The 144,179-nt window shown below is 46.3% G+C and overlaps 3 protein-coding genes across 10 annotated transcripts in view; 1 reads left to right on the top strand and 2 right to left on the bottom strand.

Moving 5' to 3' along the window:
• Positions 1-5,663, bottom strand: part of LOC140203302 (transcription factor Spi-C-like) — a 118,221-nt gene extending 112,558 nt beyond the window's left edge. Inside the window, exon 1 of the mRNA XM_072269315.1 lies at positions 5,527-5,663. The gene's annotated coding sequence lies outside the window, so the exon portion shown is untranslated. The remainder of the gene's footprint in view (positions 1-5,526) is intronic.
• Positions 5,664-14,665: 9,002 nt separating this feature from the next.
• arl1 (ADP-ribosylation factor-like 1) lies at positions 14,666-42,049 on the top strand. Its single transcript, XM_072267390.1, has 6 exons — positions 14,666-14,748; positions 28,196-28,333; positions 31,343-31,424; positions 35,245-35,356; positions 37,012-37,190; positions 40,859-42,049. Exons 1-6 carry the CDS (start codon positions 14,745-14,747, stop codon positions 40,887-40,889), a joined length of 546 nt encoding a protein of 181 aa, XP_072123491.1. The 5' UTR covers positions 14,666-14,744; the 3' UTR covers positions 40,890-42,049.
• Positions 42,050-60,447: 18,398 nt separating this feature from the next.
• On the bottom strand, positions 60,448-132,118 carry LOC140202485 (serine/threonine-protein kinase 38-like). Of its 8 annotated transcripts, XM_072267384.1 has the most exons (15): positions 131,334-131,718; positions 109,864-110,079; positions 104,881-105,023; positions 101,171-101,222; positions 96,403-96,525; positions 94,686-94,769; positions 93,702-93,825; positions 87,663-87,817; positions 85,359-85,461; positions 84,232-84,293; positions 81,747-81,864; positions 80,371-80,494; positions 74,227-74,322; positions 68,137-68,228; positions 60,448-62,558 (listed from the first exon to the last, which is right to left on the bottom strand). In XM_072267384.1, exons 3-15 carry the CDS (start codon positions 105,012-105,014, stop codon positions 62,431-62,433), a joined length of 1,395 nt encoding a protein of 464 aa, XP_072123485.1. In that variant the 5' UTR covers positions 105,015-105,023; positions 109,864-110,079; positions 131,334-131,718; the 3' UTR covers positions 60,448-62,430. The 8 variants fall into 8 exon arrangements, with proteins under 8 accessions (XP_072123485.1, XP_072123483.1, XP_072123484.1 ...); XM_072267382.1 differs by lacking the exons at positions 109,864-110,079; positions 131,334-131,718 and adding an exon at positions 132,011-132,118; XM_072267383.1 differs by lacking the exons at positions 109,864-110,079; positions 131,334-131,718 and adding an exon at positions 132,011-132,062 and having other exon boundaries at positions 104,881-105,020.
• Between the last annotated feature and the right edge of the window lie 12,061 nt (positions 132,119-144,179).

Raw genomic sequence — 144,179 nt, 5'->3', positions numbered from 1 at the left:
CACTCTGCGACCGTTCCAGACTCCTCCTACCACAATGACCGTTCCAGACTCCACCTACCACTCCGCGGCCGTTCCAGACTCCCCCACCACTCTGCGACCGTTCCAGACTCCTCCTACCACAATGACCGTTCCAGACTCCACCTACCACTCCGCGGCCGTTCCAGACTCCCCCACCACTCTGCGACCGTTCCAGACTCCTCCTACCACAATGACCGTTCCAGACTCCACCTACCACTCCGCGACCGTTCCAGACTCCCCCACCACTCTGCGACCGTTCCAGACTCCTCCTACCACAATGACCGTTCCAGACTCCACCTACCACTCCGCGGCCGTTCCAGACTCCCCCACCACTCTGCGACCGTTCCAGACTCCTCCTACCACAATGACCGTTCCAGACTCCACCTACCACTCCGCGGCCGTTCCAGACTCCCCCACCACTCTGCGACTGTTCCAGACTCCTCCTACCACAGTGACCGTTCCAGACTCCACCTACCACTCCGCGACCGTTCCAGACTCCCCCACCACTCCGCGACCGTTCCAAACTCCTCCTACCACTCCGCGACCATTCCAGACTCCACCTACCACTCCGCGACCATTCCAGACTCCCCCACCACTCCGCGACCGTTCCAAACTCCTCCTACCACTCCACGACCGTTCCAGACTCCTCCTACCACTCCGCGACCATTCCAGACTCCCCCACCACTCCGCGACCGTTCCAAACTCCTCCTACCACTCCACGACCGTTCCAGACTCCTCCTACCACTCCGCGACCATTCCAGACTCCCCCACCACTCCGCGACCGTTCCAGACTCCTCCTACCACTCTGCGACTGTTCCAGACTCCTCCTACCACAATGACCGTTCCAGACTCCACCTACCACTCCGCGGCCGTTCCAGACTCCCCCACCACTCTGCGACTGTTCCAGACTCCTCCTACCACAATGACCGTTCCAGACTCCACCTACCACTCCGCGACCGTTCCAGACTCCCCCACCACTCTGCGACCGTTCCAGACTCCTCCTACCACAATGACCGTTCCAGACTCCACCTACCACTCCGCGGCCGTTCCAGACTCCCCCACCACTCTGCGACCGTTCCAGACTCCTCCTACCACAATGACCGTTCCAGACTCCACCTACCACTCCGCGGCCGTTCCAGACTCCCCCACCACTCTGCGACTGTTCCAGACTCCTCCTACCACAGTGACCGTTCCAGACTCCACCTACCACTCCGCGACCGTTCCAGACTCCCCCACCACTCCGCGACCGTTCCAAACTCCTCCTACCACTCCGCGACCATTCCAGACTCCACCTACCACTCCGCGACCATTCCAGACTCCCCCACCACTCCGCGACCGTTCCAAACTCCTCCTACCACTCCACGACCGTTCCAGACTCCTCCTACCACTCCGCGACCATTCCAGACTCCCCCACCACTCCGCGACCGTTCCAGACTCCTCCTACCACTCTGCTACCGTTCTAGACTCCTCCTACCATACTGGTACTGCTCCAGACTCCAACTACAACACTGCGACTGTTCCAGATTCCTACCACAGTACAACCATTCCAGGTTCCTCCTACCACACCACAACCGTTCCAGACTCGTTCTACCTCACCACGACTGTTTCAGGCTCTTCCTACCACTCCACGACTGTTCCAGACTCCTCCTACCACTCTGTGACCATTCGAGTCTCCACCCCCTACTCCGCGACGGTTCCAGACTCGTCCTACCTCACCACAATAGTTCCAGTGAAGACAAACATATCACCCATTGGAAGATTCACTTATGGTGTTTATAACAAAAAAAATTCACAATTTAAATGGGATGGAGTGGTCAGATTGAGCTTGGAGTAGGTTAAAAGGTCAGCACAGCACTGTGGGCCAGATGGCATGTACTGTGCTGTAAGGCTCTATATTTCAATAAATTAGATACCGGCAGTTTTGTATTCCACATTTAGTTAATCTCCATTCGATAAACCAATCACTGCTATTTATTGTTATGTTAGTAATTATTGTACACATTTCACATAAACATAACAAATAACATTTCCACCTCGCTGATAATCAACACTGGCTCATCTCGGGGATGTGGTGCTTAGCCCGCTGATCTACTCTGTCTACATCCATGACTGTGCGGGTAGGCACAACTCAAATGCCATCCATAAGTTTGCAGATGACATAACAATTGTTGGCAGAATTTGAGAAAGTGACAAGAGGTAATACAGGAGTGACATAGATCAGCTGGTTGAGTGGTGTTGCACTCAGTGTCAGTAAGACCAAAGAATTGATTGTGGACTTCAGAAAGGGTAAGACAGGGGAATAGACACCAGTCCTCACGGGCTCAACATATCAAAGTAATAACAAGGATGGCACGGCAGTGGCTATATTTCATTAGGAGTTTGAGGAGACTTGGTATGTCACCAAAGACGCTTGCAAATCTCTACAGATGTGCTGTGGAAAGCATTCTGACTGGCTGCATCACTGTCCGGTATTGGGAGGCGGCTCTGCACAGGATCAGAAAAAGCTGCAGAAAGTTGTAAATTCAATCATCTCCATCGTGGGCACTAGGCTCCCAGTATCCAGGACATCTTCAAGAAGCAATGCCTCAAAACGCCAGCATCTATCATTAAGGACCCCCATCACCCAAGTCATGCCTTGTTCTCATTGCTACCATCGGGGAGGAGGTACAAGAGCCTGAAACACACACTCAATAATTCAGGAACAGCTTCTGGGTTCGAACTGTGGTCCTGGGTTCAACTCTGTTTCGGGCCAAGAGTGTCCTGATGAAGGGTCACTGCCTGTGAAATGTCAACTGTTTATCCCATTCCTTAGATGCTGCCTGACCTGTTGAGTTCCTCCAGTATTTTGTGTATGTTGCACTGGATTTCCTGCATTTGCAGAATCTTTTGTGCTCAGATCACAACAATGTGTTGCCTCAAAACTCTTCTCCTCACCTTCCTTCCAATTCTTTTGTCATTCTGTATCTGCTGGTTATTTACACTTGAGCTTTTGGAAAGATTTCCCTTCACAGTTACCCATGGAAACACGATGTGTTTGTAAATTGCTCTTATTGAACTTAAATTAAACTTCCTCCTCAGTGCTAATGAGAAAAATCCCTCACTTTTCCACTCTCCCTCCCCTCATTATTGAGTCCATTGCAAGTAAGCTTCCCAATCCCACCTCCTATTGTCTTGATATCCTTTCAAAGGCACATGTCCAAAATCTCGTGCAAACGCTAGCTGAGGCCTACAACTGATTTGCAAATATATCCAGCATAATACTAAGGTGATGAGAGGAAAGTATTGGTGGGGGGAAGAGGTCAGAGGTAGGATTTTTTACATAGAGTGGTGGATGCATGGATCACGTTGCAAGGGATGGGATGTTTAAGAGATATGGCTCTCAAGGTCCAACCCTATGTGAGAGGTGGAAATGGGTAAGGATGGCCAACAGAGCTCCGGTGAAGCTGTACAGGCCAATCCCCTGTACAGTGGATGCAGTGGATTACAGAAACATTGATGAACTCCAACCAGTCCATCCACTTTGACAATTGAGACAGGAGGTCATCGATGGTCTATGCTCCACTGGGAGCTAAAGGCCAAGAAGAAGAAGCTGGGCACTGGAATGTAAAAAAAATGGAGGGCTCTGTAGGAGGAAAGGATGAGATTGATCTTAAGAGAAGGTTAAAAGGTTGACACAACATCATGGGCAAAAGGGCATATACCCTACTGTAACATTCTATGTTCTATGTTGTACATAGGTTCTTATTTGAGTTTCCTTACCCAAATAAGGATATACTTGTTGTAAAGGATGTTCAATGAAGACCTGTCTGACTGGTGTGATGCTCTATTGCTCTAATTCTTTCCTTCTTCTCTCCCCTCCCAACAGGCAGAAGATACAAAAGCCTGAAGCACTTACCACATGGACAACTTCTATCTGATTATTATTAGACTACTTAACAGTCCAATAAATTAGGTAAGTCACTACCCCTATTCATTGCCACTAGATCTTGATTCTCATGGGATATGAGCATCTGATATGGCCACTGTTTATTGTCCACAATCTAATGCCTCTTGAACCAGAGAGGCTACATCCTTCTAAGGGTAACAGTAGATATAATGGTCAGAGCAGAAAGGGACAGCAGATTTCACACTTCAAAGTAAATTTAAGTACATACTGTATATGTCACCATATATGACTCTGAGATTTATTATGAGATTTATTACAATCTCTTGTACTAATCTCTTACTAGCTCCTTCTTCAGTTAGTCCTGATGAAGGGTCTCAGCCTGAAACGTCGACTGTACCTCTTCCTAGAGATGCTGCCTGGCCTGCTGCGTTCACCAGCAACTTTGATGTGTGTTGCTTAAGGAAATAAAGTTTAATTTTTATCCCAATCCCATAGTGAGACGGACATTAACATCAATACCACTTGTCAATGCCCGTTGTATTTAATTACATGATACAGCAGCCAACATGATCAAAGTCCTTACCTACCAGAGATTCTCTCTTCTTCCCTCTCCCATTGGAAAGAAGATACAAAAGCCCCCAAAATACATACCACCAGGTTCAAGGATGGCTTCCATTCCTCCACTACCTCCATAATGCAGCCAGCACAATTAAAGACCCCACCCACCCTGAACATTCTCTCTTCTCCCCTCTCCCAACAGGCAAAAGATACAAAACCTGAGAGCATGTATACCAAGCTCCAGGACAGCTTCTATCCCATTGTTATAAGACTGTTAGTATGATAAAATGAACTCTTGACCTCACAATCTACCTCGTTATGACTTTGCTCCTTATTGCCTACTTGCACTATACTTTCTCAGTAGCTATAACACTTCCTTCTGCATTGCGTTGTTATTTATTATGTTTATTCCCTTCCAGAGACGCTGCCCGACCTGTTGAGTTCCTCCATCATTTTCTGTGTGTTACTCTAGATGTCCAGCATCTGCAGAATCTCGCTGTTTCTGTTACTGTTTTACCTTGTTCTACTCAATACACTGTGTAATGATCTGATCTGTATGGACAGTATGTAAGACAGGTTTTTCACTGTATCTTGGTTAATGTGACAATAATAAACCAATTTACTAGTTAATAATAAAATCCAAAATCTTCACTTTTTTAATACCAATTTATCTTTCTCTGGCGGCCTAGATCTTTCCACTCCTGCTCGCTCCCTACATTTACAATAGTACCAACTACTTTATAAACACACAAAATGCTGGAGGAACTCAGCAAGTCAGGCAGCACCTATGGAAATGAATAGATAGTTGATGTTTCAAACCGAGATTCTGTAGATGCTGAAAATCCAGAATAACTCACACAAAACACTGGAGAAACACAGCAGGCCAGGCAGCATCTATGGACGGGAATAAATAGTCAACATTTTGGGCCGAGGCAGTCCTGGTGAAGGGTCTCAGCTGGAAACGTTGACTGTTTATTTCTCCCCATAGATACTGACTGATCATTATGCTACCACTGTACAATTGTCCAACTGCAATGCGTCACCTGTGCAATGTATTTGTTTACCTGGTCACCGCCTTTCAATATATCCAGCTGATTGATGAAGATGATTGGGTCTTGACGAGGCAAAGATGGATTTCGGAGTGAAGACCGAGGTCAGACTGGCAAGTCCATGAGGGAAAGATTCAGGTTTGTGACCTACTTAACTGTCGATTGAGCTAATAAAAACTGAACTCAATCTTTTTACCAAATCTTTTTTGCTGCAGCTGAAAAGGGGAAAATAAATGTACAAGTAACTCTCTGCTAGGGAAGTTATTTTTTATTAAAGGAGTACTTTTCTTCTTCCCCAGGAACATAAATGCAATTATTTCAGTAAGTAAATCCCCTAATGTCAGAGGCCCTAGATCCACTTGTTACAGAAATATGTTGCTTTAGAAAACATTATCCTTGATCAGAATCAGGCTTATCATTGACATACATAGTGAAATTTCTTGTTTTGTGTATAGTGCAATATATCAAAAGATTTACTATAGGTTACAGAAAGAAATGTTACAGTTAAGTACAAATCATCATCATGTGCCATGTCATATGACATAGGTGATCATGATTTTCCATCTGTTTTTAATCTGCGAGGGATCATTGCCTGTGGGGAAGATGTCTTTCATGCTAGTGTTCTTATTGTTTCCTCTTTCCATGACCATGATGCTGAGATACACCCCTGGGTGCACCGGGATGCATCATTAGTGATGTAACCTGGGCTTACCGGGTGTTTTGTGTCTTTCAACATCAGACACTCTCACCCAGGTGACCCGGCCAGGGTTGATCAGGCTTGACCTGGCTTGTGTCCCAGCAGCACTGGTCCACGAGTCACACCTCTTGATCACCTGCTTCGAGGTTTCTGACGGAATGAGGATATCAGGCCTCAAGGATGATGATGTGATGAATGATTCTTCTTGGCAAATTTTTCTACAGAAGTGGTTTGCCATTACCTTCCTCTGGGCAGTGTCTTTACAAGATGGGTGAACCCAAGCCATTATCAATAGTCTTCAGAGGTTGTCTGCTTGGGGTCAGTGGTCACATAACCAGGACTTGTGATATACACCAGCTGCCCATAGGGCCATCCACCACCTGCTCCCATGGTTTCCTGTGATCCTGATCAGGGGGCTAAGCAGATGCTACACCTTGCCCAAGGCTGACCTACAGGCTAACGGAGAGAAGGCACGTCTTACACCTCTTTTGGTAGAGACGTATCTCCACCCCACCACAAAAAAAGAGAGCGAAACGGTGGGGTATTCATTGATTCATGGACAGCTCAGAAATCTGATGTCAGAGGTTAAGAAGCTGTTTCTAAAACATTGTGTGTTTGTCTTCAGGCTCCTGATTCTCTTCCGCAATGAGAAGAGGGCATGTCCCAGAGAGTGAGGATCCTTTATGATGGATGTCGCTTTGTTGAAGCATCGCCTTTTGAAGATGTCCTCATTGGTGGGAGGCTAGTGCCCATGATGGAGCCAGCTAAGTTTAAATCCTTCTGCAGCTTTGTCTGATCCTGTGTATTGGAGGTTCCATAGCAGGTGATGATGCTACCAGTCAGTATGCTCTCTGCAGTACACTTGTAGAAATTTGCCAGAGTCTTTGGTGACGTATCAAATCTCCTCAGTTCAATTTTGAGTTGTCAAACAGTGCACAACACAAGAATATAAGTACATTAAAACAAGCCTAGATACCAATGCCATAGGAAAAAAATCTGTTCATTTAAATTCAACTTCAAGTTTATTGTCATTCAACCATACGTGTTTACACTACTAAATGACACATTGTTCCTCTGGTGCCAAGGTGCAAAACACAGCAGAAATAATCACATACAGCAGAAACAAAAGGTTGGACAAACTTAGGTTGTTTTCTCTGGAGCGGCAGGGGCTGAAGAGATACCTGACAGAAATTTATAAGATTATGATAAGCATACATAGAGTAGACAAGCAGTATCCTTTTCCCAGGGTCAAAATGTCTAATACCATGTATTTAAGATGAAAGGGGGTAATTTCAAAGGAGCTGTGAGCTGAGGGAGATTGGTGGGTGTCTAGGTAGTAGCAGGTACTTTTAAGAGACAAGAATACATGAATATGAGGGAAATGGAAGGCTATGAACATTGTGTAGGCAGAAGAGATTAGTTTAGTTGGCCATTGGATTACTAATTTATTTGGTTAAGCACAACATTGTGAGTTCAAGGGCCTGTTCCTGAGCTGTATCGTTCTATGTTCTAAATAAAGACCATGAAATATAGGGGCAGAATTAGGTCAGTTGGCCCATTGAATCTGCTCCACATTTCATCATGGCTGATCCAATTTTACTCTCAGCCCCAATCTCTAGCCTTCTCCCTGTATCCCTTCATGTCCTGATCGATCAAGAATCTATGAACTTCTGCCTTAAATATATATAAAGACGTGGCATCCACTGCTGGCTGTGGCAAAGAACTCGACAGATTTGCCACTCTCTACCTAAAGAAATTCCTCATCTCCATTCTAAAAGGACAGCTTCTATTCTGAGGTTGTATTCTCTGGTGTTAGACACTCTCCCCATAGGACACATCTACTCTATCAAGGCCTTTCAACATTTGATAGGTTTCAATTAGGTCACCCTTCATTCTTCTGAATTCTAGTGAATACAGGCCCAGACCCATCAAGCACTCTTCTTATGAGAATCCATTTAATCTTGGAATCATTTTAGTAAACCTCGTTTGAACACTCTCTAGTTTCAGTATATCCTTTCCAAGATAAGGAGACCAAAACTGCTCACAATACTCCGTGAGGCCTTACCAGTGCTTTATAAAGTCTCAACATTACATCCTTGCTTTTATATTCTAGTCCTCTTGAAATGAAATCTAACATCACATTTGCCTTCCTCACCACAGACTCAACCTGCAAATTATCCTTTAGGGAATCCTGCACAAAGTCCCTTTGCACTTCAGTTTTTTAATATTTTCTCTCCATTTTGAAAATAGTCTACATTTGCATTTCTTCTACCAAAGTGCATGACCATACACTTCCTGACACTGTATTCCATCTGCCATTTCTTTCACCATTCTCTTACTCTAGGTCCTTCTGGAGCCTTTCCACTTCCTCAAAACTACCTGCCCCTCTACCTATCTTCATATCATCTGCAAAATTGCAACAAAGCTATCAATTACATCTCCAGATTATTGACATATAACATAAAAAGAATCTGTCCCAACACAGACCCTTCTGGAACACCATTAGCTGCCAGCAGCCAACCAGAAAAGGCTCCCTTTTTCCCAACTCTTTGCTTCCTGCCTTTGTTTCCCACTGCTTTATCCGTGCTAACATCTTTTCTATAATACCACGGGTTCGTAACTTGTGTTACTTGCCTCATGTGTGGTATCTTGTCAAAGGCCTTCTGAAAATCCAAGTATGCAACATCAATTGATTCTCTTTGTCTATCCTGTTTGTTATTTCTTCGAAGCATTCCAACAGGTTTGTCAGGCACGATTTTCCCTTGAGGAAACCATGCTGACTACAGCCTATTTTATCATGTGCCTCCAAGTATCCTAAGACTTCATCCTTAATAATCAACTCCAACATCTTAGTCTGAGATCAGACTAAAGGGCCTATAGTTTCCTTTCTTCTGCCTTTCTCCTTTCTTGAAGGGTGGAGTGATATTTGCCATTTTCCAGTCTTCCAAAACCATTCCTGAATCTAGTAATTTTTGAAAGATCATTACTAATGCCTCCACAATCTCTTTAGCCACCTCGTTCAGAACTCTGGGGTGTACACCATCAGGTCCAGATGACATATGTTCCTTCAGACCTCTCAGTTTCCAAAGAACCTTCAGTCTAGAAAGGGTAATTTCACACACTTCATGACCCCTGACACCTGGAACTTCCACCATACAGTTAATGTCTTCCACAGTGAAGACTGATGCAAAGTTCATCTACTACTTCCTTAAGCCCCATTATTACCTCTCCAGCATCGTTTCTAGTGGTCCAATATCCACATTCACCTCTCTTTTATACTGTATGTATCTGAAGAAACTTTTAGTATCCTCTTTAATATTACTGGCTAGCTTACTTTCATATTCCATCTTTACCTTCTTAATGACTTTCTTAATTACCTTCTGATGGTTTTTAAAAGCTTCCCAACCCTCTAACTTCCCAATAATATTGACTCTATTATATGCCGTCTCTTTGGCTTTTATGATGGCTTTGACTTCTCTTGTTAGCCATAGTTATGTCATTTTGCCTTTAGAATACTTATTCCTCTTTGGGATGTATTTTTCCCGGGACTTCTGAGTGGAGTGTGGAAGATCTAAGAATATCTTGGGGTCCATGTCAATAGGACAATCAAAGCTTCTGCGTAGGTTGACAGTGTTAAGAAGGCGTATGGTGTGTTGGCATTCATCAACCGTGGATTGAGTTCAAGAGCCGTGAGGTAATGTTACAGCTACATAAGCCCTTGGTCAGACCCCACCTGGAGTACTATGTTCAGTTTTGGTTATCTTGTTACAGAAAGGATGTGGATACTATAGAGAGAGTGCAGAGGAGATTTACAAGGATGTTGCCTGGATTAGAGGGTGCACCTTATGAGAATAGGTTGAGTGTACTTGGCCTTTTCTCCTTGGAGCAACAAAGGATGAGAGGTGACCTGATAGAAGTGTATAAGATGATGAGAGGCATTGATCGTGTAGATAGTCAGAGGCTTTTTCCCAGGTCTGAAATGGCTAACACAAGGGGGCATAGTTTTAAGGTGCTTAGAAACAGGTACCGAGGGGATGTCAGGGGTAAGTTTTTCACAGAGAGTGGTGGGTGTGTGGAATGCACTGCCGGCGGAAGCAGATACAGTAGGGTCTTTTAAGAGACTCTTAGATAGGTACATAGAGCTGGAAAAATAGAGGGCTATGTGCTAGGAAAATTCTAGGCAGTCTCTAGAGTAGGTTACATGGTCTGCACAACACTGTGGCCCAAAGAGCCTGTAATATGCTATAGATTTCTATGTTCTATGTTCTTCTCAATTGTTTCCAGAAATTCCAGCCATTGCTGCTCTGCTGTCATCCCTGCCAGTGTCCTTTTCCAATCAATTCTGGCCAACTCCTCTCCCATGCCTCTGTTATTCCCTTTACTCCATTGTAATACTGATACATCTGACTTTAGCTTCTCCTAAAATTTCAGGGTGAATTCAATCATTTTATGATCACTTACCTCTAAGGGTTCTTTTACCTTAAGATCTGATCAATTCCAGTTCATTGCACAACACCCAATCCAGAATAACTGATCTCATAATGGGCTCAACCACAAACTGCTCTAAAATGCACAACCTTGTATGGAAGTTGTCCTGTCCAAGACCAGAAGAAGCTGCAGAAGATCGTGAACACGGTGCAGCACATCACACAAACCAATCTTCCGTCCGTGGACTCACTTTACACCGCACGTTGTCGGAGCAGTGCTGCCAGGATAATCAAGGACACAACCCACCCAGCCAACACACTTCTCGTCCTGCTTCCCTCCGGGAGAAGATTCAGGAGCTTGAAGACTCGTACGGCCAGATCTGGGAACAGCTTCTTTCCAGCTGTGATAAGACTGCTGAATGGATCCTGACCCAGATCTAGGCCGTACCCTCCAAATATCCGGACTTGCCTCTCGTTTTTTTTGCACTACCTTACTTCTCATTTTTCTATGTTCTATTTATGATTTATAATTTAAATTTTTAATATTTACTATTGATTTGTAATCCAGGGAGCAGGAAGTGCAGAATCAAATATCGCTGTGATGATTGTAAGTTCTAGTATCAATTGTTGTTTAGTGACAATAAAGTATAAAGTATCTTGTAGGCACTCTAAAAATTCACCCTCTTGGAATCCAGCACCAACATCATTTCCCCAGATGGACTGTACATCGGGCAGTGTATCATCATGCACTTTGGTAGGAGGAATTAAAGCGTAGACTATTCTCTAAATGGGTAGAAAATTCAACAATCAGAGGTGCAAAGGGATTTGGCAGTCCTCATGCAAGATTTCGCGAAAGTTAACTTGCAGGTTGAGTTGGTAGTAAGGAAGGAAAATGCAGTGTGTGTGGGGGGCTTTTTCCCAGGGCTGGGGCGGCTGACGTGGGGGGGGGGCATAGTTTTGAGCTGCTTGGAAGTGGGTGCCAGGGGGGATGTCAGGGATGGGTTTTTCATACAGAGAGTGGTGGGTAAAAAAGAGGGCCGTGCACTAGGGAAATTCTAGGCAGTTTCTAGAGTAGGTTACATGGTCGGCACAACATTGTGGGCCGAAGGGCCTGTAATGCACCGTAGATTTCTATGTTCTATGTTAGCATTCAATTTGAAAAGACTAGAATACAAGAGCAAGGATGTAATGCTGAGGCTTTATAAGGAATTGGTCAATTGTGAGCATTTTTGGGCCCTTCAAGAAAAGATGCGTTGGCATTGGAGAGGGCACAGCCTTAGAACAGTGGGAAGTAGATTTAGAACATAAATGAGTAGGAATTTCTTTAGCCAGAGGGTAGTGAATCTGTAGAATTCATTGCCACAGATGGCCGTGGAGGCCAAGTCAGTGGGTATATTTAAAGTAGAGGTTGATAGGTCTTGATTAGTCAGGGTGTCAAAGGTCACAGGGAGGAGGCAGGAGAATGGGGTTGAGAGGGAAAATAAATCAGTCATGATGGAATGGTGCTGCAAATTCAATGGGTCAAATGGCCTAATTTTGGGAGGGAGGAGACAGTGAGCAGCTTCAAGTTCCTGGGAGTCAAGATCTCTGAGGATCTAACCTGGTCCCAACATATCGATGTAGTTCTAAAGAAGGCAAGACAGTGGCTATACTTTATTTGGAGTTTGAAGAGATTTGGCATGTCAACAAATATACTCAAAAATTTCTATAGTTGTACCGTGGAGAGCATTCTGACAGGCTGCATCACTGTCTGGTATGGAGGGGCTACTGCACAGGACCGAAAGAAGCTGCAGAGGGTTGTAAATCTAGTCAGCTCCATCTGTGGTACTAGCCCACAAAGCACTCAGGACATCTTCAGGGAGCAGTGTCTCAGAATAGCAGCATCCATTATTAAGGACCTCCAGCCACCAGGAGGTACAGAAGCCTGAAGGCAATCACACAGCTATTCCAGGAACAGTTTCTTCCCCTCCGTCTTCTGATTCCTAAATGAACATCGAATCTCTGGACACTACCTCACTTTTTAAAAGATATACTGTACAGTATTTTGGGTTTTGCACGTTTTTCAATCTATTCAATATACATAATTGATTTACTTGTTCATTTATTATTTTTATTTTGTTTATTTTTTTCTCTGCTAGATTATGTATTGCGTTGAACTGCTGCTTCTAAGTTAACAAATTTCACTTCACATCCCGGTGATAATAAACCTGATTCTAACTCTAATGTCTTATGGTGTAATGGTCTAACAAGGCATGTTGGCAGCTATATTTCTTTTGAAGACTGACGATTGGTATGTCACCAAAGAATCTAGCAATTTTCTACAGATGTATGGTGGAGAGCATTCTGACTTGTTGCATCACCTCCTGGTGTAGAGGCTCCGATCCACAGGATCACAAGAGGCTGCAATAGGTTGTAGGCTTAGCGAGCATTATCAGGGGCACAGCCCTACCTGCCATTGAGAACATCTTCAAGAGGTTGTGTCTGAAGAAAATGGTGCCCATCACTGAGGAACCCTCACCCTCTGGGCCATCCCCTCCTCTCATTACTACCATTGTGGTAAGCGTAAAGGAGTTGGGGGCTTGCTGTTCTGGTTAACAACGGATGGTGCAATCCTGGTCATATTACAATCGAGGAACATGTTTGTAGCCCGGATATTGAACTTTTTGCTGTTGGACTCCAGCCATATTCCACTGAGATACAACACTGGGCATCGCGGGAGGTTGTTCCTGCCTGTGGCCATCGAACTTTGCAGCTCCTCCCGTGGAGGGTCAGACACCCTGAGCCAATGGGCTGGTCCTGGACTTATTTCCATCTGGCATAGTTAGCATATTGTTGTTTGATTGTTTGTGGTTTTTGTATTGCTATATTTATGCTCTATTCATAGTCATAGCCATAGCCATAGTCATACTTTATTGATCCCGGGGGAAACTGGTTTTCGTTATGGTTGCACCATAAATAATTAAATAGTAATAAAACCATAAATAGTTAAATAGTAATATGTAAATTATGAAATAAGTCCAGGACCAGCCTATGGGCTCAGGGTGTCTGACCCTCCAAGGGAGGAGTTGTAAAGTTTGATGGCCACAGGCAGGAATGACTTCCTATGACGCTCAGTGTTGCATCTCGGTGGAATGAGTCTCTGGCTGAATGTAATCCTGTGCCCAACCAGTACATTATGTAGTGGATGGGAGACATTGTCCAAGATGGCATGCAACTTGGACAGCATCCTCTTTTCAGCCACCACCATCAGAGAGTCCAGTTCCATCCCCACAACATCACTGGCCTTACGAATGAGTTTGTTGATTCTGTTGGTGTCTGCTACCCTCAGCCTGCTGCCCCAGCACAGAACAGCAAACATGATCGCACTGGCCACCACAGACTCGTAGAACGTCCTCAACATCGTCCGACAGATGTTAAAGGACCTCAGTCTCCTCAGGAAATAGAGACGGCTCTGACCCTTCTTGTAGACAGCCTCGGTGTTCTCAGACCAGTCCAGTTTATTGTCAATTCGTATCCCCAGATACTTGTAATCCTCCACCATGTCCATACTGACCCCCTGGATGGAAACAGGGGTCACCGTTGGAACAGCTGTAACGAAACCCAATTTCCCTTGGGATCAATAAAGTATGTCTATCTATCTACCTATCTATTGGGAGGAAGGAGCCCAAGGACCAACGGCAATGATTCAAAAAGAACCTCCTTCCCTCCATCATCATATTTCTGAATGGCCCATGAACCCCAAAACACCACTGATCCATCCTTCTCACCCATCCCATTCATCCATCCATTCCCCATGTTGAAGAGCCAAGTCCTGGGGCGATGATGTCATCATCTGCCGCGGGAAACCGACAGCGACACCGAGCGGCTCGGAGTAGAAATGGCACCCGCCCGCGGCGAATCGACTGTTGTTGGTCCCCTTTGGAAACCAAATTAATAATAGTGGTATAGCGATGAAACAAAAATATAGCAATGTATTTGTACAGAACTAATATTGATTAATTATTCTTCTAAGGGAGATCCGAATCTGCGGCTGCTGGTTGCGCCCCATTTACCGGGAGATGCGCACGCAGCCCCGAACGTCGGCCACGTCGGAGGAGTGACAGAGGGAGATGGGTGAGTGAGGGGAAAGGGAGGGTAGAGGAGGGCACGGGGGTAGGGGCAGGGGCGGGTGCGGGGCAGAGGGAGAGTACGGGTCAGGGGCGTGTGAAGTTGGGGAAGGTGAGGTAATTTGAGGGGTGGCTAATGGAGAGATTGGGGAGATGCTCTGTTTGGGTAAGCTGAGCCAGTAAGGGGCAGTGGCGTGGGTGAGATGTGGGTGGGTAAAATAGTTGAGAGTATAATGACGTGGGGGAGATAGATGGGGAGGAACAGCCGGTATTGTGAATAATAGGGAGCAATACTCACAAAATGCTGGAGGAACTCAGCAGGTCAGGCCAGCATCTACGGATAGGAATACAGAGTCGACATTTTTGAGTCATGATGAAGGGTCTCGGCTCTAAACATAGAAACATAGAAAATAGGTGCAGGAGTAGGCCATTTGGCCCTTCGAGCCTGCACCGCCATTCAGTATGATCATGGCTGATCATCCAACTCAGAACCCTGCCCCAGCCTTCCCTCCATACCCCCTGATTCCCGTAGCCACAAGGGCCATATCTAACTCCCTCTTAAATATAGCCAATGAACTGGCCTCAACTGTTTCCTGTGGCAGAGAATTCCACAGATTCACCACTCTCTGTGTGAAGAAGTTTTTCCTAATCTCGGTCCTAAAAGGCTTCCCCTTTATCTTCAAACTATGACCCCTCGTTCTGGACTTCCCCAACATCAGGAACAATCTTCCTGCATCTAGCCTGTCCAATCCCTTTAGAATTTTATATGTTTCAATCAGATCCCCCCTCAATCTTCTAAATTCCAGAGAGTATAAGCCTAGTCGATCCAGTCTTTCATCATATGAAAGTCCTGCCTTATTCAGAGAGTGGTTGGTGCGTGGAATGCACTGCCTGAGTCAGTGGTGGAGGCAGATACACTTGTGAAGTTTAAGAGACTACTAGACAGGTATATGGAGGAATTTAACGTGGGGGGTTATATGGGAGGCAGGATTTGAGGGTCGGCACAACTTTGTGGGCCAAAGGGCCTGAAATGTGCTGTACTATTCTATGTTCTATATATACTTTATCCCAGGAATCAATCTGGTGAACCTTCTTTGTACTCCCTCTATGGCAAGAATGTCTTTCCTCAGATTAGGGGACCAAAACTGCACACAATACTCCAGGTGTGGTCTCACCAAGGCCTTGTACAACTGCAGTAGTACCTCCCTGTTCCTGTACTTGAATCCTCTTGATATGAATGCCAGCATACCATTTGCCTTTTTCACCGCCTGCTGTACCTGCATGCCCACTTTCAATGACTGGTGTACAATGACACCCAGGTCTCATTGCACCTCCCCTTTTCCTAATCGGCCACAATTCAGATAATAATCTGTTTTCCTGTTCTTGCCACGAAAGTGGATAACCTCACAGTTATCCACATTAAGTTGCATCTGCCATGAATTTGCCCACTCACCTAACCTATCCAAGTCACCCAGCATCCTCTTAGCATCCTCCTCACAGCTAACACTGCCGCCCAGCTTCGTATCATCCGCAAACTTGGAGATGGTGCATTTAATTCCCTTGTCTAAGTCATTAATATATATTGTAAACAATTGGAGTCCCAGCACTGAGCCTTGCGGTACCCCACTAGTCACCGCCTGCCATTCTGAAAAGGTCCCGTTTATTCCCACTCTTTGCTTCCTGTCTGCCAACCAATTCTCTATCTACATCAATACCTTACCCCCAATACCGTGTGCTTTAAGTTTGCACACTAATCTCCTGTGTCGGACCTTGTCAAAAGCATTTTGAAAATCCAAATATACCACATCCACTGGTTCTCCCCTATCCACTCTGCTAGTTACATCCTCAAAAAATTCTATGAGATTCGTCAGACATGATTTTCATCGACTGTTTATTCATTTCCATAGATGCTGCCTGACCTGCTGAGTTCCTTCAGCATTTTGTGTTTGTCTGTGTCTGTGTGTGTGTGTGTGTTGCTCTGGATTTCCAGCATCTGCAGAACCAAATGTGTATGTGAATCATAGGTAGAACTTGTGACTATAATGTTGGCAATGCAGGGCCCAGGACAGGTCATCTGATATGTTATTGCTCAGGAGTTTAAAGCTGCTCACTATCTCTACCACCAATCCTCCGATGTAGACGGGCTTGTTTTCACCCTCCTTTCCTTTCCTTGGCTTTTACTTGTATCTTTCAAAAGTATGAGTTTTCATTTTCTAATTGGTTTACAATTTATAACTACGCTGCAGATAGTCCCAACCCCTTATTCCTATAAACATGTATTACAACCAGGAAATTTTGATCAATTTAACTGGGAAATTTTATTTGTGAATCACATGCTCCTTTTTTCCCCACAGTGGTGCCCCCCCCAAAAAAACAGGGAAAGTTGTAAAGCAGGATGAGCTAAAAATTCAAAAACTGAAATGTCAGCAGTTCTAAAGTATCCGTTCCCCATTGTTCAGTACTTAGTTGAACCATCTCTTGCAGCTGTTACAACCATTATTCTTTTTGGCTAAGTCTGTATTAGCTTTGCACTATGTGATGGAGTAAGATTTGGCCATTCCTTCTTGTAAAATTGCTCAAGCTGTGTCAGGTTAGTGGGGATGTAGCAGTGGACAGCAATCTGGAGTTGTTGCCAGGGATATTCATTCGGGTTAAGGTCAAGACTCTGGGCCAGTCAAGGACATCAATTTTCTTCGTTTGAAGACACTCCACGGTTCCACTGGCATTAATGTCCTTAATGTCTAAAAGACAAACTTCCTCCCCAGTTTAGGTTTTCTGGCAGGTTTTTATCCAGGAAATTTCTGTATTCAGCAGCATTCATCGTCCAATCAATTCTGACCAGATTTTCAGTCCCTGCTGCTGAAAAGCGTCCCTGTGGCATGATCACAGCAGGCCAGGCAGCAACTTTGATGTGTGTTGCTTGAATTTCCAGCATCTGCAGAATTCCTGTTGCCCGTGGCATGATGTTATCTCCACCGTACTTTACAGTAGGGACGGTGTTACCCGGCTCATGCACAGTGTTAGATTTGCACCACATGTACTGCTTCGTGTTCCTTGAGGTTGTTTTAGTCTGGGATGGTAATGGGGACAAGCTCCCACTACTTATTAAATGTTCCCAATGGTGAGTGCCTCAAATGGCCTCTGACAACCAAGTCCAGTCCTGGCCTACACGTGTGGCTCAGCTACTAAGCCCGGCAGAACCGTTTCTACTGACAGGAGAAGGGGCAAAGGTGGGTTACTGGCACCTTCAAACCGATCGCTTTGGACAGATAGGGCTCATCAGCTGTGGTTGGCAATTCATCTAGGAGGCCAACTCTGATCTCAGACTTGCGTGGCTTTGGGAGTAAACACGAGGGAAAAATCCAGAGCTGGAGTCCCTACATTGAGTTTAATGTTGACTGGCAACTCCTGCGACGCTGCTGGTGGCAAACTGTGTCAGTTCCTGCTGTTGCTTTGGGTTCATCAGTTGCGTGGAGAGGGGGAGCTTGCTAAATGGGCAACAGCCTGCTCTCTACATCGTATTACCCAGGCTTGTGTATCTGGACAGCTCGGAAGCAACATCCATGGTCTACTCTGACTGACAGAGGCCTCAGAGACTGCTTAGTGTTGCGGCCAAAAAGTTTCACCTCAGTCTCATCTGACCATAAGACCTTCTTCCATCTTTACAGTTTTTTCTAAGTGACGGTTTGCAAAGTCTTTATGGGCAAAGATATGTTTTTTGGCCAGGGCTTCTTCCTTGCCACTCTTCCATAAATACCCATTTTTGTGCAAGGATTGTGGAGCCATGAACTTCATCTCCAGTTGTAGCCACTGACTGGCAGCTCACTCAGCGTGGCTTGGTGTCACACTGGCCTCTCTTACAAAAATGCCATTCTCTGGCAACTGAGTTTACAGGTGCGACCTGGTCTCAGCTGTGGTTTCATATTTTTCCCACTTTTTCACAATGGACTGCACCGAGCTCCAAGGTAGGTTCAGTGCCCTTGAGCTGGTCTTGTATCCTTCCCCCAAACATGTGCTCTATTATCATTTCCCTGGCTTGTCTGGAATGCTCTTTTGTCTTCATTTTGGTTTGGTCTGTTGATAATCTACCATACTGTTGGACCTTACAGAGGGAGGGGATGTTTATTCCAGTGATCCTCTACATCAACAAATTGGGTGAGTTGGTAAGGTAATAGACAGTATTGCAGCTGAGGGAAGTTAGTGTAGTCGTTACAAAGGGGATGAATACTTTTTCAACCTCACAGTTTTGGTTTTAAATTTTTAGTAAATTGTTGACAGGTTTTGGAATTTCAAGATTCAAGATTCAAAAAACTATTGTCATTCTAACTGTACATCAGGTCTGCAGGGCAGAATGAGACAGCGTTTCTCAGGGGCAGTTCAATCATAACATAACAAACGCAACACTAAATAATAAACATAACAATAAATAGTAAAACACAACAGCCACATGTCAGTTAAAATCAGTTATAAGTGTCCAGTGCAAGTTAAAAGTGTCCAAAGCAGAGTCAGGTGGAGCAGCTATTTAGCAGTCTGACTGCCTGTGGGAGGAAGCTGTTTAGTAGCCTTGTGGTTTTAGTTTTGATGCTCCTGTAACGTTTGCCTGATGTCAGAAGAACAAACAGTTCATAGAGAGATGTACCGGGTCTTCTGGAGGCATCGACTCTGAAAGAGGTCTTGGACAGAAGGTAGGGAGACCCCAATAACCTTCTCTGCTCCCCTAACCACCCTCTGCAAGGCTTTTTTGTCGATAGCACTGCAGCTGGAGTACCAGGTTGTGATGCAAAAGGTCAGCACACTCTCAACCACACCTCTATAGAATGTAGTTAAGATGTTAGTGGGGAGTGATGTTTGTTTAAGCTTCCTCAGAAAGTGCAATCTCTGCTGGCCCCGTTTCACAATCCCAGTGGTGTTCCTGGACCAGGTGAGATTGTCCGAGATCTGCACCCCGAGGAACTTGATGTTTTCCACTCTCTCCACTGTGGAGCCGCTGATGCTGAGGGGTGTGTGCTCAGGCTGAGACCGTCTGAAATCGACGATCATCTCCTTGGTTTTGGTGACATTAAGCATCAAGTTGTTATCCCTGCACCAGCTGTCTAGGTGTTTGACCTCCTCCCTGTACATAGTTTCATCATTTTTTCTGATGAGCCCCACCACTGTGGTATCGTCTGCAAATTTAATGATCAGGTTCTCCTTGAATCTGGCTGCAGAGTCATGTGTTAGCAGTGTAAACAGCAATGGGCTAAGCACACAGCCTTGTGGGGATCCAGTGCTCAGTGTGATGGAGTCAGAGATGTTCCTGCCAACACAGACTGACTGTGGTGTCTCTGTCAAGAAATCCAGAATCCAGCGCCACATGGCAGTGCTAAGGCCAAGCAGTGACAGTTTCTCCACTAGTCTCTGTGGGATGATGGTATTGAACGCTGAACTGAAATCAATGTACAGGATTCTGGCATAAGTGTCTTTGTTGTCCAAGTGAGAGAGAACTGTGTGCAGTGTGGTGGATATTGCATCCTCCGTAGAGCGATTTGGACGATAAGCAAACTGTAGAGGATCCAGTGATGAGGGGAGGCTGGCTGTGATATGAGGCTTGACAAGCTGTTCAAAACATTTCATCACTGTGGGGGTCAGGGCAACGGGACGGTAATCATTCAGACAGGCTGCAACTGATTTCTTTGCTACAGGGATGATTGTGGAGGTTTTGAAGCATCTGGGGACAATAGCTTGACGAAGGGAGATGTTGAAAATGTCTGTTAGGACATCTGCTAATACATCAGCACATTCCTTGAGCACACGTCCAGGGATGTTGTTGGGACCTCCTGCTTTTCGTGGGTTGACCCTGGCAAGGGTCCTCGCATGTTTGCTCTGGATCAATGATTAGAGCTGGCTGGTCAGATGATAAAAAGGGAGTTCAAAGTAAATTTTATTATCAAAGTACATATCTGTCACCGTATACAGATTCATTTTCCTGCAGTCATACTCAGCAAGTCTGTAGCATAGTAACTATAACAGGATCAATGAAAGATCAACCAGAGTGCAGAAGACAACAAACTGGCATAATGTAAATATAGATAAATAGCAATGAATAACGAAAGCGTGGACTTAGTGAGGTTATTGATTGTTGGAACATCTCAATGGATGGGCAAGTGAGTGTAGTTAACTCCATTGTTCAACAGCCTGATAGTAGATTTGCTCAAAGAAATCCTACTTCAATATATTTTAAATTTTAAAAGTGAGACAGTAAAATGTGAAAATAGTTGTGGGGGCTGAATAATTTTTCAAGGCACTGTATTCTGTTAAAAGATGTCATGTAGAGAAACTTGGATGGAGAATGTTAGTCCTGACGAAGGGTCTTGGTCTGAAACGTCGACTGTACCTCTTCCTAGAGATGCTGCTTGGCCTGCTGCGTTCACCAGCAAATTTGTTGCTGGAGAATGTTTTTGCTATTTTCTGTTCGTGCATTGAGTCAGAAGCAGGCCCTTCACCCCATTTGCTCCTTGCTGACTGAAATTCAAATCAAAACTAGTCCCATTTGTCCATGTCTAAACCTTTCCTATCCATAGATCTGTGCAAGTGATTTTTAAATGTTGTTAACGTGCCTGTCTCTCACAAAATGCTGGAGAAACTCAGCAGGTCAGGCAGCATCCATGGAGCGGATTAAACAGTTAATGATTCAGGCCGGAATCCTTCATCGGGGGTAGTCATGATCTGTTCTGAGCCTTGCACTCCTGATAAAGGGTGTTGGCCTGAATCATCTACTGTTCATTCCTCTCCATCGATGCAACCTGACCTGCTGAGTTTTTCCAGCATCTGTAGGATCCCTTGTGTTAATGTACCTGCCTCAAACACCTCTGGCAACTCATTCCACTCTCCGAGTAGAAACAAGATACCACCTTCAGGTTTGTATTAAATCTCTGCTCTACCTGTTCTCCTTGTTTTATGCTCCACAATAAGATTACTGTCATTCTCCTGCACTTTAATGAAGAACTCCTACCCTGATCGATCTCTCTCTGTTAACTCTGCCCCTCAAGTCCTGGCAACATCCATATACGTCCTTTGCACGCGCACACACTTTGCAATTTGACATTCTTCCTATAGCAGGGTGATTTGTATACACAATATGCCAGATGCCATTTCATCAACGTCTTGTTCAACATAACACCCTGACTTCTTTACTTAGTGCCCCGATGAAAGCCAGTGTTCCATAACCTCCCTCACCACCTGGTCTGCAGTAGCCAGAGAGAAATGTAGGATTGAAGAAATTGCAATGCACCTTCAGCATCTGGTGATTCGTGCCTGAAATGTTTTCATGTTGCTCCTTCGGAGTTAGATTGTGGACAATGCAAAGATTGCTGGAGGGGCAGGTAGTGTTGAGGATGCAGGGGGTCTGCAGAAAGACTTGGGTAGATTGGGAGAATGGGTAAAGAAGTGGCATATAGATTATAGAGTAGGGAAGTGTATGGTCATGGACTTTGATAGAAAGAATAAAGCATAGACTGTTTTCTAAATGGGAAGAAAATTCAGAAATCGGCAGTGCAAAGGGACTTGGGAATCCTTATACCCAGCACCATACAGGTTAACGAAGGCTGAGTCTGTGGTGAGGAAAACAAATGCAATGTTAGCATTCATTTCAAGAGGACTAGAATATAAAAGCAAGGATGTGATACTGAGGCTTTATAAGGTACTGGCTGGAGTGGTGTGAACAGTTTTGGAACCCTTCTCAAAGTTCAAAATAAACTTTATTATCAACATGCATGCATGTCACCATATACAACCCTGAGATTCATTTTCTTGTGAGCATTCTCGATAACTCTATAGAATAATACCCATAACAAATCAATGAAAGACCACCCAGCTAGGCCGTTCAGCCAGAGAGCAGAAGACAACAAACTGTTTAAATACAAAAAGAAGAAATAATAAGTAAATAAGCAATGAATATCGAACATAGGATACGAGTCCTTAAAGTGAGTCCATTGATTGTGGGAACATTTCAATGATGGGGCAATTGAAGTTAACCCCTTTGGTTCAAGAGCCTGATGGTTGAGGGGTAGTAATTTCCAGAACCTGGTGGTGTGAGTCCTGAGGCTCCTGTACCCTCTTCCTGGTGGCAGCAGCGAGAAGAGGACATGTCCTGAGCGATGGGGGTCCCTGATGATGGATGCTGCTTTCCTGTGACAGTGTTTCATGTAGATGTGCTCAGTGGTTAAGAGGGCTTTGCCCATAATGGTCTGGACTGTATCCACTACTTTTTGTAGGATTTTCTATACAAGGGCATTGGTGTTTCCATACCTAGCTGTGATGCAGCCAGTGAATATACTCTCCACTACACATCCATAGAAGTTTGTCAAAGTTAGAAACATAGAAAACCTACAGCACAATACAGGCCCTTCAGCCCACAAAGCTGTGCTGAACATGTCCTTAACTTAGAACTACTTAGGCTTACCCATAGCCCTCTATTTTTCTAAGCTCCATGTGCCCATCCGGGAGTCTCTTAAAAGACCCCATCGTATCTGCCTCCACCACCACCGCCGGCAGCCCATTCCATGCACTCATCACTCTGCGTTTAAAAAAAAAATGTACTCCTGACGTCTTCTCTGTACCTTCTTCCAAGCACCTTAAAACTATGCCCTCTCGTACTAGTCATTTCAGCCCTGGGGAAAAAACCTCTGACTATCCACATGATCAGTGCCTCTCATTATCTTGTACACCTCTATCAGGTCACCTCTCGTCCTCCGTCACTCCAAGGAGAAAAGGCCGAGTTCACTCAACCTATTCTCATAAGGCATGCTCCCCAATCCAGGCAACATCCTTGTAAATCTCCCCTGCACCCTTTCTATGGTTTCCACATCCTTCCTGTGGTGAGGCAACCAGAATTGAGTACAGTACTCCGAGTGGGGTCTGACCAGGGTCCTATATTGCTGCAACGTTACCCGTCTGCTCTTAAACTCAATCCCACGATTGATGAAGGCCAATGCACTGTATGCTTTCTTAACTACGGAGTCAACCTGCGTAGCAGCTTTGAGTGTCCCATGGACTCGGACCCCAAGATCCCTCTGATCCTCCACACTGCCAAGAGTCTTGCCATTAATGCTATATTCTGCCATCATATTTGGCCTACCAAAATGAACCACCTCACACTTATCTGGGTTGAATTCCATCTGCCACTCCTCAGCCCAGTTGTGCATCCTATCTGTGTCCTGCTGTAACCTCTGACAGCCCTCCACACCATCCATAACACCCCCAACGTTTGTGTCATTAGCAAAGTTACTAACCCATCCCTCCACTTCCTCGTCCAGGTCATTTATATAAATCACAAAGAGTAGGGGTCCCAGAACAGATCCCTGAGGCACACCACTGGTCACCAGCCTCCATACAGAATATGACCCGTCTACAACCACTCTGCCTTCTGTGGGCAAGCCAGTTCTGGATCCACAAAGCAATGTCCCCTTTGACCCCATGCCTCCTTACTTTCTCAATAAACGTTGCATGGGGTACCTTATCAAATGCCTTGCTGAAATCCATATACACTATATCTAGGGCTCTACCTTCATCAATGTGTTTAGTCACATCCTCAAAAAATTCAATCAGGCAAGTTTTAGATGTCATGCCAAATCTCTACAAACACCTAAGGAAGTAGAGGTGATGCCGTATTTTCTTCATATCGCACTTGCGTGCTGGACCCAGGACAGGTCCTCCTAAGTAATAACACTCAAGAATTTAAAGATATAAACCCTTTCTACCTCTGATCTTCCAATGAGTACTGGCTCATGGACCTCTGGTTCCTTCCTTTCTGAAGTATATAATCAGCTCCATGGTCTTGCTGCCATTGCGTAAGAGGCTGTTGTGACACCACTCAGCCAGATTTTCAACCTCCCTTCTATATGCTGACTCATCACTACCTTTGATTCAGCCTTCAACAGTGGTGTCATCGGCAAGGTTGCATATCTAAAAAAAGCTGTGTTGGCATTGGACAGGGTCCATTGGATGTTCAGTGAACGATTCTGGGAATGAAAAAGTTAGTGTATGAGGAGCATTTGATGGCTCCAGCTTAGAAGAATGAGAGGAAGCTCAGTGAAACCTAGCAAATATTGAAAGATCTAGATAGAGTAGATGTGGAGAGGATGTTTCCTTTATGGGGGAATCTAGGACCAGAAGGCACAGCCTCAGCATAGTGTGAAGTCCCTTTAGGACTGAGATGAGGAATTACTTTTAGGCAGAGGGTAGTGAATCTGTAGAATTCATTGCCACAGACTACTGTGGAGACCAAGTTATTGGGTATATTTAAAGTGGAGGTTGATAGGTTTTTGATTAGTCAGTGTGTCAAAGGTTATGGGGAGAAGGCAGGAGAATGAGGTTGAGTGGATAATAAATCAGCCATGATGGAATAGCAGAGCAGACTCAAGGAGCTGAATAGCTAAATTCTGCTCCCATGCCTTATGGTCTACTACTGTTCAAACTTGGGGTGCTGACGGTTCCGTGAATTACCAGTCACCTTGGTAAAACTTAAACCATAAACAGCACAAATGCTTTGTGAAACATAAGAGTAGGTTGAAGTTTTGTAATAAAGCAGTCATCATTCGCTAAGGTTGAGTTCAAATCCTGAATTGAACTGGTCATGTTTGTTTTGCTGGGGGACTGAGTGGCCTCATTCAGAACCGTATAGTTCAATGGTGCACCTGGAGTATTGATCAAAGTGCTGATCACATCCTATTTTCAAGATTCAAGGTTGTTTAATGTAATTTCCAATACACAAGTGTAAAGAGATTGAAATAATTGTTATTTCAGATCTGATGCAACACAAAAAACATACAATGGGTTAAAGGGCACAGTAATTATGAATGAGTAAGATACCTTGTATCCGTAGATTGATCGTATGTCCAGAAAGTGACGCTAGGCACAGGAGTGTCTACGTTTGGTGACTCTGACAGGAAAAGATAAAACTTATGACAACCTTCTACACTATTCACAACACCATCAACCTTCATTTAATCTACAAATTTACTAATCCACCCATCCACGTTATTTATAAAAATCACAAAGACCAAGGTCTCCCGGAAGAATACTCTCTGCCTACATGCACACTCTGTTTTCTGTGAGCAAGCTAGTTCTGTATCCACACACAAATGAGAAAATCTGCAGATGCTGGAAATCCAAGCAACACACACAAAAAGCTGGAGAAACTAGGCAGGCCAGGCAGGTTCTGCTGAAGGGTCTCAGCCCGAAATGCCAACAGTACTCTTTTTCATTGATGCTGCCTAGCCTACTGAGTTCCTCCAGCATTTTATTTGTGTTCTCTGTATCCACATAGCCATGTTTTCCTGGATCCCATACCACCTGACTTTCTGAATGATCCTACCTTGTCAAATGCCTTACTAAAATCATATATACAACCTTTACTGATCTACCAAAATAAAGTACTTAATTGGATATTAGTCCCCCTCCAGTTCAGGTGCAAACTGTCCCTTCTATATAGGTCCCACCTTCCCTGGAAGAGAGCTCAATGATCCAAAGACCTTATGCCCTCCCTCCTACACCAACTCCTTAGCCATTTATTAAACTGTATATAATCTTCCTAGTTCTGGTCTCACTAGCACATGGCATGTGTAGCAATTCTGAGATCACAACCTTGGAGGTCCTTCCCTTTAGCTTAACACCTAACTCCCTGAACTCCTTATGGACCACGACATCTGGCTGTTCATCCACTCACTTAAGAATGTTGAGAACCCGATCCAAGATATCCCAGACCCTGGCACCCGGGAGGGAACATACCAATCCGGGAGTCTCGTTCTTGCCCACAGAACCTCCTGTCCGTTCACCTAACGAATCCCCTATCACCATAGCGTGCCTCTTCTTCCTTTACCTCTATCATCCCCTCAGCCTCTGGAGTTCCAGCTCCTTAACGCAGATTATTACAAGCTGCAGCTGGATGCACTTCTCTCAGTTGTTGTGGTCAGGGACACTGGGGGTCTCCCTGCTTCCCACAACCCACAAGAGGAGTTTTCATCTATTCTGCTTGGCATCTCTACTGTCCTAGCTGAGCAGATATGAAGAAGAGAAGGAAAAACAACTTGAGCTTTTCTTTCCATTGCTTTCTCTAATTGAAGCTGGAAGAGTTAGAGCCTCAGGGTCACCACTCTGACTCTGTCCACTCAGATGATGGCCACTGCACTCGCCCCTGTTTTCCTTTAATCTGCTATTGCGAATCTAATCAATCCCAAACGCTGAATGGTCGCTGGTCAAAGCTGTGTTTTGCTGTAGTGACCTGCTGCTGCCTTTTGTACTCGGGCAATGGATCTGATTAAAGTCCGCTCTCAAAAAACTTCCGATGTCCAGATTGGCCGCTGGCCAAAGCTCATTTAAATTAAAGGAATGGCAGAGGCCAATGCAGTTTGGCACCAGTGCATGGCAGGGATTGCCAGTCAACGTAGGACTGCCTTAGGGGCTCCAGCTCTGGATTTTTCCCTCCCGGTTTACTCCCAAGCCTTCCCCATGAGTGGGTATAGCTGCAAGGCAGCAGAGGTTTGTAATCAGAGTTTTCCTTCTCCTAGATTTGTTGTCAACCACGGCTGACGAGCCCCATCTGCCCAAAGTGACTGGTTTTAAGGCTCCAGTAATGGCCTTTGCCCATCCTCCTGTCAGTCAGGACCGTTTCACCGGGCTTAGCTAAGCCACATGTGAAGTGGCCACCCATTTTAATTTCACTTTCCATTCCCATTCCGAGACCTCCATCCGTGGCCTCCTCCACTATCGTGATGAGGCCACACTTAGGTTGGAGGAACAACACCTTGTACTCCAGTTGGGTAGCCTCCAACCTGATGGCATAAACATTGATTTCTCAAACTTTCGATAATACCTCCTCCATTTCCCATCCTTCCCCCACCCCCATGCCATCTCACCAATCAACTTCACAGCTCTTTACTTCATCCCTCCCCCTCCAGGTTTCAACTATCACATGGTGGTTCTCTTTCCCCTCCCCTCCCCCCACCTTTTAAATCTATTCCTCAGCATTTTTTCTCCAGTCCTGACAAAAGGTCTCGGCCTGAAACGTCGGCTGTACTTTTTTCCATAGATACTGCCTGGCTGCTTGGATTTCCTGCATCTGCAGACTTTCTCTTGTTTGTGAAGTCCAGGAGCTGGACTTGGTTGTCAGAGGCTATTTGAGTCGCATGCCATTGGGAGCATTTAATAGGTATTGGAAGCTTGGCCCCGCTACCTCCCCAGCTATAACAAACTTAAGGACTATGTCTACATGCTTTTGTGCTTTGAGTTGCTGCCACGTGTTTGGCTGATCGTACATTTGCATTGATAAGCAGGTGTCCCTAATAAAGTGGCCACTGACTATAGATGGAGTTGTAAATTAAGGGGAAACTAAAATGGGTCTGAAGGTTGTGGTACAGTGACCTAGTTACAGAAATTAGCTTTCTATTTTAAACATGTCATTCTCTGATTCACTGTAGGTGGGTGGTTTTCCACCATGTTTTCCGGCCTGTTTGGGTCGCGGGAAATGAGAATATTGATCTTGGGTCTCGATGGAGCAGGCAAGACCACGATACTCTACAAGCTGCAGGTGGGGGAAGTTGTCACCACCATTCCCAGTAAGTGTTGTTCTGCCACTTGCTTGTACTATGACTGTTAACTGTTAGAAACCTGCTTTGTGCAGAGTCACAACACACAAAAGGGCTGGAGGAATCATTAAGGACATGCTCTCTTCTCACTGCTACCATCAATGAGGAGGTACAGGAGCCTGAAGGCACACACTCAAACATTCCAGGAATAGCTTCTTCCCTTCCACCATCAGATTTCTGAGTGGAGAACAAACCCAGGAACACTCTTTCATTCTCTCTTTTTGCACTAAATTTAAATTTTACATGGATTCCTTTCTGTAATTTTTAGTTTTTATATTTTGCAATGGGCTGCTGTAAAAGAGCAAATTTCACCACACATACCAGTGACACTAAACCTGATTGAAGTTCAAAGTATATGTATCATCAAATACATATATATCACCATATGCAAGCCTGAGATTCATTTTCTTGCAGTCATTCACAGTAAGTACAAGAAACACAATGCAATCAATGGAAAAACCACATCCAACAGAGCAGACCGAAGGGGGAGGGGGGGAACCCAGCAACAAACTGTAAATACAAAAAGAAAGAGGGAAAGTAAGAAATAATAAGTAAACAATAAGTAACAAGAAAATGTGATGAAGATTCCTTGAAAGTGAGTCCATTTCAGTTAGCACATATCAGTGTTGGGGTGAGTGAAGTTATCTCCTCTGGTTCAAGAACCTGATGATTGAGGGGTAATAACTGTTCCTGAACCTGATGGTGCGGGTCCTGGGGCTCCTGTACCTTCCTGATGGCAGCAGTGAGAAGAAAGCATGTCTCTAAGGAACTCAGTGGGTCAGGCTGCACCAATGGAGGAAATGAAGAGCGGACATTTCAGGTTGAGACTCCTGCTAAAGGAGTCAATATGTCGGTTTTGAAACCTAAAGCGTCTGTAATCAACAATGGTTTTTGTTCTAAATGTTCCTGTATTATGTTCATTATATCAGCAAAGCTCATTTCAGCTGGTTTGGTTGAAGTAGTTAAGCAAACTATGCTTTTCCACTCATTGTACTTGATTTTATCAGCTATTTCATTTGCTTCAAAATACTGCTCAATTTGTTCAATATACATCATCCTGTTTTCTGTTATACAGTTGAAGACTTCTATCCTTCTGATGTAGCCAGCCATTTCTGCTTTTTTTAAAAATTATTATCACCTGGTACACTGTCTGTGAACCAGTGGCTGTATGCATTGCTCGCTAATTTCAATCTATTTTTCTGTCTTTTTGTTTTAAATTTGAGCATCCCTCTCTCCACTTCCAAAGAAAAACGTTTTGCGCTTCAACAGGGAGATGGTCATCTTGAAACCTCCTCATTGCCACAGTTATGTTTTGTAACTCCAATTTGAAAACAATAAATAACAAATATCAAATTAAAGAAAACTGGTTTCGATGGAACAAAGGTACAGTGATATTGGATTCCTCCTGTACCAAATATAGTGGCCATGGAGTGTATGATTTTGGTCTTCTGCTGCTGTAGCCCATCCACTTCAAAGTTTGAAGTGTTGCCTGTTCAGAGATGCTCTTCCGCACACCAGTGGTGTAGCACACGGTTATCTGAGGTACTGCTGCCTTCCTGTTACTATCGACTTCCTGTTAAGATGGCGCTACTGAGTGTGCTCGACAGCTTTTGGTGGTCAAAAAGATGAGAAATCTGACTAAAAGCATCACTAAAAATAGCTTTTCCATAGTAAATTGTGTTAAATTATGGCAAACAGTGAAGGGGCAAGTGATGAGGTGAATTTGTGGGATGAGCTGAGTTTGTGGGGTGTTGCAGATGGAGTTCCGATACCCATACAACTGGCTCGGGTGTGAGGTTGGATTGCTTTGGGCACCGAAAGAAGTCGGAGCCTGGGCAAAGAAGTTCCGATGCTCGTACAACTGGCTCAGGTGTGGGATTGAATGGCTTGGGGTGCTGAGCTGATCTGAAGAGCTTGAGAGTGGCTTCGGGCTGGGAGGCGAAATCTGGACCCGGAGCTTTTGCTGGGCAGTGTGGTCTAGGCCCGGGATCTTTCGCAGTAGCAGTGCCTGGGTCCTAGTGTGAGGTATGATTCGCTGTTCTGCTGTTGAGTCAATTCAAACGCCGGCCCAGATAAACTGAAAAGACAGAGTGTTGGTCAGGATGAGAGCAGATTTCACTCGTTCTCTGCGATGAGTATCTCCATGTGCTGAGGCTATGAAGACTGCCCTGAATGCTGTGTTCCAGTATTCCGATCGGAGGACTTGGTTTTGGTTCGGAATCCTTGGGAGATTATTTTCTTTCTCTTGCATATTGTGTTGTTTTTTTATTCTTTTTTTTCTCTCTTTAATTGGGTTCTTTTGGGTTTCTTGCTTTGTGGCCACCTGTGAGCAAGCAGATCTCAAGGTGGTATAATTTAAATATTCTTTGATATTAACCTTGATTCTGTCAGCGTAAACCAGTTTGTCATTCTCCTCTGACCTCTCTCATTAACAATGTGTTTTTGCCTATAAAACTACCGCTTGCTAGATTTTTTTTTGTTTTTCGCACCATGGTCTGTAAACTCTAGAGACTGCTGTGCATGAAAATCCCAGGAGATCTGCAGTTTCTGAGATACTGAAGCACCACCTCCCTCCCCTGCCCCCCCCCCCCCCCAGTCTGGCACAAACACTCAATCCAAAGTCAAGGTCATTTAGAACACATTTCTTCCCCATTCTGATAGTTGTTCTGAATAACTGAATTTTTTGACCACGTCTGCATGGTTTTATGCATTGAATTGCTGCCACATGATTGACTGATTAGATACTTGCATTAACAAAGAGGTGTACCTATTAAAGTGGTTACTGAGTCTATAGTGAAATTGCTGATGAACTGATAGAGGGTCTTAGCCTAAAATGTTGACTCTTTTCTTTTCCATCAGTGCTGCCTGAACTGCTGTGTTTTGTGTCTTGAAACTGCTTTGTTCTTTATCCCCCACCCTGAATCTTCGAGGAATCTGTCTGGTTATACATTAAATATGAAATGGAATGTTTTTTTGTAGCTATTGGCTTCAACGTTGAAACAGTGACTTACAAGAACCTAAAGTTTCAAGTGTGGGATTTGGGTGGACAGACCAGTATACGGTATGGAAATATTCCCTGTTCTATATTACTGACCGTTCTGTAACTTGCTTTCTCTAAGACAAGAGCTTTGGGCTGTGATTATCAGATGGATATTTTTCTTGGCAATGTGTACGTTTTCTCAGGTCACTACATGGTGAATGCTTGGACAGCAGGGTAGAGTAGCGGTTAGCAAAATCACTGTACAACACCAGCTATCAGTGATTGGGGTTCAAATCCTGCCAGTGTCTTCAAGGAGTTTGTACATTCTCCCCACGACTGCGTGCTCCGGTGTCCTCCCACATTGCAATGACATGCAGGTTAGAGTTTGTGATTGTGGGCATGCTTTGTTGACGTGGTAGCACCTGCAGGCTGCTCCCAGCACATCAGAAGCAAAGACGTATTCCACTATATGTTTCAACGTACATGTGACAAATACAATTAGTCATTCATCTATAATTAAGCTCTAATCCTGCTTTTAGCTCTACCCTCTCTAACCGCACCACCAAATTCACTGCGTGAGTTTTGCTTTTTCAAGGGGAGTGAGCTTCCCAGGCAGAAGCAGCATTTAATTACCCCTCCCTAGGTTAGAGAATCATGGTCTGATCAGGGACAGTTAGCATGGCTTTGTGAAGGGCAGATCGTGTCTAACAAACCTGATAGAGTTCTTTGAGGAGGTGACCAGGTGTATAGATGAGGGTAGTGCAGTGGATGTAATCTATATGGATTTTAGTAAGGCATTTGACAAGGTTCCACACGGTAGGCTTATTCAGAAAGTCAGAAGGCATGGGATCCAGGGAAGTTTGGCCAAGTGGATTCAGAATTGGCTTGCCTGCAGAAGGCAGAGGGTCGTGGTGGGGAGAGTACATTCGGATTGGAGGATTGTGACTAGTGGTGTCCCACAAGGATCGGTTCTGGGACCTCTACTTTTCGTGATTTTTATTAATGACCTGGATGTGGGAGTAGAAGGATGGGTTGGCAAGTTTGCAGACGACACAAAGGTTGGTGGTGTTGTAGATAGTGTAGAGGATTGTCGAAGATTGCAGAGAGACATTGATAGGTTGCAGAAGTGGGCTGAGAAGTGGCAGATGGAGTTCAGCCTGGAGAAGTGTGAGGTGGTACACTTTGGAAGGACAAACTCCAAGGCAGAGTACAAAGTAAATGGCAGGATACTTGGTAGTGTGGAGGAGCAGGAGGATCTGGGGGTACATGTCCACAGATCCCTGAAAGTTGCCTCACAGGTAGATAGGGTAGTTAAGAAAGCTTATGGGGTGCGAGCTTTCATAAGTCGAGGGATAGAGTTTAAGAGTCGCGAGGTAATGATGCAGCTCTATAAAACTCTGGTTAGGCCACACTTGGAGTACTGTGTCCAGTTCTGGTCGCCTCACTATAGGAAGGATGTAGAAGCATTGGAAAGGGTACAGAGGAGATTTACCAGGATGCTGTCTGGTTTAGAGAGTATGCATTCTGATCAGAGATTAAGGGAGCTTAGGCTTTACTCTTTGGAGAGGAGGATGAGAGGAGACATGATAGAGGTATACAAGATAATAAGAGGAATAGATAGAGTGGATAGCCAGCGCCTCTTCCCCAGGGCACCACTGCTCAATACAAGAGGACATGGCTTTAAGGTAAGGGGTGGGAAGTTCAAGGAGGATATTAGAGGAAGGTTTTTTACTCAGAGAGTGGTTGGTGCATGGAATGCACTGCCTGAGTCAGTGGTGGAGGCAGATACACTAGTGAAATTTAAGAGAGTACTAGACAGGTATATGGAGGAATTTAAGGTGGGGGGTTATATGGGAGGCAGGGTTTGAGGGTCGGCACAACAATGTGGGCCGAAGGGCCTGTACTGTGCTGTACTAGTTTATGTTCTGTGTTCTAGGTGTCTTTGAGAAGGTGTTAGTGAGCTGCCTTTGTGAGCCACTGCAGATTTTGTGTGGGTAAACTCACAGTGCATTAGGGAGGGAGTTATTTTATTCTATTTATTGAGATACAGCTCAAAACGTGTCCTTCTGTCCTATTGAGCTGCACAGCGCAGCAACTAAAACACCAGCCTCATCACAGGAAAATTTACAATGACCAATTAACCTACTAACCGCTGTGTCTTTGGATTGTGGGAGGAATCCGGAGCACCCAGAGGAAACTCGCGCAGTCACAGGAAGGGCGTACAAGCTTCTTACAGAGGACGTCAGAACTCCAGCACCCTGAGCTGTAATAGTGTTGTGCTAACCGCTCTGCTAATCCAGCAGTTTAGTTTCCTAGTGTTAAATGGATTGAATCAAAATCATTGTATTGAGTACAGGAGTTGGGATGTTATGTTGAAGTTATATAAGATGTTGGTGAGGCCTAATTTGGAGAATTGTGTGCAGTTGAGGAAAAGTGTCAATGATTTGGAAGTACATTTAGTAGGAGTTTCACTTTGAGAGGACAGACCCAGGCTAGGACTTGCATGGTGGGCAGTAGAACAGAGGGATCTGGGAGTACAGATCCATAATTCCTTGAAAGTAGTATCCAAGGTAGATGGGGTTGTAAAGGGAGCTTTTGGCATGTTGACTTTCATAAATCAAAGTACTGAGTGCAGGAGTAGGGATGTCATGGTAGGGTTGTATAAGACGTTGGTGAGGTCTAATTTGGAGTATTATGTGTAGTTCAGGAAAGGTGTCATAAGGTTGAATGGATGGGGGAGATAGAGGGTTACGGTCCATATGCATGTCAATGGGAGGAGGTAGAATAATAATTTGGCATGGACTAGATGGGCTGGAGGGCCTGTTCTGCATTGTAGTACTCTGACTCTATGAAAGTGTGCACAGAAAATTTACAAGTATTTTGTCGTGACTTGCAGACCTGAGTTATAGAGACATAGAAACGTAGAAAACCTACAGCACAATTCAGGCCCTTTGGCCCACAAAGCTCTGCCAAACATGTCGTTACCTTAGAAATTACCTAGGGTTACCCATAGCCCTCTATTTTTCTAAGCTTCATGTACCTATCCAGGAGTCTTTTAAAAGACTCAATCGTCTCCACCTCCACCACCGTCGCCAGCAGCCCATTCCACGCACTCACCACTCTCTGCATAAAAAAAAACTTGCCCCTGACATCTCCTCTGTACCTACTTCCAAGCACCTTAAAACTGTGCCCTCTCGTGCTAGCCATTTCAGCCCTGGGAAAAAGCCTCTGACTACCCACATGATCAATGCCTCTTATCATCTTATACTCCTCTATCAGGTCACCTCTCATCCTCCGTTGCTCCAAGGAGAAAAGGCGAAAGGTTACTCTGGTTATAGGGAAAGGTTAGGACTTTATTCCCTGGAGCTTAAGGGAATGAAAGGAAATTAGTTAGAGGTATACAACATTGAGGGGTAAAGATTCGTTAAAGCAACTTGCACAAGTGCAAGTATGCTTTTCTTTCCACCCACTGAGGTTGGGTGAGAGTAGAACTAGTTTAAGGGTGAAAGGTGAAATATTTAAGAGGAACTTTTTCACTCGGAGGGTGGTGAGAGTGTAGAAGGAGCTGCCGGCAGAATTGTGGGTGCTTGTTTGATTGCAGCATTTAAGAGAAGTTGGGGTAAGTACAGAGATGGGAGGGGTATGGAGAGCTATGGTCCAAGGGACAAAGCAGGATGAAACTTCAGTGTTGACTAGATGGGCCAAAGGGCCTCTCTCCTGTAGTGGACTTTGGCTGTTGTTGCTTGTCCCCTCTGCTAGTCAGTCTACCTTACCCTCCCCAACCCCTCCCTTTCTCACTGTGCCTGCATGTGCAATGAATATAATTAATTCTAGTCTACTTTACATCAGAAAGCTGATGTCATTTTCAGAGTGTGTTGTGAAGAAAAGTTTTTTTTCCTAGGCCTTACTGGCGTTGTTACTACTCCAACACTGACGCAGTGATCTATGTCGTCGACAGTTGTGATAAGGAAAGGATGGGGATCTCAAAGTCAGAACTTGTTGCTATGCTGGAGGTAAGGGCTGGGTACTTTGCCTTGTGGGTGGTTGAATTTAATCATTTGGCAGGACACTCAGTACCTCCTGTACTGCTGAGTGTGTGTATGTATGTAATCTTCTGCTGCTGTAGCCCAAGGTTCGATGTGTTGTACGTTCAGCAATGCTCTTCTGCAAACCACTGTTGTAACGTGTGGTTATCTGAGTTACTGTCAGCTTCCTGCAGGCTGAACCAGTCTGGTGATTCTCCTCTGGCTTCTGTCAATAACAAGGCATTTTCGGCCACAGATGCTGCTCACTGGATGCTTTTTGTTTCGCACTATTCTCTGTAAACTCTGGAGACAAGTTGCAAAACACAGTACGTAACAATACAGCACACCACACGGTAGTGGCTTACACAACACTGTTATTCTTCAGGCCATCAGAGTTCGGAATTCAGAACTCAATCCCAGTCTCCTCTGTAAAAGTTCATACATCCTCCCGTGGAGTACATGGGTTTCCTCCCACAGTCCAAAGACATTCCAGTTAGTAGGTTGATTGGTCATTGTAAATTTTCCTGTGATTAGGCTAGGGTTAAATCAGTGGATTGCTGGGCGGTGTGGCTCGAAGGGCTGTTCCATGCTGTATCTCTAAATGAAATAATATTAATACAATAATATTAAGATATTAAAAACATATTCTGTAAATGACATAAAGGACTTGTATGACATATTAACTATTACTGCTACTGTTATCATCATAGATGAGGACTAGAATAGAAAAAGCTTTATGGTCAGACCTCACTTGGAGTATTGTGGGCAGTTTTGGGGCCCTTTATCTAAGACAGTGGAAAGGGTTCACAATGATTCTGGGAATGAAAGGGTTAACGTATGAGCGGTGTTCGATGGCTCGGGGCCTGATCGCTAGAGTTTAGGAGAATGGAGTGGGGGGATCTCATTGAAACATTGAATATTGAAAGGCTGATATGGAATGGACGTTACCTGTAGCGGGCGAGTGTAGCCGCTAAGGGACACAGCCTCAGAATAGAGGGGTGTCCATTTAGAACAGAGATGAGAAGGAATTACTGCAGCCAGAAGGAAGTGAATATGTGGAAATAATTGCCACAGATGACAGTGGAGGCCAAGTGGGGGCTTGATAGGTTCTTGATAAGTCAGGGCATCAAAGGATACAGGGAGAAGCTAGGAGAATGGGGTTGAGAGAAGTGATAAATCAGCCATGTCTGAATGGGAGAGCAGAATGGCCTCATTCTGCTCCTTACACACAGGTATAGTGAGATACAGGGAGCATGCAGCAGCATCACAGGCATGTCAGTACAGACAATACTTAACTGGTGTATTATATACCCTTAATGCAGAGCTTGAATCTTTCTGCTATTGATATTTATTTAACATTTGAACCATCTCACTCTGTTTTGATTTACATGTGACAAATAAAGCTGATCTCATACTCCTTACAAATAGCAGCGGGAATTGAACCCCGATTACTGGCACTGTGAAACATTGTACAAGCCGCTGTGCTACCATGCTGCTGCAAGATCTAAGGTCTGGTACTTTGGAATGCAAGCTCTGAAATATCTTGCTTTAGTTTGCTATCCCGGAATAAAAATCTGGCATTGTCTTTCCCCTACAGCCATTAAATAGAGATGTTTAACCACTGTCTTACTGCTTCTTTACAGGAGGAAGAGTTGAAAAAGGCTGTCCTAGTCGTCTTTGCAAACAAGCAGGACATGGAACAAGCAATGACCCCCACAGAAGTGGCCAATGCACTTGGCCTACCAGCCTTGAAAGATCGGAAATGGCAGATATTCAAGACCTCTGCAACCAAAGATATTGGTTTGACTGAGGCTATGGACTGGTAATTAATTTTGTGCAACTAATAGTGGTAACCTTTATTTTGTTAGGTAGCATTAACTCAGGATATATAGGACAGTATAGCACAGTACAAACCCTGTGGCCCAGAATTGTGCTTAATATCGTCGGCATATGTCATGAAATTTATTATGCAACAACAGTTCTGGGAACAAAGGGGTTAATGAGAAGCGCCTGATGGTTCTGGACCTGTACTTGCTGAAGTTTAGAGGAATAAGGCAGAGCTCATTGAAACGTATCAAATATTGAGAGGCCTGTATAGAGTGGATGTGGAGAGGATGTTTCCTAAAGTGGGAGAGTCTAGGACCAGAGGGCACAGCCTCAGAATAGAGGGAGTCTGTCTAGGGATGAGAAGGAATTACTTTAGCCAGAAGGTGATGAATCTATGGAATTCATTGCCACAGACAGCAGTAATAAAACCTCCTATGACTTTGAAAGACTCACCAGTCCTGTCTTGGAGGTGAATTGTGAAGCTAGTGAGCAGTATTGCCGTCTGGAATACATTAAAAAAAAAACCCTGTAGATTACAATAACAATTTTTGCATTGCTTATTTTACCTTAACTATTTAATAGTTTCATATATAACTTTGTTTTTTTTCTATATTTATCATTGTATTAATGCCATAAATTTAACAAATTTCATGACGTATGCCGGTGATATTAAACCAGATTCTGAAATGCATATATATTTATAATTTAATTAAATAAGTAGTGCAAAAGCAGAGCAAAAATAAAAGTGAGTTAGTGTACACGGCGGGTTCAATGTCCATTCAGAAATCTGATGACAGAGGGGAAGAAGCTGTTCCTGAGACATTGAGTATGTGTCTTCAGGCTCCTGTACCACCTACTTGATGGTAGTGATGAGAAGAGGGCCTGTCCTGGGTGGTGGGGGTCCTTAATGACAGATGCTGCCTTTTAGAGTCGTCGGCTTTTGAAGTTGTCCTCAGTGCTGGGGAGGCAAGTACCTATGGTGGAGCTGGCTGAGTTTACTTACTTCTGCAGCTTCTTTCCAGTCCTGTGCAGTGACCCCAGAAGGTTGTGCTGATCTTTTAATCTACTCCAAGATCAATCTAACCCTTCCCTCCCATGTAGCCCTCTGTTTTTTTATTATTTATGTGTCTACCTAAGTGTCTCTTAAATGTATCACTGTGGGAGTGGGGAGGAAGGATCTATTCTGAAATCCACCCTGTACCTTCCTCCAATCACCTTAAAATGGTATTAGCCATTTCCGCCCTGGGAAGAAGTCTCTCGTTGTCCACTCCACTCTATCTATGCCTCTTATCACCTTCTACACCTCTGTCAAGTCACCTCTCTTCCTCCTCTGCTCCAAATAGTTAGTGTTATCGATAAGTTTTGAATCTTAGGAATTCCCTCTTAGAGGGTGATGTTGCTCAGTTTATTGAGTATGTTTATTAAACTCTTGGACATCAAAGGAAGGCAATTCAAAATTGTTTACTGTCATTTCCTGTGCATATATAACTATTTGCCCATAGCTGGGGATCTGGTTCATGAGCACCAGGACATGTCCACACACCGGTGGGCCTGCGTGCTACGTTTGCAGGGGCCAGAATTCCCCTTTGTCCAGCCTGAGTCCGAAAGGAGTGCAGTTTCTGTGTGTCGCCAGTGAGGAGGCACTAACTGAGGCTTGCTGTTGGAGAGGTTTCGTTCTGGCAGACTGCTAGTCCCGCGGCGGAAGCTGAAAGTGAGAGCGACAAGCACTACCCACTACACTACCACACTAGACAAGTCACAACAACCATTTCCACATGTAGATGGATTGATTGTCCATAAAGTGACGCTAGACATGGGTGTATAAGGTGTCTGACAGGAAATGGTGAAGTAGTGGTGGTTGGGGGTGTGGAGGGGTGGGTTAGTGGGTCGTGGTGTTGACCAACCTTACTGCTTGGGGACAGTAACTGTTTTGAGTCTGGTGGTCCTGCCATGGAAGCCACATAACCTCCTCCTGGGTGGGAGTGGGACAAATGGTCCTTGAACAGAATAAGTGGGATCCTTCATGATGTTACTAGCTCTTTTCTGGTACCTTTCTGTATACATGAAGTGGTATTGGGGCACCAGATGGATAATAGAGCAGTCTCAGACTCAATGGCTTACTTCTCTTGTCTGTAGTTGATGGATCTGGGTGTGTAATTAGACCAGAGCTGGCAGACAGGTTCAGTACCCGCGTCTACCTACTTTGTCAGACCTCCAGTCTGTATTAATGATGTCACATCTTGGAAGGTCAAGCTTGAAGGCAGAATACAGCGGTAATAGCAGGATTCCTGTTAGTATGGAGGAACACAGAGATCTTGGGGTCCATCTCTATAGAGCCCTCAAAATTACTGCGCAGGTTGATAGACTTGTTAAGAAGCATATGGTGTGTTGGTCTTCATTAGTTAGAGGATTGTAACTTTTGATCTCTTGGACAATTTCTCCCATCCACTACATAATGTACTGGTTGGGCACAGGAGTACATTCAGCCAGAGACTCATTCCACCGAGATGCAACACTGAGCGTCATAGGAAGTCATTCCTGCCTGTGGCCATCAAACTTTACAACTCCTCCCTTGGAGGGTCAGACACCCTGAGCCAATAGGCTGGTCCTGGACTTATTTCCTGGCATAATTTACATATTACTATTTAATTATTTATGGTTTTATCACTATTTAATTATTTAAGGTGCAACTGTAACGAAAACCAATTTCCCTCAGGATCAATAAAGTATGACTATGACTATGATTGAATTCAAGAGCAGTGAGGTAACGTTACAACGCTATAATACTCTGGTTAGACCACATTTGAAATATTGTGCTCAGTTGGTCACCTCATAGGAAGGATGTGGAAGCTTTAGAGAGGTTGCAAAGGACATTTACCAGGATGCAACCTTGTCTCGGCAGCATGTCTTAGAAGGATAGGTTGAGCAAGCTAGGGCTTTTCTGTCTGGAGTGAAGGAGGTGAGAGATGACAAGATGATCTGAGTGGACAGCCAGAGACATTTTCCCAGAACAGAAATGGCTGACGAGCGGTATAATAGTAAGGTGATTGAAGTAAAGTATCTTCCAAGGTAACTGCAATCTTGTCGTGCTTTGGAGGCTTGCATGCCTCAATATCCCAGAGAACTGATGCTGGCTGGAGTCTTGGTAGAGCACCCATGCCAAACAGAACAGGCTAAGATGGTCCACTGGTCCTCCAGGTTCAGGGGTTCATCTCAGGGCTAACAATCCTGACTGGTAGAAACAAAACTGTTATGGAAGCAGCAGTAAAGAATCCTTCTAGATCTGAGTGTGACAGTATTCCTGAGTCTCCACCCAGGACTTGCATGATTGACAGGTAAAAACAGGGTAAAGGCTACTGACACGATGAGGGAGCCCTGAATGCTACCAACGGCATAATGGGCAGTAAGTGAGTTTGAGGAAAGTATAGGGGGGATGTCTTTACACACAGAGTGCTGGGTACATGGGCTGAAGGGCCTGTACTGTGCTGTGATATTCTGTGTTCTATCTTTCGCTCTCATTTGTAACCCCAGCGGTATTTGCACTACAACCACTAGCTTTGTGGATGCAGACTCATAGCACAATCACAGACAAGAGCTATGAGTGGCAGCTCATTTGCAATCTGTTATGGTGTATTAAATTGGATTTTTTTCCCTCTTTTTCAGGTTGGTTGAAGCATTGAAATGTAGGCAGTGAAAACGGTCATTGGTTCATTTTGATCCGTCACAAGAGATTGCAACAGTCTTGATTTTTACCCCTACATCTCGAAGTCTTTTAATATGTATAAGGACTACATATTCCATTTACTCTTGTCTTTGTTTTTGACTTAATGTTATATTTATGTGGGGTTTTCATCGCTTGGGATTCACTTTAATGTTTAATTGGTCTCTTAGGGAAAGGGTTGAGGATTTCTGCACAAGGAAAGGGAAGTGTTAAACTTTCGTTTAAATCAGCTCCCGGTTTGCGATTTAATGGAACATTAATACACTAATAAAACATTCCTTCCTTTGGTGATATGTTCTGCAACAACCTAACAACTGAAGATTATTTATCTGAACAGCCCCTGTGATGGTTTTATTCTCATAAATCCGCAAGTTCTGTGAAGATGTAAAGTTTTTTTTGAAAAACAGAATAAAAACTAAAAACTATTCAGAAAAGTCCACAGAACCGAATAACATAGAATCAGATTTAATATCACTGTCATATCTTGTGAAATTTGTTTTGTGACAGCAGTATATAATGAAATATAAATTGCAATAAGAAATGTATATAAAACATAAGTAGTGCAAAAAAAAAATTAAAAAATAGTAAGGTAGTGTACATGGGTTCATTATGCATTCAGAAATCTGATGCCGTTGAGGAAGAAGCTGTACTTAAAACGTTGAGTGTGAGGTTTCAGGGTCCTTGATGGTAGCAGTGAAAAGGAGGTACGGCCTGGGTGATGGGGGTCCTTACTGATAGATGCCCATTTCTTGAGGCATTGCCTTTTGAAGATGCCCATGATGCTGGGGAGGCTAGAGCCCATGCTGGAGCTGGCAGAGTTTACAACTTTCTGCAGCTTTTTCTGATCCTGTGTAACATAACAGATGCTAATGCAACCAGTTAGAATGCTCTCCACAGTACTTTGGAGAAATCTGCGAGAGTCTATGGTGACATACCAAGTCTCCTGTATAACCTCTGATGTGCCTTCTTTGTAATTGCATCAATACGTTTGGCCCAGGATAAACCCTCAGAGATGTTGACTTGAAATTGCTCACTCTTTCCACTGCTGATCCCTTAATGAGGACTGAATTGAATTGACTTTTTTTCTTACATCTTTCACATACATGAGGAATAAAATCTTTGTTACATCTCCATCTAAATGTGCAATCATAGTAATTTATAATTTATAATAAATAGAACAGTCAGTGTAATACAGAGTACACTCAAATCAGTGTGAATTAATCAGTCTGATGGCCTGGTGGAAGAAGCTGTCCTGGAGCCTGTTGGTCCTGGCTTTTATGCTGCGGTCCTGTTTCCTGGATGGTAGCAGCTGGAATAGATTGTGGTTGAGTTGACTCGAGTCCCCAATGATCCTACAGGCCCTTTTCACACACCTGTCCATGTAAATGTCCTGAACCATGGGAAGTTCACAACGACAGATGCGCTGGGCTGTCCGCACCACTCTCTGCAGAGTCCCGCGATTAAGGGAGGTACAGTTCCCATACCAGGCAGTGATGCAGCCAGTCAGGATGCTCTCAATTGTGACCCTGTAGAAAGTTCTTAGGATTTGGGGACCCATACCAAACTTCAACCGTCTGAGGTGAAAGAGGTGCTGTTGTGCCTTTTTCACTGCACAGCCGGTGTGTACAGACCACGTGAGGACCTCGGTGATGTGGATGCCGAGGAACTTGAAGCTGTTTACCCTCTCAACCCCAGATCTATCAATGTCAATAGGGCTTAGCCCATCTCCATTCCGCCTGTCATCCACAACCAGCTCCTTTGTTTCTGCGACATTGAGGGAGAGGTTGTTTTCTTGACACCACTGCGTGAGAGAGATGACTTCTTCCCTGTGGTCACCTTGTTATTGTTTGAGATAAGGCCAATCAATTTAGTGTCGTCAATTTTAATTAGCAGATTGGAGCTGTGGGTGGCGATACAGTCATGGGTATACAGGGATTAAAGGAGGGGACTCAGTACTCAGAAGTGAGGGGCTCCTGTATTGAGAGTCAGAGGGGTGAAGGTGAGGGAGCCCACTCTTTCCACCTGTCAGCGGTCTGACTGGAAGTCCAGGATCCAGCTGCACAAGGCCAAGGTCTATGAGTTTGTCCAGCCTGGATGGAACTATAGTGTTGAATGCTGAACTGTAGTCCAAGAACAGCATTCTCACATAAGCATCCTTCTCCAGATATGTAAGGATGGTGTGTAGAGCTGTGGCTATTGCATTATCTGTCGATCTGTGTTCTCTGAGAAAATCTGGTCCAGCAAAAAGCTTGATCTGTAAATCAATTCAAGTTCATACACAAGTTTAATTGTTATTCAACCATGCAGATGTGTACAGCAAAATGAAACACTTCCTCTGGGTCTGAGGTGCATAGCACAGTTGCATACAGTCTCGCACAGTGCATATCGTTAGGATCCAGCGCATAGAATCACACAAAATATTTGCACAAGGGTCCTTGCGTAGCATTAACTGTAGAACATGAGTAAGGTGAGCCAGTACAGAGGAGATTTATCAGGATGCTCTCTGGATTAGAGTGCATGTCTTCGGTGGATAGGTTGAGCGAGCCAGGACTTTTTTTGGAGTGGAAGATAATGAGAGGTGACTTGATAGAGGTGTACAAGGTGATAAGAGGCATAAATCGAGTGGACAGTCAGTTCCTTTTTCCCAAGGCGGCAATAGCTAATACAAGAGGGCATCATCTTAAGGTGATTGGTGTGAAGTATAGGGGGATGTCAGAGGTAGGTATTTACCGAGTGGTGGATGCAGGGAATATGCTGCGGGGGTGGTGGCAGAGGGAGATGCGTTAGGGGCATTTAAGAGACTCCTAGATCGGCACATGGATGATAGAAAAAAGGTCTTTGTAGGGTGGAAGAGTTAGGTTGGTCTTAGCATAGGTTAAAAGGTCAGCAGAACATCAAGGGGTGAGGGCCCTGAAGTGTACTGTAATACTCTATGTTCTATATAAGGTGAGTAGCCAGAAATCCAAGGTGATGTGAGGAGGGACTTTTCTGAGCCATCTGCAAGGACAATAAATTGGAGTTTACTGTCATCCGCTCTAGTCCATGTGTGCATAGGTGCAATGAAAAACTTTACTGGCTGCAGAGGCATGACATACACAAGAAATGCATAAATATTAGTGTAGCGCTTTACAGTGCTAATGATTAGGGTTCAATTCCCAATGCTGTCTGGAAGGAGTTTGTACCTTCTCCCCATGTGGGTTTTCCCTGGGTGCTCTGCTTTCCCCCCACAGTCTAAAGAATGGTCAGTTGTAGACCTGGAAACATTGCAACACTTCTAGGCTTCCCCAGCGCATCCTCAGACCGTGTTAGTCATTTTCACAAATGACGCATTTCACTGTCCATTTCAGTCTACATCTGATAAATGATAAAATTAGTCGAGCTATCTTTACAAAGAACACAAGTAGAACAAAGAAAGCAACACAAGATGCTGGAGGAACTCAGCAGGTCAGGCAGCATCTATGGAAATGAATAAACAATGTTTTTGGCTGAGACTCTTCTTCAGGCCTAGAAAGGAAGGGGGAAGATGCCAGAATAAACAGAGGGGAAGGAGGCCAGCTGAAAGGTGAGGAAGGAATCTAATGGGAGAGGGGAGTGAACCACAAGAGGAAGGAATCCAGAGGAGGTGATGGGCAAGTGAACAGAGTAGGGAATAGAAGAGGGGACGGTAAGGGAAAAATTATTTTACCGGAAGGAGAGATCAATATTCATGCTATCGGGTTGGAGAGTAGCCAGACAGAATACTGTATAAGGTGTTGCTCTTACTCCCTGAGGGAGGCTGCATCTTGGTAGAAGGGGAGGTTGTGGACTGACATGTTGGAACGGAATGAGAATTTCAATTTAAAAAGTTGACCACTGGGAAATTCTGCTTTTGACAGATGAAGTTGAGGTGCTTGACCCTGATCCCTCGTGTGCCATGATGAAGACATCCTCATAGATGGCGTAGCCGTCTGGGTAGCCTCCAACCTGATGGCATGAATTTCAATTTCTCCTACTGGTAAAAAAAATCCTCTTCCCCTTCAAACCTTATATTCCCCACTCTTGCTCCTTCTCATCTGCTAACCACCCCACCCCTCGTGCCCTTCCTTCTCCCCTTTCTCCTACCACCTATTCTCCTCTCCTATCACCTTCCTTACCACCTTCTAGCTATCCTTCCCCCCCCACCCACCTTTTTATTCTGGCAGCTTCCCCCTTTCCAGTCCCACTAAAGGATCTCACCCCTGAAACATTGACTGCTCACTCCCACAGATGCTGCCTGACCTGCTGAGTTCCTCCAGCATTTTGTGTGTGTTGCTCCGGATTTCCAGGATATGCAGAATTTCTTATGTTTTAAAAATAATCCAAGTCCATTGTAGTGCAAGGGGGTGCTGTTCTGAGATAGTGATAAGTTGAAGGGCCAAATCGTTGAAGTAGCTGTTCTCATGAAGGGATACAGGTTCTAGATGAAAGTTGCAAGGCAGCTGATAAACAAAAGTAAACCTGATGGGTAAAGAGGAAGGGAGTGGAATGAGCTCGGCCACACGCCTAGCAGAGATGCTGAATCAAGGGAAAGGCAGCAAACTGGTTTGACTGGTCTCTCCACTAAGCTGTGGTTTGCTGAAAGCATTGGGGGTGAGTTACGCGACACATCTACATCCCCAGCAAAGCAATGTAAACGTAGGTAGTTAAAGTGGAATGGAGATCTGATCTGATAATTTTATTTACATCAAAGAAAAGATGTGCTAGCATTGGAGGGTCCAGAGAAGGTTCATAAAAATGATAACACGAGGAAATCTGCAGATGCTGGAAATTCAAGCAACACACACAAAAAATGCTGGTGAACGCAGCAGGCCAGGCAGCATCTCTAGGAAGGGGTACAGTCGACGTTCCGGGCCGAGACCCTTCATCAAGACTAACTGAAAAAAGAGATAGTAAGAGATTTGAAAGTGGGACTGGGGGGGGGAGGGGGAGATCTGAAATGATAGGAGACAGGAGGGGGAGGAATGGAGACGAGAACTGAAAAGTTGATTGGCAAAAAGGGTACAAGGCTAGAGAAGGGGAGAGGATCTAGATGGGAGAAAGAAAGGGGGAGGGGGGGAAGCCCAGAGGATGGGCAAGGAGTTATAGTGAGAGGGACAGAGGGAGAAAAAAAGGGTGGGTAAATAAATAAATAACGGATGGGGTACGAGGGGGAGGTGGGGCATTAGCGGAAGTTAGAGAAGTCAATGTTCATGCCATCAGGTTGGAGGCTACCCAGACGGAATATAAGGTGTTGTTCCTCCAACCTGAGTGTGGCTTCATCTTTACAGTAGAGGAGGCCATGGATAGACATGTCAGAATGGGAATGGGATGTGGAATTAAAATGGGTGGCCACTGGGAGATCCTGTTTTCTCTGGCGGACAGAGCGTAGGTGTTCATAAAAATGATTCTGGGAATGAAAGGGAGGAGCATTATATGGCTCTGAGTTTAGAAGAATGAGGGAGGATTTCATTAAAACCTATTTAATATTGGAAGTCCTAGAACAGAATGGATGTGGAGAGGATGTTTCCAATAGTGAGCAAGCCTAGGCCCAGAGGGCACAGCATTAGAAGGATGAACAGAGCCTTTAAAAGAGTGGAGGAGGAATTTCTTTAGCCAGAGGGTGGTGAATCTGTGGAATTCATTACCACAGACGGCTGTGGAGACCAAGTCATTGGTCTTTCATTGATCCTGTTATAGTCACCATTCTATAGATTTGCTAAGTATGTCCGCGAGAAAATGAATCTCTGGGTTGTATATGGTGACATGTATGTACTCTGGGAATAAAATTTCCTTTCAACTTTCAATATTGAAAAGTTTGCATAGAGAGGATATTTCCTATAGTTGGGGGGAGTCTAGGACCAGAGGGCATGGCCTCAGAATTGGGCATGTCCATTTAGAACAAAGATTAGGAGGAATTTCTTTAGCCAGAGTTTACAGAATCTGTGGAATTCATTGGCACAGACAGCTGTGGAGGCCAAGTCAGTGGGTATATTTAAAGTGGAGGTTAATGGGTTCTTGATTAGTAAGGGCGGCAAAAGTTATGTGTAGAAAGCAGGAGAATGGGGTTTGAGAGGGATAATAACTCAGCCGTGATGGAATGGCAGAGCAAACTCGATGGGCCAAATGGCCTAATCCTGTTCCTGTGTCTTATGGTCTATTTATTAACGGTTTTAAATCTGGGCATTTTCAAAATAGATCAAGGTAAAGTCAATATGAAGAGGAAATAATGTTTGACAAATTGCTTTAGAGTAACACGCTATGAACAAAAGGGGAACTGGAGATCTGATGTGCATTTCTTCAAAAGACACTTGATAAAGTTATTGCGGAAGGTGAAAGCTCATTGTGAAGGAGATAATACACTGGCAGGTGAGCGGGAAACTGCAGGGATAATTATGTCTTTGTTTGAAAGATTGGAAACAGGTTTGTAACAGGGATAAGTGGCACACCTTTCACAATTTTTATTGGTAACTTCAATAAAAAGGTATAGAGCTTAGAACAGTACAGGCCCTTCAGCCCATGATGCTGTGCTAACCTCCTAACCTACTGCAAGATCAACCTTGCTCGTCCCTCCCACATTGCCCTCCATTTTTTCTGTCATTCACATACCTAAGAGTTTTATTAAAAATATCCCTGATGTGTCTGCCTCCACCACCACCACTGCGGTGTGTTTCACACACCCATCACTCTCAGTGTAAGAAAACAATCTACCCCTATACTTTCCTTCAATTACCTTAAAATTATCCCCCTCATATTAGCCATTTCCGCCCAGAGCAGATGTCTCTGGCCATCCATTTGGTCTATGTCTCTGGTCACCGTGTACATCTGTATAACGTCACCTCTTAAGGAAGAACACAAAAAGCCTGAGGAATTCAGCCGATCAGGCAACATTTATAGAAATTAATATTTGGGTCAAGGCTGTTCTTCACCTCATCCTCCTAAGTAAGATGACTTAGTTAACTGATGGCACACGAGTAGCTGACAAGTAAAGTCTAGTATGAATTTATCAATTTATTCATTGAGCAGTCCTTGTGGTTCCGATTTTAAATCTGCCTTCTGGTCCTAGGCTCTGCACCCAGAAATTCCAGGAGGTATAGACTTTACCTGTATAATTACTCAGAACTCATGAAACCCAGGAACACACCATTGAGTTAAAGACTTCACATTCAGGACCTGGTAATGTATTTTGAGGCCAGCTGACGATTTTAAAACAGTTGACATTCTGGTCAATGGAATTAACACTTGGATAGGTTAACCCTCATCATCTCGATGGGCAGATGGGGCTCGTCAGCCATGGTTGGCAGCTCATCTAGGAGAAGGAAAACTCTGATCTCAAACCTCTGCTGCCTTGCAGCTATACCCACTCATGAGGAAGGGTTTGGGAGTAAATCCCATAGCAGTCCAATGTTGAGTTCAACACTGAATGACAACTCCTGTGCCTCCACTAGTGCTAAATTGTGTCGGTCTCTGCTGTATCTTTGTGTTCATCAGCTGCATGGAGAGGGGCAGCTTGCTGTTCGGGCAATAGCTTGCTTCGCCATATTGTACTGGCCAGGCTTGTGCAGCGGCTGGTGCATCGATCACAGACAGTTTGGATGCAACATCCATGTTCACCCTCAACCAACAGAGGCCCCCGAATTTCATGCAGGGGCATGGTTTATTGGCTGAACACAGGAAATCTCTCTGGAAGGTTAACAGATGAATAATAACAGTCACTTGGCAACAGCTCCCTTAGCCCATCGTGTCCATACTGAGCATTACATACCCATCTGTACTGATCAGTCATTATTGAGCTGCACGAGTAGATGTACAGATGGCTGTAATTAAAAACTTGCAGCAACAAGCAACATCTGCACGTAGTAATCTCAAGGAAAACAAATTATACATAATGTTAACAAGAAAGCACAGAGTCCATTTCAGTGCAAAATGAAAATAACAATGGTCATAGTATTGCTGACCTGAGACAGTGATTAGGGTTGTGCCGGTCGGTTCAAGAACCAAATGGTCAAAGGTAAGTTGTTGTTCCTGAGACTGGAGGTGGGGTTTCTGTAGCTCCTGCTCGATGGGAGCTGTGAGAAGGTGGCATGGCCCGAGTGGTGCTGAGCTTTGTTGGTGGGTCTGGCGATCCTGAGACAGCTTCTCCTGCAGATGGACCGATGGTGGACAGGGCGGTGCCCGTCATGTGTTGGGCAAAGTCCAAAGTTCAAATTAAATGTATCATCGAAGTACTTCTGTGTCAGCATATATAACCCCGATAATCATTTTTCTTGCGGGCATTCACAGTAAATACAAGAAACACAGTAGAATCAATGAAGGGGAGCACCCAACAGCGTGGATAACAACCGCCGTGAAAAAAACAAACTGTGCAAATACAAAATGAAAAATAAACAGAAATAAAAAATAATAAATAAATAAATACATAAGCAATAAGTATCGAAAACATGAGGTGAAGAGTCCTTGAAAGTGAGCCCCTAAATTGTGGGAACATTTCAATTTTGTGGTGAATGAACTTATCCACGCTGGTCCGAGCTGATGGAAGTCTCCTGCTCTCATTTTCTGACATTTTGGTTCCTGTCCTATTAATATTTTTCAATTCAAATATCTGTGCGGATACTTTGTAATCGTTGTGGGGATAACTCCGGCAGTGATCTATGGAACCGACAACTCCTCTCTCCATCCCTCCCCCTGTGATCTCGCCGCCCCGGTCCAGACTGGGCTAACACCGCCCCCTGCTGGAGCCCAGCTTTAACTGCAGCTCTCGATAACCAGGGATTTCCAACTGTAGTGACTTGCAGCCGCGAGGGGTGATTCCGAATTAGGTTTATTATCAGGTCTTACGTGACGTGAAAATTGTTGTATAGTGCAGTGCAAAAATACAAAAAAAAACCCCATAAAACTGAAAAATGGCATTTGGAATTTAAAGCAGAGAAACTCGAGGTGTTGCATTTGGGAGGGCCAACTAGGGCAGATCTTAGACAGTTACACAGAGAAGTGCGGTAGAACAAAGGGACCTGGGAACCACACCCAGACCATAGCTCTCCATACCCCTCCCATCAAAACCTCTCTTAAATGTTGCAATTGAACCCACATCCACCACTTGTGCTGGCAACACACATCAAAGTTGCTGGTGAACGCAGCAGGCCAGGCAGCATCTCTAGGAAGAGGTACAGTCAACGTTTCAGGCCGAGAGCTCATTCCACACCTGCACCACCTTCTGAGTGAAAAAAGTTCCCTTTTAGGTTCCTCTTAAATATTTCACCTTTCTTCAAAAGAAGGCTGTGCTGGAATTAGAAAGGGTCCAGAGGGGGTTCACCAGATGATCCCAGGAATGAAAAGGTTAACTTCATTTGATGGCTGTTGGTCCGCAGATGCTGGAGTTCAGAAGAATTGGGGGGGGGGGGGGTGGCACCTCACTGAAACCTATCAAACTTTTGAAAGGCCTCAACAGAGTGGACGTGGAGAGAATGCTTCCTATAGCGGGGGAGCCTAGGACCAGAGGACACTGCCTCAAAATAGAGGGATGTCCATTTAGAACAGAGATGAGGAGGAATTTCTTTAGACAGAGGATGGTGACCCTGGAATTTGTTGCCATAAATGTCTGTAGGGGTCAAGTCACTGGGTACATTTCAGGTGGAGGTTGATAGATTCTTGATTTACCAAGGCGGCACAGGTTATGGAGAGACAGGCAGGAGAATGGGGTTGAGAGGGATAATAACTCAGTCATGAGGGAATGGCAGAGCAGACTCAATAGGCTGAAAGGCCTATTTCTACTCCTATGTCTTATAGTCCATGGTAAATTTCCTCTGCTTAATTGCATCTTTTCTATAGCAGGGTGATCAAATCTGAATGGACATGAACACTACCTCACTGTCTTTGCACTACATATTTTATTGAATATATAACTATATATTTATTTTTGTAACTTGAGTTTTTTTATGTTTTGCACCGTGTGTTGGTTGTTCGTCGTATCCAATGATGACAGGAGACCAGTGTGGGAGAGTTTTTAAAGTGGAAAAGCGATCACTGAGGCAGTTTCACTCTCTCAACAGTGGTACAGGTAGTCGTGACAAACTGGGCTCTTCCATGGTTGCAGAGGATGACCGTGACGTCTTCTGTACCTTGTCATGCCCTTCTCTCTCCACAAAGCGTTACAGAACCCCATCCTATCTGCTGGATCTCATCCACCCACCTGCTGGAGCTGATGTTGCATGCTCGGACAGGCATGGCCCTATCTCACCAGGATGCGATGCCCGATGGGTACCCTCCTAGTTTAGCCCGCCTGTCGAAGCAATGTACTGGGGAGTGGCTGCTGTCACTTGCAAACACCCACTTGGAGCCACAGGTGTGAGCGAAGTGTCCAGCGGGAACCAAAGGTGAGTGAGCTGCCCCAAGCCCCTTCACCGGAGATGGTACCCCTCCCTGGACACACCATACACCCCACTACACTGTACTGCTGCTCCAAAACATAAATGTCATGACATAGGTCAGAGATAATAAACCTGATTCAGATTCTCATTCAGTATTTCTTGACCGACGTCTCCACAACATGTTTCTCCCAGTGTTAAGCTCCAAGAGGGCTGAGGACCCTGTCTTTGGCTGAAAGGCAATTGCATAACTAGTTCTCCTTTCTTACTTATCATGACACATTAGTGAGACCATTCAGCCCATTTCGATCCATGCCAGCCCCTTCCTATTAATCCCCTTTCCCCTCTTTATCTCCCTGTAGCCCTGCAGCCCTATTCCTGATGAAGGGTCTCAGCCCGAGGCATCGACTGTTTATTCCTTTCCATGGGAGCCTCCTGACCCACTGAGTTCTTCCAGCATTTTGTGTATGTAGCCTTATTCTGCCTGGCTTGCCTGTGAGGGATGCCATATTAACATACTAGTCAGCACAAAGCTATTGCAGCTCGGGCATTGTGAGGTTCAGAGTTCAATTCTGATGCCATCTGTAAGGGGTTTGTAGATTCCCCCATGACCTCCGGGTGCTCCAGTTTCCTCCCACAGTCCAAAGACATACCTGTAGGTAGTTAATTGGTCATTGTGAATTGCCCAGTGATTAGACTCAGGTTAATTCTGGGGGAATCACAATCGGAATCAGGTTTAATATCACTGGTATATGTTGCGAAATTTGTTGTCTTGTGCCAGCAGTACTTTGCAATGCATGATCATAAAAACTGTGAATTGCAATAAGATATATATGTATAAGAAATTAAAATAAATTAGTGCAACAGGGAAGAAAAAAGTAGTGAGGTAGTGTTAACGGGTTCAATGTCCATTCAGAAATCTGATGGCAGAGGGGGAGAAGCCAGTCCTGAAATGTTGAATGTGTTGCTGGGCGTAGGTGGGTTGCTGGGTGTAGGAGGGTCACTGGGCGTAGGTGGGTCGCTGGGCACAGTGGGTCACTGGGCGTAGGTGGGTTGCTGAGTGTAGTGGGTTGCTGGATGTGGTGGGTTGCTGGGCGGAGGTGAGTTGCTGGGCGGAGGTGGGTTGCTGGGCGTAGGTGGGTTGCTGGGCGTGGAGGGTCGCTAGCCGTAGGTGGGTCACTGGGTGTAGGTGGGTCACTGGATGTAGGTGGGTTGCTGGGCATAGGTGGGTCACTGGGTGTAGGTGGGTCGCTGGGCGTAGGAGGGTTGCTGGGCGTAGGAGGGTCGCTGGGCGTGGGTGGGTCGCTGGGCGTAGGAGGGTCGCTGGGCGTAGGAGGGTCGCTGGGCATAGGTGGGTCGCTGGGCGTAGGTGGGTCGCTGGGTGTAGCTGGGTCGCTGGGCATAGGTAGGTCGCTGGGCGTAGGAGGGTTGCTGGGCGTGGTGGGTTGCTGGGTGTGGTGGGTTGCTGGGTGTAGGTGGGTTGCTGGGTGTGGTGGGTTGCTGGGCATGGTGGGTTGCTGGGTGTGGTGGGTTGCTGGGAGTAGGAGGGTTGCTGGGCATGGTGGGTCGCTGGGCATGGTGGGTCACTAGACGTAGGTGGATTGCTGGGCATGGTGGCTCATTGAGCTAGATAAGCCTGTTCCACACTGTATCTCTAAGTAATAAAATAACCCCTCTTTCATTTATTTTGTACCATCTACCTACACTAGAGGTAATGGCTGATTCACCTAGCTGCACAGGTTGGTGGTGTGGGAGGGGACCCGCCCTGTCACAGGGCAAACAGAATAAACGCAGGAAGTACCTGAGCTCAGGATTGATCCCAGCTTTCCGGAGCTGTGTGCCAACACTACTAACTGTTGTATCATCTTACCCCGAGTTTATTGTTTTATGAGGGAGGTGGGATGCAGGTTCTTCTCTGATGTGGTTTATATGAACTCATCAGGAACAAACACTCCCTGATTGTACACAGGGCAGGTGCAATCTATATTCATACTTTGAACTCTACGCTACTAATAATTAAGAGATAACTTTCCACATAAGAACACACAGGGATTGCTGAAGGAACAGGTCAGGGAGTATCCATGGAACTGAGTAAACAGTGGATGTTTTGGGCTGAGACCCTTTATCAGTACTGGAAAGGAAGGAGGCAGATAGCAGAATAAGGTGGTGGGGGAGGGGAAGGAGTACAAGCTGGCAGGTGATAGGTGAGGTCAGGTGAGGGGGTGTTGACGGGCGGACGGGGGGTAATGAAGTGAGAATCTGGCAGGTGACAGGTGAGGTCAGGTGAGGGGATGTTGACGGGCGGACGGGGGGTAATGAAGTGAGAATCTGGCAGGTGACAGGTGAGGTCAGGTGAGGGGGTGTTGACGGGCGGACGGGGGGTAATGAAGTGAGAATCTGGCAGGTGACAGGTGAGGTCAGGTGAGGGGGTGTTGACGGGCGGACGGGGGGTAATGAAGTGAGAATCTGGCAGGTGACAGGTGAGGTCAGGTGAGGGGGTGTTGACGGGCGAACGGGGGTAATGAAGTGAGAATCTGGCAGGTGACAGGTGAGGTCAGGTGAGGGGGTGTTGACGGGTGGACGGGGGGGCAATGAAGTGAGAATCTGGCAGGTGACAGGTGAGGTCAGGTGAGGGGGTGTTGACGGGTGGACGGGGGGGTAATGAAGTGAGAATCTGGCAGGTGACAGGTGAGGTCAGGTGAGGGGGTGTTGACGGGTGGACGGGGGGGTAATGAAGTGAGAATCTGGCAGGTGAGGGGGTGTTGATGGGCGGACGGGGGGTAATGAAGTGAGAATCTGGCAGGTGACAGGTAAGGTCAGGTGAGGGGGTGTTGACGGGCGGACGGGGGTAATGAAGTGAGAATCTGGCAGGTGACAGGTGAGGTCAGGTGAGGGGATGTTGACGGGCGGACAGGGGGTAATGAAGTGAAAATCTGGCAGGTGACAGGTGAGGTCAGGTGAGGGGGTGTTGACGGGCGGACAGGGGGTAATGAAGTGAAAATCTGGCAGGTGACAGGTGAGGTCAGGTGAGGGGGTGTTGACGGGCGGACAGGGGGTAATGAAGTGAGAATCTGGCAGGTGACAGGTGGAAAAGGTAAAGGGCTGAAGAAGGAGGAATCTGATAGGAGAGGAGAGCAGACCGTGGACGGAAGGGAGATAGGAGGGGCTCCAGGGAGAAGTGATTAGAAAAGAGGAGACAGGACGGCAGCCAGAATCAGAATATTCTTCTTTTCAACAGGGTTTCAGTGAAATATGGGGTCTTTACCGGGTTTACACAATCACTATGGTCACGGTCTGCTCACTGTCCGGTACGTGTAGCTGCTCAGCTTAGCAAGGGCTTCATAGAACACAGAACATAGGACATGGACAGTACAGTACAGAAACAGGCCCTTTGGCCCACAATGTTGTGCCACACCAATTAAATTAGAAATCAAATGGCCAACTGAACTACTCTCTTCCCTACACAATGTCCATACTTACTGCCCATTACACTGCTGGCAAAGAAGGCCCTCCATCTCTGGGGTCTTCATCGTGTCAGCAGCTTCCTCTTGGTTTTCATTACTGTCAGCCATGCAAGTCCCGGGTGGAGGTTCAGGAATACCGTCACACTCCGATGTCGAAGGATTCTTCATTGCTGTTTCGATGACAATTTGGTTTACCAGTCAGGGTTGTCAGCCCTGAACTGAACCCCTGAACCTGGAGGACTTGTGGACCACTCTTAGTCTGACCTCTACCCTTTGACCTGTTGGGCATGGGTGACCCTACCACGAGCCAAGGCATAAAGCCCTGACTCCAGCCAGCATAGCTCTCCGGGTCATTAAGGCATGCAAGCCTCCAAACCATGACAAGGTTGTGGTCCTCCTGGAGGTCACAATGTCCATATCTTTCCATTTTCCTCACATTCACGTGCCTATCTAAATGTCTCTAAAAATTCCCTAATGTATCTGCCTCTACCACCACCCCAGGCAGCGCACTCCAAGCACCCACCACTCTGTGTAAAGAAACTTTCCCCTCACGTCTCCTTCGAAATTCCCCCCTCTCACCTTAAGCGCATGCACTCTGCTACTAGACATTTCAACCCTTGGAAAAAGATACTGTCTGTCTACCCTATCTGTCTTTGTCATAGTCATAGTCATACTTTATTGATCCTGGCGGAAACTGGTTTTCGTTACAGTTGCACCGTAAATAATAAATAGTAATAAAACCATAAATAGTTAGATCGTAATATGTAAATTATGCCAGGAAATAAGTCCAGGACCAGCCTATTGGCTCAGGGTGTCTGACCCTCCAAGGGAGGAGTTGTAAAGTTTGATGGCCACAGGCAGGAATGACTTCCTATGACGCTTTGTGCTGCATCTCGGTGGAATGAGTCTCTGGCTGAATGTACTCCTGTGCCCAGCCAGTACATTATGTAGTGGATGGGAGACATTGACCAAGATGGCATGCAACTTGGACAGCATCCTCTTTTCAGACACCACCGTGAGAGAGTCCAGTTCCATCCCCACAACATCACTGGCCTTACGAATGAGTTTGTTGATTCTGTTGGTGTCGGCTACCCTCAGCCTGCTGCCCCAGCACAGAACAGCAAACATGATCGCACTGGCCACCACAGACTTGTAGAACGTCCTCAACATTGTCCGGTAGATGTTAAAGGACCTCAGTCTCCTCAGGAAATAGAGACGGCTCTGACCCTTCTTGTAGACAGCCTTCTTTGTATAACGTGCATCAAAGATTCAGAGGAAAGGAACTGAGCTGGGTGGGAAAATCAGTTGTGACGTTGCTAAGAGTCGGGTGAAGAAATCTGGCAATTGAAAATCTCAAATTACACACTTTATTAAGTCCTACTGATTGTGGGAAGGCCTAGATAGAGTGGACACAGAGAGGATGTTTCCTATAATGGGAGAGTGTAGAACCAGACAGCACAGCCTCAGAAGAGAAGGATGTCACTTTAGAACAGAGATCAGGAGGAACTTCTTTAGTGAGATGGCTGAGGAGGCCAAGTCATCAGATATACTTAGACTGGATGTTGATTGGTTCTTGATTAGTAAAGGCAACAAAGTGAAAAGGCGGGAGAATGGGGTTGACAGGCATGATAAATCAGCCATGATAGAATAGTGTAACAGATTCGATGGGCTGAATGGCCTAATTCTGCTCCTATGTCTTGTACTTTTATGAACAAACAGCAATACAGGTTGTTTTTCCAAATGATGAACTTGTCAGTGCTGGAGGAACCCATGGGTTTAGCAGTGTTTGTTGCTGGGGGACGTGGGGAAAGAACCATTGACATCTTGGTTTGAAATCCTACATCAGGCCTCATGTAGTGGGATTTCAGCTCAAAACATGGACAATTCCTTTCCTCCCAGAGATGCTCTTCCATCTGCTGAGTTCCTCCAGCAGCTTGCTTGTTGCTCTAGCTTCCGGAAGCTTCCACACCTTCTCCAGTTTCAGTAAGTAAGCCTGAACTTCAACGTAAATCAAAGTATTGAGCACAGGAGTTGGGATGTTATGCTGAAATTGGTAAGGCCAACTTTGGAGTATTGTTTGTCGTTCTGGTCACCTGCCTACAGGAACGATATAGATAAGATTGAAAAAGTACAGAGGAAGTTTACGAGATGTTGCTGGGACTTGAAGACCTGAGCTATAGGGAAAGATTAATAGGTTCGGATTTTACTCCCTGGAGTGCAGGAGGATGAGGGGAGATCTTATAAAGAAATACAGAATTATGAGGGGCATAAATAGGGTGAATGCTTGCAGACTTTCCCCATTGAGGTTGGGTGGGAATGACTGTTGTCACAGACATTATAAAGACAGATGTAGAATAACATGTCCCCACAAAATCATTCAGATTCTTCCTCAACCAGAAGCCCTGAATGAACCATACGATCCACAATCTGCTGAAGGCAAGATCAGAGTGAATCGACCAAGAAAGTTGCGAGAAGTTCAGGTACGATCTCTGAAAAGCCGTCTCACAGGCAAAGTGGTGGTCCGGGACGAAACCTGAATGAATGAAGGATGCTGAGCAGCTGTGGTAGGGCTGAATACCGTCACCCCTTATAAAGTTAAATCAGGCAACATAGGTGACAACAGGGTTGTGCTCCCAGATGAGCTCAATGTCTTCTCTGCTCACTTTGACCGACAAAACATGGAGGAGCCTTCATGAACTCCCACAGTCCCCGATAACCCTGTGCTTTCCATCTCTGAGGCCGATGTGAGAGCATCGTTCAGGACGCTGAACCCACAGAAAGCATCTGGCCCAGTTGGGGTACCTGGCCGAATACTAAAGACCTGTGTAACCCTCCGGTGCTGTTGGCTGTGTGAGTCTAGGGAAGACAATGTCTCACCCTGTCAAACGTGTGAGATTGAGGTCTAAGCTCACCCGAGACCCCCGGTTTGTGTGGATGCTGCGTGATGTGTTCCCCTGTTACAAATCAGCACCACGGAATAACAGACAGTACTCCACGTACAATTAAACAACTTAGATTTATAATTCTCAGTTTGACTAAAGGGTTAGTAAAGAAAAAGCAAAAAGAAAAGGGCCCATTCTAATGAAACAGTCAACAGTGCACAAGTTGGAGCTCACGGTTTCCCCTTCACTGGTTCTCCATCGATTTCCCCAGGCTTTGTCGACTCCTAGCCCCACTCCAAGTCCACTCCTACAATCTCTCCTCTCCAGTGTCTTCTCTCTCCATCTCCCGCCAAACAAAAGACCCAGATCACCTTGGTGTCAGGCACAAAGCATGAAAACACCCTCCCCTCGCTGGACAGCTCACACTCCAAAGCACCCGTTATCTCTAACCATATCCCAAACAGTGCTGCTACAGAAAGACATTACATTACATTAGCACTGAAACCGTTCCCAGGGTGTTACACCTGTGCTGATCAACTGGATGGAGTGTTCACCGACGTCTTTATCCTCTCACTTCGGCAGTCCGAGGTACCCATCTGCTCCGAGCCGGCTTCAATTACACCAGTGCCTAGGAGGAATGTGGCAACCTGTCTTAATGACTGTCATCTACTTACATCCACTGTGATGAAGTGTTTTGAGAGGCTGGTGATGAAACATGTCAACTCCTGCCTGAGAAGCAATTTGTATCCTCTCCAAGTTGCCTACCAGCACAAATGGTTCAGATTCTCTCAGACTTTCTGATGGTGGTGTCTGAAAAGAGGATGCTGTCCAAGTTGCATGCCATCTTGGTCAATGTCTCCCATCCACTACATAATGTACTGGTTGGGCACAGGAGTACATTCAGCCAGAGACTCATTCCTCCAAGATGCAGCACTGAGAGTCATAGGAAGTCATTCCTGCCTGCGGCCATCAAACTTTACAACTCCTCCCTTGGAGGGTCAGACACCCTGTGCCGATAGGCTGGTCCTGGATTTATTTCCTGGCATAATTTACATATTACTATTTAACTATTTATGGTTTTATTACTATTTAATTATTTATGGTGCAACTTAACAAAAACCAGTTTCCCTCAGGATCAATAAAGTATGACTATGACTATAGATTGGCAACAACATCCCCTCCACAATCTCCATCAGCACCGGTGCGCTATGAGGCTGTGGGCTTAGCCCCCTGCTCTACTCGCTCTACACTAATGATTGTGTGACTAAACGTAATTCCAATCCATATTTAAGTTTGCTGATGACACTGTCATTGGCCAAATCAAAGGCGGTGACGAATTTGCTTACTGGAGGGAGATTGAAATCTGCCCGAGTTGTGCCATAATAATAACCTCTCACGCAATGTCAGCAAGACCAGGGGTCTGATTATTGACTTCAGGAGGAGGAAACCAGAGATCCGTGAGCCAGTCCTCATCAGGGGATGAGAGGTGAAGGTCAGCAACTTTAAATTCCTCGGTGGTATCATTTCAGAGGACCTGTCCTAGGCCCAGCAGGGAAGTGCCATTACAAAGAAAGCACAGTAGCACCTCTACTTCCTTAGTTTGCAAAGATTCAGCATGACATCTAAAACTTTGACAAACTTCTGTAGGTGTGTGGTGGAGAGTATATTGATTGGTTGCATCATGGCCTGGTATGGAAACACCAATACCCTTGAACTGAAAATCCCACAATCCTACGTAGTGGATACAGCCCAGTCCATCACGGGTAAAGCCGTCACAACCATTGAGCACACCTACATGAAACACTGTTGCAGGAAAGTAGTGTCCATCGTCAGGGACCCCCATCACCCAGGACGTGCTCTCTTCTCACTGCTGCCATCAGGAAGAAGGTACAGGAGCCTCAGGACTCTCACCACCAGGTTCAGAAGCAGTTATTACCTCTCAACCATTAGGCTCCTGAACCAGGGGCGATAACTATACTCAAATTCACCTGCCCCATCACTGAACTGTTCCCACAACCTGTGGACTCTTCATCTCATGTTCTCAATATTTATTGCTTATGTATGTATCTATTTTTCTCTCTTGTATTTCCATAGTTTGTTGTTCTTCACACACTGGTTGTCTACTCTGGTCAGTGTGGTCATTCACTGATTTTAATCTGGTTCTTGTATTAAATGTGAATGCCCACAAGAAAATGAATCTCAGGGTTGTATATGGCAACATACATGTACTCTGATAATAAATTTACTTTTTACTAGTGCAGTGGTCCCCAACCTTTTTCATGCCATAGACGGATATCATTAAGCAAGGGGTTGTGGACCCCAGGGTGGGAACCTCTGAACTGGAGGTTCACCCATGGGTTAAAGATGAAAGGTGAAATATTTAAGGGGAACCTGAGGGGGAGCGTCCTCCCTCGGAGGGGGTGAGAGTGTGGAACGAGCTGCCAGTGGAAGTGGTGGATGGGGGTTTGATTTCAACATTTAAGAGAAGTTTGGGTAGGTATATGGATGGGAGGGGTACAGAGGTCTATGCTCCAGGTGCAGGTCGATGGGGCGAAGCAGAACAACAGGTCAGACTACATAGGCTGAAGGGCCTGTTTCTATGCTAGATTTTTCTATGATTCTTATTAAATAAAAGATTGTAGCTATACAGATCACTGAAATCTTGGAGTTAAACTTGTCAACAACCAAACAGCTGGAGGAACTCAACAGCAGCAACTGTGGAGGTAAGCGGACAGTGAATGTTTTGTTCTGGGAGGTGTGTGTCGTTGTAAAACTCCGAAAATTAGCCAAGTGAATTAAACCACCAAAAAAAGTTAGAAAACTGCTTTACTGCACTTGTTTAAAAAAAATTTACATTTCAATACAGAATATTCTAAAGGCACATAAGACAAAGTTATTCATAGAAACAGAACATAAGATCAACAAGGAAAGATCTTTGGTATCTTTTTAAATACACAATACCACACGATATCCCCGTGTGGCAATGCCAGACTGCGGTATGGCATTTAGCCAACTGAGACCAGAGCACAGATAGCCAGCAGCACCTTGTAACCCCTACATACTGATATGGTCCTCTATCCTACACAGTAAAGGGAACTATTGAAATCCAAAGGCCCTGGGAATTAAGAGCAGGAAACCAGGAATCTCTGCCCAGCCCTCTTACAATCACAGCAGCGAGCGTTTCACTGAAGGTGAAGTCAGCTCTGGTAGTGAACAGAATTGGCAGTGAGGAAACTTGCCTTCTGCTTCTGCATGTTGGTTGTTGGTCCACCATGTGTGGCGGTCTGTCATTGTTTCTATTGTGTTTCTTTGTGTTTACTGTGAATTCCTACAAGAAAATGAACCTCGTGGTTGTATGTGGTGTACTTCGATAATAAATTTACTTTGAACCGTACTGGTACTGGAACCCCTGGATGTGATCACAGAAGAACCAACCTGAATCCTTAACAAACATGCTGGGGATGAGACTTACTTTGCGAGCACCAATTTAGAATGACCCAAAGGTCCACCTCTATGTAGATAACGCAAGTCTTTAACAGAAACAAGAACATGTAGACGCCATTCTGTGCACCGCAGGATGCCAAGAGCTGCAGGGTGTTACCGAGCAGACCTTCTACTTAATCATGAGCTTGCTTCAGCCCGTATACAAGGGAGGATGGTCTGGCCTGTCCTTAAGTAATTCCACAGAACCTTTCATACCTGCTGAGACAGTAGAAAGGATCTTGGTTCAGTATCACACATCGGACAGTCAATTTCAAAACAAGTAATTGTTTTGGATTTCTTTTTGCATTTGCACATTGGTTGTTTGTCAGTCTTGTGTTCAGCTTTTTGTTGGCGCTACTGTATTTACTGTGAATGCCTGTAGGAAAGTGAATCTCAGGGTTGTATTTACTGTAGGAAAGTGAATCTCAGGGTTGTATTTACTGTAGGAAAGTGAATCTCAGGGTTGCATATGGTCACATACAGGTACTTTGATAATTAATTTTACTTTGAACTTCGAAATCACGGACTGTGCGGCATTCCCCCTGTACTGCACTGGAGTGCCAGCCTGCGTTGCCCTTGAGTGGTGCTCAGGTTCACATGATTCTGACTTGTAGGTGAGAGTGTGATCCTGGCAACCACCCGGCTTCCCCAGTCATCTTCAAATGCCCTGCAATGGGCCAATGGCACCTGCCCCTTAAAGATGAAAGGTTATTTGTGACATGAACCGTACATGAAAACATTGACGTAAATGCGTCATTTGCATCAATGACCAACACAGTGCGAGGAATGTGCTGGGAGCAGCCTGCGAGGGTTGCTACACTTCCTGTGCCAACATACCATATCCAACCTTTACTATTCCGCGCATCTTTTTGGAATGTGGGAGGGAAATGGAGGACCCATAGGAAATCCATGCGGTCACAGGGAGAATGTACAAACTGTTCACAGGCAGGGTGGGAGTTGAACCCTGATCACGAGAGCTGTAAAGTGTTCCACTAGCTGCTTCGCTACCATGCTGCCCACCTCTCAGTTCGGAGGCAATTGTCTGTAAGTAATGCCGTCTGATTCAGCTACGCAGAATGGCGACGATTCGACTGTTTCACCAGTGGTGAAGCACCAGACAGAGAGCGAACAGCCAAAACTGCAAAGGGAGAGGATCCAGGAACACTGCAGTGTAGACTGGACCATCACTAGTAAATACATTCTGGTGGCACAGAAACTCCTAATCCAGAGGGATTTTCATCGACTTGGACGTTCTGGATGTGAAGCAGGATCTCTTCAGGAGGTCAAGTGTCAGGTTGCTATAGATCCCTGGAACATCGCCGCACCTTCATAGTTTCTCTGACTTCATGTAGGACGGGATGGTCCCCCGGGCCGTCAGGCCTTCAAACCGTTTGTACGTATAGTTGATGAAGACCCAGTCCTTAGATTTATAGTCAGAGTCAGACTCATTTGGCACTGGAAGCAAAAACAGTAAGATTAAAGACTGGCTTTATTTGTCACAAATAGGCACATGAATGTGAGGAAAATGAAAGAATATGAACACTAAGACCATAATATGTAGGAGCAGAATTAGCCCATCGAGTCTGCTCCGCCATTCCATTATGGCTGATCCCAGATCCCACACAACCCCATACACCTGCCTTCTCACCATATCCTTTGTTTCCCTGACCAATCAGGAAACTATCAACTTCCACCTGAAATATACCCATGGACTTGGCCTCCACAGCAGTCTGTGGCAGAGCATTCCACACATTCACTATCTCTCTGGCTCTTCCTTACCTCTGATCTAAAAGGTCAGCCCTCAATTTTGAGACTGTGCCCTCTAATTCTGGATACCCCCACCAGAGGAAACATCCTGTTCACATCCACCCTATCCAGTCCTTCAACATTCGGTAGGTTTCAATGAGATCTCCACCCCCGCCCCCCCCCCCACATTCTTCTAAAGTCCAGCCAGTACAGGCCCAAAGCTACCAAACGCTCTTCATATGTTAACCCCTTCATTCTCGGAATCATCCTCGTGAACCTCCTCTGGACTCTTTCCAATGACGACATATCCTTTCTGAGATATGGGGTCCATGCAGCTGCTGAATCCAAATGAACACCTGAGACCAATTCAGTTTAGCATGAGTGGTGTCACAGGAGTTACCAGTCAGCATCGGACTCAGTGTAGGACCGCCTTAGGGACTACAGCTCCAGAACTTTCCTTGGGGTTGACTGGGAATCCTTCCCTGTGAGTGGTAATGGCTGCAAGGCAGCGGAGATTTGAGATCAGAGTTTTCTTTTTCCTAGATGAGCTGCCAACCACAGCTAACAAGCTCCATCTGTCCAGAGTGAATGGTTTTAAGGTGCCATAACCCACCTTTGCCCCTTCTCCCGGCAGGTTTTTCTAACTGGAAGGTCAACCATGGAACTAATGAGACATGCAAGTGGACACCAGCCTTACTGGTTCACCATTAGTCCATTGAGGGACAGGTAATTTCATGTGGCCTTGGGACTGCCTGTACAACAGGTCCTGCCGGGATCCTGTGCACAGAGAATCACATCATCCTGCAAGCTCCTGACCAGCAAATCACATCAGAGTCACTAAAGCAGCTCATGAAAGTGCAGACTAATTGAAGTTCCCAATTAGCTCATTGCAAACATTGTCCCCAATCAGAAATGGGTAAAATTAAACACATTTCCCATGGAATCAAATTTCCAAACATGCAGTATATGAAAACAAGATGATAACTGACCAAACGTTTTTATCCTTCTCTTCCCCTGTGCAATAACACCATAAGACATTAGGCCATTCAGCCCATCGAGTCCGCTCCGCCATTCCATCATGGCGGATTTATTTTCCCTCTCAACCCCATTCTCCTGTCTTCCCCCCATAACCTTTGATGCCCTGACTAATCAAAAATCTGACTAACCAAAAAGTACAGGTTACACTTGAACCTGAAGTGGACCAATATCCTTGCATGCTGGTTTGCTAAAACTGTTGGGGAGGGTTTAAACTAATTTGGTAGGGGCATGGGAACCGGAATGACAGGGTTGACGATGGGGCAGTTAGTATACAAGTGCATGCAGTGAGACTGTGAAGAAGGATAGACAGATGATAGGGCAAAATTTCAGTCAGTGAGATGAGTTAAATTGTAACAGGGGACAAAATCAAAAAGGGTGATGAATAGAGGGCTGAAGTGGTTATATTTGAATATACACTGTATATGGAATAAGGTAAATGATCTTGCAGCACATCTAGAGGTTGGCAGGTATGACATGGGCATCATTGAGTCATGGCTGAAAAAAGATCATAGTTGGGATTGAAGAATACATACTGTATCAAAAGGACAGTTGGTAGATGAAAATATAGGTAAGGTAGCCAAAAATATCAAAGAGAATACCAAAGCTTTTTTTCAGATATATAAAGAGTAAAAGAGAGGTGATATTGGCTATCAGACCACTGTAAAATGATGCAGGAGAGGTAGCAAAGGGGGACAAAGAATTGACAGGTGAACTTAATAAGTATTTTGCGTCAGTCTTCACTGTGAAGACACTAGCAGTATGCCAGTGCCAGGGAGCAGACGTGAGTGTTGTTGCTATTACTAGGGAGAAGGTGCTTGAGAAGCTGAAAGGCCAGAAGGTAGATAAATCACCTGGACCAGATGGACTTACATCCCAGAGTTCTGAAATCGCGAAATTCTAGGATGGTTCCAGAGAACTGGAAAATTGAAAACATCATCCACTCTTCAAGAAAGGAGGCAGACTGAAGAAAGGAAATTGTAAGCCAGATAGCATGACTTCAATGGTTAGGAAGACATTGCAGTTCATTATTAAGGATGAGGATTCGGGGTACTTGGAAGCACATGATAAAGTAGGCTGAAGTTAGCATGGCTTCCCGAAGAGGAAATCTTGCCTGACAAATCTTTTGGGATTCCTTGAGGAATTACTGTAGGATGGACAACGAAGAGTCAGTGGAACTTGGAACTTCAGAAGGCCTTTGAAAAGATGCCGCACATGAGGATATTTAACAAGGTAAGAGCTTATGGTATTACAGGAATGGATATTAGATCATCTGATTGGCAGGAGGCAAAGAGTGGGGGAAAAGGGAGCCTTTTCTGGTTGACTGCCAGTAACAAGTTGTGTTCCGCAGGGGTCGGAGTTGGGACCGCTTCTTTTCACATTATATGTCAATGATCTGGATGACGGAATTGATGGCTTTATGGCCAAGTTTGCAGATGAAATCAGGAGAAATCAGGAGGGCTAAAAGAAGACATGAGGTTGCCTTGGCAGTCAAAGTGAAGGATAATCCAAAGAGCTTTTACAGGTATATTAAGAGCAAAAGGATTGTAAGGGATAAAATTGGTCCTCTTGAAGATCAGGGTGGTCGGCTATGTGCGGAACCAAAGGAAATGGGGGAGATCTTAAATAGGTTTTTTGCGTCTGTATTTACTAAGGAAACTGGCATGAAGTCTATGGAATTGAGGGAAACAAGTAGTGAGATCATGGAAACTGTACAGATCGAAAAGGAGGAGGTCCTTGCTGTCTTGAGGAAAATTAAAGTGGATAAATCCCCGGGACCTGACGGGGTGCTCCCTCGGACCTTGAAGGAGACTAGTGTTGAAATTGCAGGGACCCTGGCAGAAATATTTAAAATGTTGCTGTCTACAGGTGAGGTGCCGGAAGATTGGAGAGTGGCTCATGTTGTTCCGTTGTTTAAAAAAGGATCAAAAAGTAATCCGGGAAATTATAGGCTGGTGAGTTTAATGTCGGTAGTAGGTAAGTTATTGGAGGGAGTACTAAGAGACAGAATCTACAAGCATTTGGATAGACTGGGACTTATTAGGGAGAGTCAACATGGCTTTGTGCGTGGTAGATCATGTTTGACCAATCTACTGGAGTTTTTCGAGGAGGTTACTAGGAAAGTGGATGAAGGGAAGGCAGTGGATATTGTCTACATGGACTTCAGTAAGGCCTTTGACAAGGTCCCGCATGGGAGGTTAGTTAGGAAAATTCAGTCGCTAGATATACATGGAGAGGTGGTAAATTGGATTAGACATTGGCTCAATGGAAGAAGCCAAAGAGTGGAAGTAGAGAATTGCTTCTCTGAGTGGAGGCCTGTGACTAGTGGTGTGCCACAGGGATCAGTGCTGGGTCCATTGTTATTTTTCATCTATGTCAATGATCTGGATGATAATGTCGTAAATTGGATCAGCAAATTTGCTGATGATACAAAGATTGGAGGTGTAGTAGACAGTGAGGAAGGTTTTCAGAGCCTGCAGAGGGACTTGGACCAGCTGGAAAATTGGGCTGAAAAATGGCAGATGGAGTTTAATACAGACAAGTGTGAGGTATTGCACGTTGGAAGGACAAACCAAGGTAGAACATACAGGGTTAATGGTAAGGCACTGAGGAGTGTAGTAGAACAGAGGGATCTGGGAATACAGATACAAAATTCCCTAAAATTGGCGTCACAGGTAGATAGGGTCGTAAAGAGAGCTTTTGGTACATTGGCCTTTATTAATGAAAGTATTGAGTATAAGAGCTGGAATGTTATGATGAGGTTGTATAAGGCATTGGTGAGGCCGAATCTGGAGTATTGTGTTCAGTTTTGGTCACCAAATTACAGGAAGGATATAAATAAGGTTGAAAGAGTGCAGAGAAGGTTTACAAGGATGTTGCCGGGACTTGAGAAACTCAGTTACAGAGAAAGGTTGAATAGGTTAGGACTTTATTCCCTGGAGCGTAGAAGAATGAGGGGAGATTTGATGGAAGTATATAAAATTATGATGGGTATAGATAGAGTGAATGCAAGCAGGCTTTTTCCACTGAGGCAAGGGGAGAAAAAAACCAGAGGGCATGGGTTATGGTGAGGGGAGGAAAAGTTTAAAGGGAACATTAGGGAAGGCTTCTTCACACAGAGAGTGGTGGGAGTATGGAATGAGCTGCCAGACGAGGTGGTAAATGTGGGTTCTTTTTTAACATTTAAGAATAAGTTGGACAGATACATGGATGGGAGGTGTATGGAGGGATATGGTCCGTGTGCAGGTCAGTGGGACTAGGCAGAAAATGGTTCGGCACAGCCCAGAAGGGCCAAAAGGCCTGTTTCTGTGCTGTAGTTTTTCTATGGTTTCTATGATACAAAGATAGTTGGAGGGACATGTAGTGTTAAGGATGTAGGGAGTCTGCAGAAGGACTTGAGGACACATTTGGAGAATGGGCAAGGAGTGGCAGATGGAATATAGTGTAGGGAAATGTATGGTCATGCACTTTGGTAGAAGGAATAAAGGTGTAAGACTATTTTCAAAGGTCTAAGAAAATTCAAAAATCAGAGGTGCAAAAGGAGTTGAGAATTCTTGTGCGGGATTCCGTGAAGGTTAACTTGCAGGTTGAGTCGGTGGTAAGAAAGACAATGCAATTTTAGCATTCATTGGAGTATTGTGAGCAGTTCTGGTGCCTTATCAAAGAGAAGGTGTCCTAGCATTGAAGGGAGTCCAGAGAAAGTTCATGAGAATGATTCCAGGAACAAAAGTGTTAATGTATGAGGAGTGTTTGATGGCTCTGGCCCTGTACTCTTCGGAGTTTAGAAGAATGAGGGGGAATATCATTGAAAACTACAGTATATTGAAAGGCCTAGGTAAAGTGGATGTGGAGAAGATGTTTCTTAAAGTGAGTGGGTCTAGGACCAGAGGGAACAGCCTCAGATCAGAGATGAGGAATTTCTTGAGCCAAAGAGTGATGAATCTGTGGAATTCTTTGCCACAGACAACTGTGGTGGCCAAGTAATTGGGTATATTTATAGTGGAGGTTGATAGCTTCTTGATCAGTCAGGGTGTCAAAGGTAGGAGGCAGGAGAATGGAGTTGAGAGGGTTAATAAATCAGCCAGGACGGAAATGCAGAGCAGACTCGATGGGCCGAATGGCCTAATATGTTACCCTGTTTATAACAGACTCTATATGGCTAGTTGGTTTGATTACAAGATTCTGTTGTCATGTTCTCCAATTCAAACCACAGATAGGTATATCAGGGACAAATCTGACCAATCTGCCATACCTGGCTGCAAGATACCAGAGTCAGGAAAATCATCAAAATTGGAAGTGTCGTCTATGCTTCTTATCTCGATGGGAATTGCCGCTGGGCGCTCTCTGCAAACAGAAATACATGAACATTAATGTCCCATTCAAAGTTCAAAATAAATTTATTATCTAAGTACATTTATGTCACCATGTTCAACCCTGAGATTTATTTACATGGGCTATGTAGCAAAGACACCAGGACCACCAGGCTCAAAAACAGTTACTTTCCCCAAGCAGTAAGATTGATTAACACCTCTACCCACTAACTCATCCCTCCACACCCCCAATCACCACTACTTTATCATTTCCAGTCAGTCACCTTATGTACAAACACACCTGTGTCAAGCATCACTTTATGGACATATAACAATCTATGTATATAAGCTATCTACTGTACATATTAATATTTATTGTATTTTTTATGACTATGTCCTTTATCTTATCGTGCTTGTGCTGCATTGGAACGGAGTAATAAATATTTCATCTCCTTTACACCTGTGTACTGGAAATGATATTAAACAATCTTGAATTTTCTTGCAGAAATTTACAGAATAATAAAGAAATACAATAGAATTTATGAGAAACAGCCAATGTACAAGAAGAAGATAAATTGTGCAGATAATAAAACAAAGTAATTAAATAATACTGAGAAGATGAGTGTCAAGTCCTTGAAAGTGAGTCTATAGGAACAGTTCAGTGTTGAGGTGAGTGAAGTTATCCCCACTGGTTCAAGAGCCTGACGGTTGAGGGGTAACAACTGTTCCTGAACCTGATGGTGTGTGTCCTGAAGCTCCTGCACCTTCTGACCAATAGTAGTATCAAGAAACATCCCTCCAAAGACACATTGCCACCAAAACAATTTATATGTCTGTGGTTACAATGGGGTAAAAACTGCTCACAATACTCCATCTGTGGCCTGACCAATGCCTGATAAAGCCTCAGCATTACATCCTTGCTTTTGTATTCAAGTCCTCTCGAAACCAATGCTAACATTACATTTGCCTTCCTTACCGCTGACTCAACCTGCAAGTTAACCCTTTAAGGAATCCTGGATGAGGACACCAAAGTCTCTTTGCACCTGAATTTGTTCTCCATTTAGAAAACAGTCTCTGCTTTTATTCCTTCTACCAAAGTGCCTGACCGTACACTTCCCTACATTATATTCCATCCACTACTCCTTTAACCCATTCTCCTAGAGTGTCATAGTCTTTCAGCAGACTCCATTCTTCTTCAAACCAGCTACCCCTCCACCTAGCTCGGTACTGTCCACAGACCTGGCCACAAAGCCATCGATTCAGTCCTCCAGATCACTGACATATAACATAAATAGAAGCCATCCCAATACCAATTCTCGCAAATTGCCGCTAGTCACTGGCACCCAACCAGAAAAGGCCATAAGACCATAATGTACAGGAGCAGAATTAGGCCATTTGGCCTATCATGTCCACTCCGCCATTTCATCATGGTTTATCCAATTTTCCTCTCAGCTTCAATCTCCTGCCTTCTCCCCATGTCCCTTCATGCTCTGACTAATCAAGAATCTATCAACCTTTTGCTTAAACACACCCAATGTCTTGGCCTCCACAGCTGCGTGTGATAACAAATTCCACATATTCACCACCATCTGGCTAAAGAAATTTCTCCTCACCTCTGTTCTAAAGGGATGTCCCTCTATGCTGAGGCTGTGTCCTGTGGTCTTAGACTCCCACCAAAAGGCCCCCTTTATTCTCACACTTTGCCTCCTGCCAGTCAGCCAATCTTCTATCCATATTGGTATCTTTCCTGTAACACCATGGGTTATTAACCTTGTTAAGCAGCCTCATGTGCGGCAATGTGTCAAAGGCCTTCTGAAAATCTACACCATTAGTTTCAATTTGATCATGGACAAGGATAGATCTGGTCCTAGGGATGAGGTTCTGAACTGGAAGAAGGCCAAATTTGAAGAAATGAGAAAAGATCTAAAAAGCGTGGATTGGGACAGGTTGTTCTCTGGCAAAGATGTGATTGGTAGGTGGGAAGCCTTCAAAGGGGAAATTTTGAGAGTGCAGAGTTCGTATGTTCCTGTCAGGATTAAAGGCAAATTGAATAGGAATAAGGAACCTTGGTTCTCAAGGGATATTGCAACTCTGATAAAGAAGAAGAGGGAGTTGTATGACATGTATAGGAAACAGGGGGTAAATCAGGTGCTTGAGGAGTATAAGAAGTGCAAGAAAATACTTAAGAAAGAAATCAGGAGGGCTAAAAGAAGACATGAGGTTGCCTTGGCAGTCAAAGTGAAGGATAATCCAAAGAGCTTTTACAAGTATATTAAGAGCAAAAGGATTGTAAGGGATAAAATTGGTCCTCTTGAAGATCAGAGTGGTCGGCTTTGTGCGGAACCAAAGGAAATGGGGGAGATCTTAAATAGGTTTTTTGCGTCTGTATTTACTAAGGAAGCTGGCATGAAATCTATGGAATTGAGGGAATCAAGTAGTGAGACCATGGAAACTGTACAGATTGAAAAGGAGGAGGTGCTTGCTGTCTTGAGGAAAATTAAAGTGGATAAATCCCCGGGACCTGACAGGGTGTTCCCTCGGACCTTGAAGGAGTCTAGTGTTGAAATTGCGGGGGCCCTCAGAAATATTTAAAATGTCACTGTCTACGGGTGAAGTGCCGGAGGATTGGAGAGTGGCTCATGTTGTTCCGTTGTTTAAAAAAGGATCGAAAAGTAATCCGGGAAATTATAGGCCGGTGAGTTTAACGTCAGTAGTAGGTAAGTTATTGGAGGGAGTACTAAGAGACAGAATCTACAAGCATTTGGATAGACAGGGGCTTATTAGGGAGAGTCAACATGGCTTTGTGCGTGGTAGGTCATGTTTGACCAATCTGTTGGAGTTTTTCGAGGAGGTTACCAGGAAAGTGGATGAAGGGAAGGCAGTGGATATTGTCTACATGGACTTCAGTAAGGCCTTTGACAAGGTCCCGCATGGGAGGTTAGTTAGGAAAATTCAGTTGCTAGGTATACATGGAGAGGTGGTAAATTGGATTAGACATTGGCTCGATGGAAGAAGCCAGAGAGTGGTGGTAGAGAATTGCTTCTCTGAGTGGAGGCCTGTGACTAGTGGTGTGCCACAGGGATCAGTACTGGGTCCATTGTTATTTGTCATCTATATCAATGATCTGGATGATAATGTGGTAAATTGGATCAGCAAGTTTGCTGATGATACAAAGATTGGAGGTGTAGTAGACAGTGAGGAAGGTTTTCAGAGCCTGCAGAGGGACTTGGACCAGCTGGAAAAATGGGCTGAAAAATGGCAGATGGAGTTTAATACTGACAAATGTGAGGTATTGCACGTTGGAAGGACAAGCCAATGTAGAACATACAGGGTTAATGGTAAGGCACTGAGGAGTGCAGTGGAACAGAGGGATCTGGGAATACAGATACAAAATTCCCTAAAAGTATCATCACAGGTAGATAGGGTCGTAAAGAGAGCTTTTGGTACATTGGCCTTTATTAATTGAAGTATTGAGTATAAGAGCTGGAATGTTATGATGAAGTTGTATAAGGCATTGGTGAGGCCGAATCTGGAGTATTGTGTTCAGTTTTGGTCACCAAATTACAGGAAGGATAAAAATAAGGTTGAAAGAGTGCAGAGAAGGTTTACAAGGATGTTGCCGGGACTTGAGAAACTCAGTTACAGAGAAAGGTTGAATAGGTTAGGACTTTATTCCCTGGAGCGTAGAAGGATGAGGGGAGATTTGATAGAGGTATATAAAATTATGATGGGTATAGATAGAGTGAATGCAAGCAGGCTTTTTCCACTGAGGCAAGGGGAGAAAAAAACCAGAGGACATGGGTTAAGGGTGAGGGGGGAAAAGTTTAAAGGGAACATTAGGGGGGGCTTCACACAGAGAGTGGTGGGAGTATGGAATGAGCTGCCAGACGAGGTGGTAAATGCGGGTTCTTTTTTAACACTTAAGAATAAATTGGACAGATACATGGGTGGGAGGTGTATGGAGGGATATGGTCCGTGTGCAGGTCAGTGGGACTAGGCAGAAAATGGTTCGGCACAGCCAAGAAGGGCCAAAGGGCCTGTTTCTGTGCTGTAGTTTCTACGGTTCTATGGTTCCAACTGACCAAGTTGTCTATCTGAGCTCATTCTATTTTCCGCAATTTGCCCACATCTCTCCAAATCTTTCCTATCGACATATCTGTCCAAGTGTCTTTCAAATACAGTGGATTCCAGTTAATTGGGCCATCAGTTAATCGGGGCAGCAGCTTATTTGGGACAACTCTTAAGAAGAAAAACAAATTGAGAAAATAGCCAGGATTCCCTTCACTTATTTGGGGCACTGTGCTGCTTAATTAGGACAGAATACTTTTGCTGAGCAGGTTCTAACTAGTGTCGGTCATATTCGCTTGTGTGGCCATTAGGCACTACACCATGCTTAGAGCAAATAGATTTTAAATAGCGTCATTTGCATGTGTTTGTGTTCCGAAAGCAGTGATTTTTCTCACTGATAGTTAGCGAGAAATGCGAAGTAAGACAACCCAGAACTGTTTTGCTCACTGCAATTTCAAGCATTCAGGCTTGGAAATGCCAGAAACTGCCGGGATTGAAAATGCTTCAACAAGTTAGGTACTACAAAGAATTTTAAGGTATTGACAATCATCTTGAATGTTGCAATGAAAATGAAGATTTGCAGGGTGCAATCATTGAAAACATTGTTTGAAGACAATCCTTTATCTGATTTTGTTCAATGCGTGCACTGGATGAATTCCTCCATCAATAGCTATTAGGAACTAATACACAGTTTTATACTACTGTAGCAGTATTGGTAGTGTTCTAATTTCTGTATTTCATTTACACATAATTTGTTACTCAGTTAGACAGTAGTTTGTCTTTGTTATACCTCTAAACTTTGCTTATTGGGACAGACCCTTAACTGAGCCAAAATGTACTGGTCCCTATTAACTGGAATCCACTGGATTACTATACTGTACCATATTGTGTAGATGACAATAAACCGGAGTTTAGCTTTGAATGTAATACTAGTTGGTGGAGTCTCTGCTTGTTGTTTAACCCTTCGGGTCCAGGGTGCGATTTTGAAAGTTTGTGAATGGGGAAAATGTTCTACACCCTCCAGTACATCTGCAAAAGGCCATTATTTGCTCCTATATCTTCTGGCTCACGAGAATGATTCCAGGATGAAAAGACTAACATATGAGGAGTGTTTGATGGCTCTGGGCCTGAACTCACTAGAATTTAGAAGAATGACAGGGGATCTAATTGTAACCTATCGAATATTGAAAGGTCTAGATAGAGTGGATGTGGAAACAATGTTTTCTATAGTGGGGGAGTCTAGGACCAGAGGGCACAGCATCAGAATAGAAGGATTTCCCTTTAAAACAGAGATGAGGAGGAATTTCTTTTGCCAGAGGGCAGTGAATCTGTGGAATCGATTGCCACAGATGGCTGTGGAGACCAAGTTATTGAGTATATTTAAAGCAGAGGTCAGTAAGGGTGTCAAAGGTTTCGGGGAGAAGGCGGGAGAATGGTGAATAATAAATCAGCCATAATGGGATGGCAGAGCAGCCTCAATGGGCTGAATGGCCTAATTCTGCTCCTATGTCTTATTTTCTTAATGTCTTCTGGTCCAGGATACTGAGCTACAGTTCCAGGCCCAACATTATCGGCTAAGCTCAGGAGCATAGCAGTTAGTGTAATTCTCTACAGCATTAGCTGCAAGATTTGAGTTCCATTCCAGGTGCTGTCAGTAAGGAGTTGGTACATTCACTCTGTGACTGCATGGGTTTCCTCCAGGTGCTCTAGTTTCCTCCCAAATTCCAAAGGTGTACACGTTAAGGTTAGCAAGTTGTGGGCATGCTACATTGGTGCTGAAAGTACGGCAACACTTGCGAACTATCTCCAGCACATCCTCGGACTGTGTTGGTCATTAACACAAACGACGCACTTCACTGTATGTTTCGACGTACATGTGGCAAACATAGCTCATCTTTCATCTTTATCTTTAAGCACGCGTTGTTTCTCTCTTCCTCACCAGAGTCTCCTGCTGTTGAGTTTACCTGATGTGCTCCCAGTCTATCCCTTCGAAGAATGGGTGGTTTTTAATTTCATCCACGCCACCAGCACCGATTCTGTCCCCAGCTCCACAGCAGAACCTGCAAACAGAAAATGAGTCAAGATCTGTTGGGCTCAGCGATGGTAGCAATGCTCCCGGTAAGGCCCCGCTTCATCAGTGAATCCTGAATTAGATTGGGTCAGGCTTTGAGTACCTTCGCTCCATCCACCATGAAAGATGGGATTTCCCAATTTCCTCTACTTCCCATTTCCATTCCAACATGTCAGTCCAAGGCCTCCTCTAGGGCCATGATGAGGTCACTTTCAGAATGGAGGAGCAACACTTCATATTTCATTTGGGTAGCCTCCAACCTGATAGGATGAAGATTGATTTCTCAAACTCTGGTAATTTCTATCCTACTCCACCTTCTCTCTTCTTCCATTCCTCATTCTCATTTTTCTCTTATCCTTTCTCTTCTGCTCAGCTGCCTATCACCTCCTTCTGTGCTCCTCCTCCTTCCCTTTCTCCAATAGTCCACTATCCTCTCCTATCAAATTTCTTATTCTTCAGCCCTTACCTTTCCCACCTATCACTTCCCAGCTTCTTACTTCATGCCCCCTTCCCCCACCCACCCACCTTCCACTACATCTGGTCTCACTATCCCCTGACAGCTTGTCCTCCTTCCTCTTCCCCCACCTCCTTATTCTGGCTTCTTCCCCGCTTCTGTCCAGTCCTGAAGAAGGGTCTCGGCCTGAAACATCAACTGTTTATTTCCCTCCACAGATGCTGCCTGACCTTCTGAGTTCCTCCAGCATTTTGAGTGTGTTGCTCTGGGATTTTCAACATCTGCAGAGTCTCTTGTGTTTAAGAGATAAAGATCACCATGGTTTCTAAAAGACTATAAGGAGCAGATTTAGACCATTCGGCCCATCGAGTCTACTCCGCCATTTTATCATGGCTATTCCATTTTTCCTCTCAGCCCCAGTCTCCTGCCTTCTCCCCATATCCCTTCACGTCTTGACCAATTAAGAATCTATCAACCTCTGCCTTAAAGACTTGGCCTCCACAGCTGCCTGTGGCAATCAATTCCACAGATTCACCACTCTCTGACTAAAGAAATTTCTCTTCATTTCCTTTCTAAAAGGATGCCCCTCTATTCTGAGGCAGTGTTCTCTGGTCTTAGACTCTCCCACCATAGGAAACATCCTCTCCACATCCACTCTATCAAGGCCTTGCACCATTTGATGGGTTTCAAAGAGGTCACCCCTCATTCTTCTGAATTCTAGTGAATAAAGGCCCAGAGCCATCAAACACTCTTCAAATGACAAACCATTCAAACCTGGAATAATTTTTTGTAATTGCAATTTGCCTATTGCCACAATAGGTCAATGACAGACGCAATCTCAATGGCTCTTCACACGGCTTTAGATCACCTGGACAACACAAACACCTACGTCAGGATGCAGTTCATCAACTATAGCTCAGCATTTAACACCATCGACGAGGGATAGATTGTGAGGTTACAGAACCTGGGCCTCTGTACCTCCCTCTGTAATTGGATCCTCAACTTCCTAACCGGAAGACCACAGTCTGTGCGGATTGGTGATAATATATCCTCCTCGCTGACGATCAACACTGGTGCACCTCAGGGGTGTGTGCTTAGCCCACTGCTCTACTCTCTCTACACCCATGACTGTGTGGCTAGGCATAGCTCAAATACCATCTATAAATTTGCTGACGATACAACCATTGTTGGTAGAATCTCAGTTGGTGACAAGAGGGCGTACAGGAGTGAGATATGCCAACTAGTGGAGTGGTGTTGCAGCAACAACCTGGCACTCAACATCAGTCAGACGAAAGAGCTGATTGAGGACTTCAGGAAGGGTAAGACGAAGGAACACATACCAATCCTCATAGAGGGATCAGAAGTGGAGAGAGTGAGCAGCTTCAAGTTCCTGGGTATCAAGATCTCTGAGGATCTAACCCGGTCCCAACACATTGATGTAGTCATAAAGAAGGCAGGACAGCGGCTGTACTTTATTGGGAGTTTGAAGAGATTGGCATGTCAACAAATACATCTATAGATGTACCATGGAGAGCATTCCGACAAGCTGCATCATTCCCTGGTATGGGGGGAGACGGGGAGCTACTGTACAGGACTGAAAGATGCAGCAGAGGAATGTAAATTTAGTCAACTCCATCTTGGGCACTAGCCTACAAAGTACGCAGGACATTTTCAGGGAGCAGTGTCTCAGAAAGGCAGCGTCCATTATTAAGGACCTCCAGCACCCAGGGCATGTCCTTTTCTCACTGTTACCATCAGGTAGGAGGTACAGAAGCCTGAAGGCACACACTCAGTGATTCAGGAACAGCTTCTTCCCCTCTGCCGTCTGATTCCTAAAGGACATTGAACTCGTGAACACTACCTCACTTTTTAATTTCTATTATTTCTGTTTTTGCATGATTTTTTAATATATTCAATATAGTATACTGCAATTGATTTACATATTTATTTATTATTTTTTTTCTTCTATATTATGTATCGCATTGAACTGCTGCTGCTGTTAACAAATTTCATGACCCATGCCGGTGATAATAAACCTGATTCTGATTCTGAACGTTCTCTGAACTCTCTCTAGTTTCAGCACATCCTTTCTAAGATAAGGGGCCCAAAACTGCTCACAATACTCCAAATAAGGCCTGACCAGTGCTTTAAACAAATCTCAACATCACGTCCTTGCTTTTATATTCTAGTCCTTTTGAAGAGAATCCTAACTTTGCAATTGCCTTCCTCACCACAGACTCAACCTGGAAATTATGGGAATCCTTTGCAAGGACCCCCACGTCCCTTTGCACCTCAGTGCTTTGTGTTTTCTCTCCTTTTATAAAATAATCTACCCTTCTGTTTCTTCTACCAAAGAGCATGACCATACATTTCCCAACACGGTACAGGGTATTCCATTTCAACCAAGACTTCGAACCAAAGGGTGCAAGCTATGAGGGTGGAAGGTGAGTGGACATTTGCAATCGATAGTCTGCCTACCCTGCCTAGCTGACCGTTACTGCCTTCTGGTGTGATTTTGCCAAATGACCTCATTCCAAACGCAAGTCAAAATACAACAAGTGTTGGAAAGCTGAAATAAACACTCAGCAAGACAGGCAGAGTATGTGGGGAAGGAACAGAGAACAGTACAGACCTTTTAGCCTAATCTAAGATAGAGTTCATGGTCATCTGACTGTACATTTATACAGCCAAACGAAACAACGTTCTTCCAGGCCCACAAAACATACATCACACACAGCACATAAAACAGAATATTACCATAAATTAGCTAATAAAATATAATTCAAAATGCATGTACTGCGCAGCACAGGTAAACAGTAAACAACTCACTGTCCTAATGACAAGGCCTTGGTGATGGCAGGGTATTCATTAGTCTCACAGCCTGAGGGAAGAAGCTGTTTCCCAGTCTGGCGGTCCTAGTCCTGATGCTCCTGTACCTCCTTCCTGACAGTAGTGGGTCAGCGAGATAGTGGGTCAGGGAGATTGTGGGATAGAGGGATAGATTGTGGGACAGGGAGATAGATTGTGGGACAGGGAGATAGAATGTGGGTCAGGGAGATAGAATGTGGGTCAGGGAGATTGTGGGTCAGAGGGATAGATTGTGGGTCAGGGAGACTGTGGGTCAGAGGGACACATTGTGGTTCGGAGAGATAGTGGGTCAGGGAGATAGTAGGTCAGGGAGATAATGGGTCAGAGGGATAGATTGTGGGTCAGGGAGATTGTGGGTCAGGGAGATAGATTGTGGGTCAGGGAGATTGTGGGTCAGAGGGATAGATTGTGGGTCAGGAAGATTGTGGGTCAGGGAGATTGTGGGTCAGAGGGATAGATTGTGGGTCAGGGAGATTGTGGGTCAGGGAGATTGTGGGTCAGAGGGATTGTGGGACAGAGGGATACATTGTGGGTCAGGGAGATAGTGGGTCAGGGAGATAGTGGGTCAGAGGGATAGATTGTGGGTCAGGGAGATAGTAGGTCAGGGAGATAGTGGGTCAGAGGGATAGATTGTGGGTCAGGGAGATAGTAGGTCAGGGAGATAGTGGGTCAGAGGGATAGATTGTGGGTCAGGGATATTGTGGGTCAGGGATATTGTGGGTCAGAAATATTGTGGGACAGAGAGATTGTGGGTCAGAGGGATTGTGGGACAGAGAGATTGTGGGACAGAGAGACTGTGGGACAGAGAGATTGTGGGTCAGGGAGATAGTGGGTCAGGGAGATAGTGGGTCAGGGAGATTGTGGGACAGAGAGATTGTGGGACAGGGAGACTGTGGGTCAGAGGGACTGTGGGACGGAGAGACTGTGGGACGGAGAGACTGTGGGTCAGAGAGATTGTGGGACAGGGAGATTGTGGGACAGGGAGATTGTGGGACAGGGAGACTGTGGGACGGAGAGATTGTGGGACGGAGAGACTGTGGGACGGAGAGACTGTGGGACAGAGAGATTGTGGGACAGGGAGATTGTGGGACAGGGAGACTGTGGGACGGAGAGATTGTGGGACGGAGAGATTGTGGGACGGAGAGACTGTGGGTCGGGGAGATTGTGGGACAGGTGGTAAAGATCCTCTACAATGGTCCTGGTATAAGTGTCACAAATGGAGAGCACGGTGGGGGGGGGGGGGGAGGTGGGGAGGTGGGGAGGACGACCCCAAAGGTCTCGGTTTTTACTCTGCTCCCCCTCCCCTAAAGCTAGTATTTCAGTTTGAAGAATCTGCATAGGAACAGTGTCTGCACGGAGATTCCCCTGACAGTGCGGCACTCCCTCTGGGAGCTTTGGAGCACAACACAATCATTCAGCTGTTTCAGTTCAGGGCAGGAGTGAGACTGTGAACCTTCGCAGCTCCTCTTTGCATCCAGTGCCAATAAGTGGTGACACTTCGCGTGCAGCAAGGAGCCTGAAAACACATTTTAGGAACAACATCTTCCCCACCGCCATCAGGTTTCTGAATTGACAATGAACCCATGTATACTACCTCACTATATTTCTAACTCTCTTTTTGTGCTACTTATTTAATTTAATTAATTTTTAGGATGTATTTATAGCTTTTTTATCATTATGCACTGTGGCCACAACACAACAAATTTCATGACAAATGCCAGTGACATTAAACCTGATTCTGATTCTGACAACAATGTTAACCACAAGAGGCTCTGCAATGCTGGAAATCCAGAGCAACACACACAAAATGCTGGAGGAACTCAGCAGGTCAGGCAGCATCCGTGGAGAGGAATAAACAGTCGATGTTTTGGCCTGAGACCTCTCTTCGGGACTGGGAAGGAAGAGGGATGAAGCCAGAGTAAGGTGGTGTGGGGAGTGAAAGGAGTACAAACTGGAAGGTGATGGGTGGAGCCAGGTGAGTGGGAATGTGGATGGGGGAGGGATGATGAATTGAGAAGTTGGGAGTTGATAGGTAGAAGCGATAAAGGGGTGAAGAAGGAGGAATCCGATAGGAGAGGAGAGTTGATCATGGGAGAAGGGAAAGAAGGAGAGGAACCAGAGGGAGGTGATAGGTAGGTGAGAAAAGGGGGAGTGAGAGGGGAGCCAGAATGGGGAGTGGAGACAGAGGGAAGCAGAGGGGGAGTTAAGAAATCAATGTACAAATATGGTCAACAGCATGAACAGCTTTTAGGATGAGTTGGCCTGTTGGCTCAACACCTCAACGCCAGCTCAGCAAGAGGCGGCAAGGTTGTGTTGCAGTTCAAGTAGCTCTATTTTAGTGCCAGCGACCCAGGTTCAATTCCCGCTACCGTCTATAAGGAGTTTGTACGTTCTCCATGTGACTGCGTGGGTTTCCTCCCGCAGTCCAAAGGCTTATGGGTTAATAGGTTAGTTGGTCACATGGGTGTAATTGAGTGATGCAGACTCACCGGGCCAGAAGGGTCTGCAACTGGGCTGTATCTCCAAATGAAATAAATCATTCTTTCCAAGTTCTCTGTTCCTCTCCCAGATTACATCACTTCCTGTCTGTGGTGTGCGGCAGGTATCTCCATTTCACGTGAACTGCTCTGGTGAAGCCTCTCCTCCCCACCTGCCCCAGTTACCATTCCCGCCACTAAGCGCAGTTGGCTGACTGGTGGATGAGGGTGCACGTACCTCAGAATCAGATCCCTTGATCTCTCAGAGACTGGAAACTCCGGAGGGAATGTCAGAGTTTCCTTCCAGTTCATTACTTTCCGGTACGTTTCCTGAGGGGTCTCCGAGCAGAAGGGGGGGTAGCCTGGAAAATTGGAAAGAGCAGCTCCTTCACAAGTGAACAGTTACAAACTAAGCACTTTGGATTACATCTGAAACAGAATCTAGAATCACAGACCTGTATGGGATCAAAACAGGCTATTCAGCCCAGCACATCCACGCTAACCACCACAACTTAGCAACACTATACTGTATCACCACGGCGTAGCAGTCAGCGTAACGCGTTACTCTATAGTGTATCACAGCAGTGTAGCAAGTCAGTGTAACGCGTTACACTACAGTGCATCATAGCGGCGTGGCAGTCAGTATAACGTGTTACAGTGCCAGCAATCCAGCAATCAGGGTTCAATTCTCACCACTGCCCATAAGGAGTTGAGATGCAAAGATGTTGCTGGGACTTGAGGGCTGGAGTTATGGGGAATGGCTGAATAGGCCAGGACTTTATTCCATGTGCTGGGCACATGGCCAAGTGGTTAAGGCGATCGTCTTGTGATCTGAAGGTCGCTAGTTCGAGCCTCAGCTGTGGCAGCGTGTTTGTGCCCTTGAGCAAGGCACTTTAATCACACATTGCTCTAGTCTGTGCGAGAAGTGGCGCCCCACACAGACTTCCAATCTGCGTCTTGTAAGGCATGAAAATGCCCAACGCAGGCCTCTCATGTCTGAGTCCATGTTCCCTCCCTCTCCTTATTCCAGGCACTGTTCTTCACTCGGAGGGTCGTGAGAGTGTGGAACGAGCTGCCAGCAGAAGTGGTGAATGCCAGTTCGATTTCAACATTTAAAAGAACTTTGGGTCAGATGGGATAGGCATGGAGGGCTATGGCCCAGGTGCAGGTTGATGGGAGTAGGCAGATTAATAGTTCAGCACAGACTAAATGGGCCAAAGGGCCTGTTTCTATGCTGTGGTGATCCATGGCTCTATGAGTTTGTCTATAAGGAGATTTTATACCCAGCAGGAAAATGAAAAGTGCTGCTGAAGCAGAGGTTTAGAATTTTGCAAGCAGGGAACTTTTGCCTGTGACCGTGTGGGTTTGCTCCAGGTGTTCCACTTCCCTCCCACATCCCAAAGATGTATGGGGAAGTACGTTGTTGCCAGAAGCATGGTGAGACTTGCAGGCTGCCCCCCGTACAATCCTCGGACTGCTGACACAAACAACGCATTCCACTGTATGTTTCATGACGTACATGTGACAAATAAAACTAATCCTTCAATCTTTTAGCTAATCAGTAATTTCCATTGGCTATCGGTGACTGCTGAAGCAGATTGGCTGTGGACGTACCTATCAGAGTTTCGTACATGATGACGCCCAGCGACCACCAATCACAGAGCTTGTTATATCCATTCTGCATGAACACCTCTGGGGCAATGTAATCAGGGGTGCCAACAGTAGAATAAGCCTAGAATATGGAGGCAAAAGTCAGTCATTGGACGGAAATTCCACCCCAGGTCCAAAGCACAACATTCCCCAGGGAAATTAATGTCCACATTCAGAAATCCCTCAAAGGTACCATACAGACTGATAGGGTATTTCCTCCAGGAGGACCACAACCTCTTCGTGGTTTGGAGGCTTGTGTGCCTCAATGACCCGGAATTGGCTGGAATCAGGCCTTTATGCTTTTACTCTTGGTAGGGTCACCAGTCCTCCAGGTTTGGGGGTTCAGCTCAGGGCTAACAACCCTGACTGGTCAAAACAAATTGTTACAGGAAAAACAATGAAGAATCCTTTTATATCTGTGTGCAACTGTATTCCTGAGTCTCTTCCTGGGATTTTGCATGACTGACAACTTGGTGCCGTACGTAGAGGCAGAAATGAGGACCCTGAACCACACCTGGGGCATGATAGAGAAGATGGTCAAGGACAGACAGAGACGGAGGACCTTCATTGCTGCCCTAAACACCAGCAGTGTAATGGGCAGTAACTGATAGTGTATTTAAGGCATATGGTGTGTTGGCCTTCAGTAGCTGGGGGATCACGTTCAAGAGTGTAAGGTAATGTTGCAGCTCTATAAAACTCCGATTAGACCACACTTGGAATATTGCGTTCAGTTCTAGTCGCCTCGTTACAGCTTCAGAGAGGGTGCAGAGGAGAATTGCCAGGGTGCTGCATGGATTAGAGAGTATGTCTTAGAAGGATAGGTTGAGCGAGCTCGGGCTTTTCCCTTTGGAGCGAGGGAGAATGAGAGAGGTGACAAGATGATAACAGGCATTGACCAAGTGGGCAGCCAGAGAGTTTCTCCCGGGGCAGAAAGAGCTAAGACAAGGGAGCACAATTTCAAGATGATTGGAGGAAAGTATAAGGGGGATGTCAGATGCGAGTTCCTTACACAGTGAGTGGTGGGTGAATGGAATGCCTTGCCTGGGGTGACAGTAGAGGCATTAGCGACATTTAAGAGATTATTAGATAGGCACAAGGATGATAGAAAAAGGGAGGCTATGTAGGAGGGAAGGGTTCGACTGATCGTGGAGTAGGTTAGAAGGTTGTGGCCAACAGGCCTCACTGTACTGTACTGCTCTATGTATTTTGTAATGCAGACACAAATACTTCCCGAGACTAAACGTTCCCCAGTGGAGAAAACAGATTTCCCTGCCTGCTGGAGGTCCTGAGGACAATGAGGTACTCTTGGAGATGTTGACATCGTTCCCTGAATGTGCACAGCAAGATCCCAGAAAGAGCAGTTCCATTACTAAGGTCCCCTGTCACCCAGGACATGCCCTCTCGTCTTTGCTACCATCGGGGAGGAGGTACGGGACCCTGAAGACATGCTGGAACTCAATGTTTCAGGAACAGATTCTTCCCCCTCACCACAAGACTTCCGAGCTGTCCACAAACCCATGAACAGTACCCCATTACCTCTGCTCTCTTTTCCCTCTGCTTACCTAATTCTTTAATATATCTTTCTTCTGGTAATTTACTGTTATTTCATGTATTGCACTGTACTGCAAAACAATAACCGGTTCTGAGATTTGTTGTTTTGTGGCAGCTTTACAGTGCAAGAAATAAAAAAATTACTATAAGTTACAATAAGAAGTGTTTTAAAAAAAAGGTATCTGGTGAATCTGTGGAATTCACTGTCACAGATGGCTATGGAGGCCAAGTCACTGGACATATTTAAAGCAGAGGCTCTTGATTAGTAAGAGTGTCAAAGGTTATGGGGAGAAGGCAGGAGAATGGGGTTGAGAGGGATAATAAATCAGTCATGATTAGAATGGTGGAGCAGACTCGATGGGCTGAATGGCCTTACTGTGCTTTTATGTTATGTTCTAAGTAGTGCAAAAACAGAGCAAATTAGTGAGGTATTGTTCATGGATTCATGGACCATTCAGACACCTGATGGCAAAGAGGAACAAGCTGTTCCTACAACATTGAGTGTGTCTTCAGGTTCCTGTACCTACTCGTAGTAACGAGACGAGGGCATGTCCCGATGGTGAGGGTCCTCATGATGGATGTTGCCTTCTTCAGGCACTGCCTCTTGAAGATCTCCTCAACACTGGGAAACTAGTGATGGAGCTGACAGGGTTTGCGACTTCCTGCAGCTTTTTCTGATCCTGTGCAGTGGCCCCCCGGTACCAGGCGGTGACGCACCCAGTCAGAAAGCTCTCCACGGTACATCTGTAGAGATTATCTTGATAGGGACTTGCACACACAGCCTTACAGTTAGGAGCAGGGAAGGTTACCGTCCAGTGAGGGACAGGGGATGCTCAGGCAAGGGAGTCCACAGTTGCCTGTCCGTGGAAAAGCCCTGAATGAAAAGAGGAAATCTCACCAGCTGTCGTCTGTTCTTCTTCCAAGTCTCTGCCTTTCGTTTCGAGTTCATGTCCTGGAAAGCTGCAGACGGAGGAGTGATTGAAGTGTGAGCTAGTTATTAATGAGCTACGCAGAGTAGGTTACCCGTTTATGGGGTGAGGCAATCACCGATATCCGATTGTGGGTGAGGTAATCACTGACACCCGTTTATGGGGTGAGGTAATCACCGATATCCAACTGTACAGTGAGGTAATCACCAATACCCGTTTTTGGGGTGAGGTAATCACCAATACCCGGTTGTTGGGTGAGGTAATCACCGATACCCATTTATTGGGTGAGGTAATCACTGATACCCAGTTGTGAAGTGGTACAAACCACCAATAACCGTTGTAGAGTGTTAATCACCGATACCCGGTTGTGGGGTGAGGTAATCACCGATATCCAACTGTACAGTGAAATAATCACCAATACCCCATTATGGGGTAAGTTAATCACCGATACTCTGGCTGTGGGTGAGGTAACCACCGATACCCATTTATGGGGTGAGGTAATCACCGATATCCAATTGTATGGTGAGGTAATCACCGATATCCAACTGTACAGTGAGGTAATCACCAATACCCGTTTTTGGGGTGAGGTAATCACCAATACCCGGTTGTTGGGTGAGGTAATCACCGATACCCATTTATGGGGTGAGGTAATCACTGATACCCAGTTGTGAAGTGGTACAAACCACCAATAACCGTTGTAGAGTGTTAATCACCGATACCCAGTTGTGGGGTGAGGTAATCACCGATATCCAACTGTACAGTGAAGTAATCACCAATACCCCATTATGGGGTAAGTTAATCACCGATACTCTGGCTGTGGGTGAGGTAACCACCGATACCCGTTTATGGGGTGAGGTAATCACCGATATCCAATTGTATGGTGAGGTAATCACCGATATCCAACTGTACGGTGAAGTAATCACCAATACCCCATTATGGGGTAAGTTAAATCACCGATACTCTGGTTGTGGGTGAGGTAACCACCGATACCCGGTTATGGGGTAAGTTAATCACTGATACCAAGTTGTGGGTTGCTGAACCAGCAGAACCCGGTTGTGGGCGATGTAAGCACAGTAACCCTAGGGGATGAACTTACTGAAGTTACTGGGCGGGTTTCGAGTGAGGTTACGGTAGAACTCGGTGCGGTGAGCTTTCTTCAGCCCCGTACAGAGCCCAAAGTCAGAGAGCTTTACGTGTCCCTGTGACAGAGAGAGGTACAAACCAGTCTTCAAAAGCAGCTCACAAACTCCTCACTCCTTCCCATGCCCCTCACTGAAACCACTGTGGCAGTGGGAAGTCACATCGGCAAACGGCTCAGAATACCCCAGTGCAAACTACACAATGTCGAAAGGTGGGGAGAGCGGGAGAGACAGAAAGACAGAGAGAGAGAGAGAGACACAGAGAGAACGTAGTGGGAGAGAATGACAGAGAGAGGTGACCACGTTGTCCACATACACACAAACACACAGCGTCACACGCTGAGCCTGAGATATTCAGCCGGGGCAGCCTCTCACTGGCCAACAGTCTGTGTGCTTCCACAAGGGAGAAAGTGGGAGTGAAGGACAAGCCAGGGAGTGTGGGAAAGGTGGATACGAACAGTGCCTGTCTGATGCCCCACTATCTGTGGAGTACCACGGATACCACAGGAAACAGTCTGAGTCGGAGTGGAGGGTGTGGGTTTAATTCACAATGGAGCGGTGACGATGTTGGAGTGGAATATGGACACTTGCAGGGAGCAGATAGACCAAATGGTTGATGTCTTTGCTGGACTACTGCAGGAGAATTGTCAATGATGCCCACGCCTTTAATACAGAACAGGCTTTTCTGGCTCTTTGAATGCACTGCCTAGCAACACTAGCCTAATCACGGGACAATTTACAAGTAATCTACCAACCGGAACGTCTTTGGACTGTGGGAGGAAACCAGAGCACCTGGAGAAAACCCCCACGCACACCAGAAGGAACATACAAACTTGTTTAGAGGGGACGCTGGGATTAAACTCAGACACGGCGATGTAATAGTGTCACACCACTCCACTGTGGTGCCCTCTGTAAGCAGCTGACAGCCTCAGGGTTTGCCCAATCTGGTGGCCAGTGGCAATAGTCACTTCTTGCTTAATACTTTACCAGTGGCCTTGGTGGCTTTTGTAGAAATGTCTCTCTCAGTAACTAGCTTGATCACACCAAGAGCCACAATCTGTTTCATATCACGGACAAAAGCAACCATGGGAAAGAGGTACGGGAATTGCAACACATCTGACCACAAGTTCCTACAACAGAGTGCAAGGACTGCACAGAGGATCATCAGGATCTCTCTTCCGCCCATTAGAGATATTTACCAGGAGCCTTTCGCATTGTCAACGATCCCTTCCACCTGTCCCACAATCTCTCTCACCCCCACCATCAGGCGGGAGGTACCGTAGCATTAGGACAAGAACTGTTAGGATGGGAAACAGCCCCTTCCCCCAGGCTGTGAGGCTACCATCATTAGACTGTGCACTTCTTAACTTGTAACGTAAATGCACCTTATCACTTGTTACTTAACTAGGAGGGAGGAGAAGATGGCGGCACGACGCAGCGCGTGGCCGTTCCGAATGAATATCGATATGTGTAACTAGGGGTGCCGTGCACAATCTGGATTTAATGGAGACAGCCGTGAAGCGCAGAGGAACATTTGGAGAAACTTCTGAAATGCCTGCTTCGCTGCCGCTGCTACTGTGCAATTGAGAATCTCCGGAGGGGAAGGCCCCAAATCCTCGGCTTTGCCTATTGCCTGTTGCCAGGGCTGGAGTCGAAGCGCTCGGCAGAGATGGTGCTCGGTGCATCAGTGTCGGAAAGCTGGTCGGAGGCTCGGAGTTTTTCGGACGGACTCAGGTCAGACGCTTCCGGGATGCTGCATCGGCAAGATGGCGGCGCTGGAGGTTCACTGTTCGCGTGAGATGATGGGACTTTTGAGAGACTTTGACACTTTTACTGTGCCATGGTCTGTTCTTATCAAATTACGGTATTGCTTTGCACTGTTGTAACTATATGTTATAATTATGTGTTTTTTGTTAGTTTTTAAGTCGGTTTGTCATGTGTTTTCATGATATCATCCTGGAAAAACATTTTTATTACTTCTTAATTCATGCATTACTAAACGACAATAAAAGGGGACTGTGTGTCCTCATAATCATAATTTATTTGTGGTGTGGTAATATTACTTTGTGTTGTGTGTCAGTTATGTGCACTGTGTTGTGCATCTTGGTCCAGAGGAATGTTGTTTCGTTTGGTGGTGTACGTGTGTCCGGTTGTGTGACAATAAACTGAACTTGAACTTGAAGAGACTGATGTGCGGAAAAGCTTTCCACACAGTTGGGGACGGGCACACCTGAAGTTTGAGGCAGGAAGGAGGGTCTCACCCTGCTGTCTAAAAGGAGGTTGTCGGGTTTAATGTCCCTGTGGATGAAGCCCAGCTGGTGGATGGAGTCAATGGCCAGCACCGTCTCCGCGATGTAAAACTGAGTCTCCTCTTCAGACAGCGTGTCCTTCTTCATCAACAACGTCATCATGTCACCTGGGAAAAGGAGGGGAGTTCAGTCACTCGGTCAGTCGGCATCTTTTACCCAACACCCACCGAGCACAGCGTGCAGTGGGTAGTCACATCAACTGACAGGTTGGGATACCCCAGTACAAAGGTTGGGAGGGGGTGAGGAGGAAAGAGAGAGGGGAGAGACAGAGGGAGGGAGGGAGGGAGAGAGAGAGAGGAGGGAGAGAGAGAGGGAGAGAGGGAGAGGGGGGGAGAGGGGGAGAGGGGGAGGGGGAGGGGGAGGGGGAGGGGGAGGGGGAGGGGGAGGGGGAGGGGGAGGGGGAGGGGGAGGGGGAGGGGGAGGGGGAGGGGGAGGGAGAGGGAGAGGGAGAGGGAGAGGGAGAGGGGGAGGGGGAGAGGGGGAGAGGGGGAGAGGGGGAGGGGGAGGGGGAGGGGGAGGGAGAGGGAGAGGGAGAGGGAGAGGGAGAGAATAGAGATGGGGGAGGGGGGGACAAAAGCCCCAAGCCCAACCGGAGGAACCTCCCCTTAATTCGACCATCCTAATTGGATGGGGCACATTTCTCCTTATCCCTGATCTTCAACAGTAACTCAAACAAGCTGAAAGCAGAACAGACTGTTCTTACAGAGCTGCCAAAATGAAACACATACAGCTTAACAGGGCATTACACTCTCCCCCCACCACAAATAGTCATGTCCTCCTGACTTTGAAATAATTTTCATCTCATCATTAATAACACCATTTTCTTTCTTTCTTTATTAACCTTTTTATTGATTTAAAAAGAGCATATATGCAAACAAGAGAATTATCTCAAATATATATATCAATAACAATACAGACAGAAAGTGAAATAGATGTTATCAAAATCATACATAGTATTAAGCTAATATGTAGTATATAATAAAAAAGACAGTGAATTCTCCTCTTATTGATTCATAGAGAGAGGAAAAAAACTTTAAATTTTTAAAATGAGAAGGAAAAAACCCCACTACACTATATGAAAAAAGGGACTGGGCAGTCCATTCTGAGGATACGACCAGAAAAAAAATGGAACAACTTTCTGATCAAATCTAAAACTTCGAGAAAAAGTAATTGGAAGAAATAACACCATTTTCAAAGGAATTTTGTGATGTCAGAACCTCTAATCCATTTGTAAATGGTAGTGACATATCTCACTAGGGGGATAGTTGCAACCCTCTGTTCCCCCGGTGCTACATAGGCTAGCCTATCTGGGGGTCTCCTGACTCTTTGAGAACTCCTTATCCCATCATCTATGTCTTCAGTTTCATACATTCCTTGGGATACTTCTGGTGCACATGGCGAGGCCTCCCCCGGTCCATCACTCGTGCCTTTCAGCAACTCAGGTCCCTCTGACACTTGGCTGAGCTCAGCTTCTTTCCCAGTTACTTCAGAGCCCAGCCCCCCTTTGTGGTCCAGCTGCAAGCCTGCCTGTCCACAGATTATCCCCCCGTTTTCACCTGCCTCAGCATGGGAAGGGTTGGGAACCTCTTCCTCAATTAGTGGGGAGTCAGCAAAAGGCAGCATATACCACACCCCTACTTCCTCATCCTCCGAATAGGTATCGCATTCTGGGACGAGGGCCGGCCTAATCTTTCCTGCTGCTGGTCGTTCAGTCTCTCCGCATCGCTGCAGAGTCCTCTTACTAGGTGTAGGGCCCAGGTCAGGCTTTGGGTCAACACACTCCTCTTGTCCCAGAGGCAGAAGGTGGTTACAATGGAGAATCTTGACAGGTCCTTTCCCATCCCCTGGTTTCACCCGGAAAACTGGTACCTTTGGCATCTGACTCTCCACTACATAGGGTGTAGCCGCCCGGCGGTCAGCCCACTTATGCTTTCCAGGCAGCTACAAATTCCTTATGAGGACTCGGTCTCCAGGCATGAGTTGGGGGAACCTAACTTTTTGATTATAAGTCCTCTTATTTCCTTGATTCTGCTTGGCAGCCAAGACCTCAGCTAATTCATAAGCCTTTTTCAGCTCCCTTCTCATATCAGACACATACTTCAGATACGTCTTTGCTTTATCAGCCTCACTCAAGGGTATCTGGTGATACCCACTCAGGTCCGGCACACTGAACCACGTCCCACCATTCAGGCAGGCCAGCGCGTCCTCGATTCTCGGGGCTATATACTGGTGGTTGGGGACTGTACATCCGTTCAGAGTCCAATTGTCCACCCACATCCGTACCTTCCCATTCTTCTGCCTGGCCACTACTATTGGGGATGCGTAAGGGCTTCTGGACTCAGTGATGATCCCAGCTTCCTTCAACTTCTGCAGATGCTGCCGAACGTCCTCCACCTCTGCAGGTGCCAGTCACTGCGACCTTTCTCCGAATGGGGTGTCCTCTGTCACCCAGATGATGTGGCGAATGCTCTTGGAACAACCCACAACAAACTCGTCAGTAGAAAAGACATCTTCCAGCTTCAACATTTGCTCTATCAACCTCTTCTTCCAACCTCTAGGTACCAGAGAGTCCCCAAAGTTGAACGACTTGGCAGTCATCTTTCCTCTTTTCGCAGAGAGTTTCCTCGGCTTATCTCACAAGGACACTAGACGTTTGGGAGACTTTGGCGTAGAGTCTTTCGGAACAGGAGCCTTCGTCTCTTCACAGAGGTCGCCGTATACCAAGCGGTCTGTGTCACCACCCTCCTCTATAGCTGTGAAGCTTGGGTAACCTACAGCCGTCACATCAAGTCCTTGGAGCGCTTCCACATAAGCTGCCTCCAGCGCATCCTGGGAATTACCTGGCGTGAGCGGGTGCCTCACACTGAAATACTTGTAAAGACCAACTGCAGGAGTATTGAGGCCGTGATCACCCAGCACCAGCTGCAGTGGCTGGGGCACGTGATAAGGATGCCCCCATGTCGGCTACCCCGCAGAGTGTTATACGGCCAGCTACATCATGGTCGACACTCAGCTGGAGGGCTGAAGAAGCGCTATAAGGATCAGATGAAGAATGCTTTAAGGAAGTGCAAGATCAGACCCGAGGACCTGGAGGAGGTTGCTGCTGACCGTACCACTTCACGACGGCTGTGTAGGGATGGGGTTCGTATTCTGGAGATGGAAAGAACAACCAGAAGACAGCAGAAGAGAACCAGGAGAAATGCAGCCATGGTTGTCACCACTAACACATATACATGTCCCACCTGCAATGGAGCTTGTGGGTCCAGGATAGGACTGTATAGTCATCAAAGATCTCACCATTAAAGGAGTGGACGTCGTCATCGGATTTCGATGGACAACCGAAGAAGAGACATTACTGTCACCAGGAAGAGGTGCACCATTGGCATCCCCTGCCTCAGGGTGACCTCCCGCTCCGAAGAGTTCCTGACAGTCCTGTTCACCTGTACAACCGCGGGCTTCTGCAGTTCGGGCCTTACCAGTTCCCCCGCAGGTAAGCACCCCTCTTTGTGGTCTTCCGGAGCGTCCACCAGGAGGGCCTTTGCCTCAGGCATTCCTGGAAATGTGGGTTTCCCATCACTTTCACTACTTCACCAGGTCATAACACGACTGGTTTTGACTGGGTGAACCACACAGTCCCTCGTTTATTCTCATCGTCCAGCCCAGTGCAGCCACACACTTCCTCAAAAGCAGCTCAGAACACAGGGTGAATGGACAATGTTTTCAGAAAGCTCTCTCCAACTCTCTCCTTGCAGGCTTCCACTAGCCTCCTCACAATTGGAGTATTCATCCCCACGAGAATTGAAGCTTCGCCCCTCTCAACCGGGTCCGGACAAACCGGCGCTCATGTATCAGGGACCTCAGCTACTCCCACATCTGCCTCCAAAATCTCCAGCTTCGCAAACAAGTAACCATCGTACAGATAGTCAACCGCACTAAGACCCCAGATCTCTAGCGCACCGAGTGGCGTCAGTGGTAAATGCGTCAAATACCGGTCATAAAAAGTACGGTACAGCAGAGAAACCTGAGAGCCAGTGTCAAGTTTGGCTCTAGCATGAATACCCTCGATCCGTAGTGATACACTGGAGCTTGGCCCCACTAAGCCTTCAGGAATAGGGATTTTGCTTTAGGGTGTTCCTTGATATATTGCTGGGAACGTGTTCCCCCCGAGATGCCAGGCTACTCCCTCACTGGGTCTCTCCGCTTAGGTAGCCAGGGGCTCACCCTCTGAGGGGTTTCCTGTCGCTCACACTCCCCCTTCAAAAAATGTAGGCAGAAAGCTTCTCCTTTTCTCCTGAAATGTGCTCTGAAACCCTGTCATAAGCTCCACTGGGCTTCCCGTCGCACCAAACACCTTTTCTAGTGCTTGTGTGTAGGCCACAGAGGTAACAACGTGGTTCTATGTCTTTACGGGTCTCACTACGTCAACAGTTGGTCCCCTCAAACTTTCAACCAATCGCTGTTGTTTTACATTGTCAGAGCACTGTCACTCATCCAGCAACTGAGAGGTCTGCTCTGCTCAAGTCTCATACTCCTCTTCCCCTTTAGGGGTGGACTTCGTTCCTGAGAACAGGGTGAGCATACGATAGCTGGGACTTCGAACTTGGGCATTTTGCCATTTATTCGACAGGGGGGCAAGGGCCGCTACCAACTCAGAATGCCCACCCCTCACTGGACAACCTTCTACATCAAACCACTCCTTCCCCTCACTCCACAGAATAGACGGCAACTTGTCTTTAAAGTTTCCGCCCCCAGCTATGGGAAACTCGGCTTCTGATTCAGCGTGCTCACCTGCACTCCCCTCCTCCCGGAAAGTATGGAGAACCCATGCCCCCCCCCTCCCAGCACCTCAATAGTACCTCACCTTCACTCTGCTCCTACCCATGTCCCCCGTCTCCCGGCACCCCAGTAGTACCAGGCAGTTCTACTGCCATTACGTCAGTGCTAGTCTGAACTAGAACAAAGTCTTTGCCTGCCACTTTATCAAATCTCCGCTCCACCCTATGCAGCATCCATAACCATGTATCGTCATCACTTTACCAAACAATAGATTAACACAGATTTAGACACACAACCCACTGGATCAATGCTCAGATCAATCAAGCAGCATCCAACAGAATCGATCCCAGACGAGCCCCCACAATGAAACACCCTGGTTTCCTTGGCTGTGTACAACCTCTGGCCCTGCCAAACGTGTGAGATTGAGGTGCACTCGATCCCATCCCAAACCCCGGTTTGGGTGAGTGCTGTGTCATTTGCAACCCTGTTACTAATTAGTGCCACAAAATAACAGACAGCACACTGCATACAGTTAAATGAATGATATTTATGAATCTTACCTAGAGGGTTAGTAAAGAATAACTAAACGAAAAGGGCCATTCTAATTAAACAGTCAAACGTGCATAAGTTGGGGCTCCTCTTGAACTTCTCTGTCACTCACGCGCTGGGCCTTCAGTCAACGTGAACACCCACACCACCTTCCGAACGTCGCTCGCAATCCATCCCGAACAAATGGGTCTCCCACAACCGGTTCTCCCCTGCTTCACCTCTCTTCATCTCCTCTCCAACAAAAGCCCCAAACCCAACCTTAGTGTCCCTCACCAGAGAAACCTCCCCTTAATCGGACCATCCTAATTGGATGGTACACATTTCTCCTCATCTCCCATCTTCAACAGTAACCAAACAAGCATGAAAACAGAACAGAACAGTAAATATATGAACCAGGGCAGTACACTAGCATGGATAAAGGAATGGCTGACTGGCTGGAGGCAAAGAGTGGGAATAAAGGGAGCCTTTTCTAGTTGGTTGGCGGTGACTAATGGTGTTCCACAGGGGGTCTGTGTTGGGACTGATTCTTCTTACGTTATATGTCAATGATTTGGATGATGGGATTGATGGCTTTGTTGCAGAGTTTGTAGACAGATGGAGGGGCAGATAGTTTTGATGAAAGAGTGACAGAGACAAGGTGACCAATCTGCGAGTGAACATACTGACCTCCAGGCAGAAACTCCATGATTAGATACAGGTTCCGCTTGTCTTGGAAGCTGTAGAACATCTTGACCACCCAGGCACTGTCCGCCTCCACTAGGATGTCCCTCTCTGCTCGAATGTGGGCCACCTGCGTTCGATAACAGGCCACAATTAACCACGGACGGACGGGGGGGCGGGGCGGGGGGGGCTGTCAGATGGAGAATATTCAAGCCCCATCTCATTGTAAAGGTGGAGGAGGTAGAGCCACGAGGGTCAGAGTTGAATCCAGCATTGACACAGGCCCTTCAGCACAACTCATCCTTCGGGTCCCCTGAGCTAGTCCCATTTCCCCATGTTTGGTCCGTATCTCTCTAGAACTTTTCTACCCTCTGGAACTGTTTCCTCTGGATGCTCTGGTTTCCTCACACATTCCAAAGAGCTACAGTTAGTAGGTCAATTGGTCATATGGGTGTAATTGGGTGGGATGGGCTCTCTGGGCCAGAAGGACCTGTTATCATCCTGTATCTCTAAATGAATAAATTATATTAATTAACTATAAACACAAGAGAATCTTTAGATGCTGAAAAACCAGAAGAACACACACAGAATGCTGGAGGAACTCAGCAGGTCAGGCAGCACCTATGGAAATGAATAAACAGTTGACTTTTTGGACCGAGACCCTTCATCAGGACTAGAAAGGAAGGTGGTGGGGTTGGGGAAAGATGTCAGGATAAAAGGTGGGGGAGAAGAGGAGGGAAGGAGGACAAGCTGAAAGGTAATAGGTGAAACTGGGTGGGTGGGGAGGGGGATGAATTAAGAAGCTGGGAGGTGTTATGTGGGAAAGGTAAAGGACCGAAGAAGAAGGAATCTGATAGGGGAGGAGAGTGGATCATGGGAGAAAGGGAAGGAGGAGGGGCATCAAGAGGAGGTGATGGGTAAATGAGGAAAATGAAATTAGTTGCCCAGATTGGGGACAGCATTGTTTTTGACAATCAGCTGCTTACCCACCTGCTCCTTTTCCAACATGTCGGCCTTGCGAAGGATCTTCATGGCGTAAATGTGCCCAGTGTCCTTCTTCTGCACCAGACGAACCTAAAGACAAAACGTGTGGCAAACAAATCAGCTACTTCCCCCCCAGCAGGAAGGAGGTGGAAGCTTTAGAGAGGGCGCAGCAGAGATTCATCAGGATGCTGCCTGGATGAGAGAGCATGTCTTATGGGGATAGGTTGAACGAGCCAGGGCTTTTCTCTTTGGAGGGAAGGAGAAAGAGTGGTGACTTACAGAGGAGTACAAGATGATAAGAGGCACAGATTGAGTGGACAGCCAGAGGCCTTTTCTCAGAGTTGAAATACCTAATATGAGGGGGCAGCATTTTAAGGTGATTGGAGGGTTGTCAGGGGTAAGATCTTTACACCAAGAGTGGTGGGAGCCTGAAATGTGCTGCCTGGGCGGTGGTAGAGGCAGAAACATTAGGGACATTTAAGACAAACATTACAAAATCTGCAGATGCTGGAAACCCACGCAACACACACAAAATGCTGGAGGAACTCAGCAGGCCAGGCAGCATCTCTGCAAAGAAGTACAGTCGATGCTTTGGGCTGAGACCCTTTGGCAGGACTGTCTTATAGGCACATGGATGATAGAAAATGGAGAGCGTCATAGGAGGGAAGGGTATGATTGATCTTAGAGTAGGTTAAAAGGTCAGCACAACATCATAGGCTGAAAGGCTTTGTACTACGCTGCAGTGTTCTGTATTCAGCAAGGTAGGAATTGTGAAATGCAGAACAGCAGGGCACGCCCAGAGGGTCAGGGTCGGCACTGACCTCCTCTCCCGGAGACAGGTTAGAAAACGAAGGGGTAAAGAAACCATCCCTGGAGTTGGAGACACAGGGAACGCACAAGTCAGAACAAACTGTCGGGGAAACAGCGTGACGAGCAGCATCGTGGAGGGAGAGGAACTGTCAGTGTTTCGGATCAAGACTGAGAGTGGAGAGGGAGCACGGTCAGTATATAGAGATGGGGCAGGACCCTGAGCTGCGGAGGGGTGAAGGACACAAGAAATAGGAGCAGGAGTCGGCTGTCTGGCCCATTAAATCCGCTCTGCCATTCAATAAGATCATGGCTGACCCAGCTGTGGACCCAGCTCTGCCTTTTCCCCAGATCCCTAAATTCCCTGCCACGCAAACATCTATCTAACTGTGTCATAAATATCTTTAATGAGGTAACTTTTACCGCTTCCCTGGGAAGAGAATTCCACTCATTCATTACTCTCTGGGAAAAGCAGCTTCCCCTCAACCTCACGCTAAATCTACTCCCCCAAGTCTTGAGGCTATGTTCCCTTAGTTCTAGTCTCACTTGCCAGTGGAAACAACGTTCCTGCCTCTATCTAATCTATCCCTTTCGTATATGTTTTGGTTAAGGTCCTCTCTCATTCTCGTGAACTGTCCTAGGCATCTCACTGTCTCCTCATGGACTAACCCCCTCATCTTCAGAATCAAACTGGTGAACCTCCTCTGCACTGCCTCGAAAGTCAGTAATTCTTTCCTCAAATCAGGAGACCAGGACAATGGGTAGCTTGAGCGAGGTAGGGGAGGGGAAGGCAGGTGGGTGACAGTTGGAGGCAAACGAACAAAACAGAGACTGGTGGTGGGAGGGGAGGGTGAAAGTCGAGTGAGAAGTTTTTGCATCTCCACCTTCGAGCAGCTCACAGAAGTGATGGACCAACCTCTCCAAAGGCGCCTCTTCCAATGACCTTCAGAGACTCAAAGTCATCCAGACCCAGCCTGGTTCTCTTCAGGCGGAGAAACTCTGTCTCCTTCTGGGCGTGCTGCGTCCTCCGCATTTGTTTCTTTTGCAAAACACAGCAGAAACGGTCATCGTCACTATACATCCGAGTTTTACACAAGACTGCACTGAAAACTTCCAGAACCACCACCTCATCCCAAATTCCCACATTGCTCCCCAAAAAATGGAAATGTCTACTGAAAGTGGTGGACTCCATCGCAAGCAAAGCCCTCCCCACTATTGAGGACATTTACAAGAAACCATCATCAATGGACCCCACCATGCCCGCTCCTTGCTACTACCATCAAGCAGGAGGTCCCACACCACCAAGTTCAGGAACAGTTTAATACCTCTCAGCCATCTTCACCTTGAAGACTCGTACGGCCAGATTTGGGAACAGCTTCTTTCTAACTGTGATAAGACTGCTGAACGGATCCTGACCCGGATCTGGGCCGTACCCTCCAAATATCCGGACCTGCTTCTCGGTTTTTTTGCACTACCTTACTTCCCATTTTTCTATTTTCTATTTATGATTTATAATTTAAATGTTTAATATTTACTAATTTTTAGTATTTTTAATATTTAATGTTTGTAATCCAGGGAGTGTGAAGCGCAGAATCAAATATCGCTGTGATGATTGTGCGTTCTAGTATCAATTGTTTGGCGACAATAAAGTATAAAGTATCAGGCTCCTGAACCAATATGGAACCAATATAACTTCACTCACCTCAACAACGAACTGATTTCACAACCTACAGACTCTCTTTCAATGACTCTACAACTCATGCTTGTAGTATTATTTATTTATTTATTTATTTATCTGCACAATTTGCCTTCCTTTGCAGATTGATTGCTTAAGTACAGTTTTTCATGCATTCTATTGTATTTCTTTATTTTCTTGTAAATGCCTGCAAGAAAATAAATCTCAAGGTAGTATATGCTGATATATATGTACTTTAGTAATACATGTACTTTGTCTTTTGAGACCTCCAGCCCAAACTCCACAATTGGGTTAAATTTTGTACATTTATAGCTGGTACTCCTTACTTCTGTTGCAAATTGCGAGAATACTTTGACAGGGACATTCCACAGATAGGCAGAACCTCCCACAAATACTCACACCTCAGTGCTGTCAGTGAGGATGTTACCGTATGGCATTATATAGAATTTTACCGATCTCCCTCTCAGCACTTATCCCTGCAAATAGAGCAAGTGCTACTCCTGCCCTACACCTCCTCTCTCACCTCAGTTCAGGACCCAAACAGTTCCTCCAGCTGAGCTAACACTTCACCTGTGAATCTATTGGGGTCATTTGCTGTATCCAGTGTTCCCAATGCAGCTTCCGCTATATTGGTGAGACCTGACGTAGAGTGGGAGATTGCTTTATCAAGTACCTTCCCCCAACAGGCAGGATTTCCCAGTGGCCAACTATTTTAATTCCACTGCCCATACCAACTTGTTGGTCCATGCCTTCTCTTCTGCCACGATGAGGTCACTCTCAAGCTGGAGGAGCAACATATTCTATTTGGATAGCCTCCAACCTGATGGAGTGAACATCAGTTCTCCAGCTTTTGGTATTTCTCCCCCCTCCCCGCTACCTTCTTCCCCTTCTCTCTTTCTCTATTCCCCATTTTCACTCGCCTCTTACACCTTCACTTCTCACCTGCCCATCACCTCCCTCTGGGTCCCCTCCTTCTTCCCTTTCTGCCATGGCCCACTCTCCTCTCCTATCAGATTCCTTCCTCTCCAGCCCTTTACCTTTCCCACCTATCACCTTCCAGCTTCTTACTTCATTCCCTGTTGCCGTCCCGCCTGGATTCACTTATCACCTTCCAGCTTGTCCTCCTTCTCCTCCCCCCACCCCCTCTTTCTCATTCTGGCATCTTCCCTCTTCCCTCTGAGGAGCAGAGGGATCTGGGGGTACATGTCCACAGATCTCTCTGAAAGTTGCCTCAGAGGTGGATAGGGCAGTTAAGAAAGCTTATGGGGTGTCAGCTTTCATAAGTCGAGGGAGAGAGTTTAAGAGTCGCGATGTGATGATACAGCTCTATAAAACTCTGGTTAGCCCACACTTGGAGTACTGTGTCCAGTTCTGGTCGCCTCACTATAGGAAGGATGTGGAAGCATTGGAAAGGGTACAGAGGAGATTTACCAGAATGCTGTCTGGTTTAGAGAGTATGCATTATGATCAGAGATTAAGGGAGCTAGGGCTTTACTCTTTGGAGAGAAGGAGGATGAGAGGAGACATGATAGATGTGTACAAGATATTAAGAGGAATAGATAGAGTGGATAGACAGTGCCTCTTCCCCAGGGCACCACTGCTCAATACAAGAGGACATGGCTTTAAGGTAAGGGGTGGGAAGTTCAAGGGGGATATTAGAGGAAGGTTTTTTACTCAGAGAGTGGTTGGTGTGTGGAATGCACTGCCTGAGTCAGTGGTGGAGGCAGATACACTAGTGAAGTTTAAGAGACTACTAGACAGGTATATGGAGGAATTTAAGGTGGGGGCTTATATGGGAGGCAGGGTTTGAGGGTCGGCACAACATTGTGGGCCAAAGGGCCTGTACTGTGCTGTACTATTCTATTCTATTCTTTCCAGTCCTGATAAATTGTCTCAGCCCAAAACATCAACTGTTTATTCCTCTCCATAGATTCTCCTGACCTGCTGAGTTCCTCCTGCATTTTGTGAGCGTTACTCTGAATTTCCAGGATCTGCAGTATTTCTTGTGTATAGAAGTACCCCTTAGGTCAAAGAGACTTATCTCTTGATACATTTGTGGTGTGCCATTTCTAAGCCTCATTTCAGAACATAGAACCATGAAAAAGTACAGCACAGAAACAGGCCCTTCAGCCCATCTAGTCTGTGCCAAACCATTTAAAGCAATAGAAACAGGAAAAGGAGACACAAGAGGCAGCAGGTGCTGGAGTCTGGAGCAAAATGAAAACTACTCCGGGAACTCTGTGGGTCAGGCAGCGTCTGTGGGGGAAGCTGTCACAGCTCGGAGCATCAGAGCTCAGAGTTCAATTCCAGCACCATCTGCAAGGAGTTTGTACATACTCCCTGAGACTGAATGGGTTTTCTCCCGCTACTCTGGTTTCCTCACACAGTCCAAAGTTGTATCCATTGGTAGGCTAATTGGTCATAGCAAACTGTCCCGTGATTAAGCGAGGATTAAATCGGTACTTGCTGGCAGCGTAGCTGGAGGGGGCCAGAAGGGCCTGTTCCACATTTTATCTCAGTCAATGAATCTCAGGGTTGTATTTGGTGACAAATATGTACTTTGATAATAAAATTTACTTTGAACTTTAAAATAAATAAACACAGAGGGTTGGGCAGCATCTGTTGGGGTGGTGAAAGAATGGTCGACATTTTGGGTCAAGACTCTGCATCAGAACAGATTTGTCAGCCATCCCCCTCCCTCAGCTGCTGCTCGACCCACTGAGTTACGCCAGCAGCAGGTGACACCTTTGGAGAGAGAGAGAGAAACAATTGACATTCTGATAAATGATCTCCAATTGGAAATGGTGACAGCTTCTTTCCCCACAGGCCCTGACTAAACAGCTGAGTGTTTAGAGTGTTTTCCATTTCTGTTTCAGATTCCCAGAATCTTTTCTTCAGCGTGCTGTATAATTCATGGATAATTTATATTCTGTGTGTTGGCCATACATTCACACCCATGATGCTGCTGCATGTGAGGCCTAAAGATTTATAAAGATTAGTTTTATTTGTCACAGGTACATCGAAACACACAGCGAAATGTGTCATTAGTGTCAACAACCAACACAGTCCGAGGATGTGGTGAGGGCAGCCCACAAGTGTGTCACCGCCTCCTGCCGCCAACATAGTACGCCCACAACTTACTAACCCTAACTTGTACATCATTGGAATTTGGGAGGAAACCAGGTCACCCAGAGGAAACCCACGCTGACGTGGGAATGGAATTCCGATTGCAGATCGTTGGTGCTGTAAAGAGTTAGGCTAACCTCACCGTAGCTGAGTATGTGGCAATATCTCGACTTGAGCTGACTTTTGTTTATAATTGCCATGGGTAACTCACTCTGCTTTTAACCATTACATGCCTGCTTCTATGTGTTAATCCTGAGCATAGCCAGAACTTGCTCATGATATAACTCTTCACTGAGATAAGACCATATAAGAACCCATTGAGTCTACTCTACCATTCCATCATGGCTGATTTATTATCCCTCTCAACCCCATTCTCCTGCCTTACTCCTTGACGTCCTGACTAATTAAGAACCTATCAACCTGCGCTTTTAAATATATCCAACGACTTGGCCTCCTCAGGCTTCTGTGGCAATGAATTCCACATATTCACCACCATCCGACTAAAGAAATTCCTCCTCATCTCTGAACTAAAGGGATATCTTCTATTCTGAGACTGTGCTCTCTGGTTTTAGACTCCTCTACTTTAGAAAACATTTTCTCCACATCCACCCTATCTAAGCCAGGATCCCAACCATTTTTACGCCATGGACCAATACCATTAAGCAAGGAGTCCACAGACCCCAGGTTGTGAACACCTGATCTAGGCCTTTCAATATTCGGGACGTGGGAGAGGTTACAAGAATTCAACTGTTTGATCACTTTTGCAACTTGGAACAATTTTAGTCCACAGTGGGGCTTGGGGCTCGGCAGACATGACAGAAAGGGGGACATGGTGATCCCACAGTACCAACAGGTCACTTACGTCCTCATCAGCCAGTCCTTCCTGCTCCATTGCTTTTTCCAATTGCACCTGCCTGGAGAGAAAATTAAACCAGCCTCGTTAACCATTGAACAAAATCAGTGAGAGTAGATGGAGGGGCTGGACAGTAATTGGTAAAATAGTTTATTAGTGTCATCTGTACCAAGATACTGTACAGTGGGAAACCTGGTTCTGCATGCCATCCAAACAGATCATTTCATTACATCAGTAGATTGAGGTAGAACGAGGCAAACCAATGAATGTGAATCAGAATGTCATGAAATTTGTTTGGTGGCAGCAGTGCAATACATAAATAATACATACACACATACATATATAAACATATGTACACACATACATATATAAACAATATTGTGCAAAGTCTTAGGTACCCTCGTATTTAATATGGTTTCAGATGGTATGGCCTCCACAGAGCCCTGATCTCAACATCATCGAGTCTGTCTGGGATTACCTGGAGAGACAGAAGCAAGTGAGACAGCCAAAGTCTGCTGAAGAACTGTGGCAAGTTCTCCAAGATGTTTGAAACAACCTACCAGCCGATTTTCTTATAAAACTGCACAACGGTGTACCTTAGAGAATTGGTATAGTTTTAAAGGCAACGTGTGGTCATGTCAAATATTGATCTGATTTAGTTTTTTTTTACTGTTCACTGCACTTTAGAATATTTTTTGATGTTCATAAACTTTTCATGTCATTATTTTTGAAAGCATATTCTCTTTCGCTCTACTGAATTCTGTTGCATGTGGCTAAGACTTTTGCACAGTATTTTATATATAAAATTATATAAGTAGAACAAGTAAGGAGCAAAAGTGTACTGGTGGTGGTCATGAGTTTACTGTCTGTTTAGAAATCTGATGGCAGAGGGGAAGAAGCTGAGTGTTTGTCTCCTGTATCTCCTCCCTGATGGTAGAAATGAGGAGAAGTCATCTCCTGGGAGCGGAGGGTCATTAATGATGGATGCTGCCTTTTCGAGATGCTGCCTTTTGAAGTTGTCCTGGATGCTACAGAGGCTCGTGCCCATGACGGAGCTAGGGGAATTTATGACCCACTGCAGCTTTTCCTGATCCTGTACAGTGGCCTCTTCTTACCAGAATGCAAAGAAAGTGTTACAGGATTCGAGGAGGGGCAGTGCAGACAGACAATAAAGTGCAAGATGATAACGAGGAAGATTGTGAGGTTGACAGTCCATCTTATTGTACTAGGGAACCATTCAATAGTGTTATAACAGCGGGGTGTGAGCTGTTCTGGAGCCTGGTGGGACGTGCTTTCAGGTTTTTGTATCTTCTGCCCAATGGAAGAGGGGAGAAGAGAGAATGTCCGACTTGTGTGGGGTCTTCGATTACGTTGTCTGCACATTATGCACTTGGTGCGACAGCCAGATACTTGCTGCTTGGTGAGACAGGTCCCCTGCAGCTCCCGATGTGACAATGAAGATGACAACATCACCATCATGACAAAGGCGAGGAAAGCCCCACTTGGCTAGCTGGCAGTCATGGTATCTTGTCACTAGGTAACACAGTTGCAACCCTTCTGGAATTTCCTGGGTATTCCAGTTACCAGCTATTTAAGACCATAAGATATAGGAGCAGAAGTAGGGCCCATGGAGTCTGCCTTACCCCACTCAACCCCATCCTCCTCCCTTTTCCCAATAACCTTTGACTCTCTTATTAAGCAAGGACATTATCAACCTCCACTTTAAATATACCCAATGACTTGGCCTCCACAGCCATTTGTGGCAGTGAATTCCACAGATTCATTACCCTCTGATAAAGAAATTCCCCCTCACCTCCATTCTAAATGAATGTCCCTATGTTCTGAGGCTGTGCCCTCTGGTCCTAAACTCCACGACAATAGGAAACATCTTCTCTGCATCCACTCTGTCCAGACCTTTCAATACTCGATAAGTTTCAATGAGATCCCCCCTCATTCTTCTAAGCCACAGTGAGTACAGGACCAGAGCCATCAAAAGCTCCTCATACGTTAACCTTTTCATTCCCAGGATCATTCTTGTGAATCTCCTCTGCAATGCCAGCACATCTTTTCTTAGATACAGGGCCCAAAAGTACCCCAAAAGTGGTCTGACCAATGCCTTATGAAGCTTCAGCATTACATCCCTGCTTTGATGACTTGCTTAACCAAGAGCTGGCACTGATTCGATGGGCTGAACGGTCCCTTTCAGTGTGATTCCATGATTCCTCATTGTAGGGAGCTGATCACCATCTGGTATGGGGTCTCCAATGCACAGGATTTCTAAAATGTGCAGAGGGTTGTAGATTCACCCAGCTCCATCACGGCACAACCCTCCACATCATCAAAAACATCTTCAAGAGGTGCTGCCTCATAGAGGGGACACCCATCATCAAGGACCACTGGGGAGGAGGAATGGGAGCCTGAGGACACACACCCAACCTTTCAGTCACAGCTTCTTCCCCTCCACCATCAAATTCGGGAATAGTCCATGAACCCATATACACTACCGATTTATTCTAAGTTTTGCACTATTTATTCTAGTAATTTGTTTGTGTCTTTCCACTGTACTGCACTGCAAATCATCAAATTCACATTATACAAGTCAGTGAGAGTGAACCTGATTCTGTTCCTGAGAGAAGAAAGGGTTTAGAGGGATATTGGCCAAACACGGGCAAATGGGTCAAAACGGGGAAGAAACAGTCGACATTTTGATCGGGGAGATGCCAGAGGTAGTTTTTATTTTTTACACAGGGAGGGGTGGGTGCATGGAATGCACTGCCGGGCCTTGGTAGAGTCAGATACATTAAAGATAAACTCTTAAAGATAAAGATTAGCTTTATTTGTCACACGTACATGGAAATATACAGTGAAATGCATCATTTTTGTGTCAAATCAGAGTGACAGTACAAACTCCTCACAGATCACAGTGGGAACTGAAACCCGATCTCGGAGGTGGTGCTGTAAATCGTTGTACTAACTGGCACACTACATGCTGCCTCGACGTGGACGATAGAAAGACAGAGACCTATGTGGGAGGAAAGGGTTCGATTGATCTTCAAGTAGGTTAAAAGGTCGGCACAACATCGTGGGCCGAAGGGCCTGTACTGTGCTGTAATGTTCTATGTTTTATGTGCCGTGTTCTATGTTCTCATTCTCCAAAGGAATGTATGGGGTGTCCAGGGAGGGCTAGCACCACTGGTGAAGGGGCCTTTCCTGTCCATTGTGGGGCAGCTCACTCACCCTGGGTCCCCACCGGGCACTCAGCTCTCACCTGTGGCTCCAAGTAGTTGTTTGCATGCGACAGCGGCCAGGGCCCGGTACACTGCTTCGACGGGCGGGGCTAAACCAGGTGAGGGTAGCCAGCGGACCTCATACCCCAGAGAGATCGGGACGTGTCTAGAGACTGGGCCAGTGAGGTCAACACTGAAATCCAATGGCCAGGAAGACAGTTCTGTAATGTTTCACGGACAGTGAAGGGCATGGGGTGACACAGAAGTCATGGCTATCCACTGCAACCAAGGAAGACTCCAGTTTGTAACAACTACTTGTGCCACTGCACCCAGACCTCTGAGGTCGAGAGAGTGGAACTGCCCCAGTTCAACAGCTTTTCCACTTTAAAAACTCTCCCGCACAAGTGTCCTGTCATCGTCGGATAACTCTGCGAAAGGCAGACCAGGTCAGAGGGGTTGAATAGCCTCATAGAGTGGTCAGACAGACGTTACCTCATCTCTCTCTCTTCATGCTGTGCGATCAGGTTACTGTAGAAATTTTCCAGTGTTAGCTTGGCAACAGTAACCCTCTCTCTTGTGTGGTTACTCATCGGAAAGGATGCTGCACTCCCTCCAACCATCGCCATGGCAACCTGCTGAAGAAAGGATGGTAAACACCTTGTAAGCACTCTCGGTTTCCTGGCTTCGTTCTCCAGAGAGATGTTATTCTAGGTGGGGATGATCTCATCCTGATTCAGAAATAAATCTGCCCATAAATACTCTGACTGACGCAGGGGATCGTTGGCACAAGGAGGAAATGATGATCTGTGTTTCTCCACACACCAGAGGTGGAGACTGACACCCAGTTACACAGCTATAGAGTTATTGATTACTATACTGCAAAAACAGGCTGTTCATCCCATCTAGTCCATGCTCATCTCATCTTCTGCCTAGTCCCATCTAGTTTGCGCCCAGACCATAGCTCTCCAAGTTCCACCCAGCCACGTACCTATCCGAATGTTACAATCGAAAACGCAACTACCACTTCTGTTGGCAACTCGTTCCACGCTCACGTGAAGAAGCTCCCCCTCAGGTCGGGGCGGCACGGTAGCGTAGTGGTTAGCACACCGCTTCACAGTGTCAGCGACCCAGGTTCAATTCCCACCACCGCCTGCACCTTCTCCCTGCCACTGCATGGGGTTCCTCTGGGTGCTCCAGTTTCCTCCCACAGTCTAAAGGCATACCAGATTGGTAGGTTAGTTGGTCATTGTAAATTGTCCTGTGATTAGGCTAAGAGTTAAATCAAGAGATTGCAGGGCAGCATGTGTCAAAGGGCCGAAGGGCCACCCTGCTCTGTATCTCAATAAATAAATAATTCCTTCTTAACTATTTCACCTTTCACTCTAAACACTCTAGTTCTAGTCTCACCCAAGCAGAGGGAAAAAAGCCTGTTTGCACTTTGTATACCTCTTTAAATCTCCCCTCATTCTCCTGTGCTCCACACCTCTCTTTGCTAAAGATGACTCTTGATCTCCAAATCTACCTCACAGTACCCCTTGCAGTTTATTGTCTATCTGCACTGTAACGCTAACACTTTATCCTGTGCTCTGCTTTCTTTGTACGACCTCGGCATACTGATGTATGGAAAGATCCGTCAGGATGACACGCAGTCAAAGCTTTTTGCTGTACCTTGGTACAAATGACAAAAATAAACCGAGACAACATAATGTTCCTTTCTTTGGCCCAGCCCCCCCCCGCCCCAAAGCAGTGATCATATTATGATGGAATTCACCCTGCAGTTTGAGAGAAAGATGCTGATGTTAGATGCACCGCATGAATTCCCTCCAGGCTCAACAAGAAGCTCAGAGACCGCGGTCTTCACCCTGCCTTCTGGACTTCCTGTCAGATCAGGTCGTAAGAGTGGGTTCCCTCACCTCTGCCTCTCCAACCCTCAAGACAGCTGCCCCTCAGGGCTGTGTACTAAGCCCCCTCCTTTACTCTCTGTATACCCATGACTGTGGCGCCACCCACAGCTCCAATCTGCTAATTAAATTTGCTGACGACACTACACTGATTGGCTTAAACTCAGATAATAATGAGGCAGCCTACAGGGAAGAAATCATCACCCTGACACAGTGGTGTGAAGAAAACAACCTCACCTTCAGTGTCACAAAAACAAAGGAGCTGGTTGTGGATTACAGGAGGAATGGACACAGGCTAACCCCTATTGACATCAATAGATCTGGGGTTGAGAGGGTAAACAGCTTTAAGTTCCTCGGCATAAACATCACCGAGGAGCTCATGTGGTTTGTACATATCGGCTGTGTGGTGAAAAAAACACAACACCTCTTTCACCTCAGACGATTGAAGAAGTTTGGCGTGAGTCACCTAATCCTAAGGACTTTCTACAGGGGCACAATTGAGAGCATCCTGACTGGCTGCATCACTGCCTGGTATGGGAACTCAATCGCAGGACTCTGCAGAGAGTGGTGCGGACAGCCCAGTGCATCTGTAGATGTGAACTTCCCACTATTCAGGACATTTACAAAGACAGGTGTGTAAAAAGGGCCTGAAGGATCATTGGGGACCCAAGTCACCCCAACCACAAACTGTCCCAGCTGCTACAATCCAGGAAACAGTACCGCAGCATAAAAGCCAGGACCAACAGGCTCCGGGACAGCTTCCTCCACCGGGCCATCAGATGGATTAATTCACACTGATACAACTGTATTTCTATGTTATATTGACTGACCTGTTGTACATACTATTTATTATAAGTTACTATAAATTGCACATTGCACATTTAGACAGAAACGTAACAAAGATTTTTACTCCTCATGTATATGAAGGATGTAAGTAATAAAGTCAATGTAATTCAATTCTTACAGTGGAGTAAGGGGAATTACAGAGGCATATGAGAGGAGCTGGCCAAAGTTGATTGGAAAGACACTAGGGACACTAGCAGAGATGATGGCAGAACAGCAAATGGCTTGATTTTCTGGGAGAAATACGGAAGGTGCAGATAGATACATCCCAAACATGAAGAAGTATTTTATAGGGAAGATGAGGCAACTGTGGCTGACAGGGGAAGTCAAAGACAGCATAAAAGGGAAAGAAAGGGCATAAAATAAAGCAAAAACAAGTTAGAGGATTGGAAAGCTTTTAAAAACCAAACAGAAGGCAACCAAAAAGACATAGGGAGAGAAAAAATGAAATATAAAGGTAAGCTAACCAATAATATAAAGGAGGATACTAAAAGTTTTTATCAGCTATATAAAGAGTAAAAGAGAGGTGAGAGTGGATATCGGACTGCTGGAGAATGATGCTGGAGAGGTGGTAATGAGGGGCAAAGAAATAGCAGACGAACTTAATAAGTAATTTGCATCAGTCTTCACTGTGGAAGACATAAGTAGTATACCAGAAATTCAAGAGTGTCAGGGCAAAAATAAGTGCAATTGCTATTACTAAGGAGAAGATGCTTGGGAAGGTGAAAGGTCTGAAGGAAGATAAGTCACCTGGACCTGATGGACTACAGCCCAGGATTCTGCAAGAGCTGGCTGAGGAGATTGTGGAAGCACTAATAATGATCTTTCAAGAATTATTAGATTCAGGAATGATTGTGGAGGACTGGAGAGAGGTAAAAGACAGGAAATTATAGATTTGTTAGCCTGACTTCCGTAGTTGGAAAGATATTGGAGTCCATTATTAAGGATGAGGATCTGGGTGAAGCACACGATAAAATAGATCAAAGTCAGCATAGTTTTCTCAAGGGAAAATCTTGTCTGACAAATCAGTTGGAATTCTTTGAGGAAACAACAGGCAGGAGAGACAAAAAAGAGTCAAAAGATGTTGTTTACTTGGATTTTCAGGCCTTTGACAAGGTGCTGCACACGAGGCTGCTTAACAAGATAAGAGCCCGTGGTATTTCAGGAAAGATACTAGCATGGATAGAGAATTGGCTGATTAGCAGGAGGCAAAGAGTGGAAGAAAGGGAACCTTTTCTGGTTGGCTGCCAGTGACTAGTAGTTTTCAACAGGGGTCAGTATTGGGACCCCTTCTTTTCACATTATAGTCAATGATCTGGATGATGGAATTGATGGCTTTGTGGCCGTGTTTGTGGATGATACAAAGATAGGGGAAGGGACAGGTAGTGTTGAGGAAGCAGGGAGTTTGTAAAACAAATTAGACAGATTAGGAGAATGAGCAATGAAGTGGCAGATGGAATATAGGGTCAGGGAGTGTATGGTCATGAACTTTGCTAGAAAGAATAAAGGCGCAGACTATTTTCCAGACAAAATTCAAAACTCGGAGATGCAAAAGGACTTGAGAGTCCTCGTGCAGGATTTCCTAAAGGTTAACTTGCAGGTTGAACCAACAGTAAGGAAGGCAAATGCAATGTTAGCATTTATTTTGAGAGGACTAGAATATAAAACCAAGGAGATGACGCTGAGCAACACACACAAACCTGCTGAAGGGTCTCAACCAAAAACATCAGCTGTTCTCTTTTCCACAGTTGCTGCCTGACCTGCTGAGTTCTTCCAGCATTTTGTGTGTGTGTTGCTTGGATTTCCAGCATTTGCAGATTTTCCCTTGTTTGTGATGTGATGCCAAGGCTGTATAAGGGATTGTCAGACCACACTTGGAGTATTGTGAGTAGTCATGGTGACCATATCTAAGAAAGTACGTGCGGATATTGGAATAAATCCAGAGGAGGTTCATAAGAAGAGTCCTAGGGATCGAAGGGTTAACATATAGGGAGCAATTAATGGCTCTGGGCCTGTATCCACTGGTGGTTAGAACACTGAAACCTATTAAATATTGAAAGGTTGCAATAGAGAAAATGTGGAGAGCATGTTTCCTTTAGTAGGGGAGACTAGGACCAGAGGGCACAGCCTCAAAATAAAGGGACGTTCTTTAGAACAGAGATGAGGAGAGTGGCAGTGAATCTGTGGAACTTTTTGCAATAGACGGCTATGCAGGCCAAGTCATTGGATATATTTGAGGTGGAGGGTGATAGGTTCTTGACTAGTGAGGGTGCCAGAGATTACAAGGAGAAGGCAGGAGAATGGGTTTGACAGGGATAATAAATCAGCCATGACAGAACAGACTTGACGGGCCGAACAGTCTATTTCTGCTCCTGTGTCTCGTGCTGTTATTATCTTCTTAATGTTGAGAAGTCAAAGTGTGGGGAGCGCCTCCACAACCCTGTATCACTTAGCTGAATTGAGCAGGATCTGAGAACACCCTCCCTTGTACCTCTCTCAGTACATTTCCCCCTCCCCAACCAACCACCATCCACACTGCCCCTCTCCATCCAAATACCCCTACAGATTCCATTTTAGCCCTGCAACGTCCCTGGCCTGGGACTTTAGAACAATGTCCTCAAGCTGAGGAATTAGAAAGAACAATTTGGAATTGAAAAAGTAGTTTAAAAAAAGAAAATAAGCCCTGCCAATTAACTCGTGTTGCTTGCCAAAGGATCTCTGCAGGACTTACCCAGAATGATCTATAGGTGACTCCGGACCCACACAAAGTGACAGACGCCCAATTTCCCCTCTTCCAATCCCAGATTAAATTCCTGGAAACGCTGCAGTGAATGTTTCACCCTTGCGCTCTCTGCACTGATGCCAAGCTTCTTAACGCAGCACAGTGAAAAATCTTCTCACAACTCGGATTGAGGTTACGGTATCAACACTCAACATCTGACAGTGACTGAGAAAATAAGCAAAACAGGAAACAGATGCCCTCCAATTAAAAACTGCAGGTGATGAAAGATGGATATTGGTGCAATAATGTGAGAAGGCAGGGGATAGTTCCTCAATTTAACACTGAAATAATTCACGTTCTGTGGCCACTTTATCTGGTATTGCCTGTGCCAAAATAAAGTGACCACTGAGTGTGTGCTCATGATCCCCCTGCAGCTTTAGCCCAGCCACTTCAAGTTTCAATGTGTTGTGTGCTCAGAGATACTCTTCCACACACCACTGTTGTCACATGTGGGTTATGTGAGTTACTGTCACCTTGAACCACTCTGACCTCTCTCATTAACAAGGTATTTTCACCACAGAAATGCCACTAACTGCATTTTATTTTGTTTCTCACACCATTCTCCGAAAACTCTAGAGTTTTGTGTGTGTGTGTGAAAATCTCAGGAGATCAGCAGTTTCAGAGATAATCAAACCACCCCATCTGGCACCGACAATCATTCCACGGCCAAAGTCACTTAGATCAGATTTCATCCCCATTCCGATGTTTGGTCTGAATAACAACTGAACCTCTTGACCATGTCTGTATGCTTTAGTGCATTGAGCTACTGTATGCTTGGCTGATTAGATATTTGCATTAAAGAGCAGGAGTACAGGTGTCTCTAATAAAGTGGCTACAGTGTACACTTTAAAATGGATCAATTGCACTAAGTGAGTCAAAGCCATTGATGTAGTTGAATGTGGTTACTCTTACAAGAAATATAACCCTCAGTATTCACTAAAAGAAGATGCTGTGGTTAAGGTAATATGGCAACTTAGATTCCTGTTAGTAAAACGCCCAGGTGCTGGAGACTGGAAATAAGGATTGGGAGATGTTGGAAATAACCTTCAGGTCAGTTAGCATCAATGGAGACAGAAACAGGTCAATATTTCAGAGATGACTGACAGTATATCACCAACACAGAGCATAGACCACAAGACCACCAAACCACCAGACCATCAGACCACTGGACAAGACCACTAGACCACTCAACCATTGGACCATAAGACATAGAAGTAGAATTAGGCCATTTGGCCCATCGAGTCTGCTCTGACTTTCCATCATGGCTGATTTATCAACCCTCTCAACCCATTCTCCTGTCTTCTCACTATATCCTTTGATGCCCTGACTAATCACTAAAACATAGAATGTCACAGCACAGTACAGACACTTCAGCCCACAATGTTGTGCTGACCTTTTAACCTACTCCAAGATTAGTCTTATCCTTCCCTCCCACATAACCCTCCATTTTTCTATCATCCATGTACCTATCTAAAGAGACTCTTAATTGTCCCTAATGTAACTGCCTTTATACCACCCCTGCCAGGACATTCCATACACCCACCACTCTTGGTGTAAAAAGCCTGCCTCTGACATCTCATTCATACTTTCCTTCCATCACCTTAAAATTATGCCCTCTCGTATCAGCCATTGTCACCTGGGGGAAAAATATCTGACTGCCCACTGTATCCGTGCCTCTCACCGTCTTGTACACCTCTATCAAGTCACCTCTTATCCTCCTTCACTCCAAAGAGGAAAGCCATGGCTCACTCAGCCTATCTTCATAAGACATGCTCTCTAATCCAGGCAGCATCCTGATAAATCTCCTCTGCACTCTCTCTAAAGCTTCCACATCCTTCCTATAAGGAGGCGACCAGAAATGAACACAATATTCCACGTGTGGTCTAACTAGAGTTTTATAGAGTTAACCTGAAGCATTAACTAATTTCCTTCTCCACAGGTGCATGATCTGCTGACTATCTCCAGTATCTGTGCTCCCAGTATCTGCTGACCTGAGCATTGGTCGGACCGTATTTGGAGCACTCTGAGCAGCTTTGGGCCCCTTATCTGCGAAAGGATGTGCTGGCGTTGGAGAGGGTCCAGAGGAGATTCACGAGAATGATCCCAGGAATAAAAGTGTTAACATACGATGAGCGTTCGGTGCCTCAGGCCTGTACTCACTGGAGTTTAGAAGAATGAGGGAAATCTCATTGAAAACTATCAAATATTGAAAGGCCTCAATGGAGTGGATGTGGAGAGAATATTTCCCATTGTTGAGGAGTCTAGGACCATAGGGTACATCCTCAGAACAGAGGAACGTCCATTTAGAATAGAGACGAGGAGGAATTTCTTCAGCCAGAGGATGGTGAATCTATGGAATTCACTGTCACAGACGGCTGTGGAGGATGTCATCAGGTATATTAAAGCGGAGATTGACAAGTTCTTGACTAGACCGGACATCACAGGTTATGGGAAGAAGGCAGGAGAATGGGGTTGAGAGGGAAAGTAAATCAGCCGTCATTAGATAACACAGCAAATGTGATGGGCTGAGTGGCCTAATCCTATTCCTATGTCTTATGGCTCAGGCAGCATCCATGGAGGGAAATAAATAGTTGAGGTTTCAGTCCGATGTTGCCTGACTTGTGTTTCTTCAGCATTTTCCGTATGTTGGTCTGATTCGGGTGGTGACTTGTGTGTCACTGCACAGGACTGGAAAAGGCTGCAGAAAGTTGTAAACTCAGCCAGCTCCATCAAGAGCACTCGCCCCCGCCCCCAGCATCGAGGACATCTGTAAAAGGCGATGCCTCAAAAAGATAGCACCCATCACCCAGGACGTGCCACCATCAGAGCTGAGCTACAGTGTCTGAGACACACACTCAATGTTTCAGAAACTGCTTCCTCCCCTCCGCCATCAGGTTTCTGAATGGGCAATGAACACATGTACACTACCTCACTATTTTTTTTTCTTTCTCTCTTTTTGCACTGCTTATCTAATTTGATTTCTCATATATATTTGTTATTGCTATGTACTAATACTGCAAAACGACAAATTTCACATGTGCCAGTGATTCTGTTGCCTGTGGGAGATTGCTACTTGCAAGTTAGCTGCAAAAGTTTCCCACGTTAACACACAGACGACGTTCCTGGCTGTCCAAAAGTTTAAAGATGCACCTTCTCTCTCTATCTCCTGTCTGTCTGTCTCTTTCTCTCTTGCGTCATAAGCGCTGTGAACTGTGAACACACCAGCTTCCCTCTGCTGCACACTTCCTGCATACATACCCCACTCCTTCTTGGGCAACCCCACAGCTACCCCACTTTGCACAAGCTGAAACCAGTGCAGACAGGAACCCGAAGCCCCCTCACCGAGGTCCTCCGTCCTCAGCCCAGCCGTGGTACAGAATTTGGTTTAGCAGGTGGGGATCTTGGCTGAGCAGTTGAAATGACTTCATCTTTTTTTTCAGCCAATGTTCTCCCACGATACTTGTTGTCCAGGAAACTCCACCCAACTCAAACACAATTAAACCTACTTAACTGAAATCTCACACCATTCTCAGAACAGTGTTAACATTTAAAATCCTTTCTCTAACTCAGAAATCTCGCCCCACCGTTGAGCACAAAACATGGAGCGGTGTTGTAGGACAGCAGCATCTGTCATGTGGAGAGCCATGATCCCCCAAGCGTGTAACGCACAAGGCACACAAAGAAGGAGTGCTTGTTTTCTTTGTTTTTTTAATGTTATGTTACTTTGTATTTACTGTGAATGCTCACAAGAAATGAATCTCAGGGTGACATATATGTACTTAGATAATAAATTTATTTTGAACTTTGACCTAGCGCTAAAAACTGAGCAGGTCTCTGCAGGGATACTTTATCTGTATTTAATTTAAAGATACCGCTCAGAGTGGGCCCTAAGTTCCGGCCCTTCAAGTTGCAATGCCCAGCAATCCCCAGTTTAACCCTAGCCTGATCACGGCACAATTCACAACCACCAATTAATCTGCTAACCATTACGCCTTTGGACTGTGGGAGGAAACTGAAGCTCCTGGAGGAAACAATTGCGGCTCATGGCAAGGACGTACAGACTCCTTACAAATGACGTTGGAACTGAACTGCAAACACAGGCACCCCCAGCTGTAATAGTGTCACACAAACCACTACCGCACCATGCCACAATATTGCAGGAATACAAACAGCAGCAGTCAAATTGATATTGGATCTGTGGAGCAAGTGGTGAACGTGGCCTAGTCCGTCAGCCCACCCTCCCTGTGAGTTACCCAGGGACACAAATTGAGGAGGTGTCAGTGGTGTGGGTGAACCTCTGCCAGCGGGTTTCCGCACATTGGCAGTCGGGCAATTGGGACTGAAGAAACCAAGGGTTGATCTTCTACAACTAGACACAGCTCAGACTAGCACGGCAAGCACTAGGGTTTAAACACCAAGGTTGTGCCCTCTCGATCACGTTCCAGTACCTCACTTCCCTCTGTGTAAAGAAGTTACCTCCCAGGTCCTTTGCAAGCACCTCCGCTCTTAGGCCATGAGGCCATAAGCCATGGGAGCAAATTAGGCTATTCAGTCCCAGGAGCCTGCTCCAGCCATTCCATCATGGCTGATTTATTTTCCCTCTCAAACCCCATTCTCCTTCTTTCTCCCCGCAAACTTTGACACCCTGGCTCATGAAGAATCTGTCACCCTCCACTTTAAATATACCCAATGGTGGCCAACAGCTGTGCGTGGAAATAAATTCCACAAATCCACTACCCTCTGACTGAAGAAATTCCTCTTCATCTCTATTCTAAAGGGACATCCCCCTATGGTCTCATCTACTCTATCCCGGCCTTTGATAGGTGTCAATGAGACCCACCCCCCATTCTCGTAAACTCCAGCGAGTAGCTTATCTTCTACCTATGCCCTCTATTCACTCCTCTGGGGAAAAGACTATGTCCATCCACCAGATCCAGCCTGGCCAACCTCTCCCGATAAATCAGGTCCTCTCATCCAGGCAGCATCTTCATAAATCTTTCCAGTTTAACCAGGTCTTCTCTCTAACAGGGTGACCAAAACTGTGCACAGTACTGCAAGTGTGGCCTCACCGTGACTCTCATAGAAACATTCCCAATGTTAAAAGGCCTGAACAGATTAGATATGGCAAAGTTATTTCCCATGGTAGGGAGTCCAGGACAAGAGACTGCAGAATTGAAGGACGTCCATTTAGAACAGAGATGCAGAGAAGTTACTTTAGTCAGAGGGTGGTAAATCTGTGGAATTTGTTGCCACAGGCAGCTGTGGAGGCCAAGTCATTGGGTGCATTTAAGGCAGCAATAGATAGGTTCTTGATTAGCCAGGGCATCACTGGGTATGGGGAGAAGGCAGGGGAATGGGGATGACTGGAAGAATTGGATCAGCCCATGATTGAATGGTGGAGCAGACTCGATGGGCCGAATGGCCTACTTCTGCTTCTATAGGATCAGAAGGGATCTTAGGGTCCGAGTCCACTGGACACTCAAAGCTGCTACGCAGGTTGACTCTGTGGTTAAGAAGGTATACGGTGCATTGGCTCTCATCAATCGTAGGATTGAGTTCAAGAGCCAAGAGGTAATGTTACAGCTATATAGGACCCTGGTCAGACCCCACTTGGAGTCCTGTGCTCAGTTCTGGTTGCCTCACTACAGGAAGGATGTGGAAACCACAGAAAGGGTGTAGAGGAGATTTACAAGGATGTTGCCTGGATTGGGGAGCATGCCTTATGAGAATAGGTTGAGTGAACTTGGCCTTTTCTCCTTGGAGCAACGGAAAATGAGAGGTAACCTGGCAGAGGTGTATAAGATGTTGAGAGGCATTAATCGTGCGGATAGTCAGAGACTTTTTCCCAGGGCTGAAATGGCTAGCACGAGAGGGCACAGTTTTAAGGTACTTGGAAGTAGGTACAGAGGAGATGTCAGGGGTAAGTTGTTTTAAGCAGAGAGTGGTGAGTGCGTGGAATGGGCTGCCGGTAACGGTGGTGGAGGTGGATACGATAGGGACTTTTAAGAAGCTCCTGGATAGGTACATGGAGCTCAGAAAAATAGAGGGCTATGGGTAACAGGTAATTTCTAAGGTAAGTACATGTTTGGCACAGCTTTGTGGGTTGAAGGGCCTGTATTGTGCTGGAGGTTTTTCATGTTTCTATATCTTATGGTCTTGTACTCAACACCCTGTCTGATGAAGGCTGGCATATTGAATTGTCTATCCAGAAGTTGCAGTGGGACTTTCCCATAATCGTGTCCCTAGACACTCCCAGTGTCAGAGCCTGCATGGTTAGGCATTAATTGATGGCCGCACCTTTTGGTTGTTTAAAGTTGTTACAGCCGAGGGCGAGGATAATAAGCTCACATTACCTACTAAATGCTCGCAATGGTGTGGTTCTCAGATGGCCCCTGACAACTAAACCCAGCTCCTGGCCTTCACGCGTGGCTTAGCCACCGAACCCGGCAGAACGGTTTCTGCCGCCAGGAGCAGGGGCAAAGATGGGCTGATGGCACTTCACATCCGTTCGCTCTGGGCACATGGGGCTCGTCAGCTGCGGCTGGCGGCTCACCAGGGAGAAGGAAAACTCTGACCTCAAGCCTCCGCTGCCGGGCAGCCACATCCACTCGTGGGGAAGGCTCCGGGAGGAACCCCGAGGGAAAATCTGGAGCCTTTAACAGTCCTACGTTGAGTTCAAATCCGGCTGACGATCCCTGCGACGCTGCTGGTACCAAACTGCATGGGTCTCCGCAGTTCCTCTGGACAGCGGCTGCTTGGGGAGGGGAAGGCGAGCCTGCCGCTTGCTCTCCGTATCATCCTGCCCTGGGTAGGATGCCGACAGCTGGGACCGACGGCCACAGTGTGGATAAATATTGCATTAATCATCGCAGCAAAACCACAAGCGCGGTTTGCTCACTCTCCTAGTTCCGCCTCTCAGGACGCGGACTTTAGCTGCCTTCCTTTCTCACACCCCTGTCAGCTCGTGTTCACCACCACCTCCACCCTCTCGCCGCCGACATATTGTAACTCAAACCAGATCACAGCCCTTCCGAGACAAGTGGATCAATTATAGTTACGTCTGTGGCAGTACTATAAAAAAACTTTCATGTGGTTTGAAATTTGTTGTTTTACAGCAGTACTACAATGCAATACATAAAAACAAATTAAAATAAGAAATATATATTAACATTTTAAATTAGATAAGTAGTTCAAACAGAGAGCAAAAATAGTGTTCATGGGTTCAATGTCCATTCAGAAATCTGATGGCAGAGGGGAAGAAGCTGTTCCTGAAACATTGAGTGTGTGTCTTCAGGCTCCTGTACCTCCTCGCTGATGGTAACAGTGAGAAGAGAGCCTGTCCTGGGTGATGGGGGTCCTTAATGACAGATGCCGCGAGGCATCACCTTTTGAAGATGTTCTCACTGCCGGGGAGGCCGGTCCCCATGATGGAGCTGACTGAATTCACAACCTTCAGCAGCTTTTTCCGATCCTGTGCATCCCAACCTAGCAAATCATTCTTTCCAGTTATTTACTCAAATAGTTTTTGGAATTTCCAATCAAATCTGATTCTCCTGCATTCTCAGTTCGTACTTTCTGAACTGCAAACCACAAGAGGTTCTCCAGACACTGGAAATCCAGAGCAACACACACAAAATGCTGCAGGACTCAGCAGGGCAGGCAGCATCTATGGTGGGAAATAAACAGTTAACATTTCAAGCCAAGACCTTTCATCTTGGCCAGACTGTTTATTCCCCTGTATAGATTCTGCCTCATTTGCTGAGCTCAAGGTTTAAGATTCAAGTTTATTTATCATGTGTACATCGAAACATACAGTTAAATGCTCCGAACAACACCACAAAATGCTGGAGGGACTCAGCAGGCCAGGCAGCATCTACGGAAAAAAGCAGTCGACGTTTCGGGCCGAAACCCTTTGGCAGGACTGGAGAAAAAAAGCTGAGGAGTAGATTTGAAAGGTGGGGCAGGGGGGAAGGGGGAGAGAAACGCCAGGTGATAGGGGGAAACAGCACCAGAGGGAGGCGATGGGCAGGCAAGGAGACAACACGAGAGGGAAAAGGGGATGGGAAATGGTGAAAAGGGGGAGAGGCATTACTATTTGAGAAATCTGTGAAGGTGGGGGGGGGGGGCATGGAGGCATTACCAGAAGTTTGAGAAATTGATGTTCATGCCATCAGGTTGGAGGCTACCCAAACAGAATACAAGATGTTGTTCCTCCAACCTAAGTGTGGCCTTATCCTGACAGTGGAGGAGGCCACGGATGGACATATTGGAATGGGAATGGGAAGTGGAATTAAAATGGATAACCACTGGGAGATCCCACTTGTTCTGGTGGACGGAGCGTAGATGCTCGACGAAGTGGTCTTCCAATCTATGTCTCACCGATACACAGGAGGCCACACCGGGAGCACTGAACACAGTATATGATCACAACAGACTCACAGGTGAAGTGTCACCTTACCTGGAAGGACTGTTTGGGGCCCTGAAGGGTACCGAGGGAGGAGGTGTAGGGGCAGGTGTAGCACTTGTTCCACTTGTAAGGACAAGTGCCAGGAGGGAGATCAGTGGGGAGGGACAAGTGGACAAGGGAGTCACGTAGGGATCAGTCCCTGTGGAAAGCAGAAAGTGGGGGAGGTGGGGAAGATGTGTTTGGTGGTGGGATCCAGTTGGAGGTGTCAGAAGTTTTGGAGGATTATGTACTGGACGTGGAGGTTGGTGGGGTGGTAGGTGAGGACAAGAGGAACCTGGTAGGGTGGTGGGAGGATGGGGTGGGAGCCAATGTGCGTAAAATGGAAGAGATGCGGTTGAGGGCAGCGTTGATGGTAGAGGAAGGGAAGCCCCTCTCTTTGAAAAAGGAGGACATCTCCTTCGTTCTGGAATGAAAAGCCTCATCCTGAGAGCAGATGCAGCGGAGATGGAGGAACTGAGAGAAGGGGATGGTGTTTTTACAAGTAGCAGGGTGGGACAAGGTATAGTCCAGGTAGCTGTGAGAATCTGTGGGTTTACGATAGACATCGGTGGATAAGCTGTTTCTGGAGATAGAGACAGTGAGATCGAGAAAGGGAAGGGAGGTGTCAGAAATGGACCAGGTGAATGTGAGGGCAGGATGAAACGTCAACTGTGCTTTTTTCCATAGATGCTGCCAGGCCTGCTGAGTTCCTCCAGCATTTTGTGTGAGTTGCTCGGATTTCCAGCATCTGTAGATTTTCTGTTGTTTGTAGTTAAATGCTCCATTTGTATTAACAAGCAATAAATCTGAGGGTGTGCTGGGAACAATTATGGAGGGGGATAAACAGTCAACGTTTTGAGCCGAGACTCTCAACCAGAACTAGAAAGGAAGGGGGCAAAAACCAGAACAAGAAATTGGAGGGGAGGGGGGACAGGAAGGAGTCCAAGTTGGTAGATGATAGGTGAGACCAGATGAGGGAGAAGGTGGGTTTGAAGGGGAGGGAGGGATGAAGTGAGAAGCTGGGAGCTGATAGATGGAAGAGGTAAAGGGTTGAAGAAGGAGGAATCTGATAGGACAGGACAGTGGACCAAGGAAGAATGGGTTCAGTTTTGGTGTAGAAAAGTAATCTCTCAGGTCGCGTCTGGGTCATATCCTCCCAGACCACCAGCTTTACAGCAGGTGCTGCACCTTGCCCAAGGGTGACCTGCAAGCTAGCGGAGAGAAAGGAGCACTGTACACCTCCTTTGGTGAGACGTATCTCCACCCTGCCACCTGAAATGGCTGTTAGAAGTTGTTACTTGGACTGCCGGGCTTGGGTCAGTGAACGAGTGCAGGGCAGGTAAGCAAGATCATAACGAGGTAGATTGTCAGGTCAAGAGTCCATCTTAATGTACTGGGGAAATATTAGTATTCTTATAAGAGTGGGGTAAAAGGTGGTGGGCATTTGTATCTTCTGTCTGATAGGAGATGGGAGAAGAGAGAATGTCCTGGGTGGCTATTCTGGCTGTTTTACCACGCAACTATCAAGTGCCCACTGGCACTAACCTGTGACCTGTCACTGCCTGCAGCCTGATGGGAGGGGTCCTGTCTCCACCACTCCCTCAAGCAGCGCAGTCCACGTTCCACTCACAGGCTGGTGAGATGTTTATTTGTGTGCTTAGAGACACAGCATGGTATCATGCCCTTCCAGTCCAACAACTCACTCCACCCAATTACACCGATATCAGCAAATAACCTACTAACCCGTACGTCTTTGGAATATGGGAGGAAACTGGAGCACCCGGAGGAAACTATTGCATACGGTGGTGGAAATGGACCCAAGTTGCCGGTGTTGTAATGGTGTTATGCTAATCACTATGTTACTGTTCTATCGCAAAATTTACCCCTCAGGTCTCCTTTAAACCTCCTCCAACTGGTTTTAGATACTCCTACCCTGTGAAACAGAACTGCCTATCTACCTGATCTACACCTTTCAGTGTTATACACTGTACATCTCCATCAACCACCTTCACTCCAGAGAACACTGACCCAAGCCCGGCAGTCCAAGTAACATCCTGTTCGGACGGGAAACAGATTCATCCCCAAGGCCGTAAGACGACTGAACTTCCGTCACTACCCAGGTCTCAGCACGCGTGAAACGCCAGTACCATTATCAAGTTGACTGTTTTACTTGTGTTGTGAATGCAGCTTATTATTTGGGAATTTATTGGTGGTATTATGACTTTATGTGCTGTGTGTGAGTTATAGGTACTGTGCGGTGCACCTTGGTGCAAAGGAACGCTGGTTTGTTTGGCCGTCTACGTGAATACTATCAAATGACAACAAACTGAACTTGAACTTGACTTTTTCCACGAACTTTCACATCATAACTTCTCAAACATTGCCTTAAATTTCATCTATTGAGTCAAGGTAAGTCCAGCTGGAATGAATATTAAACTGCTGGGAGTTCACCGCCACTGAAAGAACAGCTTCTTCCCCCCGCCACCTTTGCAATGTACTGCTGCCACAAAAAAACAAATTTCATGGCATATGCAGCAATGATAAACCTGATTCTGAATCTGAACATCACTGGGCTCTCCGGTGTAAAAGTAAATTACTCTGTGAAACTATCCATCAAGGATTATTTTGTGCAAATGGAGACCAAGTCTGTAAACAAGACCTGACAACGGACAGAGTAAATGCAAGCAGGCTTTTTCCACCGAGGTTAGTTGAGACCAGAACTAGAGGTTATAGGTTAAGGATGAAAGGTGAAATATTAAAGGGGAACCTGAGGGGGAACTTCTTCACTCAGAGGGTGGTGAGAGTGTGGAACGAGCGGCCAGCAGTAGTGGTGGATGTGGATTTGATTTCAACACTTAAGAGAAGATTGGATAGGTACATGAATTGGGAGGTGTATGGAGGGTTATGGTCTGGTGCAGGTTGATGGGAGTAGGCAGTTTAATAGTTTGGCATTGACTAGATGGGCCAAAGGACCTGTTTCTATGTTGTAGTGCTCTATCACTTAATGATTTCTTGTGGATGCACGAGATTCCGAAAGGAGGTGGCAATGCCAAGTGCTCACTTTGTCTGACTGGTGAGACTGGAACTAGGGCATAAACTCAACATAGTCACTCATTCATCCTAATAGAACTAGGGGACATAGCCTCAAGATTCAGGGGAGTAGATTTAGGACGGAGATGAAGAGGAACTGCTTTTCCCAGAGAGTGGTGAATCTGTGGAATTCTCTGCCCAATGAAGCAGTGGAGGCTGCCTCAGTAAATATATTTAAGACAAGGTTGGATAGGTTTGCATAGTAAGGGAATTAAGAGTTATGGGGCAAAGGCAGGTCTGTGGAGATGAGTCCATGGCCAGATCAGCCATGATCTTATTGAATGGCACAGCAGGCTCAACGGGCCAGGTGCCTACTCCTGCTCCTAATTCTTATGTTTTTATGTTCTTACCCAGGCCTGACTTCAGAGGGACTTGAGAAAATTGAGAAGATTCAAGATTGAGATCGATGGACTTTTGGAAAGCAAATGGGATTTCAACAGGAATCAAAACCCAGACACCCAGAACAGGCTGCCTTCTTAAACAACCAAATGTCCTTCTCCAGTAATACAGAATGCTGGACAATACTCCAAATTTGACTTTACCAACATTTTAAACAACTATAACACAACATAAACAAGGGATTCTTCAGATACTAGAAATCCGGACTAACACACACACCATGCTGGAGAAACACAGCAGGCCGGGCAGCGTCTATGGAGAGGAATAAACAGTTGACGTTTCAGGCTGAAATGAAGGGTCAGTCCTGATGACGGATCTTGGCCTTAAACGTGGACTGTTTATTCAACGTAACACTCCAACACCTATACTCAGTACCCCAATTTGCAAAGGCCAATGTGCCAGAGGCTCTCCTTATGACCCAACAATTCACTCTCTCACACATCTGGATTAGAATGTGTGTGTTGACTGATGCTGACAGTTCCCCAGGCACCGTCCATCAGTGAGGTGTCGTCATTGTTGTAGTGTGGAAACACGCCCACTAATTTGTGTGCAAACAGCAGTGTGATAATGGCAAGATGACCAGTTTTGTCAACAATGGCAAGGAATTAATATAAATATTACCAGTTCACCCAGGTATGTAACCACTCCCTTTTGAACTTTGGAGTTGTGGAGAATGAGGGAAGATTCGACAGAGGCACACAAAATTATGAGGGTATAGATAGGGTAAATGCAAGCAGGCTTTTTCCACTGAGGTTGAGTTCAGAGGTCATGGGTTAACAATGAAAGATGAAATGTTTCAGGGGAACCTGAGGAGAAGCTTCTTCACTCAGAGGGTCATGAGATTGTGGAATGAGCTGCCTGACCAGGTGTTAGATGTTGGTTCAATTTCAACATTTAAGCATTATTTGGATAGGCCCTGTACATTGATGGAAAGGGCATGGCCGGTTATGATCTGGGTGCAAAACGATAGGATTAGGCAGCACAATAGTTCGGCACGGACTAGATGAGCCAAAGGGCTGTATCTGTGCTGCAGTTCTCTAAGGCAGCATCCATCATTAAGGACCCCCATCACCCAGGACATGCCCTCTTCTCATTGCTACCATCAGGCAGGAGGTACAGAAGCCTGAAGGCACACACTCAACGATTCAGGAACAGCTTCTTCCCATCTGCCATCCAATTTCTGAATGGACATTGAACCCATAAACACTACCTCACGACCTTATTTTCTCTTTTTACACTAATTTGACTAATGTATATATACACACATATACACTCTACTTATGGTAATTTACAGTTTTTATTATTATGTATTGCAATGTACCGCTGCCACAAAACAACAAATTTCACGACATATGCCAGTGATAGTAAACCTGATTCTGATTCTGACTGGTGCCAAGGGATAGTCCTTGGGATGGCACTTGGCTTGCAAGTCCACTGGAAAAGGTGGAGACCCAACATCGGTGAGTCAAATTCAAAGTAAATTTAATATCAAAGTACATAAATGTCACCATATACTACCTTGATATTCATTAGACTGACAAATAATGTGCAAAAAAACAAAAAATCGTGTAAATAAAAAATAAATAAGATTGAGAACATGAGTTGTAGAATTAGAATTAGACTTTAGAATTTATTTTGTTTCTTGCATCCATCTCACAACATGAGGGGGTAAAGATCTGCATGCTGCATCTCCGTTGCCATGTACAGGCAATAAGGGAGGGAAACATGGGAGGACATTGCCCCAACACTAAGACTGTAAACAGAATTGTTTTGTATACCTATGTGTACAGTCAGATATGCAATTAGATCAATGTGTATTGACAAATTTGATACCCTGGTGAAAGAAGCTGTCCTGGAGTCTGTTGATCCTGGCCTTAATGCTGTGGTACCATTTGCCAGACGGAAGCAGCTGAAACAGTTTGTGGTTGGGGTGGCTGGAATCTCTGACGATCCTCCAGGCCCTTTCTATGCACCTGCTGCTGTAAATGTCCTGAACAGAGAAGTTCACAGCCACAGATGGGCTGGGCTGTCCGCACCACTCTCTGCGGTGCCCTGTGATTGGGGGTAGTACAGTTCCCATACCAGATGTTGACACAGCCAGTCAGGAAACTCTCAATTGTGCCCCTGTAGAAAGTCCTTAGAATTTGGGGGCTCATGCCGGACTTCTTCAGCCGTCTGAGGTGAAAGAGGCATTGTTGTGCTTTTTTCACCACACAGATATCCAGGTGAGATCCTCAAGAACTTTAAACTACTCTCCCTCTCAACTACAGTCTCATTGATGTCAATAGGGACTAACCTGTCTCCGTTCCTCCAGTAATCCACAAACAATTTTTTCGACATTGAGGGAGAGGTTGTCTTCTTGGCACCACTACACCAGTGCATTGACTTCTCCTCTGTAGGTTGTCTCATCATTGTTGGAATTAAGGCCTATCAATGTCGTGTCATCTGCAAATTTGATCAGCAGATTGGAGCTGTGCATGGCAACACAGTCGTGGGTGTACAGGGAGTAAAGGAGGGGATTTGGGACACAGTCCTGGGGAGCTCCTGTATCGAGTGTCCCCATCATTACTGCCTGCCAGCAATCTGACAGGAGGTCCAGGATCTAGTTGCACAAGGCAGGATGCAGGCTGAGGTCTCTGAGCTTCTTGTCAAGACTGGTGGGAATTACCGTGTTGAATGCTGAACTGTAGTCCAAGAACAGCATTCTCACATAAGCATCCTTGTTCTTCAGGTGAGTGAGGATGGTGTGTAGTGCTGTGGCTATGGGATCATCTGTTGGTTGGTTATGTCGGTAGGCGAATTGGAGGGGGTTCAGTAGACTCCTTAAGAGTGAGTCTATAGACTGTGAAATCAGTTCAGAGTTGAGCTGAGTGGAGTTATCCACACTGGTTCAGGATCCTGATGGTTAACTGTTCCTGAACCTCGTTGTGTGGGTCCTGAAGCTCCTGTACTTCCTTTCTGATGGCAGCAGCGTGAAGAGAACATGACCTAGATACTGGGTGTTCTTGAGATGCATAATGGTTTCCTGTCCATTGCTCCTTGTAAATCCACAAGTCCTCTGGAGGTGGCCTTTCCTAGAGTTGGAGGGCTGTCTGTGTGGGTTGGAGGGAAGAAAGGGGCTTGTTTTGCTGTTGCTGTTGTCTCTTGTGTTCTGAGTTGTTCTGCTGAACATTGTGGCAATGTTGCATTGGTATTGGAACGTGTAGCAACCTACGTTGTGTTGCTTGTTGTAAACGATGCATTTCACTGTGTGCTTTGGTGTACAAATGATAAACAAATGGATCAATTCATCACAGGTACATCGAAACATACAGTGAAATACATCGTTTGTGTTAACAACCAACACAACCTAAAGATGTGCTGGGGGCAGCCCGCAAGTGTCGCCACACATTCCAGCGTGAACACAGTCTGTCCACACCGCTCAGCAGAATAACAACAGCAAAGTGAACCCTTTCCCCTACCCCACCCACCCAACAACACACCGAAAAGCTGCAGGAAGTTGCAAACTCAGCCAGTTCCATCATGGGTACTAGCCTCCACAGCATCAAGGACACCTTCAGCTAGAGGGAGCATCAGCCCAATGTTCTAAGTTAATTCAGGATTATGTCACCTCCAATCTGATGAATAAACATCTTTATGGCAACTTTTTTTTCTTTTCCCCTCCCCCTTTCCTCTTCATCTATTCTGCACTTCAGCTTCTTATCTCTTCCCTTCACCTGCCTATCACCTCCCCCTGGTGCACCTCTTTCTTCCCTTTCTCCCTTGCTCTCCAGCCCTTGACCTTTCCCACCCACCTGGCTTCACCTTTCACCTTCCAGCTTGTCCTCCTTCCCCGCCCCCACCTTTTTATTCTGGCATCTTCTCCCTTCCTTTCCAGTCCTGAAGAAGGGTCTCAGAATGAAACGTTAACTGTTTGTTCCTCTCCACAGATGCTGCCTGACCTGCTGAGTTCCTCCAGCATTTTGTGTGTGTTCCTCTGGATTTCCAGCCTCTGCAGAATCTCTTGTGCTTATAATTCAGGAGTATCTTTACACCAGGTCAGCACTATTTTAAAAAGCAAGCAATTCTCCCTGGCGCCTTGGAAACATAGACTTAGCCCTTAATACATGAAAGAAACAAATATCTCATATGATTATCGACAGGCCTGTATAGAGTGGATGCAGCAATAGTGAGAGAGACTAGGACCAGAGTAATAGGTCTCGGGTTAGAGAGACGTCCTTCAGAACAGAAATGAAACATAGAAACATAGAAAACCTACAGCACAATACAGGCCCTTCAGCCCACAAAGCTGTGCTGAATATGTCCCTACCTTAGAAATTACTAGGGTTACCCGTAGCCCTCTATTTTTCTAAGCTCCATGTACCTATCCAAAAGTCTCTTGAAAGACCCTATCGTATCCGCCTCCATCACCATTGCCGGCAGCCCATTCCACACACTCACCACTCTCTGTATAAAAAATGTACCCCCGACATCTCCTCTGTACCTACTCCCAAGCACCCTAAACCTGTGTCCTTTCGTGCTAGTCATTTCAGCCCTGAGAAAAAGCCTGACTATCCACACGATCAATGCCTCTCATCATCTTATACACCTCTATCAGGTCACCTCTCATCCTGCGTCGCTCCAAGGAGAAAAAGCTGAGTTCACTCAACCTGTTTTCATAGGACATGCTCCCCAATCCAGGCAACATCCTTGTAAATCTCCTCTGCATCCTTTCTATGGTTTCCACATCCTTTCTGTAGTGAGGCAACCAGAACTGAGCACGGTACTCCAAGTGGGGTCTGACCAGGGTCCTATATAGCTGCAACATTACCTCTCAGCTCCTAATTTCAATTCCATGCTTGATGAAGGCCAATGCACCGTACGCCTTCTTAACCACAAAGTCAACCTGCGCAGCTGCTTTGAGTGTCCTATGGACTCGGACCCTAAGATCCCTCTGATCCTCCACACTGCCAAGAGTCTTACCATTAATACTAAATTCTGTCATCATATTTGACCTACCAAAATGAACCACCTCACACTTATCTGGGTTGAACTCCATCTGCCACTTCTCAGCCCAGTTTTGCATCCTATCAATGTCCCGCTGTAACCTCTGACAGCCCTCCACACTATCCACAACAGCCCCAACCTTTGTGTCACCAGCAAACTTACTAACCCATCCCTCCACTTCTTTATCCACGTCATTTATAAAAATTACGAAGAGTAGGGGTCCCAGAACAGATCCCTGAGGCACACCACTGGTCACCAACCTCCATGCAGAATATAACCTGTCTACAACCACTCTTTGCCTTCTGTGATCAAGCCAGTTCTGGATCCACGAAGCAATGTCCCCTTGGATCCCATGCCTCCTTACTTTCTCAATAAGCTTTGCACAGGGTACCTTGTCACATGCCTTGCTGAAATCCATATACACTACATCTACTGCTCTACCTTCATCAATGTGTTTAGTCACATCCTCAAAAAATTCAGTCAGGCTCGTAAGGCACGACCTGCCTTTCACAAAGCCATGCTGACTATTCCTAATCATATTATGCTTCTCCAAATGTTCATAAAGCCCGCCTCTCAGGATCTTCTCCATCAATTTACCAACCACTGAAGTAAGACTCACTGGTCTATATTCCCTGGGCTATCTCTACTCCCTTTCTTGAATAAGGGAACAACATCCGCAAGCCTCCAATCCTCCAGAACGTCTCCCGTCCCTATTGATGATGCAAAGATCATTGCCAGAGGCTCAGCAATCTCCACCCACAGTAGCCTGGGGTACAACTCGTCCAGTCCCGGAGACTTATCCAACTTGCTGCTTTCCAAAAGCTCCAGCACATCCTCTTTCTTAATCTCTACGTGCTCAAGCTTTTCAGTCCGCTGCAAGTCATCACTACAATCACTAAGATCCTTTTCCATCGTGAATACTGAAGTAAAGTATTCATTAAGTACCTCTGCTATTTCCTCCGGTTCCATACACACTTTTCCACTGTCACACTTGATAGGTCCTAATCTTTCACGTCTTATCCTCTTGCTCTTCACATACTTGTAGAATGCCTTGGGGTTTTCCTTAATCCTGCCCGCCAAGGCCTTCTCATAGCCCCTTCTGGCTCTCCTAATTTCCTTCTTAAGCTCCTTCCTGTTAGCCTTAATATCTTCTAGATCTCTAACATTACCTAGCTCTCTGAACCTTTCATAAGCTTTTCTTTTATTCTTGACTAAATTTACTATAGCCTTTGTATACCACAGTTCCTGTACCCTACCATAACTTCCCTGTCTCATTGGAACGTACCCGTGCAGAACCCCTACACAAATATCCCCTGAACACTTGCCACATTTCTTCTGTACCTTTCCCTGAGAACAACTTTTCCCAATTTATGCTTCCAAGTTCCTGCCTGATAGCCTCATAATTCCCCTCACTCCAATTAAATGCCTTTCTACCTTGTCTGTTCCTCTCTCTCTCCAAAGCTATTGTAAAGGAGATAGAATTATGATCACTATCTCCAAAATGAGGAGGAATTTCTGTAGCTAGAGGGTGGTGAATCTGTGGAGTTTATTGCACAGATGTCTGTGGAGGCCAAGTCATTGGGTATATTTAAAGCAGAGGTTGATAGGTTCTTGATTAGTCAGGGTGTCAAAGGTTACAAGGAGAAGGTAGGAGAATGGGGTTGAGAGGGGTGATAAATCTGTCGTGATGGAATGGTAGAGCAGACTTGATTGGCTGAATGGTGTAATTCTGCTGCTATGCCTCATTGTCTCATGTGATTCTGGATAGCTTGGTAATTGGATTAACACAAGAGATCTGCAGACAATGGAAATCCAGAGGAACACACACAAAATGCTGGAGGAACTCAGCAGGTCAGGCAGCATCTACGAGGGGGAATAAACAGTCACCATTTCTGGCCGAGACTCTTCATCAGGACTGATGGTAATTGGTGTATTATTGTCACATGTACTGAGATCCAGTGAAAAGCTTTTGATTGAGTGCTTTCCGGACAGCTCACTTTGTAATAAGTACATCATGCTAGTACAGAGTGCAGAATAGAGTGGTGCAGGTGCAGAGAAAGTGCAGTGCAGGCAGACAATAAGGTAGCATTCCTGCTCCCACTCACACCTCCCAGCCTGCACCTACAGGCACCTCCCAGTCTGCACCCAGCTGATAGGATTCACCTGCTGCTCATTCCCGACTCGTCACCGGCAGCCTATTTAACCCGTTCTCATCCACAGTCCTTGTTCACTCATCGAACCAGCTGACAACAACCAGTTGCTCTGAGCTTTCCCTCTCCCTGCCTAAAGGTGACCTTGTTGCCTGTTGTGCTTAGTGTCTGTTCTCTCTTGTTCTGTGGCCCCTTGTGGCTTGGTATTTTGTGGTCTATAATTAAAGTTATCGTTCACCGCTGAATTGTCTCCACTACTCTGCTTTTGGATCAAGCCTCCTCTACATTTCCTGACATAAGGTGCAAGGACTATGACAAGGTAGATAGTGAGACAAGGAGGTCCTCACAGATCTGAAATATCCTCCTCCCCGCTGACTGCACAGACGCAGAGACCTCCAGCTATACGGAATGGTGCAGCACATAAACTCTCCGCCATGCACAATCCCAAGCCCGGTCGCAAAACGGGGAAGGTTGAGCATGGGGCTTGCATCCCCATCCTGTAAAATCCCAGAGCTACAGAAACACCAAAAAAGCTCCAAAGATCTTCGATGGGCTACACTTTGAAAGACTAGCCCAGGACAGTTGGGTACTGACTGTGGATGATCAGCCATGGTCACAGTGAGTGGCGGTGCTGGCTTGAAGGGCTGAATGGCCTACTCCAGCACCTATTGTCTATTGACAGAGGACTCCGGCAAGCTGCTGTTGGTGGCCTGAGCTCCCGTAGGGGTGATGGACTTAAGGAGAAGAACAAGAGAAAGAAAACAGCACAGAAACAGGCTCGCCAGCTCACCATGTGCCAGCAATGCTGCCAATTTAAACTAATCCCAAATGCCCAACATATAAAAAAAGATTTGCTTCATTTGCCACACGTGCAGTGCATCAAAACACCTAGTGAAATATGTGGTTTGTGCCAACAACCAACAGAGTCCGAGGATTGTGCTGGGGGGAGCCCACAAGGGTCGCCAGCACAGCATGTCCACAGCTCACGAACCCTGTCCCGTAGGTCTTTGGAATGTGGGAAGAAAGCGGAGCACCCAGAAGAAACCCCACAGTCACAGTGTGAACCTACAAACCTAGTATTGGCAGTGGGAATTGAACCCGTATCGACCCTGCTGTAAATTGCCACACTACAGTGCCATCCCAATTCATTCCTGGAAGGCTACAGCACAGAAATTGTCAGTGCCAACAATTTAAACTAATGCCATCTGCCCAGATCCTGCCCCTGTCCCTCCAGAAGAGATGGAGTTGAGGCAAGTATGATAGCAGCCTTTGAGATGCACAGATGTTGCCCCTGTCCCACCCATTCTCTCACTGGACATCTTAATGTTTGTAACCACATCGGCCTCCACTACCACCTCTGGCAGTGTGTACCTGGAACCTGCCATTCTCTGTGTAAAACACAAACATACTCTTCCTCTCTCACTCTCTCTCTCTCACACACTCATACATATACACACTCTCTCTACATCTCACACACTCACTTTCACACACACACACACTCTCCCACTCACACTCTTTCTCCCTCTTACATGCACACCCTCTCTCCCACTCACTCACCCACACTCTCTCACACTCACGCGCGCACACACTCTCCCACTCACGCGCGCACACACTCTCCCACTCACACGAACACACTCACTCCCACACTCACTCACTCTCTCTCTCTCCCTCCCTCCCTCCCTCCCTCCTTCTATCACATACACACACAATTAAGTCTCATTTTTCGGGTGAACGGTTGTTATACAACAGAATCTGACCATCATCTGTCACAAAAGAAATGTTAACCGCAGACCCGAATGGCGCTAGTCCAGAGCAGAGACACGGCAGGTACAAAGCCTCCGACAACGAGACGGCATTTATGGTGCCAAGTTCTGAAGAATTAGAACCGAACCCAGACTGGGATTGTTTTACTGCGCGAAGCATTCAAGCGAGCAAGCGCTTAACAAAAGAGAGACTTGCAGGCTGGGGTGGGGGTGGTGGGTGGGGCGGCGTGGGCAGAAGCTAATCTGTCTGGAGGGTGTTTTGTGAATCGTTTTACAGGGACATCTCAGGAGAGGGAACATTAAGAACACCGATCACACAGACTCTGCCAAGAGCCAGGAGATCCCGAGGGTGCAGCAAACGAGTCACGGTTCGACATCTCAAGAGAGCCGAGCTCGTCGCATCTCCGGGCACCCTATAAATAACACTCGAACACACTGAGGGACAGGCTACATAACTCTGCCCGCACCCCAGCGGTGGGGGCTGCCCTTCCGCCCGAACAGCCGAGGTGATGTTGGTATTCCCCGGTAGCCCTGGGTGAGGATGCGGCCGTCCTTTCCTCCCCGCCCCACCTCTCCCACACACACCTGTTGTCTCTTCTGCCTGGTCGCTCCTTCCGAGAACTTGCTGGTCGCCTCCCCGTTGCTTAGAACTTCCTTCTCGATGGAACCGACTCACCCCAATAGGGTGCCCATCAGGTAGGGCAAAAGCACCACCAAATCACAACTCACTGCAATCCTCAAACAACCCAACTCAACCCCCTCTCCTGTCAACCCGACTCAACAATCCCCATAAAAACCAACTCAAACCCTTCTCCTGTCAACCCGACTCAACAATCCCCGTCAAACCAACTCAACAACCCTCCTATCAAACCAACTCAAACTCCCCGTCTGTCAAACCAATTCAACCTCCCCTCCTGTCAAATCAACTCAAACCTTTTTCCTGTCAACCCAACTCAATAATTCCCGTCAAACCAACTCAACCCCCCCTCCTGTCAAACCAACTCAACCCCCCCCTCCTGTCAAACCAACTCAAACCCCCTCCTGTCAAACCAACTCAACACCCCCTCAGGTCAAACCAACTCGACTAAAGCCCCGTGAACTCAACTCAACACAACTCACACCCCAATCGACCCGACCCAACCCAACCGAACACAGCTCTGACAACTCAGCGAGCTGTCCCGCCCTGGATCAGCCCTGCCTGGCCAGCCGCCGTTGCCCAGCGGGGTGCTCTCCGATCTCGGCCGCAGTGGAAGCTGCAATACCTGGGCTATTCCCTGCTGCTGTCTCCCGGCCCGCATCAGTCCCACTTTGATTCACGCTTCTTCCGGGTCAGCCCTCTGCTCCGAGTCCCGATAACAGCAAGACTATCGCAAGCAGTCCGACCAATCGGCGCCGAGGCCACCCGACTTGGCAACAAATCAGTTAATCGGAACGGGAGAGGGCGGTGCTTATCCTCAGTCGCTCGGACGCCAACACATCCTGACCAATGAGGAGAGGGAGAGATGACTTGGAGGCGGGACTTACGGGTTCAGACCGTAGGTGATATCTATTTGTCTATAAACGCGAGAAAGTCTGCAAATGCTGGAAACCCAGAACACACACATTACATGCTGAAGGAACTCAGCAGGTCAAGCAGCATCTATGAAAATAAATAAACATTTGACATACCGTGCCAAGACTCAATCTTTCTGTCTCTCCCCTCTCTCCCTCTCTCACACATTCTCTCTTACTCTCTCCCTCACTCACCTCACCTTCTCCCTCCCCTACTCTTCCTTCTCTCTCCCCTGCATTCACTCTTTCCCTAATCTCCCGTCTCTCCACATTCCTGACTCTCCCTCACTCCCTCCCTCCTCTCTCCCTCACACCCTCCCTCCTCTCTCCCTCCTCCTCCCCCCCCCTCCCTCCCCCCTCCTCCCCCCTCCTCCTCCCTCCCCCTCCCTCCCCCTCCTCCCCCCTCCTCCTCCCTCCCCCTCCCTCCCCCTCCTCCCCCCTCCTCCCTCCCCCCTCCTCCCCCCCTCCTCCCACCTCCCCCCTCCTCCTCCCCTCCCTCCCCCTCCTCCTCCTCCCCTCCCTCCCCCTCCTCCTCCCCCCTCCTCCTCCACCCCTCCCTCCCCCCTCCTCCTCCCCCCTCCTCCTCCACCCCTCCCTCCCCCCTCCTCCTCCACCCCTCCCTCCCCCCTCCCTCCCCCCTCCTCCCTCCCCCCTCCCCCCCCCCCTCCCCCCTCCTCCTCCCCCCTCCCCCCTCCTCCTCCCCCCTCCCCCCTCCTCCCCCCCTCCCTCCCCCCTCCTCCCCCCTCCCTCCCCCCTCCTCCTCCCCCCTCCCCCCTCCTCCTCCCTCCTCCCCCCTCCTCCCCCCTCCTCCCCCCTCCTCCCCCCTCCTCCCCCCTCCTCCCCCCTCCTCCCCCCTCCCCCTCCTCCCCTCCTCCCCCCCTCCCCCCCTCCCCCCCTCCCTCCTCCCTCCTCCCCCTTCCTCCTCCCCCTTCCTCCTCCCCCTTCCTCCCTCCTCCTTCCTCCCTTTCCTTCCTCCCCCCTCCCTCCTCCTTCCTCCCCCCTCCTTCCTCCTTCCTCCTTCCTCCTTCCTCCCTCCTCCCTCCTCCCTCCTCCCTCCTCCCCCCTCCCTCCTCCCTCCTCCCCCTCCCTCCTCCCTCCTCCCTCCTCCCTCCTCCCCCCTCCCTCCTCCCCCCTCCCTCCTCCCCCCTCCCTCCTCCTTCCTCCCCCCTCCCTCCTCCTTCCTCCCCCCTCCCCCCTTCCTCCCTCCTCCTTCCTCCCCCCTTCCTCCCCTCCCCCCTCCCCCCCTCCCCCTCCCCCTCCCCCTCCCCTTCCCCCCTCCCCCTCCCCCTCCCCCTCCCCCCCTCCCCCTCCCCTCCCCCTCCTCCCCCCTCCCCCCCTCCCCCTTCCCCCCCTTCCCCCCTCCCCCTTCCCCCCCTCCCCCCCTCCCCCCTCCCCCCCTCCCCCTTCCCCCCCTCCCCCCTCCCCCTTCCCCCCCTCCCCCCCCTCCCCCTTCCCCCCCTCCCCCCGTTTCTTTGACCATCCCCATAGATCTTAAAACAACTCTGACGTTGTATTCCATGTGCTTGTTGAAAGTCTAAATGTAGAGCTTGGGTCAATGTTCCTTTGCAAGCATTTAAAAACCATAAAGACAGGAGCAGAATTAGGCCATTCAACCAATCGAGTCTTCTCTGCTATTCCATCATGGCAGATTTATAACCATATATAACCATATAGCAATTACAGCACGGAAACAGGCCATGTCTAGTCCATGCCGAAGTCTTACTCTCACCCAGTCCCACCGACCCGCACTCAGCCCATAACCTTCCGTTCCCTTCCTGTCCATATAGCTGTCCAAATTAACTTTAAACTACAACATCGAACCTGCCTCAACCACTTCTGCTGGAAGCTCGTTCCACACAGCTACCACTCTCTAAGTAAAGAAGTCCCCCCTCATGTTACCCCTAAACTTTTGCCCTTTAACTCTCAATTCATGTCTTGTTTGAATCTCCCCCACTCTCAATGGAAAAAGCCTATCCACATCAACTCTATCTATCCCCCTCATAATTTTAAATATCTCTATCAAGTCCCCCTCAACCTTCTACGTTCCAAAGAATAAAGACCCAACTTGTTCAACCTTTCTCTGTAACTTAGTGATGAAACCCAAGTAACATTCTAGTAAATCTTCTCTGTACTCACTCTATTTTGTTGACATCTTTCCTATAATTCGGTGACCAAAACTATACACAATACTCCAAATTTGGCCTCACCAATGCTTTGTACAATTTCAACATTACATCCCAACTCCTATACTCAATGCTCTGAGTTATAAAGGCCAGCATACCAAAAGCTTTCTTCACCACCCTATCCACATGAGATTCCACCTTCAGGGAACTATGCACCATTATTCCCAGATCCCTCTGCTCTACAGCATTCTTCAATGCCCCACCATTTACCATGTATGTCCTATTTTGATTAGTCCTACCAAAATGTAGCACCTCACATTTATCAACATTAAACTCCATCCGCCATCTTTCAGCCCACTCTTCTCCGCAAGCTTTGAAAACCTACCTCATTATCCACAACTCCACCTATCTCTAGTATCATCTGCATTACTTGCACGATTTGTCTTATTTTGTAGCTGACTGTGAGTAATCAGTGGCAGAGAGCAACGTACTGAATTATCAGTTCAATTATCAGTTTAATTATCAATTAACTGTTCCACCCAGAAGCAGAATTAGCCCATTTAGTGCATCTAGCTGTTGTGCCATTCAATCATGGCTGATTTATTTCCCCAAGACCAGAAGGCACCGCCTCACAATACAAGAGTGTACCTTTAGAACATACATGAGGAGGAATTTCTTATGCCAGAGACCATAAGATAGGAGCAGAATTGGACCATTTGGTCCACCATTACATCATGGCAGATTTATTTTCCCTCTCAACCCCATTCTTCTGCCTTCTCCCTGTAACCTTTGACACCCTGATCAATCAAGAACCTATCAACCTCCACTTTAAATATTCCTCCTGATCTCTATTCTAAAGGGACCTCCCTCTATTCTGAGGCTGTGTCCTTTGGTCCTAGACTCCCCCACTATGGGAAACATCCTTTGCACATCCATTCTACCTAGATCTTTCAATACTTGATAGGTTTCAATGAGATTCCCGCACCCCTCCCCATTCTTCTAAACAGTGAGTGCAGGCCTAAAGCCTTCAAACGCTCCTCGCGTGTGAACTCTTTCATTTTTGGAATCAATCTCATGAACCTCCACTGAACGTGCTTCAATGTCAACACATTTTATTCTTTTGTAGATAAGGGGCCCAAAATTGCCCACAATACCCCAGGTGTGGTCTGACCAATGCCTTATGAAGAATCACTATTACATTCTTGCTTTTATATTCTGGTCCTCTCAATATGGATGCTGACATTGCATTTGTTTCCTCACCACTGTGCCTGTCACTTTGGAAAACGTGCTCCACATTTGGGTTAGAGACACAGATGGCATGTGCTGGAATCTGGAACATTTCTGGCCCATCTAGTCTGTGTCGAACTGTTAATCTGCCTAGCCGAATCAACCCAGACCATAGCCCTCCATACCTCCCCCATCCATTTACCTATTCAAGTTTCTCTTTAACACTGAAATTGGACCCACATCCACCACTTCTGCTGGCAGCTCATTCCACCCTCTCACCAGCCTCTGAGTGAAGAAATTTCCCTTAAACTTTTCACCTTTTACCCTTAACCCATGACCTCTGGTTGTAGTCCCACCCAACCTTAGTGGAAAAAGCCTGCTTGCATTTACCCTATTTATACCCTCATAATTTTCTAAACCTCTAACAAATCTCCTTTCAATCTCCTACACTCCAGGGAGTAAGTCCTAACCTATTCAATCTTTCCCTATAACTCAGGTCCACTGTCCTGGCAACAACTTTGTAAAGTTTCTCTGTACTCTTTCAATCTTATTGCTATCTTTCCTGTAGCTCGGTGACCAGAACAGCACACAATACTCCAAATTAGGCCTCACCAATGTTTTATACTACTTCAACATAACATCCCAAGCATGTGACATTTTCTCCAACGTCCTTCAAAAACTACTGCTGGTTATGTACCCTCTTTCAAGAAGCACAACCACTCTGTGACAAACAAGGGTGGATTCAAGCGGTTCTGAGGATCCTCAGTCGCTTTGTATTCCAGTCCACTGGACCCTGACCATGATCTGTCAAAGACAGTATGGTGACTGCCCGTGCATCAGCCTCCCCACATTAGACAAAGTCACACACAGGCGTTCCCCATTAAGGGAATAACTATAACTCCTTTGGAAAACTGTGTCTGAATGTGGGTGGGGTGGGGTGGGGTGGGGTGGGGTGGGGTGGGGGCAACGCAGGAAAGAAGGGCAAAGGTCTCTCCTGTATGAATCTGTTCTGGAGTCTGTAGGGACAGACAATGTTGGAAACATTCACTGCGTCAGGCAGCATCTGTGGAGAGGGAAGCAGTGGATGTTTCAAAGAGTATTTTTTAAAGGTTAGCTTTATTTGTCTCCTGTACGTAGAGTGAAATGTGTCAGTCAGTGAGGATTCTGCTAGGCACATGCAACGTAGCATGTCCCCAACTTACTAACCCTAACCTTCTCAAACTTCCGCTAATGCCCCACCTTCCCCTCGTATCCCATCCGTTATTTATATATACACACATTCTTTTTCTCTCTCTCCTTTTTCTCCCTCTGTCCCTCTACCTTTACCCCTTGCCCTCCTCTGGGTTTTCCCCCCTCCCCCTTTTCTTTCTCCCTGGGCCTCCTGTCCCATGATCCTCTCATATCCCTTTTGTCAATCACCTGTCCAGCTCTTGGCTCCATCCCTCCCCCTCCTGTCTTCTCCTATCATTTTGGATCTCCCCTTCCCCCTCCCACTTTCAAATCTCTCACTAGCTCTTCCTTCAGTTAGTCCTGACGAAGGGTCTTGGCCCAAAATGTCGACTGTACCTCTTCCTAGAGATGTTGCCTGGCCTGTTGCGTTCACCAGCAACTTTGATGTGTGTTGCTTGAAATTCCAACATCTGCAGATTTCCTCGTGTAACCCTAACCCATACAGCTTTGGGATGTAGGAGGAAACCAGAGCACCCAGAGGAATCCCACGCAGTCACAGGGGGAAGGTACAAACTTCTTACCGACAGCAGTGGATATTGAACTCCCTCAACGGCAGTGGCCAATTCCAGAACGACATCCACTCAAGGTGAGAGGATGAAAGTTTAGGGGAGATGTCAGAGGTAGGATTCTTACACACAGAGTGATGGGTGCCTGGAATGCACTGCTGGAGCTAGTGATAGAGGCAGATACATTCGGGACATTTCCGACAGGCACCAATTAAACTGTCAAAGTCTATGAGGTCACCATGATGATAGGATAAATGGCCTACTCCTAATGCCTGTCATGTGATGCACTTGGGCAATACCTAGAAGGGTTCCTGCGTAGATTCTTCGCCATTTCAATGGCAGGGTCTGCTGTTTATTTTTTATTTTCATTTTGTTCAGAGATACAGTGTGGAATAGGTACTCTGGTTGTCAGAGCTGTGCTGCCCTGGACTGTTAGGATGGGAAACAGTTTCTTCCCCCAGGCTATAAGACTACTGAACTCTCTGCCACCACCCAGGTCTCATCACGCATGAAGCACCAGTAGTATTCTACTGTTTACTTCCTAACTTGTGTCGCAAATGCACCTTATTATTCGTTAATTTACTGGTGATAATATTACTTCGTGTTGTGTGTGTGTGTGTGTGTGTGTGTGTGTGTGTTGTGCACCTTGGCCTGGAGGAACATTGTTTGATTTGGTGGTATCCATGTGCACGGTTGAATAACGATAAACTTTAACACTGGGGACCTGGGGTGAGGGTGTTGCAAAGGACAGTGCTGTGCAATGGATATTTGAGCTGGATCACTGGCACCCTGTCCACCTGTCCAATCTGTGGCCAGGAGGAGTCAGAGTACCATGTTTATCAGGAGTGCGAGAGGTTGCAGCCCCTGTTTGAGTATCTGAAGGGGCTCCACCTCAAGTTTTAGATGAATTTCAGCCCCGTGCTCCTTGATATCCAGTACGGGGGGGGGGGGGGCAGGTCACTTGGGGATCCACTTTTGGGTTTGCTCCTGGGCCTGGCCAAGAGGGTCATTCACGAGTTCAGACTGCAGGCAGTCAAGGGTGCTGTCTGCCCCTCTTCTGGGGTGACGTTTGTGCTCAGGTGTCCTTAGATAGGGAGCATGCGGTCGCGATGGGTAGATTGGGGGGTTTCCAGTAACGGTGCCCACCCCAGAGAATTCAGTGTTTTATGGACAGTAGTAACCATATTTTAATTTCAAATTGTTAACAGTCTTGTAAGTCCCTGATGTTTGTATTCTGTGAGTGAAAAAACCTTTGTAGTTTTGTAAAATAAACGGCACAGAAACAGACCTCTCAGCCCAACTGGTCCACGCTGACCAAGGTTTCCATCTGAATTGGTCCCGTCTGTCTGCATTAGGCCTATATCCCTCCAAACCTTTCTTATTCATGTACCTGTCCAACTGCCTTTTAAATGTTCTCTTGAACTGACTAAACAATCTGGCACTTTTGCAATCTCCTGGGGTATTTTCTTTTGCATTTGCAGCTTGCTGTCTTTTGCACGTCAGTTGTTTGTCATGGGTATGGTTTTTCATTGATTCTATTGTGTTTCTCTGTATTTACAGTGAATGCCCGCAAAATAAAGGAATCACGGGGTTACACAGTGAATGGTGACATACTGTACGTGTATCTCGATAATAAATGTACTTTGAACTTTTGAACTTTGAACCCAATCTCCTTTGCTGCCCTGGAATCACCTCCCTCAACGACGAGACAAATGCAAAAGCGTTCTAACAAGTAAACAACTTGCTGTGTTAATTGGTCTGCAGGAAGTCGCTGGAGGAGAGAATTCCTCATGCATGCATTAATTCAAGCTGAGAGCATGCACCCAATTAAGTGACTTAACCATCCCAGTCCACTGGCAAGCGACATGGCGACATCACGTGAAATGTGCTGAGTGAAGGATCATTAGAGAATTGCAACTCATTTCCGGCGTTTCAGGTGCAGCAGGAACTGTGTTGGCTTTCGAGATAAGTTTGGCTGGGAAAGGAAGAGGACGCAGGGGGTGATGGATAAATGTGATTACAACAATTTGCACGCCTGGAGGATAAGCATCAACGTGGTTAGGTTAGATTGAGTGCCCGGTTTTCGCCATTGTAACCACAATGTACAAAACACTCATTCACACACCCATGACTCTGAGAATTACAGAATCTCAAATCTCATTCGTCTCAGTGCTCCTGGTACAGCCTCCTCTACATTGTTGAGACCTGATGCAGACTGGGGGACCGCTTCGTCGAGCACTTTCGTTCTATCTGCTGCTAAAAGCAGGATCTCTGGTGGCCACCCATTTCAATTCAACTTCCCATTCCAATATGTCATTCCATGGCCTCCTCCACTGCCCTGATGAAGTCACTGTCAGGTTGGAGGAGCAACACCTCAAATTCTGTCTGGGTAGCCTATAAACTGATGGCCTGAACACCAATTTCTCTCACTTCTGGTAACTCTTGCCTTATTTTTCCATTCCCCGTTCTGGTGATCATCTCAATCCTTTCTTTTACTCACCTGCCCATTATCAGAATCTGGTGCCCTTCCTTCTTCCCGTTCTCCCATGGTTCACTCTCCTTTCCTATCAGGTTCCATCTTCTGGTCCTCTGTCTCTTCCACCTATCACCTCCCAGCTTCTCAATTCATCATCCTCCCTCATCCACCCACCTTCTCCCTCACCTGGTCTTACCTATCACCTGTCGAGTTAGTGGGAAATGATGGGATGAAAATTTGTAAAACCTACTTGAGAAGGTGATAAGCCTGAAACTTGGCAAATCACAAGCAGCTGACGATCTACATCCCAGAGTGTTGACAGCTGCCCAAGAAGGTACTGGATGCTTGGTTATCATCCTCCAAAACTAAATTGATTCACAAATTTATATGAAGGATGTAGATTGATTTTAGAATAGGTTAAAAATTTATTACAACACTGTGGGCCGAAGAGCCTGTACTGTTCTATGTTCTGTTTTAATCTGAGCCTCCTTTCCTGCTGTGTACATACATCTACTGATGCCTCTGGACACATCTTCAGTGATGTTCCTGGAATCATCGGGTGTTTCGGGTCTTTCAACATCATACAACCTCCTCCAGATGACCCAGCCGGGGCTGATCAGACCCCAGCTTGTGTCCAGATGGCTAGCTACTTATGACTCCATGGCTCCCCTCTTTTGAGCCACAGCCACCTTGAGGCCCTCTCTGCCACATTGGTGGTACTGTGGACGGCTCTCCTCTTCCTCTCTCCCTCGATGCCCAAAATGCTGAAAGCTCTAACTAAAGAACGGGCTACGAATCCCCTACAACCAACCTCCACTGGGAGACACCTCGTTCTCCATCCAGCCTGCTGACAGTTGCTGACCAGTCCTGCGTACTTGGAGAGCTTCCTTTCAAAGGCCTCTTCCAAGCGATCTTCCCATGGGACTGTCAGCTCCAGCAGCACCACTTGCTTAGTAGACTCAGATACTAGGACAATGTCTGGTCGCAGGGTGGTGGCTGCGATATGGTTGGGGAACTTCAGCTGCCCTTCGAGGTCCACCAACAGCTGCCAGTCCCTTGCAGAGGTCAGAATGCCTGCAGATATTCTTTTGGCAGGTATTGGCTGCTCCCCAGCTCTGACAAAGGCAATGGTCTGCTTGAAGGGTCGGGACCGCTTCGCCCACTCAACTCCTGCGCTGACGGCTTCAGCGATGGTCTTCAGGACGTGATCATGCCTCCACCTGTACCGTCCCTCACCGCTGAGGATGTGCTCCAGGGTTCCTCGCTTGGGGCACAGTGGGCATGCAGATGACTCTGCCTTGCCCCATGTGTGCAGGTTTGATGGGCTTGGAAGCACATCGTACACTGCCTGGATGAGAAATTGGATGCGGTGTGGTTCAGCTTTCCAAAGGTCACCCCAGGTCACTTTCCTCTCAACCGCATTTTCCCATCTTGTCCAAGCTCCCTGTTGCTTCATTCCCACTGCCTTGCAGGCTCTCATCTCCTCCACTACTGCTCTCACCTCCTCCTGAACTAGACGACGCCTCTCCTTCCCTCTGGTGTCCATTTGGGGAGTTGGAAAGGATCCTAGCCCAGCTCGGCCTCGTGTGACCACTCCCACCAGGAGCCTTGCCTCTGCTTCCTGAACAGCTTCCTCTGCCCTCCACTTCCTGCCAGTTCTCACTTGGATCCCTGCTCTAGCCACCTTCGGATCACTTGAGTCCCTATACTGTATTCACTTCTCTGGCTCTTGTTACTTTGAATTCCTTCTCCAAGGATTTGAAGGGCAGTTGCAGTTTGTTGTGGTGTCCATAGAGTGCGATGCTGCTCAGGCTCTTTGGCAGCCCCAGTCATCTCCTGAGGTGGTTGCTAACCCTCTTCTATAAGGTTTCGACTGTCAAGATTGGAACTGCATAGACGAGGAGGGGCCACAGGATTCTGGGAAGAATGCCATGCTGATACACCCAGGCTTTAAACTTCCCAGGTAGGCCAGACTTGTCCACAGATTTCAGCCAGCCATCCAACTCAGCGCAGGTCGCCTGGATGTGGATGTCATGTCCCTTAAAGAGCTGTCAAAAACTTTGACTGGCTTTTCTGTGATGGTTGGGATGGCTGTGCCTGCGATGCTGAACCGGAACTTGTTCTCCACCTTCCCTTTCCTCAGCACCATAGATCTTGATTTGGCAGGTTTGAAACGCATCCAGGCCCACTCCACCAGCTTTCTGAGCCCCTGCAGAATCCACCGGCAGCCTGGGACTGATTCTGTGGTGACTGTGAGGTCATCCATGAATGCCCTGATAGGTGGTTGCCCGTTGAGCAGAATTCATTCTGGGCCCTCTGCACTCTGGTTCAGCAGACTTAGTGAGCATGTTCATGGCTAGAGAGAACAGTGTCACTGAGATAGTGCACCCTGCGATGATGCCGATCTCCACCTTGTGCCAGGTTGATGTAATTGCTCCTGAAGAGACCCTCACCCTGAAGTTGTTGTAATATTCAGTGATAAGGTCTCTGATTCTGCTGGGGACATGAAGTTTGGTCAGTGTGAGCTGTGCCAGCTTGTGCGGAATGGAGCCATATGCATTTGCCAGGTCGAGCCACAACACTGACGGGTTGCCCTTGTTCTCTTTGGTCTCTCTGATGAGCTGTGTCACCACACCGGTATGCTCCAGACAGCCCGGCATCCCTGAAATGTCACCCGTCTGGACTGATGTATCAATATAGGTGTTCTTTGCTAAGTAGGTGCACAGCTGGTTAGAAATGGCACTGAAGAAGATCTTCACCTCGACACACATCAGGGAGATGATTCAAAACTGATCTATCTGGGTGGCATTTTCCTCCTTCGGGATCCACACCCCTTCAGCCACTCTCCACTGTTCTGGGATCTTCCCCCTTCTCCAGAAGATTCTCAGGATCTTCCACAGATGCAGCAGGATTTGGGGCAGTTCTTGTACACTTTGTATGAGGTGTTGCTTGGTCCTGGAGCCCAGTTTGCCCTTGCTTTGCGGACGACCTCTCTGACTTCCTTTAGTTGCAGCTCTGACATGTCGAACTGCACATCTGGTTCAGGTGGGTCTGTTAGGATGTTGCACTCTCCCAACTCCTGTTCTCTTTCAAGATCATTATATATCTTCTTCAGATGTTGGTCTATGTCTTCCTGCAAACAGGGCAGTTTCCCACTGCGCTTCTCCCCCAGCAACTCATTGGTGAACTTGAAGGGGTTGGCGATAAAGGCAGCACATTTTCGGGCCCTTTCACGATGCTGCCTCCGATGTCACTCTGAGGACCCTGATCTTCTTTCGTAGTATGCACATCAGCTGGGCCAAGCCGATGCGCTCCTCTTCTCCTGCCTCCTTGTATTGGGACTTCAGCAGTTTCATCTCCTGCCTGATGTTGTGGATTATCAATGCTCTTTGGTTCTTCGAGTAAGGTGTTTTGGAGCCTTCCTTCTCCTCTTCTGCGAACCGTTCAGCTGCACTGCTGACAATGATTGTCGTCATGGCTTGTAGCTTCCTATCGACCCCTCCCTTCGCCGTTGCCTCCAAAATTTGGTTCACATCTTCATCAAACTGCTTCCACAGTGAAGTCGTATTAGCTGCGGGCCATTTGATCCACCTCCTGTTAGACTTGATGTTAGAGGGATTAGTTTGCAACACTTGGAAGTTCCCGGCACTATGGGGTGACTCCGGGCCTGGCCCCTCCTTCATCTCAACAGGTTGGACACCTGCGCATTATGCTGCTCCTGCTCCCGCCAAACACTTCATCCTTGCTTGGTGGATCTTCAAGCCACGATCGTTCTTGCAGATTTTGCCACATGCACACTGCTTCCTCATCATCGTTTGTTCATTGCCTGGGTCTGATGTCGTTGTGTCCATCCTACTGAGGTGCTCTTCCTCCCCACCCTCTTGGGCATCCCTGGGGATATCTTTCCCTTAGATTCATCGTAGCTTTTGTGGGGGTCCTCCTCTCAGAGGACACAGACTGGGTTGCCAGCCCGTTCTGCCCCGGTTGCTGTCTCTCCGGGCTGTCACTGACTCTCCAGTCGTCACCACTCTTTTCGCGGTTGTCACCCAGTCTTTCCTGGTTGTCACTGATGGACTCAGGGTGTAAGCTGTGTATGTACGTCTACTGATGCTTCTGGACACGTCATTCCTAAATTATATACTTGCTGTAAAGTTCAAACTAAATTACCGAAGTACAGATATATCACCATATACAACTCTGCAATTCATTTTCTCGCAGGCATTCAGAGTAAATACAAAGAAATACAATAGAATCAATGAAAGACAGCACACAAGATGAACAACCAACCAATGTTAAAAAGACAACAAACTGTGCAAAT

This window comes from Mobula birostris, chromosome 9 (genome assembly GCF_030028105.1).
Source record: "Mobula birostris isolate sMobBir1 chromosome 9, sMobBir1.hap1, whole genome shotgun sequence".
NCBI classification, from domain to species: domain Eukaryota; kingdom Metazoa; phylum Chordata; class Chondrichthyes; order Myliobatiformes; family Myliobatidae; genus Mobula; species Mobula birostris.
Note: the sequence above shows the minus strand (reverse complement) of the source record. Positions and strands in the feature narration are given on the sequence as shown.

Coding starts and splice junctions, on each gene's coding strand:
- arl1 (XM_072267390.1), top strand. Junction 28,334..31,342: donor AGTTGTCACCACCATTCCCA/GTAAGTGTTGTT, acceptor GTTTTTTTGTAG/CTATTGGCTTCAACGTTGAA. Junction 31,425..35,244: donor GGTGGACAGACCAGTATACG/GTATGGAAATAT, acceptor TTTTTTTCCTAG/GCCTTACTGGCGTTGTTACT.
- LOC140202485 (XM_072267382.1), bottom strand. CDS start 132,046: ATGCGGGCCGGGAGACAGCAGCAGGGAATAGCCCAG. Junction 80,495..81,746: donor CATGTACGAAACTCTGATAG/GTACGTCCACAG, acceptor CCAATTTTCCAG/GCTACCCCCCCTTCTGCTCG. Junction 68,229..74,226: donor ATAGACTGGGAGCACATCAG/GTAAACTCAACA, acceptor TTCTGTTTGCAG/AGAGCGCCCAGCGGCAATTC.